General features: G+C 35.5%; 1 protein-coding gene across 1 annotated transcript; it reads right to left on the reverse strand.

Moving 5' to 3' along the window:
* Positions 1 to 6,840: 6,840 nt before the first annotated feature.
* LOC141392126 (uncharacterized) lies at positions 6,841 to 110,753 on the reverse strand. Its single transcript, XM_073965079.1, has 5 exons — positions 109,732 to 110,753; positions 11,128 to 14,220; positions 8,175 to 8,312; positions 7,901 to 8,108; positions 6,841 to 7,831 (listed from the first exon to the last, which is right to left on the reverse strand). Exons 1-5 carry the CDS (start codon positions 109,831 to 109,833, stop codon positions 7,521 to 7,523), a joined length of 3,852 nt encoding a protein of 1,283 aa, XP_073821180.1. The 5' UTR covers positions 109,834 to 110,753; the 3' UTR covers positions 6,841 to 7,520.
* Positions 110,754 to 144,179: the final 33,426 nt, after the last annotated feature.

Below are 144,179 nucleotides of genomic sequence, written 5' to 3' on the forward strand. Positions count from 1 at the left end.
CTTTGCTTTTTTGCAATAATTGTTCTCGGGGCCCCTATTACTACAATACAAGTTTTTGTCAGGGACAAGTCCATACTTCCAGAGAAAATGGACCGAAAAATTTGGGTTTTAGTAATATTTTGTCCAATAGCTCGAAAATGGGTACATCCCGACAAACCTTCAAAATAGTTGTTTAATGCAGTTTCAGGTCGGTATTCCTTGAGTTTAGAGCGGTATTATGTTTTTGGTGGGCAAGTCCACATTTCCTGAAAAAAACTGAAAATAATACTGTGACGCACTGAAATGACTATTGGGCGCAATCTCTTTTAAAAGGAATGACTCCCAAAATAAGATCTACTTCCAAAATGAACTATGTCGGTCCGGTCCATTTCTTCAGGTACCTCCTCCATAACATTTGTGATCAATGATAAAATTATATTTTGTTGGTGAGTAGCCATTTTCGGACGTATGAGAAAATGGCTACACAATTCTGAAATTCTCCTAATACATAGCTTTGGGTTAAAGGATTTTGGTTGTGTAGCCGCTATTCGATCTGTCCATAGATTAAAGTTACAGTTCACACAAGCTCAGGGTATATTCCTGTCCGCAAAGCGGATTGATACTTGTTGAGATCTTGACGAATCTGAATCTGTTTCCGATCAGTTTTTTTTTTCTTTTTTGATTTCGTTTGTCGTTATAAGGTCCTCTGCCAAAGATGGAAAAAGGAACAATTCTAGGAATGTGCATCCATTGAAAGTACTTCCCAAAATACAATTCAAAGAGGAATCGAAAAAACCCTGAAAATTATTTCAATGTAATTTCCAAATATTGGAAATAATATGCAATAAATAAAATATAAACATTGACCCCTATCTCAATAATCTTGATTTTATTAACATTCGAAAGGTCGAACAAAACATAAAAATAAGACAGAAAATCCTTTTTTGTACAATAAAAATTTACTAATTTGTAGGAAGAGACTAGTTTCAAATAATCTCAACGAACGACACTGTGGTGGAATAGAAATTATATCATAAAAAATGGTTGATATATTTATACCCTCAGCATTTATGCTAACGAGGGTATATACACTTTCATACGGGCAAAATGTGCCTCATCGAAATAATGGTTTTACCCCCAGTTTTTGTAACTATTTTTTGTTCGTTCGTCTATATTCGTAATAATTTAGGCATCCATAGCTCTGCCGCCAGATGACATACAGACCTAATTTTTCGTAGACGCGTTCCATATTTAGTAAAGAATTCCTCGTATAAAAATCAGCGCTCTACATTTGCGCTTAGGCGAGTACATCGATCTACAAAATTTGACAATTCGTGTGAGAAGAAAAAAGTTTTTTACAAAATCAGGGGGTTAGACCCCAAGTATGTTTGGACGAAATGTGTTTCAGACAATTTGGAGTCGATTGAGCAATGTCCGTCTGTCTGTCTGTCCGTCTGTCTGGCTGGCTGGTGCGCACGATAACTCTCGAACGGATCAACCGATTCGGTCCAAAATTAGGCTTTCGCAATATTTTGTCCAAACTTAGTTAAGTTCGAAGATGGGTTATATCGGTCCACTCCTTCCGGTACCTCCCCCACAAAAGCTCGGAAATGTTCGGAAAATTTGTGCGCACGATAACTCTTAAAGGAAGTAACCGATTTGGTTCATACTTTGCAAATCGTGAAACTTCTACTAAACTTAGATGAGGTTCCAAAATGGACTCAATCGGTCCACTCCATCTGGTACCTCCCACACAAAAGTTCAAAAATGTTCGAAAAAATTGTGCGCACGATAACTTTTGGTGGGAGTGACCGATTTGGTCCATACTTTACACATCTTATAACATATCTACCAGATATTGATCAGGGCCCTATTCCTCGAAACAACTTATCGCTTTTCATTTTGCATTTATCAAAAAGTAGTTATTTTGAAAAGTGATAACCTTTTTTTGTTCCACAAAATTACTTTTCAATTTCCCTTGCACTTAGCAAATTTGTCTGTCACAGCACAGTTGCACAGTTAGCACAGTTGTTGTGCTCTCTTGCTCAATTTTTCCGCCATATTGGTAAGTCTCTCAGTTCTCTTGCAAAGTGTGAATGATATTTGTTCCACAGAACGTTTTATCATCTTTGCATTATTTTTTACTTGGCAATAATAAATAAGACATGTAAAATTGGGACGAGCGAAAAAATGAAATGAAACTGATATTATTAAAAGTAAATAAAATAAAATAAAATAAAATAAAATAAAATAAAATAAAATAAAATAAAATAAAATAAAATAAAATAAAATTAAATAAATTAAATTAAACTGAAATATAATGAAACAAAATAATATAAAATAAAATAAAATAAAATAAAATAAAATAAAATAAATTAAATTAAACTGAAATATAATGAAACAAAATAATATAAAATAAAATAAAATAAAATAAAATAAAATAAAATAAAATAAAATGAAATAAAATAAAATAAAATAAAATAAAATAAAATAATATAAAATAATATAAAATAAAATAAAATTACGTGAAATAAAGTAAAATAAAATGAAATAAAGTAAAATAAAATAAAATAAAATAAAATAAAATAAAATAAAATAAAATAAAATAAAATAAAATAAAATAAAATAAAATAAAATAAAATTAAATAAATTAAATTAAACTGAAATATAATGAAACAAAATAATATAAAATAAAATAAAATAAAATAAAATAAAATAAAATAAAATAAAATAAAATTAAATAAATTAAATTAAACTGAAATATAATGAAACAAAATAATATAAAATAAAATAAAATAAAATAAAATAAAATAAAATAAAATAAAATAAAATAAAATGAAATAAAATAAAATAAAATAATATAAAATAATATAAAATAAAATAAAATTACGTGAAATAAAGTAAAATAAAATGAAATAAAGTAAAATAAAATAAAATAAAATAAAATAAAATAAAATAAAATAAAATAAAATAAAATAAAATAAAATAAAATAAAATAAAATAATTTTAATAAAGATTAAATAATAATTAAACGAAATAAATTAAAATAAGATCATAATAAATCAAATGAAGTAAAATAAAATAAAAAATAAAATGAAATAAAATAAAAAAATAAAACAATAAAAAATGAAGTGAAATAAAATAAAATTAAGTGAAATAAAGTAAAGTAAATTGAAATAAAATAAAGTAAAATAAAATAAAATTAAGTGAAATAAAATAATCTAAAATAAAATTAAGGGAAATACAAATAAAATACAATAAAATTAAGCGAAATCAAACAAGTAAAAAGCGTTATGTTCGGCATAGAGTAATTTGTTTTCTTTCTCCACAAAGTGGAGAAGTTACTTGTCAAATTATAACTAATTCGTTGTAGAAATGTATCTAAAAACCTTAAAATAGCTGAAATCGAACCGTACTGCTATATGGAGGCTATAAAAAAACGTAGACCTATATCCATAATTTTTTGTGGAGATGTTTCTTGGTGATTGACTGAATTATACCTAATTCGGCCTGGAAATGTAGCTAATAACCACAAATCAGCTGAAATAGGGCGGAATATGGGGGCTATAATAAAAGATGGGCCTAAGTCGGTAAGTTTTGGAAACATATTAAAACTAATTCGTTCTGAAAACGTAGCTAAAAGCCTTAAAATAGCTGAAATCGACGGCACTGCTATATGGGGGCTATAACAAAGCTCAACTTCCAACATGATTTAAGACACGTGTGAACAGCATTTCATCCCCCTATCTCAACTCGTTCGGAAGATAGCGTGATTACAACAGACGGACGGATGTGGTTAAATCAACTTAGAATTTTACGCTGATCAAAAATATATGTATATACCTTATAGGGTCGCAAATGATTATTATTTAGTCTAAATGTAAAATCGAGAAACATCGATTTGTGAGGTTGTTCGCGGGGTGGAAGTTCGGAATGGGGTTGTTCGTAGGGTGGAATTTCGGATAGTGAGAGTTCGAAGTAGGATGGTTGATTCAGAGGGTAGAAGTTCGGAAAAATCTTTACAATTTCTTGTCATAACCGTGTTTTCAGTATTTCCGAACAAAATCTGGCTTTAACAATGTACATTGGCAAAGAGAACGTTTACCTCGCAAATTTAAGGCAAACTTATCAAAATTTGATCTGCAAAATCAAAATGCAGAGTTTTTTGTGGAACGAAAGAGCAAATTTTTTTGCAAAATCTTAGCAAAATACGCTTTGCCGTTACAACTTTTCACTTAGCAGAAATAACGTTTGTGGAACAGAAATCAAAAAAAGAGCTACATTATTTTGAAAAGTAAGCAAACTCACTTTATAATTAGTAACTTATCACTTATCAAAAAATAATGGTTCTGTGGAACACTTAACTTTGAGCATTGTCAAAAATATTGATAAGTGCAAAATGAAAAGTTGATAAGTTGTTTCTTGGAATAGGGCCCAGGTTTGAATATGGACTATATTTGCCTTCTCCTTCTGGTACCTCCCAGACAAAATTTTGGATAAATTCACTTTAAGACATGCTCTCGAATCACTTTGATTTTTCAATAATAGTGGTTTCCACTGGGCTGATTAGGTCAATTGTTGTTGATTTTTGTTTAAATAACTTGCATTTTCTGCCTGAATTACGACAGTAAAAGCTTTTTCAGGGGCAAGTCCATACTTCTTGAGAAAACAGCCCGAAAGTTGAAAAAACCCCTATGGCACGATATGTAGGGCTGGAGAGCTCGAACCGAATACTGCGTTCGTCCACACTTTGGAAATTATAATACTTCTTCGAATATTAGATGAAATTCGAAGGTGGTCCTAATAAGTCCACTCCTTCCGGTACCTTCCCCACAATAGTTCGAAAATATTCGCTAAAAGTGTACGCGCGATTTCTCATAGACGTAGCAACCGATTTGGTCCAAACTGTGGATCTCTAAATATTGTCGAAACTTAGTTTATGTTCAAATTTGGGCCCTATCTGTCCAATCCTTGTGGTACCACCCACACAAATATTCAACATTTTTGTGTGGTTAAGGGTCTGTTCGAGGATCCTTTGGACATTTTAGCGAAGGGTTTCCTAGTGGCCCTTTTTACAGTGATATTATGTTCTTCGTGGGCTAGTGTGATAAATAGCCCTATAGACGTTATTCCCGCAAATTTTTGAGCTTTAATCCTATCCATACTTTTGTCGGTTCATACGCCCAAAATTTTGAAAACCCCCTAAAAATATAATTTTTTTTGGGAAAAAAGTATTTCAATCCTCACAGGCTGAGGGTATATCTCTGTCGGCAAAGCCGACTGATACTTTTTTTCTTGTTTTTTTTTTTTTTTTTGCAAATTTCAAAAACATAATAAAGAACACTGTGGCACAAAATGGAGTTGAAAATCTGGGGCAGAGATAATTCTTTTTGGTGAGTATATTAAGAATCCCGAAGGACAGATCCGCCGCGAATCGAACTTCCGAGTTATGGCGTGATGAAGTTTCTGCTGAAGACCCTGTAAGGCATCTGAAATTAGCGTTATATCTTTGTTAACTATTGTTTTAGCTTACTTTTGAGATGGCTATCTTCAAGTCAAATCGAATGAGGATTATTTTCGTAGAGCATTTCGACCATCCAACTCGCTTCCTTCGTGTTAGAGACTATACTTATTGCTCTTATCAAAAATTTCAAAAACGAAAGATCGCAAGAATCTTTTTTCTAGATGTTGTTTATAAGCCAATGTATTGGAGGTAATATGCTACAAACGTTCAATAAATACAAATTAACGTCTTGTTCTGAACTCAGTAACTTACAGTCAGCCTAAAATGACCATTAAACGCCTAAACAACACCTTAAAACTTTACAACAACTATGTACAAAATTGCTCAAACAGCCTAAAGTGTTCATTATTTTTATACATTCAAATATGTTGGACAATAATTATACCAATGTAGTTAAATAATTCTATGTAATACTTCCTCCAAATACTTTACATATTTCTTGAAAAATTCAAAACAGTTTAAAATTTTACTCAAAAATTAAAAAAAAGGTGTAACGTAAGCTAATATCATATGGGATCGAAAATCATTTCGCCCCCTGGCTACGTCGGTGCCTCCCACACAAAATTTTGGAAAAGTTCAGTTTAGGAACATCTCTCGAATCGCTTTGATTTTTGCTTTAGCAACTTGTATTCACTGCCCTCCATACGACGGTATAAGTTTCATCAGGGGCAAGTCCATACTTCCTGAGAAAATAGCCTGAAAGTTGCAAAAAACCCCTATGACACCGTGTGAGGAGGTTGGAGGGCAAAATAACTCTCGAACAGGTCTGCCGATTCGGTCCAAAGTTTGGCCTTAGTAATATTTTGTCCAAACATAGTTTAAGTTCGAAGATAAGCCATATCGGTCCACTACTTCAGGTACCTCCCCCACAAAAGTTCAAAAATGTTCGGAAAAATTGTGCGTACGATAACTCTTGTAGAGAGTGGCCGAATTGGTCAATACTTTACACATCCTAACATATCTACCAGATATAGATCAGGTTCAAATATGGACTATATTTGTCCACTCCATCCGGTACCTCCCACTCAAAATTTCGGATACATGTTCACTTTAAGACCTGCTTTCGAATCACTTTGATTTTGGTTGAAGCAACTTGCATTGCTGCCTCAATTGCGATGGTAAAAGTTGTTTCAGGGGCAAGTTCATACTTCTTGAGCAAACATCCCTGAAGTTCTAAAAACCCCTATGGTACCATATGTAGTGGCTGGAGATCCATTCTTTTTAGTATCTCCTCCGCAAAACTTTTGATATTAAATCCTAATCAACATTTTTGTCAGTTCAAACGCCCAAAATTTTTAAAACTCCCTAAATACATGCGTTTTTTGGAAAAAAAATTGTTTCAATATACACAGGCTGAGGGTATATCTCTGTCGGCAAAGCCGACTGATACTTTTTTACTTGTTATTTATATAATTACTTTTTATTCGTTTTATCATATAAAAAATGTACAATTTGTGTATTAATAGAAAAATCTTATATTAATAAAAACTTAATATAATTTTTCATGTTTTTTCTTTTTCAGTATAAAAATATAAAAAAAAATTCATAGAATCAAAAACAAAAGAAAAAAAATTATACAAAAAAACATAATTTTGGGTCAAAATAATAAATATTAAAAAACTAAACAAAGAAATAATTACAATTAACTTTTTTCTTCTTTCAATTTGTGCAGATTTTCTACTCAAGATAAGCTTTTTGTGTGTGGAGTACTTTTTTACAATGACTTTCAAAGCTTTCTCTATGCATTTCTAGTTCCAAAGTTGTGTTTGTGTGGAAGCACCTAAGGATTTTGTTGTGTTTCTTCTTCGCTATGATTAAAAGAAATTATGCTTAAAAGCTATTTGTGTGAAAAAGCTTTTCAAAGCACCTTGGGCCAATAAACATAACAACTGGCAAGATAGACGTGTTGATGTGTTAGTGGTAATTTTTCTATTCCTTTTTTTCGTTGAAAGGCTTAAGTTAAGAGAGCTTAAACGACTAAGTTTTCTTTAAATTAATTGTAGCAAAGGGATTCTGCTCACGCCAGCGCTCCATCCAAGGCATGAATGACACCATTTGTGGCTGGTATATTCGAGGTGATCATTTGGGCATCGTTGACCTTAATTTTACCGGCTGAGGTCTTTTGCAATATAACCGTTTTACCGGTAAGCAATGAATCCTTGACTTGATAGAAACGCATGCCAGCCGAGAACAATGTACCGGGTACAATGTGTTTCATGGCAAATTCTTCTGCGGCCTCCTTGTCATTCATCAATTTCTCCAAAGTATCCGATTCGAAATCATTAAAGCTCTTGTCGACTGGGGCAAAGACTGTGTAGGTTTTAATGCCTGCAAAGGGGGAAATAAAAATAAATTTTTAGCTACAGAAGCCTAGGGTTTTTTATATTTGGAGGTTACCTTTACTTTGCAATTTCTCCGACAATCCCGAGGTATACAAAATCTTCAAGAATGTGGAGAAACGATTTTCTCTATCCGATTGTAGAGTTTGCAATAAATCGCCCACTGGCAAGGGGAACATAACACGATCTATGGCATGGGCAATACCTTGAGGTATTTTAATGTCCTTTTTGTTGAGTACAACCATGGCTCCGTTAATGGTGGTAAGCTACAAAGAGAGAGAATTGTTTTGATTTATGTTTTCCAAAATTGTTTTAGAGATTCTTTAATTTACTGTAACATCATTCCATTCTTGATCATGCATGTTGTATTGGTTAACTCTCAATTGTGTACCAGCCAGTGAAACTCCAGTCATCTCATCTTGCAATGTGGCAATATCAAAAGCTCCAGGGATAACGTGATGCAATAAAAGCTAAAGGGGAAAGGAAATAAATGAAGATTTAGTTTTGATTAATATACAAAGGACGTATAAGGTTCTCTATTCTATCGCAGATGGATGGATATTGTGGAAAAAATACGTTTGGAGGCCACATATCGTAGAAAATTTAGCTCCGAAAGCCAATTATCGTGAGGTATATGGTCTCAAAAGCCATTTCTTGAAGAATAGATGGTCTCAGAAGCCACCTAGCGTAGAATAGATGGTTTCAAAGTCCATCTGCCATCTATCGTTAAAAAGAGAAACTCTGAGGACATCTATCGTTCAGTAGATGAACTAGGAAGTCCACTATCGTTCAACACATGGGCTCTGAGGTCATCTATCGCTCAATAGATGTACTCTGAGGTCATCTTAAATTCAATAAATGTACTTTGGGATCATCAATGAGCTCGGAGCTCTTCGATCGTTCAACAGATGAACACTGAGATCATATAACTTCCAATAAATGAACTGTGAGGTCACCAACAGTTCAAAAGAAGCACTCGAATATCATCTATCGTTCATTAGATGAACTCAGAAGTCATCTATCGTTCAACAGAGACCTAAGAGCTCATCTATCGTCCAACAGATGAACTCTGAGATCATCCAACGTTCAATAGATGATCCCTGCAGTCATGTATCGTTCAAAAGAAGAAGTCTGATGACATCTGTCGTTCAATTGATGCATTTGAGGGCCCTTTCTGCAATATTTGAACTTAATGATCATCAATCTTTTGAAAATGAACTCGGAAGTCATCTATCGTCCAACAGATATCTCAGAGATCATCTATCGTTCAACAGGTGAACTTTAAGCCGATAAACTCTGAGGTAATTTATCGTTCAACATAACAACTCTGAGAGCATCTGTCGTTCAATAGATGCACCTGAAGTCATCTATCGTTCAACAGATGAACTCTGTGTTTAATGGAAGAACTCGGAAGTCATCTATCATCCAACGTTTAATAGGTGATCTCTGAAGACATTTATCGTTCAGTTGAAGAAACCTGAGGACATCTGTGATAATCTATCGTTTAGTAGAAGAACTCGGAAGTCAGTTGTCGTCCAATGGAAAACTCAAAGCGCATCTATCGCTCAATAGCTTAAAAATCTTTGGCCATCGAACTTCTCCAAAAAAACATCTACCGTTTAATCGATACATCTGAGGTGATCTATCGTACAACCGAGAATTCAGAGCTCATCTATCGTTCATCAGGTGAACTTTGAGGTCATTCACCGTTCAAAAGGTGATCCCTGAAGTCATTTATCGTTTAATAGAATAAGTCTGAGGGCATTTTTCGTTCAATAGATGAACTATGTGATCATTTATCGTTTAATCGTTCAGGAAATGAACTCTAAGGCCATCCAACGTTCAATAGGTTATACATGAAGTAATTTATCGTTCAAAAGAAGAAGTCTGAGGACATCTATCGTTAAATAGATGCATCTAAAGTCATATATAGTTCTGCAGACGTATCCGATGTAATCTACGTTCAATAGATAAAGTCTGTGGTCATCTGTCGGTTAATAGATGAACTCGGAAGTCATCTATAGTTCAACAGAGAACTCATGGGTCATCTATCGCTCAACAGATGAACTTTAAGGCCATCTATCCTTAAGTAGATGACTTCAGAGTCATTTATCGTTCAAAAGAAGAACTCTGAGGGCATCTATCGTTCAATAGACGCAGCTGACGTTATCTATCGTTCAATATATGAACTCTGTGATCATCTATCGTTTTATAGAAGAACTCAGAAGCCATCTATCGTCCAACAGAGAACTCAGAGCTCTTCTATCGTTCAAGAGAAGAACTCTTAGAACATCTGTCGTTCAATAGATGCATCTGAGGTCATATATCGTTCAATAGATACATCTGAGGGCACCTATATTTCAATAAATGAACTCTTATCATCTATCGTTTAATAGAAGACCTCATAACTCATATATCGTTCAACAGAGAACTCAGAACTCATCTATCGTTCAACAGATGAACTGTGAGGTCATCCAACGTTCAATAGGTGATCCCTGAAGTCATTTATCGTTCAAAAGAAGAATTCTGAGAGCATCTATAGTTCAATAGATGCATCTGAGGTCATCTGTAGTTGAAAAGATGCATTTGAGGCCATACATCGTACAATATATGAACTCTGTGATCACCTATATTTAATAGATGAACTCGGTAGTCGTATATCGTCCAACAGAGAACTCAGAGCTAATCAATCGTTCAACATGTGAACATTAATGTAATCTACCGTTTAGTAGATGTACACCGAAGTTATTTATGGTTCAACGGATGAACTCTAAGGTCAATAGGTAATCTCTACTGTCATTTATCGTTCAAAAGATGAACTCTGTGGACATCTATCGTTCAATATGCATCTCAGGCCATCTATCGTTCCACAGATGAACTCTGCGGCCATCTGTCGTTTAATAGGTGCACTCGAAAGACATCTGTCGTCCAACAGAGAACTCCGAGACCATCTATCGTTCAACAGATGAACTCTAAGGGCAAAAGAAGAACACTGAGGACATCTATTGTTCAATAGATGTATCTGAGGTCATCTATCGTTCAATAGATGAACTCTGTTGTCATTTAATGAATGAACTCGGAAGTCATCTGTCGTCCAACATAGAACTCAAATATCATCTATCGGTCAACAGAAGAACTCGGACTCAGAACTCGTTCAATATATGAACTCTGAGGTCTTCCATCTTTTACTAGATGAAATCTGAGGTCATGCAAAGTTCAATAGGTGATCTCTGAAGTTATTTCTCGTTCAAAACATGGAGTTAATCATGTTCAAGCTATACTTACTCCACTCAGCAATCTCGGGTTGGCCTTGAATTTCTCCTCAGCTCTTTCGGGGCCACCAAGTTGTACCAACAAATTCTTAAACGCCTTGTCGGTGGGCACGAAGATCGTATAGGGTCCTGTTTCATTCAAAATGCTATCCAATCCCGATTGTCTCAAATATTTGGCCATGGCAAAGAGTCCGTTCGACTTGAGGATTTGTATTAAATCTTCACTAGCAGTGACTTGTGAGCTTGTCGACACCGACGAAGAAGAACTGCTACTTGCGGTGGAGACTGTGGCTGAGGCTGGACTACTTAGAGCCATAGAAACCGAAATAGATTGTTGATCGACATTTGAAGATTTTTCTTTATTTTCCGTTTCTTCTACCAAAGTGTCAGCGTATTGGACAGCTGGCTGATAATCCACGGTGGTCTCACTGTAATGTTCTGTTATGGGTTCATAGGTGGAGGAGACAACTGCTGGGGTGGAGGTTGCAACTGTGGTGTAGCGTGGAGCAGCTGTTGGCCTATATACAGCATGGTGATCATAATGACGAGTACTGGCCCGATGAGTGTAGGGTGCATGAGTGGTGGTTGAAGGATGATAGGCATTGGTGGTCTTGAAATTGTAATGATGTCTATAGGTTGTTGCCCTGGTGGCAGAGGCAGGTTGTGGTCTAGGTGTGGTGGTGGTAGTTGTTGTTGTGGTGGTCGTTGTACTGGTGGTACTTGGTGTTGTTGTTGTTGTTGGTGGTTTCTTGGTGGTCTTAACAATGTTGCCAGATTCAATTTCTACCACTTCATCATTGGGCAATGTCAAGCGGGTGACTGAGGGAGGCAGCTTGATGTCTCCACTGCGTATACGTTCCAAAATACTTTCCACCTCAGCTCCTGTCTGTTTTGTTTCCTTCTCACCATTGGCCTTTACACCTTGGATCTTGAAGCTACCATCAGCCTGTTCTTCCAAGTAGACATAGGTGGCCTTCTTTTTGGGTGGTAAAGTTGGAGCTGGCTTAGGTTGAGGCTTGGGCTTAGAGGGTGAACTTAAACCTTCAATTTCGTAGCCATCGGGAATCAAACCTCGCTTAGCCAATTCCTCAAGGGATGGTGGTTCATCAGAGTCGGATTGTATGACAGCTGTGCTGGCAATGCTGTTTGCACCACTGGAAACACCTTCTACACTGCCACCATACAAAGAGGCCAAACTGGAGAGATCTACACCTCCTGGTAAGTTTTGGGTATCGATGGTTTCTTCTGGGTCAGGTGATCTCAGGATTTGTACCTTACCACCTCCTGGTAGGACCAAATCTTTTTTGGTTTCAGGGGCAATATCACTTAGGCTTAATTTTCCAACTCCGGCTCCAGCTCCTCCTACAACAGCTTCAATGTTTTGCTCACCAAACAAGCTTTGCAATTGATCGTGGGTATAGGACTGTTGACCCTTGACCAAATTGGGATCTGTGGTACGAATAACCTGGACACGTTCTCCATTGGGCAACACCAAATCCATTTCTTCGTAGGTCTTATTACCCAATTCCTTTTGAGGTGTCTCAGCTAGGGCAGCTTTCAATTGTTTCAAAAGTTCATCACGCCCAAATGTTTTCACCGGTTTCTTGGCTGTGGTTTTTTGGCCATATTTACCCAGTTCTGCTTTCAATTGACCATAGACTGCCTTTGAATTAACCTTGGGGGCTGGAGGAGCAGACGGTGTGGTAGTTGTGGTTGTCGTGGTCGATGTGGTGGTGGTGGTAGTGGGATGTTCTTTGTAGTATTGCTGGACTGCTGAGGCAAAGGAAGGCAGTTCCGATGGTCCTACTGGGCGGCTACGAGGTGGATTATAGTTCACTGTCTGTTGCTGGTTGCTATAGACCTGTTGTTGATTTCCGCCAATGATGGTGGGCAAAACTTGTTGCTTGATGGTCTGTTGCTTGGCCACAAATTCGGCATGTTGCTGCTTGACCTTGTTCTGGGATTTTTCATATTGTTTCTGGACAAATTGTTCGTGTTTTTGGATCAACTTTTGTTTGTATTCCTGATCGGGTGAGGGAGTTTGGTTCAAGTCAGGGAATATTTGAGGACCAAATTGTTGTTGTTGCTGCTGGTGTTGTTGATGATGATGTTGTTGCTGCTGATGATGGTGTGGTTGTTGTTGGTGGTGTGGTTGTTGTTGGTGGTGTGGTTGTTGATGATGGTGTGGCTGCTGTTGATGGTGGGGTTGTTGTTGTTGATGGTGTGGTTGTTGCTGGTTCTGTAGTTGTTGCTGTTGAGTGTAGGTATTGGAGGTGGCTCTCAAGTTGGGGAAAATATTTGGTACTGGAATTCCTAAGTTTGGAGTCAAGGCAAATTGTTTATTTTGTTCAACCTGTGGCAACTTTTGTTGGGTCTGAGGCAAAAATGTTTGTTGGGTGGTTTGTAGGGTCGACTGTTGTTGGAAGAATTGTGGAACTGTAGAGAATGGAACCTGTGGAGCAGCATGAGTCTGGAAAGTTGGCACTGGAGCTTGGATGGGCAATTTTTGTTGTGTTTGAGGCTGAATTTGTGGTCCTATGGGGAAATTATTATTGCTTTGTTGTGGTTGTTGTTGATAGGCTTCATTTGGCAAGGTAGAGTATTGTGGCTGTTGCAAAACTGGTTGAGCTTGGAATGGTTTGTTGTTATATGAACGTTGTGGTGGACTTTGTTGTGGTCCCACAGATTGGCCGGATTGGTAGTTACGCAAAGCTAAGAAGTTTTGTTGGTGTAAATCTAACTGACCGCCAGCTGCTGGAGCATGTTGTTGTTGATTGTTATGTTGTTGCTGCGCATGTTGTTGAGGATGTTGGAATTGTTGTGGTTGTTGGGGTTGATAGTGATGCTGTTGTTGTTGCAGCGGTACATGCACCTGATTGTGGGTAGATCTCTGGAACTGTTGATTACCGCCATTGAAAGGTCCTGTTGGTGGAAACCGTTGATGAGTTCTTTGCTGTTGAGTTTGCGGCAATGGTACCTCAACACTAGGCGATTGTTGCAAGAAAAGACCTTGATTTTGTCTTGGCTGGGTATGATGTTGATGGACATCACTTAAAATATGCTGCTGGACATTCAACTGGCGACGGAAATGATTGTGGAAAGGGGGCTGTAAAGAGAGAAAAGGGGGAAAATATACATTAAATAACGATGTTTATAAAAAGAGTTAAAAGATTGTTCCCACACACATCAGTCAATTACGGAAGGCTACCGAATACCTTGCCTTTGTTGAAGCACTTGAAAATGTAATCCAACCAAGGTGACACAAACGCCTAATGGTTAATTGTTAAAATGTCTGCAGGGATGGGAAATATTAATGTTTCTATGAATGAGTATATGGTCTTAGAGGCCATCTATGGGTTCAGAGGTAATCCATTGTAAAATAGGTTTTCTAAGAAGTCAGTTACACTAAGATATATGCTTTCAGAGGCCATCTATCGTAAAGTAGATTGTCTTAGAGGGCATCAACTATGTGTAATACATTGTTACGGGGCCATCTACCGTAAAATAGCAAGCCTCACAGGCCTTTCACCGTAGAATAGGCTATAATAGGCCATCTATCGTAGAATATATGGTCTTAGAAGCCAATTTTAGAATTAGCTATCTATAGTAGAGTATATGGTCTCTAACTGCGTCTTTCATTGAACAGATCTCAGAAGACATCTATAGTGGTATAGTTGGTCTCAGATGCCATCTATCGTAGAATAGGTGCTCTCAGAGGCCATCTATGGTATAATATATGCTCTCAGATGCCATCTATCGCAGAATAGATGGTCTCAGAAGCCTTCTCAGAGACCATCTGTCGTAGAATAAATGATCTCAAATGCGTCTTTCATAGAACAAATTGTCTCAGACGCCATCTATCATAGAATAGGTGCTCTCAGAGGCCATCTATGGTAGAATATATGTCTCAGATGCCATCTATCGTAGAATAGATGGTCTCAAGAAGCCATTTGTTTTAGAATTAGCTATCTATTGTAGAGTATAAGTCTCAGAGCCCAGCTATCGTAGAATAAATTATCTCGAATGCGTCAGAGTCGATCTATCGTAGAATAAATTATCTCAAATGCGCCTTTCATAGAAAAGATGGCTCAGAAGGCCAATACAGTATAGTTGGTCTTAGATGCCATCTATCGTAGAATATGTGCTCTCAAAGTCCATATATGGTAGAATATATGCTCTCAGACACCATCTATCGTAGAATATACGGTCTGGTTTTAGAATTAGCTATCTATTGTAGAGTATATGGTCTCCGAGCCCATCTATCGTAGAATAACTGGTCTAAAATGAGTCTTTCATAGAACAGATGGTCTCAGAAGACATCTATAGTAGTATAGTTGGTCTCAGATGCCATCTATCGGAGAATAGGTGCTCTCAGAGGCCATCTATGGTATAAAATATGGTCTCAGATGCCATCTATTGCAGAATAGATGGTCTCAGAAGCCTTCTGATTGAGAATAAGCTATCTATTGTAGAGTATATGGTCTCAGAGACCATCTATCGTAGAATAAATGATCTCAAATGCGTCTTTCATAGAACAAATGGTCTCAGACTCCATCTATCGTAGAATAGGTGCTCTCAGAGGCTATCTATGGTAGAATAGGAGCTCTCAGAGGCCATCTATGGTAGAATATATAGTCTCAGATGCCATCTATCGTAGAATAGATGGCCTCAGAAGGCATTTGTTTTAGAATTAGCTATCTATTGTAGAGTATATGGTCTCAGAGCCCATCTATTGTAGAATAAATTATCTCAAATGCGTCTTTCATAGAAAAGATGGCTCAGAAGGCGTATACAGTAGTATAGTTGGTCTCGGACGACATCTATCGTAGAATAGATGTTCTCAAAGACCATCTATGGTAGAATAGATGGTCTTACATGCCATCTATCGTAGAATAGATGTATCAGAGCCAATCAATCGTAGAATTAATAATCTCAAATGAGTCTTTCGTAGAACAGATGGCGTCTGAAGACTTCAGTAGTAGTATAGTTGGTCTCAGATGCCATCTATCGTAGAATAGATGTTCTCAAAGACCATCTATGGTAGAATATATGGTCTCAGATGCCATCTATCGTAGAATATATGATATCAGAGGCCATTTGTTTTAGATTTGACCATAAATCGAAGAATAAATGAGTTCAGGTGCTTTCATTGAATAGTCTCCGAGACCTCTATGGTAGGACATATGGTCTCAGAGACCTCTATTGTGAAATATATGGTCTCAGAGGCCATCTATCGAAGAATATATGGTTTTTGAGGTAATCTTTCGTAGATTTAATGGTATCAGATGCCATCTTTCGAAGAATAAATGGCATCAGAGGTCTGTCCTAAAACAAGTGGTTTCCACAGATCATCTATCGTAGAGTTTGAAGTCTTATTGTCCATCTATGGCGGAGTTTTAAATTCTTCAATTTAGAATAGTAGTTAATATTAACATTATTCTAGTTTCCATCCCTGTTAAACAACCCCATGATAATCACATCAACCTCGATTGCGATTGCATCATTTAGCCAAGGGGGATTGGCGACCGACCATCAACATATTTGCTAATCATTGGCCAGATGTCTAATCGAGCCAACTACAAAAACCCATTCCAACGACATCAACTTCATGTGATCAAAGACATAACTTGACGATGGCGATCAAGACGACGACAAAATTCAAAGCGATTGACAAGCAATTTTTAAACCTGCTAAAACCTGGTTATATATGGCTGGTTACTCCATTGAAGTCAAGTACTAGACAGTGGAAAGAAAAACAAACCACACTTATCAACATCCAAAGTAAACACTTAGAAATGGACACAAAACTGGGTCATATAATGCGTCAATGATTCCGTCGTGGCTTGGTAAGTTGTGTTCATCGTTGGTTGTTGCTCGCATTTGAGTTTGAATGAAAGTAAAAACTCCATTGGACATTTTCTCGTTTTTTTTTTTGAACGAGTTTTATTTTGTCTTGAACTAAACGTTATAGTAAACATTCAACTCAGCCTCTTTGATGGAAATGATGAACAAAGTCCATAACCATTCCATTCCATTTTTCCTTATATGATGTTTACAATTTTTTTGAGAGAGGAAGAAACATGGACATGTTTAGTTTTGGTTTTTTCGCCACTGCTATTGAAATGAAGACCCCCTATTTTGATTGTCAAAGTTAAGTTTAGCTGCTGCGTACATTGGCCCACTTTTTTTCAGCTGATGCTTATAGTTAGATATGGAAACTGGATCGCGAAATTGCTGTTTGTTTAAACATTGAAATTGCTTTTGGGTTTTGCTGCTGCTGCTGTCATTGCCTGTTTGTTTTTCTTCTTTTGTAGGTTAATAAATTCAGGTTGTCTTTGTGCCACCACTGAATGTTGTGATGCTCACTGACACCTGAGCAGGAGAAGTGTTAAGAAAAAATCTCCATTGAATGTTGTGTGAACATATTTTGCACACAATCCAGTGATGTGTGGGGTATTGTATTCATTGTTTGTTGACATGACATGAAAGTAGAATATTTTAAAATAAAAATTTAATTTGATATTCTTTTCGTTAAGAGAAAACATTGGGACATGATATGTGCTGAGAAAAATTAAAACCATAAAAAGACACATTAGATTTTTCGAAATGGCTGAATTTCAAGCTATAGGAATATTTGGTTCTTTGTATAAATTATGGTTATTAAAGATGAACATTTGGTTCCTTCAACTGCATAGGATTAAAAAATGGAACTGTAGAGCCCTAAAAGGCAGCGCAAAAAAGCGTTTGTCGTGAAGAAAATACATTTCAGCGGCCAAATATCCGCGTAAATGTATAAAATTTGCATTTGAAAAACGGAAAGTTCTAGGACTGAGATGCCACTACATAGTCGATACGTCCGAAGATCTGCTTTACCACCAGTGAAAGCAGGTAACGTAATTTGGTGACTATGTGGGTTCGAGTCCTTGGCTTTCCTTTTTCACTTGCAAATAATTTCCGATCATCAAGCTTAACTCTAAACGAGAAAATTAATAAAAAATCATTAAAAATGATCTTCGCCCTAAGAGGTAAAATCTCAAAAAAAAAAAAGAACATATGATGTATTGAAAGATGTGTTTATCCTTTGACCTAACTATAGTCTATTACAATGACGATTTGGTCCTTCGATCTACTTGAAGGGACATTTGGTCTTAAAAGAAAAAGCGTATTTGGTCCTTCGACTTAATCAAGATTTATTAAATACGCATAATTTTTCAACCTAGCGGTGATTTAAATAAATTATATAAAGGTATATTTTGGTCCGGATAGATCGCTCTTTATTAAAAAGAAGCCGCGGCTTATTAAAAATTGTTGGTCCACTAACATAACCTCGGTTTAATCAGTACACAAACGTGGATAATTACAGAGACGTATTTGGTCCTTCGAGACATACAAATGTGCTTTATTAAAAACGCATGTTATGGTCATCGGTCAAATGTTCCTTCGGTCTATTCGTGGGTTATTAAATTAATAATTGGTCATTCGACGTAGCCGTGGATTGTTAAAACTTAATATTTGGTGCCGTGAATTATAAAAAACGTGTTTCGACGTAGTTGTGGATTGTTAAAAATTAATATTTGGTCCTTCGACGTAGCCGTGGGCTATTAAAATGCAATATTTCGTCCTTCAACATGGCCGTGAATTAAAAAAAAAATATTTCTTTTTAGCAATATAGGATTGCTAATAAGGAATATTTGGTCCTTCGACATAGCCATGAATTATTAGAAGGGAGTATTTGGTCCTTTGACATAGGCGCGGATTGTTAAAAAGAAATATATTGGATTATTAAAAAGACATATGAAGGTCCTTCGACAAGCCGAGGATTATTAAAAAGAAATATATGTTCCTTCGGTCTAACCGTTATAAAAACATGCATGTATGGTCCTTCGACATAGCCGGGGATAATTAAAAGTGAGTATAAGATCCTCCGACACAGCCGGGGAGTATTTAAAGAGAGTACATATTTGGTCCTTCGACATAGCCGTGAATTATTAAAATGGAGTATTTGGTCTTTTGACATAGCCGTGGATAACTAAAATGGGATAATTGGTCCTTCTACGTAGCCGTGGGTTATTAAAAAGAAATATTTGGTCCTTCGACATAGTCGAGGACTACTAAAATGGAATATTTGGTCCTTCGACATTACCGTGTTCTGCTAAAAAAGAATATTTGGTCCTTCGAACATAGCCGTGGATTATAAAAATGGAATATTTGGTCATTCGACATAGCGTGTATTATTAAAATGGAATGTTTGGTCCTTCGATATAGCCATGGATTATTAAAAAAGAATTTAGTCGTTCGACATAGCCGTGGATTATTAAACAAGTAAAAAAGTATCAGTCGGCTTTGCCGACAGAGATATACCCTCAGCCTGTGTATACTGAAACAATGTGTTCCCCTAAAAACGTATGTATTTAGGGGTTTTTAAAAATGTTGGGCGTTTGAACCGACAATAATGTTGATTAGGATTAAAGATCAACAGTTTTGAGGAGGAGATACTAAAAGGAATGGATCGATATTGACCATTATGGATGTGGATCTCCAGCCACTACATATGGTGCCTATGGGGTTTTTACACTCTTCGGGCTGTTTAATCAAGAAGTATGGACTTGCCCCTGAAAAAACTTTTACCGTCGCAATTTAGGCAGTGAATGCAGGTTGCTTCTACAAAAATTAAAGTGATTCGAGAGCAGGTCTTAAAGTGAACTTATCCGAAATTTTGTCTGGGAGGTACCGGATGGAGTAGCCAAATATAGTCCATATTTGAACCTGAACTATATCAGGAAGATATATTAAGATGTGTAAAGTATGGACCAATTCGGCCACTCCCTTCAAGAGTTATCGTACGAACAATATTTCCGAAAATTTTTGAACTTTTGTGGGGGAGGTACCTGAAGGAGTGAACCGATATGGCTTATCTTCGAACTTAAACCACGTTTGGACAAAATATTACTAAGGCTAAATGTTGGACCGAATCGGCAGACCTGTTCGAGAGTTATCTTGCGCTCCAACCACCTCACACGGTTACATAGGTTTTTTTTGCAACTTTCATGCTATTTTCTCAGGAAGTATGTACTTGCCCCTAATGAAACTTGTACCGTCGTATTGGGGGCAGTGAATACAAGTTGCTAAAACAAAAATCAAAGCGATTCGAGAGATGGCCCTAAACTGAACTTTTCCGAAATTATGTGTGGGAGGTACCCGAAGGAGTTGACCGATTGAGTCCATATTCAAACCTTATCTAAGTCTGGAACAAATTTCAGGATGTGCAAAGTGTGGACCAAATTGGTTACTCCCTTCAAGAGTTATCGTGCGCACAAATTTTCCGAACATTTTCGAACTTTTGTGTGGCAGGTAACGGAAGGAGTGGACCGATATAGCCCATCTTCGAACTTAAACTAAGTTTGGGCAAAATAGTACGAAAGCCAAAACTTGAACCGAATCGGTTCATCCGTTCGAGAGTTATCGTGCGCTCCAGCCAGCCAGACAGACAGACGGACAGACAGACGGACAGACAGACGGACGGACATTGCTCAATCGACTCCAAATTGTCTGAAACACATTTCGTCCAAACATACTTGGGGTCTAAAACCATTATTTCGATGAGGCACATTTTGCCCGTATGAAAGTGTATATACCCTCGTTAGCATAAATGCTGAGGGTATAAATAGAACTTAGTCGTTCCACATAGCCGTGGATTATTAAAAAGAATTTATTAAAAATTTGGTCCTTCGACATAGCCGTGAATTATTAAAAAAGAATTTGTTCCTTCGACATAGCCGTGGATTATTAAAAAAGTAATTAGTCGCTCGACATAGCCGTGGATTATTAAAAAAGTAATTAGTCGCTCGACATAGCCGTGGATTATTAAAAAAGTAATTAGTCGCTCGACATAGCCGTGGATTATTAAAAAAGTAATTAGTCGCTCGACATAGCCGTGGATTATTAAAAAAGTAATTAGTCGCTCGACATAGCCGTGGATTATTAAAAAAGTAATTAGTCGCTCGACATAGCCGTGGATTATTAAAAAAGTAATTAGTCGCTCGACATAGACGTGGATTATTAAAAAAATTGGTCCTTCTAATTATTAAAAAAGAATTTGTTCCTTCAACATAGCCGTGGATTATCAAAAGAGAATTTGATCTTTCCACATGGGACCAAAGCCTGGCTGTAATGACCCGTACATGGTAAATAGGGCGGTTACAGTCAGGGGTTGAACTAGATGTCTAACGTATTCATCCTGCCGATAAATAGCTGTACTCTAGGTTATATGTCCAACATTTCTCGGCTTTTGGAAGGTCGTAACCGTCTGGTCTTGAGTTATGGCATTCGGTCCTCGGAAACGACTAGAGGGGTATGGTGATTTCCGAGGAGATTGACGCACGGTCAATGAGAATGTCCATTCCAGAATTAGCGGAGAGGGTCAAGTTCACCAGACACCTTGTCCAAAAAATGATGTCAACTGGCAACCCTTCATTTATCTTGGATCTGACCATTTCTCCACAATTGTCTCCATCAGCAGACCACACAATTTCATCACCTCTAAAAACTTATTTGCCGAGTTTCAGAGAGATCACTAATAATTGCTTCAGAGATCAGCGCTTCTGATGTTCGGGTAGCAGAAAGGACATTCCGAGACACCATCACTACGGCAGCGGCCATATACCTGCTGGTCGAATACCTGAAGTGGGACTAAACTTCCCATCAGAGGCGTCGGGATTAGGAAACGAGCGTGATGAGCTTCGTCGTGCTACCCCAGTGAGCCCAGGGTCAGGGAGCTGAAACTGGAAGTAAAAAAAGTGAGCACAAGCTTCGACATAGCCGACATATTAAAAAAGAATTTGGTACTTCGATTTAGCTGTGAATTATTAAAAATGAATTTGGTCCTTCGACATAGCCGTGGATTATTAAAAACTATTTGGTCCTTCGACATAGCCGTGAATTATAAAAAGGAATTTGGTCCTTCGACATAGCTGTGGAATATGAAAGAAGAATTTGGTCCTTCGACATAGCCGTGAATTATAAAACGGAATTTGGTCCTTCGACATAGCTATGAAATATTAAAGAAGAATTTGGTCCTTCGACATAGCCGTGAATTATAAAAAAGAATTTGGTCCTTCGACATAGCTGTGGATTATTAAAAACAATTTGGTCCTTCGACATAGCCGTGAATTATAAAAAAGAATTTGGCCCTTAGACATAGCTGTGGAATATTAGAGAAGAATTTGGTCCTTCGACATAGCCGTGAATTATAAAAAAGAATTTGGTCCTTCGACATAGCTGTGGATTATTAAAAAAGAATTTAGTCGTTCGACATAGACGTTGATTGTTAAAAAAATTGGTCCTTCGACATAGCTGATTATTATTAAAGAATTTGGCCATTCGATCTATCCGCAGATTATTAAAAAATTATTTTGGTCCTTCCACATGGGACCAAATATTTCTTTCAGAGTGGAATATTTGTTTTATTTTCACATATCATTAAAAAAGAATTTGGTCCTTCGACATAGCCGTGAATTATTAAAAATTAATTTGGTCCTTCGACATTATGAAAAAATCCTGTTTTGTGCTTTGACCTAGTCTTGTTAACGTGTTTATTTATTGTTATTATATCTTAGCCAAATGTTGTCCCAGTTTTTCTGTGTCTCAAAAACGAGACAGTGACCCACAAAAAACTACAATCCACCAAACATAACATTTATTGTTACTTTCAACGATAAAATATGATGGCACAGAATCGCAAGACAAGGCAGCAGACTCCCAACAATTAGCATCATAAAACCATAGAAATATAACCGTTAGATAACTTCCATAAAAACAAAAAAAACAAACTGAACAAAAACGTTTTGTGACTGGTTTCCTCTGGATTGAAAGAAGATGTTTTTTAGTTCAGCCTAGCAGACACAGAGAGAATAGAAATGGCGAAGTTGTTGTGAAGATTATAAAAGATTTTAATAATGATTATATACCTATTGGCGTTTATAGTCTTCTTTCTTTTGGAGATCTGAGTCATTCTTATACACATTTATGTTCTCAGAAATTACTGAGGGTTCCTGTGTTAACTATTCTGTTTCAATAGACAGATAGACAGCCTAATAACAAATCACCTCAGCTATAATTCATCTACGCCATTGTTTATGGCACACTTCTTGCCAGACATTTTATCTTACCTGACATCTTTTATTTACTACGACAGTATGGGAAGTATATGAAAGAAACAAAACTTGACGACCATTGTCTCGGGTTTGAAATAATTCCATAATTTCTGGTATAAACTATCTCATCACACAATTTATGACGGTATGTCGTCTGTCTTTACCATAAATATCAGTTTAAAGCAACTATTTTAATATGGTAATTTTTTTGCACATTTTCCACTTTGTAATCAGAAAATTATCTTAACTTCATGAGACTTCAGACGAAAACAAAAAATTGCAACTACGTGATGATGTGCCTTTTTTTTGGTTAGCATGTCGGTATTGACTTAAAGTTAAACATAAAACATGTTTCGTATATGTTAGCAATGGGAACAACGCCATAAAATGCCCATAAACGGTTTTTTGTAAAACTATGTACTTAGTTTTTTGGCCAATTGGCCGAAAAAGTGAAAGGAATTCTGTGCGAAAAATGTTTATGTCATAGTGACTTTAGCAATTATTCAATTCTTCAATTATTACAATCAACCGGACGAATATCTTAAGATGTAATTTTCATCCATATGTTTGAATTCTATTGACTGCTGACCTGACCAAATACCATTAATTTGGGTTAAGTTGCGAAATTGCAAAAATCATCAAAATCAAACTTCTAGATCTTTTTTTGTAAAAGCAAAAAAAAAACATGCTGATCACCTAAGAAGGTGGTGTGAAAAGTAGGGAAATTTTATAAGTCATATGTCATATGACTGTAGTGCCAATCTGTTACTCACTTTACCGTTGCCTACAAAAATCGGTAATATTAAAATACCTATAATTTAGGAATATTTGGCCCTTCAACATAGTCGTGTATAACTAAAAAGGAATATTTGGTCCTTCGACATAGCCGTGGATTATTATAATGAAATATTTAGTGCTTCTATCTAGTCGTGGATTGTTAAAAAATGAATATATGTTCCTTCGGTCTAGCTGTGTACAACTAAAAAAGAAAATATGGTCCTTCGGCATAAGCGTGGATTATTAAAAAGGAAACGAGTTGTATTTAGTGTCATATTTGGTCCTTCGGGCTAGGTGGGATTTATTAAAAAGAAAATATGGTCCTTTGGCCTAGGTGTGGTTTTTTAAAAAGAAAATATGGTTCTTCGGTTTCGACATTAATCATTGGAAACGAATATACGGCCCTTCAAGTTGTATTTAGTGTCATATTTGGTCCTTCGAGTTTTATTTTGTGTTATAATTGGTCCTTCGAGTTGTATTTAGTGTCATATTTGGTCCTTCCAGTTGGATTTAGGGTCATATTTGGTCCTTCGAGTTTTATTTTGTGTCATATTTGGTCATTCGAGTTGTGTTTAGTGTCATATTTGGTCCTCTGAGTTGTATTTAGTGTCATATCTAGTCCTTCGAGTTGTATATTGTGTCATATTTTGTCCTTCGAGTTGAATATAGTGTAATATTTGGTCCTTCGAGTTGTATTTAGTGGTTGTATTTAGTGCCATATTCGGTCCTTCGAGTTGAATATAGTGTAATATTTGGTCCTTCGAGTTGTATTTAGTGTCATATTTGCCCCTTCGAGTTGTATTTAATGCATATTTGGTCTTTCGAGTTGCATATAGTGTAATATTTGGTCATTCGAGTTGTATTTAGTGTCATATTTGGTCCTTCGAGTTGCATTTAGTGTAATATTTGCTTCATCGAGTTGTATTTAGTGTCATATCTGGTCCTTCGAGTTGTATTTAGTGTCATATTTGGTCCTTCGAGTTATATTTGGTCGTTCGTGTTGTATTTAGTGTCATATTTCTTCCTGCGACTTATATTTAGTCCTTCGAGTTGCATATAGTGTCATATTTGGTTCTTCGTGTTGCATTTAGTGTCATATTTGGTTCTTCGAGCTGTATTTAGTGTCATATCTGGTCCTTCGAGTTATATTTAGTTTCGTATTTGGTCCTTCGAGTTGTATTTAGTGTCAGATTTGGTCCTTCGAGTTGTGTTTAGTGTCAGATTTGGTCCTTCGAGTTGTATTTAGTGTCAGATTTGGTCCTGCGACTTGTATTTAGTGTCATATTTGGTCCTTCGAGTTGTATTTAGTGTTATATTTGGTCCTTAGAGCTGTATTTAGTGTCATATCTGGTCCTTCGAGTTATATTTAGTTTCGAATTTGGTCCTTCGAGTTGTATTTAGTGTCAGGTTTGGTCCTTCGAGTTGTATTTAGTGTCAGATTTGGTCCTGCGACTTGTATTTAGTGTCATATCTGGTCCTTCGAGTTATATTTAGTTTCGTATTTGGTCCTTCGAGCTGTATTTAGTGTCATATCTGGTCCGTCGCGTTGTATTTAGTGTCATATTTGGTCCTACGAGTTGCATATAGTGTCATATTTGGTCTTTCGAGTTGCACATAATGTGATATTTGGTCCTTCGAGTTGTATTTAGTGTCATATTTGGTCCTTCTAGTTGTATGTCGTGTCATATTTGGTCCTTCTAGTTGCATTTAGTGTCATATTTGGTTCTTGAGTTGTGTTTGGTGTCATATTTGGCCCTTCGAGATGTGTTTAGTGTCATATTTGGTCCTTCGAGTGGTATTTAGTGCCATATTTAGTCCTTCGAGTTGTGTTTGGTGTCATATTTAGTCCTTCGAGATGTCTTTAGTGTCATATTTGGTCCTTGGAGTGGTATTTAGTGCCATATTTAGTCCTTCGAGTTGTATTTAGTGTCATATTTGGTCCTTCGTGTTGCATTTAGTGCCATATTTGGTCCTTCGAGTTGTATTAAGTGTCATATTGGTCCTTCGAGTTGTATTTAGTGTCATATTTGGTCCTTCGAGTTGTATTTAGTGTCATATTTGGTCCTTCAAATTGTATTTAGTATCATATTTGGTCCTTCGAGTTGTATTTAGTGTCATATTTGGTCCTTCGAGTTGTATTTAGTGTTACATTTGGTCTATCGAGGTGTATTTAGTGCCACATTTGGTCCTTCGAGTTGTATTTCGTATCATATTTGGTCCTTCGAGTTGTATTTAGCGTCATATTTGGTCCGTAGAGTTGTATTTAGTGTCATATTTGGTGATTGTATTTGGTGTCATACTTGGTCCTTCGAGTTGTATTTCGTGTCATATTTGGTCCGTAGAGTTGTATTTACTGTCATATTGGGTCCTTCGAGTTGTGTTGAGTGTCATATCTAGTGCTTCGAGTTGTATTTAGTGCCATATTTGGTCCTTCGAATTGTATTTAGTGTCATATCTGGTCTTTCGAGTTGTATGTAGTGTCATATCTGGTCCTTCGAGTTGTATTTAGTGTCATGTTTGGTCCTTCGAGTTGTGTTGAGTGTCATATCTAGTCCTTCGAGTTGTATTTAGTGCCATATTTGGTCCTTCGAATTGTATTTAGTGTCATATCTGGTCCTTCGAGTTGTATGTAGTGTCATATCTGGTCCTTCGAATTGTATTTAGTGTCATATTTCTTCCTGCGACTTGTATTTAGTGTCATATTTGGTCCTTCGAGTTGTGTTTAGTGTCATATTTGGTCCTTCGAGTTGCGTTGAGTGTCATATCTAGTCCTTTGAGTTGTATTTATTGTCATATTTGGTTCTTCGAGTTGTATTTAGTGTCATATCTGGTCCTTCGAGTTGTATTTAGTGTCATATTTGGTCCTTCGAATTGTATTTTGTGTCATATCTGGTCCTTCGAGTTGTATTTAGTGTCATATTTGGTCATTCGTGTTGTATTTAGTGTCATATTTTTTTCCTGCGACTTGTATTTAGTGTCACATTTGGTCCTTCGAGTTGTATTTCGTGTCATATTTGGTCCTTCGAGTTACATTTAGTGTCATAATTTGTCCTTCGAGTTGTATTTAGAGTTATATCAGGTCCTGCGAGTTGTATTTAGTGTCATATTTGGACCTTCGAGTTGTATTTAGTGTCATATTTGGTCCTTCGAGTTATATTTAGTGTAATATTTGGCTCTTCGAGTTGTATTTGGTCCCTCGGACTATATTATAAAATCAATGTCTATAATTTAGGAATATTTGGTCCATCGACATAGCCGTGTATAACCTAAAATAAATATTTGGTCCTTCGCCATAGCCGTGGATTCTTATAAAGAAATATATGGTATTTCGACCTAAACGTAGATTATTAAAACGGAATATATGGTCTTTCGGCATAGGCATGGTTTGTTAAAAAATATGTTATTTCGGCCTAGAGGTTAATTATTAAAAATTTATATATGTTGTATTGAGTTGTATTTATTTGGTCCTTCGTTCAATACAAAGCATATTTGGTTATTCGAATGTGTTTTTTTTCAATGATTTATTAAGAACATATATTTGGTCCTTCGAGCTGTAGGTTTGGAGCTTGAAAGTCATCCAACTTATATTTAATATTATCATTGTATTAACTTCTAGAAGTGTCGATTTTTCATATATATCGAATGAGTAAAAACAATACTCAAATAATCCGCAAATCATTTTTTATTGTTTTCACACGAAAATATTTCAAAGGGAATTCATTCATACATGACTTCTTACTTAAAATGCAACCCTCGTCATGGATCACATATATCTGCTAGCGGCTAGACTGAAAACCTCAACCTCTGTTGCACAAACGATAATAAATTTCAAAATAGTGACATATCCTCTAGATCAGCAGGTGAAGCAAAAACGACAACAGCAAACAAAAAAGAATGCGAATAACCTTACAACCTGCCTCTTGCAATTTCTTAAGAGTTCATTCACAACTATTGAATGTTTCTTCATTCGCATAAAAAGTGACCCAAAGCATAGCCATGCCATGTATGGCTACTTCAAAAAGATATCAAAAAGAACTCAAATGGATTCTAAAATGTAACACAAAAAACCTTGACTTGGCTATAATAATAGTGGTCCAAAAAATAATGAACAAATTTTTTGAATTGAAGAAAAACAAAAAAAAAATCGTAAAACAAAACAAACCGATGACACCAATAGGTCGTAGCCTCAAAACAAAAACAAATACCTGAAAAAATCTAAAGCAATAACAAAACACGAATAACGTATTGAATGCATGTTTCAAAAACTAATCAATAGATCTTGGGGAAGTTGTTGGTCATTCATCCATACTCATACTCATCATCATTATCACCATCAGCAGAAGCAGCAGCGGCAGCAACAAACGGCTGTTTGAAATTTACGCCATGCAAAGTAATGATGGCTTGCTTCTTCTTGCCTAAGTCTGGTGCCAGGCAGTCAGCCACTAGCATTTACTTTAAACAGGAAATATAGACTCAAATCAATGAACAAAAAATGGAAAACTTTAGAAAAAATGTGGTTGACTGGTGGCTGGAAGTCGGCTAGCTCGCAACAACACCACAAAAACCTATAGCGGCCATTATTGCTTCCATGATGCTTCATCTGCTGCTGTTGTTGTTCGACCAAATCTCCACAACTAGTAGACACAGTTGCATAATAGTCCAAGTCATACACGGCCACAGACACCACATCTGTATGCTGATTGCGACTGATTTGAACATTGAAGCTCATCTAACGTCATTAAGAGCCACCGAAAAAACACAACACACACAAACCGCTCCATTAGAGTCCACCTAAGAAACCATCTGCCATCGGGAAAAATGAAGAAAAACAAATTTTCGGCTAAGCCACATAGCCTCTGGTGTAATAGTTCTGCTTATGGCGGAGGAGACACCAGCATACTTTTGAAACGGATTTATGCTGCTGCTTTTTTGTTTAATCAAATCCATAGCAAGTGCCTTACTGTGGTCACTAAATAGCATCATTCACGACAGGCGAATGAGATTTCTGTTCATTTGCGCCTTAAGCTCTACAACTTCGCCGTGTGCCCATTTGTTGTTGCTTTTTAAAAGAGGGTCAGGTTAAAACACCAACTTAAAATTGCGTAAACTTTATGAGCCTGAAAGCCAAAGCAAAAAAATTCGGATCAACTATTTAATCAAAATTAATTAAATGATTTACCACAATCACGATATTGTGGCTACTGTTGTTACTTTTTTTCGGTCTTCTAATTTATTTGCCTGACTTGGGCAATGATGAATGGCTGCAGATTAGAAAGTTAGCGCTAGCGTGATCTTTAATTTTATTTGGGTTTGTAAGGCAGGCGTTAAATCTACACTTTGTAGTTTGTTATTGTTGTTATTGATTTTTAGTTGGGTCTGTTGTAGTGAGGTATAATCAAAGTACTGCCAAATTAATGAAATATTGAAACGCCCAAAACCAGAATTATGCAATCCCTAATAACTTAAAATATGCATCAGATGAAACCAAAGGCATTCTATTCGTACTCAATTAAGTAAAACAAAAAATGTTTTGAAAGTGGGAAGTATTTTAACAGTGTTTTTTAAATTATTGAAAATTTAAAAAGAGTTATTCAATATTTCGGATTCACCTGTTGTGGAAGGGTCTTTAGAGTAGGTCGCATGAGCTATATTAACCCTTTCGGTGATTCTATGCCATATGGCATAACCAGTTTTTGAAGCCCGTTTTAAGGCAAAATACTTATGGGCACTCTTTTTTTAATAATTTTGTATTTTTCCCTGAAGTGTTATCTAAAAATAATTCGACAAAAAATTTTGATTGGTGGACCCTATACATTGTTATGTCTTAAAGAGCAAGCGCTCCTCGTTCGATTTAAAATTTGCATGAAAATACCATCATATAAATTTATATATTTTATTAACAAAAATATATTTTTTGTTAACTGTTTGTATTTAATTTAGTAGATAATCATTGCCTTAATAATTAAAACGAAAAAAAGATCCGAAATATAGTTCAATGGAGCTGCCAGATTTTTTATATTTCATACTATGCCATATGGCATAGATTTTTCCCAACGGAAATGTTTCACTTTGTTTGACTCCCAGATCTTCTATTGTAAAACCCCTAGATCTTCTATAAGAAGACCTCCAGATCTTGTATAAATAGACCTCCAGGTCTTCTATAAGAAGACCTCCTGATCTTGTATATGTAGACCTCCAGGTCTTCTATACGAAGACTTCCAGGTCTTCTATAAGGAAACCTCCAGATCCACCATAGGAAAACCTCCAGATGATGTATAACAATTCTTGCAGATTTTCTAAAATAACTCCTCCAGATATTATATAAGATGGCCCCCACGTCTTCTACAAGATGACCTCCAGCCCTTCTCTAGGATGACATTCAGGTGTTCTATAAGAAGTCCTTCAGATCTGCTATATGAAGAATTCAGGTCTTCTATAAGAAGTCCTCCAGTTTTTCTATAAGAAGGCCTCAAATCTTCCATAAGAAGACCCTAGGTTTTCTGTAAGAAGACCCTAGGTTTTCTATAAGAAGACCCTAGGTCTTCTATAAGAGGCTTTAAATGTTCTAAAAGAAGACCTCCAGATATTCTATAAAAAGACCTTCTATGTGAAGACCCACAAATCTTCTAACGGTAGACCTCCAGATATTCTATGAAAAACCTTCATGTCTTCTGTAAGTAGACCTCCTGGTCTTCAATGAGAAGATCTTATGCTTTTCTATAAGAAGGGCCCCTGCTCTTCTATGAGCAGACCTCCTGCTCTTGTATAAGAAGACCTCCTTCTATTCTATAAGAATACCTCCCGCCTTCTATATGCAAACGTCCTGCTTTTCTATGAGCAGACCTCCTTCTCTTGTATAAGAAGTCCTCCTTCTCTTCTATAAGAAGACCTCCTGCCCTTCTATATGCAAACGTCCTGCTCTTATATGAAAAGACGTCCTGCTCTTCTATCAGAAGACATCCTGCCCTTCTATATGCAAACGTCCTGCTCTTCTATGAAAAAACGTCCTGCTCTTCAAGAAGAGGACCTCCTGCTCTTCAAGGAGAGGACGTCCTGCTCTTCTATAAGAAGACCTCTTGCTCTACTATAAGAAGACCTCCTGCTCTTCTATAAGAATACCTCCTGCCCTTCTATATGCAAACGTCCTTCTCTTCTATGTGAAAACATCCTGTCCTTCTATGAGACGACCTTTTGCTTTTCCAGGAGAAGACATCCTGCCCTTCTATGAGAGGACCTTCTGCTCTTTTATGAGAAGACGTCCTGCTCTTCTATAAGAAGACATCTTCCTCTTCTATAAGGCCTCCTAGTGTTCTGAAAGATGAAATTTAATTAAAAACTTGAATATTTTAGTTTTGTTTTTTTTTTTCCTTTAAATACATTCTATGCCATATGGCATAGTGTCCAAAAACCACTTTTCCTAACAAAATGTTAAAAAATTAGTTTTGATTATTCATATAGTGGGCTTAAGTATATATAAAGTTGGAAAAATATATTTTTCAGATCAAAAACAAAAAAGAAGCACCGAAAGGGTTAATTGGTATATAAAATGCGTTTAAGTATCCATATCAATTATACGCTCCTAAATAAGATTTTGGGCTTATTAGAATGTGTGGTTTATTTATCGGGCATATTTGGTCCTTCCACGTGGACGTGTCGTGTCTAATTTAAAAACCATAAAATGCCTATTTGGTCCTTCTGAGAGGGCGTGGTTTTTTAAAAGACATATTTGCTACTTCCAAGAGGGCGTGGTTTATTTAAAAAACATATTTGCTACTTCCAAGAAGGCGTGGTTTATTTAAAAGACATATTTGCTACTTCCAAGTGGGCGCGGTTTATTTAGAAGCCATATTTCCTACTTCCAAGTGGGCGTGGTTTATTTAGAATGCATATTTTCTACTTCCAAGTGGGCGTGGTTTATTTAGAAGGTATATTTGCTACTTCCAAGTGGGCGTGGTTTATTTAAAAGGTATATTTGCTACTTCCAAGTGGGCGTGGTTTCTTTTGTAGGCATATTTGCTACTTCCAAGTGGGCGTGGTTTATTTAGAAGGCATATTTTCTACTTCCAAGTGGGCGTGGTTTATTTAAAAGACATATTTGCTACTTCCAACAGGGCGTGGTTTATTTAAAAGACATATTTGCTACTTCCAACAGGGCGTGGTTTATTTAAAAGGCATATTTGCTACTTCCAACAGGGCGTGGTTTATTTAAAAGGCATATTTGCTACTTCCAAGTAGGCGTGGTTTATTGAAAAGGCCATATTTGCTACTTCCAGGTGGGCGTGGTTTATTTAAAAGGCATATTTGCTACTTCCAAGTAGGCGTGGTTTATTGAAAAGGCCATATTTGCTACTTCCAGGTGGGCGTGGTTTATTTAAAAGGCATATTTGCTACTTCCAGGTGGGCGTGGTTTATTTAAAAGGCATATTTGCTACTTCCAGGTGGGCGTGGTTTATTTAAGAGGCATATTTGCTACTTCCAAGTGGGCGTGGTTTACCTAAAAGCCATATTTGCTACTTGGAAGCGGGCGTGGTTTCTTTAAAAGACATATTTGCTACTTCCAAGAGGGCGTGGTTTATTTAAAAGACATATTTGCTACTTCCAAGAGGGCGTGGTTTATTTAAAAGACATATTTGCTACTTCCAAGAGGGCGTGGTTTATTTAAAAGACATATTTGCTACTTCCAAGAGGGCGTGGTTTATTTAGAAGGCATATTTGCTACTTCAAAATGGGCGTGGTTTATTTAAAACACCTATTTTTTCCTTCCAAGTAGGCGTGGTTTATTAAAAACACCTATTTTCTCCTTCCAAGTGGGCGTGGTTTATTTAAAACACCTATTTTCTCCTTCCAAGTGGGCGTGGTTTATTTAAAACACCTATTTTCTACTTCCAAGTGGGCGTGGTTTATTTAAAACACATATTTGCTCCTTCCAAGTGGGCGTGGTTTATTTAAAACACATATTTGCTCCATCCAAGTGGGCGTGGTTTATTTAAAACACATATTTGCTCCTTCCAAGTGGGCGTGGTTTATTTAAAACACATATTTGCTCCTTCCAAGTGGGCGTGGTTTATTTAAAACACATATTTGCTCCTTCCAAGTGGGCGTGGTTTATTTAAAACACATATTTGCTCCTTCCAAGTGGGCGTGGTTTATTTAAAACACATATTTGCTCCTTCCAAGTGGGCGTGGTTTATTTAAAACACATATTTGCTCCTTCCAAGTGGGCGTGGTTTATTTAAAACACATATTTGCTCCTTCCAAGTGGGCGTGGTTTATTTAAAACACATATTTGCTCCGTCCAAGTGGGCGTGGTTTATTTAAAACACATATTTGCTCCTTCCAAGTGGGCGTGGTTTATTTAAAACACATATTTGCTCCTTCCAAGTGGGCGTGGTTTATTTAAAACACATATTTGCTCCTTCCAAGTGGGCGTGGTTTATTTAAAACACATATTTGCTCCTTCCAAGTGGGCGTGGTTTATTTAAAACACATATTTGCTCCTTCCAAGTGGGCGTGGTTTATTTAAAACACATATTTGCTCCTTCCAAGTGGGCGTGGTTTATTTAAAAGACATATTTGCTCCTTCCAAGTGGGCGTGGTTTATTTAAAAGACATATTTGCTCCTTCCAAGTGGGCGTGGTTTACTTAAAAGACATATTTGCTCCTTCCAAGTGGGCGTGGTTTATTTAAAAGACATATTTGCTCCTTCCAAGTGGGCGTGGTTTATTTAAAAGACATATTTGCTCCTTCCAAGTGGGCGTGGTTTATTTAAAAGACATATTTGCTCCTTCCAAGTGGGCGTGGTTTATTTAAAAGACATATTTGCTCCTTCCAAGTGGGCGTGGTTTATTTAAAAGACATATTTGCTCCTTCCAAGTGGGCGTGGTTTATTTAAAAGACATATTTGCTCCTTCCAAGTGGGCGTGGTTTATTTAAAAGACATATTTGCTACTTCCCTGAAAATTGCGAAAATCCCAATCCCATAACAACAAATACGACATGACATGCTTATCTAACACGCATTTATTTTCACATTGCAAATCATGATGGCCTCGGAATGGGTTGTTTTGTTTGTGTTGTCTCTCTCTATCTATGCTGATGATGATAATCTGTAGTGGAAACAACCTGTTACAACATTTCCCAACATTTTATTGACATTTTGCATCACACCCGACTAAACCAGACATTCCATAATACAAAGAAGCTATATGTATATTGGTTGTGGTTGCTGGTGGGGAGACCAACTCATTGCAAATTTTAAATACTTTTGTCTTTTCACATCCACAAGACAAAGTGGAAATCTTAGATACGTGTGCATCATTGGCTGTAGGAGCAACATCGAAAATAAGCATGTAATACTTTATGAAAACAACATTGCAGCAACTCCAACATCATCTTTTTTTTGCAGTATCAGCAGCAACAACATCATGCGGCGCAGCAAAAGTAGCAACAACAATAACAACAACAGTTATCAGTTTCATCATTGTTGCAGTTAAATGGTGTTGCTCCATCTTCTCCCTCTTCACTAACTTGGGACTGGCTGGCCATAAAAATATGAGTTAGATGGTTTATATTACCCGAGCTATCCCATTGCGACAGCAACAGCAATAACGATGTTGAAGATGATAATGGCGAAGGTGATTATTATGGTGCCTTTTTTCGGTACAAACTTTGTTAACATACATATGCAAGAAGAATTTTTGTTTTCAAATGAAAGCAAAAGTGTTGAAATGACTTGCCATTTTTTGTTTGGCGAGGGATTCCCTGTCCACTTTTGAATTGTGTAAAGAAACTTCCTTTTGTTGTTTTTTTTTTTGTATGACTCGTGCATAGCAGAAAATAATATTTAAGTGCAGCTAAATGCTTTTGTTATGCGTATCATCTATGCGTTGTGCAATTGTGCTTTGGAACATGGAAATTCACATGGTGAAGTAAGGCTTTCAAAAGTGATACATCATTGAGCGCCATCATCATAAATTAGAAAAGTGTTTTTGTAAATTATCAAAGAGATATTGTTGAACCATGGCAATATTACATCGGCCAGGAGTCCAGATATCAACGAAAAACTGAAACATAAATAGTTACCCTACTAACTATAGCTATGTTTAGTACGCAAGAGAAGTATAGGAAAAGGAATTGAGGAAATATACGTCTTTTTGGGAGGAAAAAGTAGTTGGAACCTATCCACTTATATACCACATATATTTCGTTCATTTTTCATTTAAAAGTCATATTTGCTCCTTCCACGAGGGCGTGGTTTATTTAAAAGGCATATTTGCTCCTTCCACGAGGGCGTGGTTTATTTAAAAGTCATATTTGCTCCTTCCACGAGGGCGTGGTTTATTTAAAAGTCATATTTGCTACTTCCAAGTGGGCGTGGTTTATTTAAAAATCATATTTGCTACTTCCAAGTGGGCGTGGTTTATTTAAAAGTCATATTTGCTACTTCCAAGTGGGCGTGGTTTATTTAAAAGTCATATTTGCTACTTCCAAGTGGGCGTGGTTTATTTAAAAGTCATATTTGCTACTTCCAAGTGGGCGTGGTTTATTTAAAAGTCATATTTGCTACTTCCAAGTGGGCGTGGTTTATTTAAAAGTCATATTTGCTACTTCCAAGTGGGCGTGGTTTATTTAAAAGTCATATTTGCTACTTCCAAGTGGGCGTGGTTTATTTAAAAGTCATATTTGCTACTTCCAAGTGGGCGTGGTTTATTTAAAAGTCATATTTGCTACTTCCAAGTGGGCGTGGTTTATTTAAAAGTCATATTTGCTACTTCCAAGTGGGCGTGGTTTATTTAAAAGTCATATTTGCTACTTCCAAGTGGGCGTGGTTTATTTAAAAGTCATATTTGCTACTTCCAAGTGGGCGTGGTTTATTTAAAAGTCATATTTGCTACTTCCAAGTGGGCGTGGTTTATTTAAAAGTCATATTTGCTACTTCCAAGTGGGCGTGGTTTATTTAAAAGTCATATTTGCTACTTCCAAGTGGGCGTGGTTTATTTAAAAGTCATATTTGCTACTTCCAAGTGGGCGTGGTTTATTTAAAAGTCATATTTGCTACTTCCAAGTGGGCGTGGTTTATTTAAAAGTCATATTTGCTACTTCCAAGTGGGCGTGGTTTATTTAAAAGTCATATTTGCTACTTCCAAGTGGGCGTGGTTTATTTAAAAGTCATATTTGCTACTTCCAAGTGGGCGTGGTTTATTTAAAAGTCATATTTGCTACTTCCAAGTGGGCGTGGTTTATTTAAAAGTCATATTTGCTACTTCCAAGTGGGCGTGGTTTATTCAAAAGTCATATTTGCTACTTCCAAGTGGGCGTGGTTTATTTAAAAGTCATATTTGCTACTTCCAAGTGGGCGTGGTTTATTTAAAAGTCATATTTGCTACTTCCAAGTGGGCGTGGTTTATTTAAAAGTCATATTTGCTACTTCCAAGTGGGCGTGGTTTATTTAAAAGTCATATTTGCTACTTCCAAGTGGGCGTGGTTTATTTAAAAGTCATATTTGGTCCTTCTACGAGGGCGTGGTTTATTTAAAAGTCATATTTGGTCCTTCTACGAGGGCGTGGTTTATTTAAAAGTCATATTTGCTCCTTCCACGAGGGCGTGGTTTATTTAAATGTCTTATTGGTCCCTTCTACGAGGGCGTGGTCTGTTGAAATGTCGTATTTGTCCTTTCTACGAGGGTGTGGTCTGTTTAAATGTCATATTTGTCCCTTCTACGAGGGTGTGGTCTGTTTAAATGTCATATTTTTCCTTTCTACGAGGGTGTGGTCTGTTTAAATGTCATATTTGCCCTTTCTACGAGGGTGTGGTCTGTTTAAATGTCATATTTGCCCTTTCTACGAGGGTGTGGTCTGTTTAAATGTCATATTTTTCCTTTCTACGAGGGTGTGGTCTGTTTAAATGTCATATTTTTCCTTTCTACGAGGGTGTGGTCTGTTTAAATGTCATATTTTTCCTTTCTACGAGGGTGTGGTCTGTTTAAATGTCATATTTGTCCTTTCTACGAGGGTGTGGTCTGTTTAAAAGTTATATCTTGTCCTTCTACGAGGGCGTGGTCTATTTAAATGTCATATTTGTCCCTTCTACGAGGGCGTAGAAGGTCGAATCAAAAGTATGGTCGCTCTCATACGCATTACAGGTCTGGAATTTATGTCTTGTTATTGCTTTTGCAATAAAATGACAACATTCACTGCCAATGATTGATGTTACTACTCAAGATTGACAACTAGTCAGCTGGTCATATATCAAATGCGATTATCTAACAATGCTTGATGTACAACAACAACATCATCATCAACATTATCAGTATTACATACATCATTGCCATAACAGTTATTGTCTTCACGACATGTCATCTTCTTCTAGCTTAGCTGGTAATATTGAATAGAGTGGTGGCGCACGCGCTTTGCCCTTTTTTACTTTTGTGATGAAAAAAACATACACTAATCTTTTAGTAGGTTTTTTATTGTCTCTATTTATCTCGGAAAGGTAAAAGAAGCGTAATTTGTGTCTAGTTAAGCTTTGCGCTATTTTGAAATACTCTGGGATGCTGTGCTTGCTGTTGATACGGCTTGTCATGCATGCAGCATGCAGGGCTTTAATCTTATGGCTTAATATAATTACTTGGGCAATAAATCTTCTTTTTTTTGAAACTTGTAATTGCCAAATATAAAATTTCATGGAAAGAGGTCATAATGTAGCGTTTTCTTTGTAGGGAGGTGTATTTGGTCAACCAACAGCTTATTGTATTTATGACCCGGTGACCCATAATATAACATGACTAACATTGTAATAAACAACATAATAATTATCATGTTTTCATTTAGACTTAATGAAGACATCAAATAAACGATTAGTGGTTAAGGTTAAGAGACGTGATGATAGGTATTTTAATTGGGTAATTGGGGGGAATTTTTTCAAATTTTAATTTTTTTTAGCCTGAGTCGAACTGAAAAGAATCTTAAATGAAATCAGCGATTTTGTATCCTCCTAAACATTTTAGAATATCCGTGCCCTTTGGTTTAAAAATGTTTCAAAATACACTAATGCATATCGTTAGAAAATCTCCACATGTTTTCCTTACATCCTTCTAAAATCTTAAAAGTTACCAATTTTTTTCTCCATGGATAGTCCGAAAATCTTCTTAGGAACTCCAGTAAGTTTGATACCCCTAACATCCAAGTAGATTCTTCCTGACGTTAAAATCTTTAAACTTCTCTTGAATCCTTTGACCCTGAACTTGTTTTCAAAAAAACATACCTGATGACATTCACCCTACTATTGCATGGCTTCGTGGAATGCCATTTAACTACTTTATTACAAGTGATATAAAACTGTTAACAACTTGCGAGACATTAGTAAGATTTTAATCAAAAAACCCATAACTATGCCATAAGTGCAATGCAACAGGTTTTTATTTTATTTCTGCTGACAACCAGAAATTTATGGATTTGTGTGAAGTTCGTCGCATGACGATGATGATGACGAACAAACATTTTAAATTTACATAAAACACACTCCCTGATTCTGGCATGTTTCAGAGGCAGAGAATTTCTCATTTCCCCCATTCGTAATGAATTCCGCAGCTACCTACATCGGAGGCAACAGCTCAAACAAATTGCATGAATCAAAACGCATGTCAGTCATTAACACGTTTTTGCCAACTTTTTGCAAAATCATTGGTGGCTATATAAAGAAAGCGAAGCAATGAAAATATAGAAAAAAAAATACCAAACCCAACACCGGGCTACATTAAAAAATATAAAAACAAAAAACCATGTCATAACATTTTTCACTTTCGTTTGCGGCGTAAAGCATGACAAATCGATTAAAAATCTTTGTTTTTTTAGATGTCATTAATGACAACGGAGCAGGGGAAGAAGGAGTAAGGTATTAATCAGTGCTTATATTTCATAGGCTTAACATGCATAATCTGTTATGCAAACAGGTTGATGGTGCTAATTGTAAATGTTAATCTTTTCACAGGAAATTATGTAAATTTTTTTGAATTTCAGATTCATAGTTTGAGAGAGATTTCTCTTGATGCCATCTTTGACGTGTGCATATTCATTAAAAATAAAGAATTAAACTAACTTAATGATTGAGTATCCATGAGAAATTATATTGGTTCCTGAAGTGAAGTTGTATATTCTAGATCATTCATTCGGCATTTCCCATAGTTCAGTTCATTTGAATAAACTAGTTCATAGTTCAGTATATAATTCAGTCGAAATTTACATTACGGAAACATTAGTTTTGTTCTCAATCTTTGTTTAATTGCAATTTATTGCCACCGATAAGGGATGTCAATTAATGAAAACGTGTGAAACAGCATCACTTAACCCGACAATGGCGTCACTGTTCTGATTTTGCATAAGCACTATTTGCGGTGCATGAAACACTAATAATGGTGAATGAAGAAGAAATTTGCAAACTCGGGGTGGTTCTTCTTTAAATGTATTAATATAATGAACTATTTATATTGACTGACCTAATTAATCGAACAAGACATTTCGAAGTAAACAACTCTATGCTGATGAGATATCTGCGGAGTTATAGCAAATCCATAGAAGTAACAAGCGGTGATGGTACCCTCATATATCCATCGGATTCCCCCAAAATTGAAAAGCAATCGTCATATCTTTTTTTAAATTTCTTTGTTCATATAAATGGCGCCCAACGTAAAAATATGTCATCTAATTTTTCCTTGGCTGGTTATTTTGCTTATATTTGCACTTAATGAAATGTGGAAAGAATACCATTTGCAATCTAAATGCCTGAGTTGCAGTTCTAGGTCCGATTTCGTTGACATATAATCGAATCAGCCCACGCTCATTGATAAGTAAAGCTATTCGTTGAAATCGTTTTATCTTATAGCTAATTTAGACTAGCCATACGAGTAAATTCTGACCTGGATTTAGTAAATCTAGTACAAATCTCATTGCATTTAGATATACCTTTGGAGGATTTAAATTTATGTTCATAGCACAATTACCAAGGTAGATGCATTAGCCCATCTGATTGAATTTGAAACGTCAAAAGAAGTTGTTGTAAATTGAATTCGTCCCAAAAAACATACGGCAAATTAAAAATTTATTGTTTAATATTGAAAATGATAGCACATTATGCTACTAATGCTCACTAATGAGTAGACAGCGGAATCCTATGCAAATGCATATATGGTAAGGATGGTCGTTGAGAAAATCTGATTAGACAGAAACTCGTTTTATCAGAAAATAAAACGAACTAGGCCCAGAAATTTTTGCATATTTTGCATAAAATGAGCATATGCAAAAACATATGCAATTATTTGTGGCTTAAGTATCCCACCGAAATGTCTGAAATTTGGTATTAAGTCTTCGTTGGAGGTATTAAACTTTCTACCTGAAATTTGTGGGTACAGGTCCACATCTTCATATAGCCTCCATAGAACGGTACCTCCCGATTTTCGGTAGTTTGAAGGTTGTGGCCTTAATCACCCCGAAATGAATTTAGTATTTAGTCTTCCTTCAGGGTATAAAATTATCGACCTTAAATTTGTCGGTATAGATCTCCGTCTTCATATAGCTCCCATAGAACAGTACTCCCGATTTCCGATATTTTGATGGTTGTGACCTCAATATCCCTCCGAAATGGCAGAAATTTGGTACTAGGAAGATATAAAACCTTCCATTTGAAATTTTTCGGTATAGGTCCACGTCTTCATATAGCCCCCATAGAACGGTACCCCCGATTTTCGGTATTTTGAAAGTTGTGCTCTCAATATCACTCTGAAATGGCTGAAATTTGGTATTAAGTCTTCCTATAGGGTATAAAAAATCCACCTGAAATTTGTCAGTATAGGTCCACGTCTTCATATAGCCCCCACAGAACGGTACCCCCCGATTTTCGTTATTTTGAAAGTTGTGGCCTCAATACCACTCCGAAATGGCTGAAATTTTGTATTAAGTCTTCCTTGAGGGTATAAAACAATCCACCTAAAATTTGTCTGTAGAGGTCCACGTCTTCATATTGCCCCCATAGAACGGTACCTCCCGATTTCCGGTATTTTGAAGATTGTGGCTGTGGTTATACATTTCTCTATTTTATTGACTTGTCTGAAGAGAATTTTAAACAGAAAAATTCTACACACAAATATTTTTGTACCTATTATCGAAATATTTGTTGCATTAGAAAATATCTAAAATGCATAAATTTTGCATATGCAAGTATTATTTTTTGCATATGCAAAATTGCAATTTTATCAGAAGCCAAAAATATGCCCAGTCCCAAATTTGACATGAGTCGGACCAAAAATAGGGGTTGCATAAAATTCCGTTGTCTACTAATGAGCAAATATTGAATTATTTTATCGTTTCGACATCGTAAATATTAGTCTTGGTTCATTAAAGTCAACTTTGTATATCAAAGCAAATTTCATTTTTTTCGCCTTTTTTACAAATTTTGACATTTTAAATTATTTTTGTTGTAGCAATTCACCGATGTCCCGGCCGCGGGGTATAAATATTGTAATATAAATATATGTATCCTATGTGGAAGCAGAGCTGAATGCTACCGGCCGCGTCCACAGGTTGCGGATAGTGGAACTCTCCGTACATGTACGGGGTATTTGCAGTAATGCAGACGCGGACAGTCAGCGTTTTCGAGAGGAGGGTCTCAGGGGGTCTCCGAGTAGTATTGGATTCCTATTAAATCCTGAGTGCCAATGATAATCGAAGTGACAAGGCGAATATTTGGGGCCTTTAAATAACCAAACTACTAACACAAAGCGGTCCTCCGACTTCACTGGGGGTTGCTCGCTGGCCTGATAAGCCGGAGTATAAAACTAGCACATCAACGAAACTACAATAGCTAGATGCTCCACTTGGGAGCGATGTTTTTTTTACATGTTTCCTTTAGTACATACTTTGTAATTAATAAAAAACCTCAACTAATACAAAAAATCACCGATGCATCTACCTTGTTTCTTGTGCCAACTTGCAACTTTTTGTATTTTCTAGAAACATGTTGCAAAAAACAGGATATATGCCGCATTTATAACAAATCCACTCAATACGAGGATTTATTTTAGTATATGAAACATGGTAGATTATCTCCGGATTTAGCAAATAAATTCTAATAATGAGCTAAATCCGGCTAACGAGGTCATATCTAAATGGCCTATTAATCCAACAATGAACCAAGCAATTCATTACTATAAAAAATGTTATATTTTTGAATTAGTTTTGGTTGTTGCCAACTGAATTACTTCTGTTAGTAGGAAAAAAGAGCCATTGACGCTGTTCGAAAAAAATCTTAGCTTTTCTGACTAAATACAGATTCGAATATTATAAATGGTGGCATACCATGTTGGTAATTTCACTATTTATCGACGGGATATCCGATTTGCTTACTAAATTTCTTTGGTTCAACTATGAAAATCATTGCAATCAGAGAAACCAACGTAGATAGATGAAGAATTGTTCGAAGAATTTCTGATAAAGATTTTGTTGAGCAATAGATGTTACGTGAATCTAGCCTCTGACGTATCCATAGAAGGTTGTGATATAAAATCCTTAATTAACGAATACAGATCACTTACTTAAGAACAATTAAATTGATCAAATTTTTAATGTTGGGAAATCTAGTCTACGAAGCAGATCGATCTTTCTCATGAGAACTCAATGAACGAGGTGACAAAAAGAACAAAAGGAACTGGATATAGTTTCACGGAGAAGTCCTTCTAAACTAGTTTGTTCCACAACCGCACAACTCAAAAAGAGTTCACATATAGATGGCGTAAGAGATAGGAATCATTTGAATCAAGAATCATTTGTTTCTTGACTATAGTTTTATTAAGTCTTGCTAGAGGATATAACGCAAGATCATATGAAATAAGAGCGAAACAGTGCCTTCAAATAGTTGTTGCCCCAACCAGATATGAAATAACATCATCATTTGGGAATGTAGGTTGTTGTCTTGGCTAATTTAAGTGATACTGTAGGTGTCGCTTATATATATTAGAGTGTTCCACAAACACCCCAGACGGGACAAGTCAGTCTTCTCTTATATCAATGAGTGCACCCCGTTTCATATTAAGCTGAATGATATGGGACCTACTGCTTATCGCCGCGTCTGAACGGCGTATCTTAAGACACCACTTGTAGAGAAGTTTGTCGTTTATATAGATCCATATTATTCTCTTTCAATCATAACGAAATCTGAAACCGGTTTAATATGGTAGAAGATAGGATTCATTTGATCTGTTAACTTATAATCTTTAAATTGGTTGTCAAAATATGTATATGAATCCATTGTTAGCTTTTCTGTCGTAACTTTGAAACCCTCGCTACATCTTTTCTTTGTTGAATGTCTTTGCTAATGGGAGTATTGCCAATTTAACAACTTTTGGTCTTGAATACCATATCAGGTTACGGATTTAGCCTTCTGATACACATTCTTTCGTATTCAGTTTTTCATTGGTTGTTCCTTGCATCCCGATACTTAAGGGCTTATTTATGATTCAGGGTTGTATGGACCAATATGATAGCGCCAGCCTATGACACAGCGTTTTCAAATTATTGTTTCACAAACCTTTCAGGTTTGGTTTGTGAAACAATTATTTGAACGTCTTCACCACAAATGTTATTGTCTCAGCTAATATAAATATATGTGTAGGTGGCGTTAGTATCAACATACATAAAGATATTATGTAAGAATATTATATATTATACAGTTGGAACCAGTTAAATATGGGATGAGGAAATTGGATTAATTTGGCTTGTTAGCTTAAAATGTATTAATAGGTTATTTGGAATATACATATGTATATACAGCATCAATTAATGTGGGATACCATCTATTGTAGCTTTGAAACCCTTGCTATAACTGTTCGTTCGTTGGTAATTTGAATGTTACCAATTTCACGACTATTGGTCATTGAATTTTGTTGATTAAGTCTACACTGATATTCTAATTGAGTGTGTCATTGGTTGTTCCTTGAATAACAATTCACTAAGACTTATAAGAGGATATGCGCCAAGGTGAGAGATGTGACCCATAACGATAAGTCGCCATCTTGTAGGAAATTGCTGTAGTGTGGAACTGGATATAAGAACTTAGTGTGAACCGTGACGTATATACATTACGGTTATAACTTTTTTATTACCTCATATCCCTGTATCATGTTTTGATGAGTTTTTACCTTTTTGTAAAATTAGATATATATAATTTAAAATAAGCTTTCGGCCACACGATACAACCAAAATGGCATTACCTTTTGTTTCTCACTAAATTTATCATCATATCTGTACGCATATATCATATTAACAAACAAAACATTGTTCCACAACATCCCATACGGGACAAGGGAGACTTCTCTCATATCAATGAGTGCACCCCGATTCATATTAAAGCTCAATGATATGGGACCTACTGTTTATCGCCGAGTCCGAACGGCGTGTCTTAAGACACCACTTGTCGAGAAGTTTTTCAAGGCTGAAATACTCAGGAAATGTCGCCAACATTACTGAGGGGTATTTTGCCACCGTTGAAAAATGTTTTGATGTTGCCTGGCCGGGGAATCGAACCCCCGACCTTCTGTGTGCAAGGCGGGCGTGCATACCATTGCACCACGGTGGCACCCATATTAAAGAAGACACAATTTTCGTAGATTGTTTGGTTGATTCACTCTGTATTGCCGATGATGCACTATTACCGGTATCATGTACTTTAAGAAAGCATTGAAGTTGGTATGTAGTGTTCAAGTTGTTCTACAGAAATGAACTATCGCCTTATTATTGTATTTTTTTGATTCACTCTCTGTATTGCGGATGATTCACTATTACCGGTATCATGTACTTTTTACTAAAGCATTGAAGTTGCTCTACTGGAGTGGACGAATTTATTGAATTTCGTTCTGCTTAACTTCTACTTTTGAGAAGCGAGATTTTCACCTAGTATGACTTGGTAAATTTAGTAGCACATACATAGTTGATTAAAAATGTTTACAGTGATGCAGTTTTAGCGGTTAAAGTTTAAATTTAAAGATCAATCACAATACGAAATATGAAAAATTATACAATCACAAAATGTACCAAAAGTTAAAAGTGCTACTATTGAAATATAGAGGACGTTGAAACTGTAATTATTAAAATTAAAATTGGTTTGTGCGGAAACTTTTTCAATATTTAAATGGAATAAGAGTTATTATAGTCAATGATAGGCAAAAGGCAATTCATTCGTGCAACAAAAAACTATTTTTTTTAGATTTTATTTTATTTCAAACCTTTTTTCCAATTTTTTTCCAAAGTGGTTTGTGCTTGACGTTAGTCAATACTTCAATAAAATAAACGTTATTTTAGTCATTAATGGGCAAAATATCATTCTTCCTACAGGTAATCATTTTTGAGAAAAAATGTCAAGCAGTTATAACCCTAATATACATACAGTGGCGGTCTTAGCTAATTCAGTTATTTCCATTTTCACATGTAGGCGGTGCCTATGATAGCCCTTATGACGATTTTGCCTAACTTAATTATTTCCTTCATGTACAAATATGCATTTCTCAGACAAAGTAAAATGAACCGTAACACGGATTTGTCAAAAGAACTACAAAATTCATAAAATTAAAAAAAACTAATTTAGAAATAAATTGAATAGTTTTTCTGTTCTTTTTTCTGTATTTTTCGAAAATATCCCTGCAAAATATACTCATTACAAGACCCTGTATTAAACTATTATTTTAACAAGGGCATGTCGCACGTAATTACTTTCTAGTAAAAAGTAACAATTTTCTAGTTATACACAGAGCTAAAATTAATACTTATAAGTAACATTCACAGCGGAACGACATACATAAAGCTCAAAGGACAAAATGAATTATGAAATATAATTTATTATAAATCCAATTCAATTTTTGGCGGACATTCTGACCGAAGTCTAAGTCTAAGGACGGCCGAATGCAGACTATTTATAAAAAAATGTAATTTATAAGTGGTTATAGGGTTATTAAGTAGTATACGCTTCCACATAGTATATGCCCATGGGTGAAAGTCTTAAATCCAGGCTACACAAGAAAACTTACTTTTATAACACAAAAAATTGGTAGTTATGGTAGCTGTACAATTGTCAGGCGGGCTATAACGCCAGATTAAATTGGTACTAATGACGGTCTTAAAGTCCAAATTGAATTTTGAGCCTTATGACCAGGGTTTAAAAGCCAGCATCTAAAAACATTAGCATTAGCTGTACACTTCAGCTGCTACACAATATTGACACACACGCCTAAATATGCAACCGAACGCATATTTATTTTTGAACATTTTCGTTTTTTACGCTTAATCTTTTTTTCGTTAGGCATAATCGCAACCACGCTACATCGGCTGACCATTTGTCGCAGAGAATTAGCAACTGAGGGTGGTTTTGTGATTAGAGTTGCCAACGCAGTAATAAAAAAGGTGTCATTTAATGACTCCATCATATTGTAGAACCTAAAGAATACTAATTATAATTGTTCAAAAATAAAAAAATATATATTGAACGGCTTCACCAAAAATTCACATGTCCTTTGAACGAAAAATTGGAATTAATTATATCGTGATTTTAAATGCATTACACTGGTAACCCTGATCTCAAAAACAATTGTTTGCTGAAAACTTGGCTAAGCCGTTGAAACTTTGTTGCTTATTCTCTTTTCTGATATGTGTTGATCATGTGTGCTGCAAAATATGAGTATGCGTGTGCGATGATATTTTATTATAGCGACAATATCAAATAGCATCAGCATCGCTAGCAATATTTTTGCGAAATTTGTTGCTACATGTTGCCGTTGTTCATTGTTGCTGAAAATATTTCGAAGAAATTTTAACAGGCAAAGCTGCAAATATTCGGTGCTTTTGCTAATATCGCGTTAGCATTTTAAACCCTGCTTATGACCGTAGGGCATTATGTCTGATCGCCCTGAAGATGTAAGATACATTTTAAGAAGATTTGACTACACTAAAAATTGACACATTTCTTGTGTTTTTATGGTTTAATATGAGCTTTCCTCAGCTTTAGTAACTCACAGTTAATATTGCGACACATCATCTAAGAATATGCAAGGTATGAACTAATATTTATCAACCTATAATTTCACACTTTCTTCGTTACAACCGAAAATGTCCCTTACATCACCATACAACTGTAGCAGTATTATTATTTAAATACAATTTGTTTATGCTTTCTTTTTAACACTTCCTCATAACAAAAAACAAACTAAATTTCATTTGGCACATTTCATGCAAAATTACTGTAAACACAGCAATCAACGCTTGTGTAGTCACTTTTTAGTGCATTTTTACTTAATGCATTCATAATTGTAGCAAACAACAACAACAACAAAACACAAACGACAACAATAGTTTTAGACTTTCAATTTAAATCCCCTCAGAATAAAAGAAAAAACTTTGCGAAAATTCCACCATTCATATTAAAAGTTTTCAAATTCCAACGCTACTACTAACACACATTCCATTCCAGCCATCATCCCATAACTGAGTTGTTCCATTTTTCCTAACAGCGAGCGTTCGTTCCCTCGACGACCCGTCATCACACACAACATTGGAGCCAAAACAAAACTTTTTGTTTCACTACAAAAAATAAACAACGGCGAAAAAGTGAATGAAAATAAGACCATTCCATCAAAGAGAATGGAGTTTTTGTTGTTGTTGGGGGGACTGAGAATGACTTGGATGATGATGAAAACACGGCAATGCTAAAATAAATGTTATAGCAAAAGTAAAAGATTTCGCTTAAAAAGTGCTAGAGTTTTCTTGCATTGCAGGGTGGGGGTGCATACATGACCACCACCTAGTTGATGGTTGTTGGTTAGCTGACTAGGTGGCTGGTATGCCTTGCTTGCATTTATTGTGCATTGTGCTCCAGTGATTGCTCGTTTGCCTGGCATGCTTTAATAGTTTATTTAGTTTTTCTTGTTGTTATTTTCGTTTGGTCTACATGCATGCAAGTCTCTTACGAGTTTGTCCGTCCGTCCAGCAGTTTACGTTTATTCCCTGGTAAGTAAAGTGTAAAATGCGTTACAGTAGAATGATTTTAATGTATTATCAAGTTGGCTGACGTTGGCCCACTCCATGCTTGAAGATAAGGCAAACCGAACACCTTCAGTTACTAACGGCCCAGCCAGTCATTCAGCCACCCAGTCGGCCAAAATACCCAGCTTTTTAACTGTTTTCATTTAATTTTTTTTCGCTTAATACTTTCAATTGAATTTTAAACTTGCAAAATCATGGAAAAGCAAAACTACTGCTGCTGCTTTATATTAGAGGCAAGCATAGTTGAATTTTTCAACACTTTTATTCTTTCAATTTGTGTGCTTTTGGTTTTATTTTCCATTGCTTTTCCTTTTTTGGTTTAGCATTTAAAATGAGTGAGTGGATGGATATTGGTTTTCCAACTTCCATGATTTTTTTAATGTTTTAATTTTGTTTGTTCTGCTTTCCATTTTAATGTTTGATTCAAGAGCGGTTTCTATTTCCATGGGCGTAAATGGGTATTCTTAGACCGGGACACTTTATAACATAAATTTATTTCCGAGTCAACCTGTAAAAGGATGGTATCCTGATATAGAAGAGGTTATAAGCCTTCTGGTAAACGAAGTGGTAAAGCATCTTGATCATGGCTTCACTTCAATGGACGAAGTTTTTACGCATTTGAACACTGGAGCGCATGCTTATCGAGTGGAACCTAAACTGCGGAATATTTGTATCAGTTATTAAAATTGTGTGTCACCATGGTGCAATGGTAAGCACAGCCGCCTTACCAATGTTTGCCCGGATTCGATTCCCAAGCCACACACCTTTATATTTTAAACGGTGGCAAAATCACCCCTCAGCGTAAGGTAGGCGTCTTATGCTGACAATACTGTCATGTAAAACTTCTTAGATGTGTTGTCGTAAGACACGACGTTCGAACTCAGCTATGAAAAGTAGGTCTGAATCGGGGTACACTCATTGATATGAGAGAGATCTCCCCCGCCCCTTGGGGACTAAGGTGCGGCGAGCTCTTCGATACCGGATTGACCCGGAACCAAATAACATTCGTGGTCCGGCTAGCGGCTGCCACCGCAGTGTAAACATGTTCGTATTTGTATTGTTTTTCTGTGTTGGGAGCGGCTCTCGATTCTTTTGGTCTGTGTCGGGAGGGAGGAAACCCAGCACCACTCGGAAATAAATTTATGTGCTCAATTTGTCACATTTGCATCCACCACACTCAAACTTTGGTGAGATGCAATAGATGACGGGAGTGGATGCATCTCAGGGGTTGTTCTGGACTCGTCCATGCGAGGGACTACGAAAGGGACTATGTTGCTGCATGCTGCGTGAACACATCTCCGAATTAGTCGTCGTCATCAGAATAAGCAACACCCCCGCAGTTCCCACAATAGCTGCCGCACACGCAGCATTTAACACCAGCCGTTGTTCCAATCCCTGAAAATGCATCCTCTTTGCAATTTAATTGCAATGGACTCCGAGGTAAGATTGAGGAAATGTGGGTTTCATACGGATATCACGGTCGCAGCGGTGCTGGAAGTGTAGGTGGGCTATTAGCTTTCCTTTACACGAGTCTATTCAAGACAGACCTATCTCGCTTAAGCCTGGTTCTAATGACATGTACATCGAATGTATATGGGGGTAGCAGTCAGGTGTGTAACTGCCGAGATAGAGTTGCTGAACGTATTCATCCCGCCGATAAATAGATGTGCTCCAGTTTATAGTCCCAACATTAGCCCACTTTTGGAGGATCATAACAGTCTGGTCTTGGGTGGCTTTAATACTCATCGTGTGTTGTGACATTCGGCCCTCGGAAATGACCAGAGGAGTATAGTGGTGGCTGAGCAGATTGGTAGCTCTACACTGTGTTCAGTCAATGAGGACGCCGCTACCAGAATTAGCGGAGAGTGTTACCTTTCGCCAGACATAACCATCGGACTCTTGTATAGAATAGAAGTCCCTTCTGTAGACGCATTCTAAACGAAAGGGAGCTTTTATAGATCATCTCTGAACGTAGGGGTGATTCTATAGACCCTCTCTGAAAGAAAGGGTGCTTCTATAGACCCTCTCCGAAAGAAAGGGCGCTTTTATAGACTCTTTATGAAACAAAGGGTGCTTCTATAGACCCTATATGAAAGAAAGAGTGCTTTTATAGACCTTCTCTGAAAGAAAGGGTGCTTCTATAGAGCTTCTTTGAAAGAAATGGTGCTTCTATAGACCCTCTCTGAAAGAAAGTGTGCTTCTATAGACCCTCTCTGAAAGAAAGGTTTCATCTATAGACTCTCTCTTTGAACGAAACTATGCTTTACCGACCCTCTCAAAAAGAAAGAGTGCTTCTATAGACTCTCTCTTTGAAAGAAACGATGCTTCTACCGACCCTCTCTGAAAGAAAGGGTGTTTCTATAGACCCTCTCTGAAAGAACGGGTGATTCTATATACCCTTTCTGAAATAAAGTGTGCTTCTATAGACTCTCTCTTTGAAGCAAAAGGCGCCTTTATATATGTTTTCTAAAAGAATCTAAATAGATAATAAATAGAATCTTTCTAAAATAAATTGTGCTTCTATAAACAGCATGTTCATAGCTATCTGCGACAAGCTGAGATGTAGGAACAGGGCCCTTACGTCCTTAGCCGGCAGCTTTTGGGGTGCAGGTAACTGCAACAGGATGTTTCCTCATGTCTTCAGTGGACTATCCACATGAGGATGCAAAGATTCTTCCAGAACCAGACCCAGATTATGCAGAAAAAATGAATCTAAAAACATAAAATAAAAACACTGTTACAACAACAACAAGAAAACTGACGATTTATCAAGGAATCACTTGAGTCGGATTTTGATCGACTTTATATTTATTTTAGATATCGTAATTTGCCACAATCCCGAAGAGAAGTAAATCTGGAACTGTTGGGGATCTGGGTCATGTTACCTAATAGATTTGCAAAAAATTATGAATTTTCTTTCCCTTTAAGCTTCTCATATGTAAAACCATTTACGTACATGTTTCATAATTTTAGAAAAGAAATTCCAAAAACTTCCCAAAACCAGTTCTTTGATGCATAATTCACATGTCCGAATTATTATGAAAACGAAAGTGATATTTTTTTTAAGTCTATGCCAGCGGCAAAACATCAAAAAATGATCATCTTCACAATTTACAAAACAAGTTTCTTTTTTCTGGTGTACCACATTTCCCCTGCTTACTCCTCTCCCCCTACACATGTTTCTATTCAAATGATTTCAAAATAATGATGATAATAATTTATTAAATTCTAATTAACATAAATGTAACTTATGATCGTCACTCAAAAAGACGAGTTAGCACCTCAGCCACCAAACATCATCGCTCATTCATTTTGTGCTATTCATTTGTTGTTTTCACAGAAATACGCTTTCACTTTCAATAGGTATGTTTTTTGGTTGAAGCTTCTTCTTCTTCAGTTATCCAAAAAGAAACAATTTTGGTTTTTTACTTCTTTATGGTTTTTCATGTTAACCATCAAGGAGGGGGGATTGAGGGGTCTCCAACTATTTGTCTATTGCCACTGTGCTGGTGGCAACAACTGTCAATGAACTCCCATCAGGCAGGCATTGGAGTAAAAACAATTAGCGCCCATTAGGTGATGATGAGATTTTTTGTTGAATTTTTTGTTGTTGTTATTTAATTGTAAAATGATGTTTTTCCACATTTCATTTCTATGATGTGACTGACTGACTTTATGACGTTGTCGCGTCTCTTCTATGTCAAAGAAAGAAGCTAAACGCAACAACAACAATATTAACACCAACTCTATAGTATTTTTTGACTGAAAGACATCTGACAAAATGAATGAATGAACGAATATTTGAATGGTTATGACGATGACGACTCCATGACTGACGACTGAGTGGTTAATAAATTGTGGGAATGAAATTGCTTAAATAACTGACCAAAGTCACTTTTTCCTAGTAGTTCGTAGGCCATAAAAAGTCATGCTTGCCAGCTTTTTTTTGATTTTCTTAATGATGTGTGTAATTCATTATTAAGGGATCATAAATTTTACATTTAGAAGACAGACTTAGACAGTTTAGGAAGCGTGAGTACAACCACCGCAGTTTTTGAGGTGTAAATTATTGTTTGTGTTTTGAATTTGTTAATTTTAAAGTAATTGCTTGGAAAATTCGGATTTTCCGCATTTTTGTTATAAAATAAATAAATATTTTAGTTATGCAAAGCATGCATGAAACGACCAAAACTGGCAGCTAGTCATCATAATGTATCTTTAAGCAGCCACATTTATTTAGTAATAAATCACTACTCATATTTATGCAATCATTGGTCCAGAAAATATTACTTTACTAAACTAATTTTTCAGTCCTAAACACGTTGGGCATTTTGTCATGTCGCTTTGCGCTTTGAAAAGAATATTGGTGATGTTGTCTGGTCTGGAAACCGAATTCGGACACTAAGCATGCAAGCCGAGTATGCTGATCTAGAATGTCATCACACTGCTACCACTATACATTTGTCCAACACAACGCTAGTAATATATGCGCGCCATAAGTCGTATGTGAAACATACCGTACTACAGTTTTTCCGAGCTTTTCTTTCAAATGATAAAAGTGATGTATACAGTTGAATCACTCTGCCTTAATTTTACCCAAAATCTTGGCTTAAGTACGTTTGCATAGCGACCTCAGAGGGACCGCTTATATTGTTTCACTATCAAGCTCCACTGTTTCACCTTCCTGAAACTTCAGTAAGGTCTTGCCACGCTTTACCCTCAACACCAAATCGATTACTCCCCTCGCATATCATATGTCTGCCTTACTTTCGTCTTTGATATTTTTAAAATATTTATTACAAATCCAAAAATATTTTTTGATTGTTTTTAAGTCTGGAGTATTACCCCAATGGCTTAAACTTCATCATTACTTTCTGTTACAGGGAGTAATGTTTTTCAAAACGAACTGACAATGTTGCAAAACTTTACTGATCGCTACCAATATCATGATTTCATCCCGGCGAAGGGAATTATCAATTGGCTTTTCAGCTTTTTGAAATGATGCCTATTTTAGCGAAAAACCGAACTCTTTAAGTGTCTAATATTCTCAAATAAATGAGAGTCGCACTCCCTTTTCGACTTTCCCAAAAACATCAGAACAAAAATATTTGCAAACAACTATCAGCACGTATCAACTAAGAACTCATCGAGTTCTGTAAGTTGAAGATAACATCACCACAGTTGCCTGTGAGTGAGTGTTGTTGGAATTTATTTCAAATTCCCCTGCGCATGCCATCCGCTGTTTTTTGTTAAAAAACAGTTTACAATGGATTTATCTAAATCTTTTGGTGCTGAGCTCACAGATCTATTACAATATTTCAACCGGAAACTTCGCTCTCCCATGTACCGAAGAGAAGAATTATCGCTTTAAAAGCATTAGCATCGAAGGCAAGAGCTCCTAAATTTCCGTACAACCTTTATCAACATTGTAGAAGATTGATTCCAAATGTTTCCAATGGGATTTGAAAAAAAAAATATTGTCTTGAGTACGTTTTGCTTGTGACATCAATGGGACCGCTTATATTGGTTCACTACCATACTCCGCTATTTCTTCTCTCTGAAACTTCAGTAAGGTCTTGCCAAATTTATCATCAAGAACAAATCTTTTACTCCCGGCACATATCATAGTTCGAACGAATTTGTATTCGAATCGACTTAGTGAAACAGGCAATAAGTTTGTTTGCCCTCAGGGCCGATGAACATTTTCCAATCGCTTAAAAGACCACATAATAGGAGTCCATACTGTGTCTTAAAGTTTTGGTCCTTCACGTTTAGCGCGTCAAAGTTCAGGAGGCAAATTCTTTCATTTTCTTCTTTATTGACGAAAAATTCCCCCACTTTAGTTGTTGTGGAATCCTCAAATCCCATTGGACACATTGGGTATCAATCTTCTACAATGTTGATAAAAGGTTGTACGGAAATTTAGGAGCTCTTGTCCTTGAAACAGACAATACCGGATTATAAGGAGATGATATCAAGAATTTACACTGCAGCGGAAATCATAAACGTAATGGTGGAATTCAACGTCTGGGATGCGGCCTCACAGCACATATTGATGTTGCCAAAGTTAAAGAAGGGAGATCTACTTTGTGAACCTACCTCATGATGCAGAAATCTTTGGGGCTTCAATGCAATACATATGATTGCCACTTTAGTGAAGTCATTCACAAAGTCAAAATTATGGTACAGCAGAATTAAGCTTGATTTTGACTACGTGAAAGAGTTCAGCAGATGAGATTATGCATACGAAGAATTCAAAATAAGGAAAATTACAAGAAAAGAAGATCTGGAAATTACAATCAAGTTTGATCTATGAGGGCTAAATTCCCGCTGCTTATTTCAAAAGAAGTCCCTTTGGAGGAGAACAATTTACATTATGTGATTTTAAACAAAATTAAACAGCGGAGTTGTGGCACGACTGATACATCTGGAGGTAACGACAAACCCAAAAGAAGATCTGGAGGGTCAAATTCCTGCTGCCGATTTCGGAAGAATTCCCTCTGGAGGAGAACAATTTACATTATGTGATTTTAAACAAAATTTGAGAACAATAAATTATCGTAATAAACTACTTTTTATTTCTATCGTGAAAGAAGAAAGGATGTCAAAAGTGCTTTTGGAATCCACAAATATTCCTGGGAAGTTTTTGGTCTTTGGCCGATTGAGAATATTTTATAAACAAATCCATCAGCCAATGCTACGTCTAATAAACTGATTCCCACAAAATCCGATTCTTCTTTAACTATGTGCGTGAATATAAAAACGATTTAACTAGCGAAGACACATGCTCGTTGAGCGAAGACACAATTTAGCGGAGCCACTTTCTTTAACTCAATGATAGTGGAACTTCTTTTTATTATCGTTTTCGAATGTGGTAATGAAGACAGTATGATGTTATATGTGGATCAGTTTTATAAGCTGAACCACTCAGGAAATATAAGCCAATTGAAAAAAATATGTTACTGCCTTACTTGAGCCTGAAATCGGACACACAACGCTCATTCACCACATAAGCAATTTACAGAGTTTCCTGTCTCGAACTAATTCTACGTACAAAACTTCTATGTTCCTTCCACCAAAAAGGCACAGAATTGATACGCATGGAATCGACAGGCAACTACTTTTCGAGGATTTGGTTATAGTCTACATCATTGACATTACCTTTCAGAATGCTCGGTACAATTCCGCATTATTCCCATCACAAGATGCCTGCTCCAGAACCTGCAAGAAGCTACTATTTTTTACTACGATAGCAATTTTTCCTTTATGATATCGAAAAAAAGTATATTCTTGCAGTACTGGAACAGACCAAAGGTTTCAGAATTTTCCTTACTTATATCAAATGTTACACCTTCTATCAAAGAATGCGTAATTTCCCTACTGATTAAATTTAAAGATCGGCAATTCGAGTAGGTATATAATGGGTATCAGTGCAAAACCTCATAAAACAGTTTTGTAATTGCCGCTAGAAATGCTAGTATTTCTGCACAGGGTGATTCAGTCATTAGCATAGTCGCAAACCTTTTGTTGTAATTGATATATTCCTATATTTCCCTAGATGGCATCAGGGTTCAATACCGTTAAGTTATATTATATAGTCAGTGACCCAAGCTGTTAATTCCCAGGATTCCTCAAAGATGACATGTCGGTTAGATCAATCATGGCAATTTACTGATCATCAGTATTACTAGACAACTCGTGATGACAGGTGTATAAACAGGAAGAAATATATCACTATCCTCAAGATGATATATAGCAATACTTCTTCCAGATCACTGTAAGCGCTTCCTAAGATGCTTCATGTTTCGTTACATACTCTTGCAAGTTCGATGATAGCGGGCATTGTTGCAAAACCTCATAAAAATAGTTTCGTAATTGCCACTAGATAGGGTAGTATGTTGCTACAGAGCGATTCATTCATTAGCATAGCCACAAACCTTTTATGGTAATCGATATTTATCACACGAAAGACACAAACCACTTGTCGGTGATAATTACGCTATCAAAGTGGTCATAGATGACGTCAGTGTTCGCATGTCGATATAGTTCTAATGAATAAGATAAACTTGTGGCAATCGCATTTATGACCTCTCCATAAGTTAGGGGGCAATTCCTCTAAGACGATTCGAAACATAATTTGTCCGAATTACTACCAGACTTCTGTTTTTTTTTTTCAAATATTTGATTTCTATCAGATACAACAGGAGCTTGGTAGTTAATCGAATAAAACAGCGCATTAGGTCTTAAAATTATTTTTACTTAAAGTAAAAACCGTACATTACAAGCACTCGAAAAATAAAGACGAGTTGCATTTTTTAGAAGATATAGATCCCAGTTTACGTTGGTCCTTCGAGACGGATCTGTGGTGGCCGAAACCAAGAACGCTGGAAAGCTGAGAATTTGCCTCAAGTGGGAGAATATTAGGTCAGTAATAAGAAGCAGTGGTGGAGTCCTACAAACTATCACCCAAGTAAGGTGATTGTACTCATGCTGCGTCAGAATGAGAGTGCAGCAAGAATTGAAGATGAAATAGAGAGAGACTTCTTGATCTTATCAACTGTGCAATTCTTATCAACTGTCCAAGAGACTAATGAAAACAAGTCTGAATAGTACCATGATGAAATTGACTGAGAGACTCAGTCAAATCAGGTAGCTGAAAGTAAAATGTTAAACAAAAAAATGTTTAATTTTTTTCTAAGGAAACTGAGTTGTGGGAACCATTAATGCGTATGAGAATGAAAAAAAAATTAAATTTCCCTATAAAGCAGCCAAGATCATCCACATACGTTAACGTGACTACATGATACGTGTACTCACAATGAGAATAACAATCAGTCGTCGTTGAACAGCCGACAAGTAAACATGTACATGGATGTAGCGCATAATTTTTGTAGGGACACTGAACAAAACCGCACACACCCGCCACATGTTTACTGGTCGCAGTTCTAACAACCACTGAATTCTGATACAAACTTTCTTGTGATTCTCTCACTACTTTACTCTCTTTTTTATTTTGAGCATCAATGCTGTAAAGCAGCCATGCACGCGTCTTTACGAAAAAGTTAACTACAACTCTCTTTCCCATACAAAAACCCAAAATGGCATTCTCTTATTGTGCACCATTGCTGTAAAGGCACGTCATGGGAAGAACGTGAGAACGACCTTGAAAGAGAAATCCGCAACAGGAACGAGAAAGATCGGAGCAAACATCGGTGAAATTGAGGTCCATGAATAAGACTCATCTAATTGATCTTAGGAAAGGTGAAGAGGATAAAGCGGGACTTAAAGCAATTGTATGCACTCAACATGAGATGAAGGGATAGGTAATGGAAAGCAATAACCGATTTTTCGACTTTTCGATTTTGGTCTTAAAATAAAAATGCGATTTTTCGGTCTGCCGATTATTTTAGTTGTCCTAAAAATCGACTTTTTCATAGCCGTAGCAAATCGATTATTCGTAGATTTTCGAGTTTTCTTTTGAAACTGTGAAGTCAAGTCAACAACTAATGGGCAAACTCGAAAATCGATCACAAGATAATCGATTACGCGATTTTCTCTCCAGACAACAGTCGACTACGATTTTTAGACTTTTGACTGCATAAAGTCGACTAATCGATTAACCGAAAGTCGACATACCTATCCCTAATGAGATGCTACTAGTCCTTCTTAACGAAGTCCGTGGCCTGAAGAAGACTCTGCAAATTGACCTTAAGAAAGTTAAAGATGATAAAGCCGGAAATAAAGCAAGGGTGTGCACTCAATTTAAGATGATACTAAGCCTTCAGAAAGAAGCGGTAGAGGCCAAAAAAAAGGTCTGAAGAAACTAGGGGATGGACTCGGGTCCGAGATGGACAGTGAGCGAATGCAACGTCAATTGAAGGCGACATGATATCGTAGAAAAACGAGACGAAATATGTCATCAAGCTTGCCAAAACTCTACAGAAAAGCCGACGAAGAATTACTACCGGTTAACAAAGAGGCAGATCGCCAAGGCAATGCTATGAAGAGAAAATTAATAGAATTAAATAAAGATTTGACTACCACAGAGAGAGACCTAGCTCATCGTTCAGCAGAAATATAACGGATGAATTGATTCTAAAGGTAGTGTTTAATAATTATTTATGTACCGATGATGGTTAAGATCTCAAACTACAGATAAACTACTACTGGTTGAACAACAGAAAAATTTACTGACGAATAAGGTGTTTGAAATGGGAAAGGCTTGAAGGATAAAATCGAAGAACACTGAAGGCTAGGTGAGAGAAATTACTTTCTTCGGTCCAGGGCCCGAAAAATACATCCACCACGTAAGGATTGCGTAATTACTCCTAGAGTGGAGAAGTCTATTGCGAGAAGGCTCATATCATATTGCCGAACGACTGGTAATTTTTATTTCAAGAGAAGTGAAATTTTTGCAACTTTTTGGCGTATGGGGGCGTATTTTTGGGAAAAATTTGCAAAAGTGTTTAAAATAGTAAAAACTTGTTAGTTCTGGAAGACAACTGTTAAAATAGCTTTACTTTTTATACAATATTCGTAATTATCGACAAGAATTGACGTTTTAATTATATGTAACAAATCTGAGCAAAATCTATGTGCAAGTGCTTAGCTCGGATAAGTCCTTTATTTGTATTCAGAAGTTACAGCGAACGACAAGAATAGATGTTTTAATTATATTCGCATGTGGCGGTAGAAATTCTCTAGAAAATTCCCTAAAGAAAATCGCAATAAATGAATATGTATGTTCCTACGAAAATCGAATTGTGTAACCGCGTAAATATAATCCTAATTATGATAACCAAATTATGGATATAATTACAATAATTATACTGTTGAAATTGGTCTGTTTCGGAGACTTAAATTTATTTTTCAATCCACACTAATCTTCACTTTGGTGAAATTGAAAGGAGATAATGAACTAGACATATAGCTTTGTAGAGTACTACAAAGAAATCAAATACACAATTTTAATTGCAATAAAATAATAGTAGAGTAGGTTAAGCACGCAAACAATAATTTAAAGAAAAAACATAAAACAAATATTCATCCGAAATGGGCGAATGAATGATAGATAAATCATTCATTCACCTGATATGCTGCGTTAATGAGTTGGAAAGTAATGGCGTTTTCTGTTTGTGTTGCAAGGTAAATAAAAACAAAATGGAATGCAAAAAATAAGACCATCAAAAATAATTGAATTGAATAACTATAAAAATAAATCATACAATTATCTGTGTTACCACAATGCCTACCAGATTCTAGAGATTTTGAGACTGAAAGTTGTTTGTCTTAAAAGAAAAACAAAGAATATTCCATAATTCAAAAGAAAACCTTGAAACATAGAAAAAAAGCAACAAAGGAAGCCAAAACCCCCCGAAAAAAACATTGTAACTATGCAATTGGGTGTTTTTTACGTGTGTTGCTACTGTTACAAATTTCAAATTGAAAATCCATTGTATTTTAATGAATGTATATTGCACGTTCGACAATGAAGCCTTTGGGTACTCGTCGTTCGTAGTCACTCACAAAAGCGAAAAAACTCGGCAAGCAATTGCCAATCTTGCTATTGAGTTTTATGATGTGTGTGTTTTTCGTTTGGTGTTTTTTTTCGATTCAGGCCTCTGTTTTTCCATTCCCAAAAAATGCATTCTCAAATGCTTTGACAATACAATTCTGTGTTTCTACCACAAGCATATCATAAAAACAACAACTTGCATGGATGCATTTTTATTACAGTTCGTTGTAGCTCACATTCAACAACATTCAATTGCAGCAAACCAAAAGTTGTTTTGCGTTTAATTAGCCTGTAAATGTGGAATTCTTAATTTCCAGGTTAGATAGTTGGCGTTTTTTCGACAGCATTTGTGTTTACAGCCATGTCTTGTCTTGCTGTTCGAATTGTTTTACAGTCACTTTTATCGGTGGATTTTTTTGAAATGTTACACATGCGTTTACATTTTTGATGTAAACGCCCAAATGAGCGTTTTAACGTTCGTTCATCTTACCATATGTAAGCAAATTTTTTCATCTTTGGATAATCCAATGCACCCCATGAACTTACCTTGAAAGAAAAAGAAAAGAAAGGTTATTTATTAGATTTGTATGCAAAATAAAAAAATAATAATAAAAAATATAAATGAATAATTCATAAAAAGGCAATTGAACTAGTTCAATCAATGAACATTCCAGTAGTTCCATCGAGCTAAAGAAGGTACTGCTGACCCATTGAGCTTAACAGTAATGACAAACAATCGCAAAAAATATAGAATGAACCCTATCAAAAGCACCGACAACAAAGCAAAATTACGGCTAACTAATTTAGTTGAACTATTCACTAAAATGAGCATACGAACTATTTCAGGTAATGTAGAATTGTTTAGAGAACGAAATACTGGGGATCAATTCTTGTTCTATGAAATCTGAAATTAGAAGTTTATAAAGGAAATAAATGTCAAATTAAAACTTGTACAAAGAAAATATTTTTCATTTCAAATTTTCTAGAACAAGAATCCAGCACAAGATCTGAGCTAAGAAGCTGTAAACATATGAGATGAGACTATGGGACCATGGGACGTAATTACCCCTGGTGTGAAAAATCAAATACATTTTAACGGTTCAGCATGGAAGGACGACAAAAACCGTATACAAATTAACTTTACGGCGAACTAATTTAGCTCAGCTTTTCATTACAATGAGCAAATGAACTAGTTCAGGCAATGCAAATAATTTTAGTTTCATCAACAGTGAGAGAACGAACTACTGATCTGAGCAAAGAAGCGACAAACACATGAAATGAGGCTATGGTACCATACCCAAAAGAACGAACCGGTCAAAAGCACGGCACAACAAAGAACGTGGTAGAGACAATAACTCTTCTACAAAATATGGAAGATATGATGGAAATGATGGGCAGTCTAAAGACATAATTGCAGTACACTGTTGCCATTAAAGCCAAAGATCCAGGAAAGGACTACTTGTCCAAGGTCAGAAATCTGAAGCCGCCACAGAAAGATAAAGCATGAACGAATGACAACCAATCGCAATTAAGGACTGAATGGGGTCTATCCAAAGTACCGAATACAAATTAACTTTACGGCGAACTAATTTTGCTCAGCTATTCACTAAAATGAGCAAACGAACTAGGTCAATCAATGTATATAGTTTTATTTTCATCAAAAGTGAGAGAAATAACTACTGAACTGAGCAAAGAAGTGGCAATCACATGAAATGAGGCTATGGGACCATACCCAAAAGAACGAACCGGTCAAAAGCACGGCACCAACCAAGAACGTGGTAGAGACAAGAACTTTTCTACAAAATATGGAAGATATCATAGAAATGATAGACATTCCAAAGCCATGAGTGGAGCACACTGTTGCCATTAAAGCCAAAGATCCAGGAAAGGATTACTAGTCCAAGGTCAGAAATCTAAAGCCTCCACAGAAAGATAAAGCATGAAAGAATGACAAACAATCGCAATTAAAAAGACGGAATGGAGTCTATCCACCGCACCGACTACAAATTAACTTTGCGGCGAACTAATTTAGCTGAGCTACTCACTAAAATGAGCAAACGAACTAGTTCAGGCAATGCATATAGTTTTAGTTTCATCAAAAGTGAGAGAACGAACTACTGATCTGAGCTAAGAAGCGACAAACACATGAGATGAGGCTATGGGACCATACGCAAGAGGATGAATCAGTCAAAAGAACGGCACCAACACAGAACGTGGTAGAGACAACCCAACAAAATTTTAAGGAAGGGGTTCCATACGATGACGTGATTTCATGGCATATTTTGCATTGGTTCAAACGAAGTCGTGGTGTAAAATTGGTGTTAATGACATGCTTTGGATCCAAAAATGAATAGCATCTTTTGGGGTTCACGCTCATATAAAATACATCGATGAAGATGCTAAAAAGATGACATGCCAGATCACTTTCACCCATGATTGAATGGCATCTTCGGCAACGAACATTTTGCTGGGAAGAACTCTTCTACAAAATATGGAAGATATAGTGGAAATGATGGGCAGTCCAAAGCCATAATTACAGCACAGTGTTGCCATTAAATCCAAAGATCCAGGAAAGGATTACTTGTCCATGGTCAGAAATCTAAAGCCGCCACAGAAAGATAAAGCATGAAAGAATGACAAACAATCGCAATTAAACACTGAATGGAGTCTATCCAAAGCACCGACTACAAATTAACTTTGCGTCGAACTAATTTAGCTGAGCTATTCACTAAAATGAGCAAACGAACTAGTTCAGGCAATGCAGATAGTTTTAGTTTCATCAAAAGTGAAAGAACGAACTACTGATCTGAGCTAAGAAGCGATTAACACATGAGATGAGGCTATGGGACCATTCCCAAGAGGATGAATCAGTCAAAAGAAAGGCACCAACCAAAAACGAGGTAGCGGAAAATATGGGCAGCCTAAAGATATAATTGGAACACACTGTTGCCATTAAAGCCAAAGATCGAAAGTACGATGACTTTCTTCGGTCTGTCACAGAAGGATGACGTGATTACACCTAGTACAGACCACAAAGTAACTTTACGGCGAACTAATTTAGCTTAGCTATTGACTAAAATGAGCAAACTAGTTCAGGAAATGCAGATAGTTTAATGGCCTGCTTATCTAAGAGGATTCGAATTCAATTTCGTTGGAATTGCTTCCAAACTCCTGTTGTTGTGAACAATTTTTGTTTTTTTTGAAAACAGAATCAAATCAAATATTTTTCAAGAAACAGAAGTTTTGTAGTAGTTTGAACGAACTTGAATTCGAATCGTCTTAGTGAAACATGCAATTAGTTTTATCAAAAGTGTGAAAACGAACTACTGATCTGAGCTAAGAAGCTGCAAACACATGAGATGAGGCAATGACACTATACCCAACAGGACGAATCGGTCAAAAGCAAGCCATCAGCCAAGGACAAGGTAGAGACAAGAACGCTTCTACAAAATATGGAAGATATCATGGAAATTGTGAACAGCCTAAAGGCAAAATTAGAGCACACTGTTGACATTAACACCAATCAAGCCAAAGACCGAGAGAAGGATGATTTTTTAAGTAGAAGGAGAAGATGTCTGAGGTCAGAAATATGAAGCCGTCACAGAAGAATGCCCCTAGTGCGAAAAATCAAACAAATTATATTGAAGGAATGACAAACAATCGCAATAAAACCCTGAATAGACTCTATCCATAGCTCCGACTACAAAGCAGAATGACGTCGAACTAAAAAATATGAACTATTCACATAAATAGGTAAAGAAACTAGTTCAGCAAATGTAAAGAGTTTAAGTTGTATGAATGTGAGGGAATGAACTACTGTTTTGAGCTAAGAAGCGGCAAATACGTGAGATGAGGCTATGGAACCATACCTAAGAGGACGAATTGGTCAAAAGCATGGCAACAACCAAGAACGAGGTAGATATAAGAACTCTTTTACAAAATACGGAAATGATGGACAGCCTTAAGATATAGTTGAAGCACACTCATGGTATCATGAGCACACTGTTGCCATTAAAACGAAAGATTCACAGAGCGAAGACTTTCTTCTGTGGAAGGAGAAGGTCAGAAACGTGGAGCAACCACAGAAGCATGACATAATTACCCCTAGTGTAAAAAAATCAAATAAATGAAATGGTTCAGTATGGAAGAATGACAAACAATCGAAATAAAACACTGAACGGACTTTATTCAAAGCACCGACCACAAAGTAACTTTACTGCGAACTAATTAAGCTGAGCTATTCACTAAAATGAGCAAACGAACTAGTGCAGGCTATGCAGATAATTTAAGTTTCATAAAAAGTTATATAAAAAGAGAACACCATCAAGAACAGAAGAATGGATTACCGACGAGATTCGAGAACTATGGAATGAACGAAGCAAGTACAAAAATAAAAATTATGAAAAATACTGGGAGATAAACATAAATCCGCGACCCGATCAGCCAAAAATGCTCTATTGAATGCCAAATGCCAGGAAATTGAATTCTTACAAAGTATACATGATGATTTCAACCTCCACAAGAAACTAAAGGAATCCGTCGGTGTATATAGAAAGAAAACATCTAACCCAGTTTTAATTAACGAAAACAATGAAGCTGTCTTTGACTTGGATGGAAAGAAGCAGATATGGGAGGAATACATTACCAATCTTTTTACTGATAACGAACGATCGCCTTATGGAGATGTTTTGCAAATTTCAAGAAGGGGAACACCTATAACACGGAACGAAGTTGAATGCGCTATAAAATCCTTGAAAGATAAAAAGGCTACAGGACCGGACGAAATCCCATCAGAATTGCTAAAGCTTATTGATTCTAATAACGTAAAACTATTAATCAACCTTTTTAACCACATATATAACACTGGAAACTATCCAGAAGAATGGCTCAAATCCACCTTCATCGCAATTCCCAAGATAAATAATGCAAATAAATGCAGTGACTTCAGACTCATTAGCTTAATGAGTCATGCTTTGAAGATATTTTTAAAAATAATTCATAGCAGAATATATACTACATGTGAAGCACACATGGGAAATACCCAATTTGGGTTTAAAGAAGGAATGGGCACAAGAGAAGCATTATACTGCATTCAAGTTGTAACACAGAAATGTAGAGATGCCCAGAAGGATGTGTTCATGTGTTTTATTGACTATGAAAAGGCATTCGACACCGTCAAACATGACAAATTAATAGAAATCTTGAATACTATTGGAATACCAGAAAACGAACTCCAGTGCATTAAAAGTCTTTATTGGAATCAGTCGGCACGAATTGACGTAAGTGGAGAACCCACAAAAGAAATTGCCATATCAAGGGGTGTTAGACAGGGATGCCTTTTATCTCCCCTGTTATTCAACGTGTATTCAGAGAAAATATTCCAAGAAACACTCGAAGGAGAAAACATCGGAATCAGAATTCATGGGAAACTAATCAACAATATAAGGTATGCGGACGATGCTACGTTACTGGCAGGGAGCATATCCGGTCTACAAAAACTAGTAGAGAAACTGGCACGTGTAAGTGAGAAATATGGTCTTAAAATCAACATGAAGAAGACGAAGTACATGATCATTAGCAGAAAAAATCCCCATGCTGAGGTGAACTTAAAAGTACAAGGTACACAAATAGAAAGAGTGAGAACCTTTAAATATCTTGGGATGTTAATAAACGACAAATGGGATCCCTCGAAAGAAATAAAAAGTCGAATAGAGATGGCGCGAGATTCTTTCTGTAAATATAGTAAAACCCTGAAAAGTCATGACATAAATATAACAACAAAAATACGTTTTATAAAATGTTATGTTTGGTCGGTGCTGTTATATGGAACAGAAGTTTGGACGCTCAAATCCTCTGATGAAAGAAAATTGGAATCCTTCGAAATATGGATTTACCGGCGAGTACTGAAAATACCATGGACTGCGAAAATTTCTAATGACGAAGTACTAAGAAGGATAAATATAAGCCGGCAATTAATAACAACTATAAAAAGGCGCAAAATAGCGTATCTGGGACATGTATTAAGGAACAACAAATACATAATTTTACAAGCAATTCTGAAGGGAAAAATTGAAGGAAGGCCAGCTAGAGGAAGGAAAGAAACATCCTGGCTCAAAAATATCATGGACTGGACAGGTTATACCAACGAAACCGATCTGCTGAATGCTGCAAAACACAGAGAGCTGACTACCACTATGCAATAAGATAATAATTAAAATGCGATAAATATTAAAAAAAGATGAATTGTACGATCACTTATATCCGGATAACGGATGAGTAAATAAAGAAGAAGAAGAAAAAGTTATAGAACGAACTTCTGATATATTGAGCTCTTCTGGAATTGCAAGCAATTTCCCTAATGAGCCTAAGGAACTTTTAGAATTAAAGCAGATTTTACTCCATTCTGAGCACTTAACATGCCTTAGAGAATTATTTAACTACTAAACACTATATATGGCCCATTTAGTCACCCCGAACTCCATCTTCAATGAGCTAGCACTGATTATTTCACCAGTAATATAACAGTGAACTAATGTAATTGAAAAATCAATCCAATGGAACCCCAAGGAACTTTCCGAAAAAAAGATTTTACTCCGTCCTGAGCACTAACCGTGCCTTAGAGAAGTATTTAACTACAAAAATCTATAAATATGACATTTTTAGTCACCTTGAATGAACTAACTCTGATTAGTTTACTAGTAATATAACGGTGAATTAATTTAGTTGAGCTATTCACTAAAATGAACAAACGAATTAGTTCCATCAAGTCGTCATGGATTTCTTCAATAATTTGTCGATGCTTTCTGAAATGTCCTGCAGTCATCTTCCCACTGGGATCATCACAATATATAGTCCCGGTCCACACTAGAGTCAATTTCATTAAAAAATTTCATGAAATTAGGCGTTCTTAGATCGAATTTCCCACTACAGCAATTTCATGAGTTTACTCTACTATGGAACTCTATCTAGAAACGCATAATTTTATGATTTTTTTTTCAATGAAATCACTCTAGTGTGGACCGGGACATATCAACATTTCTAGCTATTACCAAATTTTAAAACTTAGTTTTTTTGCAACAATAACTGTAAATGGTTTTGCAATAGACCGGATACGAAGAATTACATACAATTTCGACTTCGACATTATCTTCTAGGTTTCTAATTTGGAAATTGCATATATTTCCAACTCAAATTTTCTTTTGCAATTTCTTACGTATTTTGCAGAAACATTAAACATAACTTGTTAATAATTTGTCGCACGCTACTACATTTTCGCATAAAACAAAACGTGTAGTGACTACGAAAATTTCCGTCCACATGTCTGGCAAAAATTTTGTGCGTTTTGTAAAATTGTTTTGCATTGCATTTGTCTGTCTGCAGGCAGCAATTATGAGTTATTTTCCAGTTAAAGTGGCAATGCAAAATATACAAAAACATTTTACATGACATGAATTACAACAATACATAATAATAACAACGAGTGCGTGCACTCTCAGGTGGTGGCCATTGTTACTTTGGAATGGGACGACGAAAATAAGAGGTGAATGAACCCGGTGCTACGACAAGTGAGTATAGTGAGGATTTGGGGGTATGGCTAGGCGTATTTTGACTTAATTTCAAAATCGGTTAAAATAATTTTCTAGTTTTTTTTTTGTGTGGACACAAAAAATGGAAAATAAAAAATTATGACCACATTTGTTTGCAGAATTTTTTTTCGGAATATTTTAATTATTTTTAAAATTTCTAGAATTCCAGTGAATAACTGTTTTATCAATATTAGAATTCCGTTCATAAATATTCATTCGAATGAACTGATGACAGTGGCACAACAACGAACAGCTAGTTAATTGTCTACGTTGATTCACTAATTGATTCATTGATTGAAATTCTATTGATTCATGTTTCACCACATCATGTTTTGACACAGTTACCTCATTTGCTGTCCAAAATTATACAGAAGTCGCTACAATAATTCATATCTTTTAAAAGGTTCGAATAGAATGAAATAATAATAATAATAATACTTTTTATTTCAAAACGTTTTCTTCAAAAGTCTAAAATGACTAATCAAAACTTTACTAAATCCAGTGAAGCAATTTAAAAATGTACATTGGTAGAAATCGTAATAAATTATACGAAGACTACTCAATCTCTAAGAACTCAAATTATTTCCAATTACTCCCAGAATTCTCGCTAAACGATTCTCCTCTCATAACCAAAGTTTCGAAGTCGAGCCATTAAGTTTCAATGAGATGACAAGTATTGTAATAGATCACATAGAAAACATGCAGGTCATCTACAGTAGGATCTCAAATCATTATTCTAAGATGCATATACCTTTTTGCCATTACATTGATCGTATAATAAATCGAGGGTATAATAAACTTGCAAAGTTACGATAAAAATAATGCAGTTTAATTTATTTTACGACTTCGACTCCAGTTAGACTCCGACTCCCTAACCCCGCTCATAACCCAAGATAAAAAACGTATATCAATAAATATTATCAGTACTTTTTTGCCTGTGCCAGCATATTTAACCTACAATTAGCTCTTGTTCAAATTGCCTAATATCATAAAATATACATATCCAGTAGACCTTAGTAGCTGGAATATGCCAAAGCTAATGAAAACCCATCAACATTGTTGTTTCTATAGTTCCCGGTTAATGTAGTAATTCAGTTAGAGGGCGCTGCTTTCGTTATTCTAAACACATATTTTATGTTGATATGAAAGCGATTATGTCGGTATATCGAATCCACCAGTAGTTGGTCCTATAAAAATGCATTAAAATATTTTCAAATGACAGTTGAAAGTTTCGTTAGATGTCGCTTCTATCGTTTTCCCAATACACAAACCTTATATAGAAAAAATGTTCAACAATTGTTTAAATTGTTGTCTGTTCTTAGTAGTTGGGATATGCAGTAGCAGATGGAAATTCATTAAATTGTTACTGCGCAATTATAATTCGATTGTCATGGATCTTGACTCATGGACTTCTAAAGCTGAGATTAAAAGCGTGCAGTTAAATTTGTTACGAATCTTACTTTAGCTAGGCTCAGACTCATCATCCCTGCTCACAACCCAAGATACAAATCTTGTGTCGATGAAAATGATCAAGAATTTTTTGTCTGTGCCGGCATATTCAACCTACTACTAAGTCTCATTCAAATTGTCTAATTTCATGACGACACTAATGAAAACCCATCAACATTGGTTTTATATTTTCTGTGAATGTACTTCGGTATGATTTCACATAGAGGGTGCTGCTTTCTGTATTCAAGGCACATAATTTATGGCGATATAAAACCTTGTTACTATTTGAACGTGTTTTCATGTATGTCGGTAGATGATATCCACAAGTAGTTGTTCTAATAAACTCGATATAATTTTTTACAAAAATGATTGGAAATATCGTTTCTGTTGGAATGCCCGTTAGATGTTGTTCCTGTCGTTTTCTAATACGCAAACTTTATGTGAATAAAAATGTTCAGCAATTTTTATGGTCTCAGTAGGTGGGATATGCAGTAGCAGATGCAAACTCAATAAATTTTTACTAATATTTCAATTAATGCCGTTTCGGGATGCAATTCCCTTAGAGAGGGATGTCGTTTCTATTGGAATGTCCGCTAGACGCTGCTTCTGTCGTTTTTTAATACACAACACTAATATCGAAAAAAATTCTGGTCTTAGTAGCTGGAATATGCCGTTGCATATGCAAACTCATTAAATTGTTACTTACACTTCAGGTAATGCCTTTATTTTATGTGGTCTTGCTTCGCGGGATATTTCGAAAACTCACGAGTATAGTTTTTAGCACTATTACAGACAGTTTTAGAAACTTTTTTGCGCGTTTTCTGTAGTAATTTCCCTTATATGAATTTTCAGTCGTTATTCAGGACTTACATCGTACCTACTAGTAGATCTTAGGTCCTATAAATTTACAGCCTGTTCATGTATTTCGGCCGCAAGGTTTTTTGCGCTTCGGAAGAGGAAAAAAATCATTTTCTGTTCATTCAAACTCCTTCGAAACGAAAATCTATGCGACCGACAAGCCATACGAAATATCACGTAAACGTACAATTTTCCATTAAATTTGGGTTTATGTATTTCGAAAGGACTGTCTCTTATAGAAAGAGAATGTCAAAATCACTCACTTGCTTTGTAGGTGCCGAGTAGAACGTAAACTTGCGAATAACACCGAAAATCTTAAAACAATTTTATGCAACACAATCTTGAAATAAAATAAAAATTTTATAGACACGTTTTAATAGCGGTTTCATTCGTTATTTTGAAGAAATCAATTAAATAAAATAATTCAAAATACCGACTCATTTTATTTTTCAAACAAAACAAATCACACATATTCCAATGTTTGTATGTATATGTGGATTTTGTTTTCATTTCTCATTTGGCTCTCATTTATGGAACATAGTTGTACAAATGTACATTAAAATTAGTAGTATTTCGCATAGGATACGTAACGGCAGTCGCACGATAGTTTGCGAAATACATGAACGCATTTTTAGACGGAAGTTTTCCTAGGCCAAACCTTATGTCGATGAAACTGCTCAATATTTTTCATGAATTTTTACCTAGCATTAGTAGGTGGTATATGCAGTAGCAAATGCAAACTCATTAAATATTTTCTATAATTTCAAGTAGTGTCATTTATGTACATATGAATTTCCATTAGAGGAGGCATCCCTTTTTGGGATTGATAGTCATCTGGTTTTAGTAGGTGGGATATGCAGAAACAGATAAAAACTCCTTATAATAGTTCCTAAAAATTCCTGTACTGTCGCTTCTCTAGTATATTTCTTTAGATGCAACTGCTGTCGTTATTCAGGACACAAACCTTATACTTGACAAAAAGCTAAGTAGAATGGCTCTTGAATTACCCATAATGCGTCCCAGTCACAAACCATACATATGTCCATAAAAAGACTCACTACTTCTTAATGGATTTTTTCTAAACCATAGTAGGTGGGATGCGTAGTAGCAGAGGCGAACTTTTTAAATACATACTTGCTACAATTTCGTATAAGGTCCGTTAAGTGTGATTTTCCGTTACAGGGTGCATATGCCATTATCCAATACACAAACCTTGAGTCGATAGAAATTCGCACAATGTTTTAATAGATCTTCATCCGGTCGAAATATGTGAATGTGCAGAAAAATATGAACACTCATTAAAAAAATCCTAAATATGCCTGCGATGTTGAGTAATTGTTCCGTTAGAAGACTCTGCCGACGGTATCCAAGCCACAAACCATAGGTTGTAAAAATTTCGCGATTTTTAATCGATCGCCAAGTAATTGTGACTTTGAGAAACAGAGCAAAATTCCTTTAAATAATGCCTAAAGATTCCTGTAATGTAGTTCTGCAGTAATGCCCGACAGAGGACTCTACTGTCGTTATTCAATACATAAACCGCAGTAGGAGTTTTTATCAGTGGGATTTCACATGCCGATACAAATGGAAAGTTGTTGTAATAGATTTTGAATTACCTATAAATTTAGATTCTATGAAAAAAGTTTGTAATATTTTTCCGTCAGAAGAATCTGCTGTCGTTTTAGGCCATAAACCGTAGGTTGGCTACAATTCTGGCGATTTTTCATGTATCGCTAAGTAATTGTGAGAAAAATTCCTTAAAATAATTCTTAAAGATTCCTGTAACGTAGTTTTGCAGTAAAGTCCGACAGATGACTCTGCTGTCGTTATTAACGACATAAACCACAGTAGGAGTTTTTATCAGTGGGATTTCACCCGCCGATGTAAAGTGAAACTTGTTGTAATAGTTTTTGAATTACCTTTAAATTCAGTTTCTTTGAAAAATTGCTGTAGTATTTTTTGCATCAGAAGCCTCTGCTGCCGTTTTTAAGCCACAAACCGTAGGTTGATTACAATTCTGACGATTTTTCATGTATCGCTAAGTAATTGTGACATGGAGAAAGAGAGAAAAAAAATTCCTTAAAATAATTCCTAAAGATTCCTGTAACGTATACGGTGCTCTTGAAGCAAATTTAAATGGGCGGTGCTTGCACCTGGGAAGTTTTTGCGGATTCTGAAACTACAATGTTCATAGATGAGACAAATCAAAAAACAAAAAAATCGCCGGAGCGCTTATTAAATTACCATTTACCATTTTTGAGATATAGAAGTTCAAATTGGGACAATGCACTGAGTGTATCGCCTCCTTATAAAACAATGTCATGAAGGGTGCGCCTTAACTAACTTTTAATGAAAACCGCTTACACAGGGGAATTTTTTTTTAATTCTGAAACAGCAATGTTCATAGATGAGAAAAATCAAAAAACAAGAAAAAATCGCTGTAGGGATTTTTTGAATAAATCGCGGTCAAAATTCACATTTTTAGGTGTTTTTTTAGGTTTTCACGATTTTGCTTGGAAACCGCAAGTCCAATCGAAATTGAGCTAAAGAAAATGTTGTAGCTGTGAAAATTCTCTAGAGGATTGACGTTTTTGATTTGTTCCCAGGCTGTACCATTTTTGAGATAAAGAAGCTCAGTTTACATTTTTAGGTTTTCTTTGTTAGGGTTTCGCGATTTTGCTTGAATACGGCAAGTCTTATCGATATAGGACCTGAGAAAATCTTAAAGCTCTAAAAAATTTCTACAAGACTGGCTTAAGTAACTTATCCTGGGTTGTACCATTTCTTAGATATATAAGTTTAAGTTGGGAATTTGCAGTCATGACATCGATTTATAAGAGGCGATACAGAATTGAATTTGAATTGTCCCAATTTGAACTTCTATATCTCAAAAACGGTAAAACCGACGAGAATACCACAAGAATCAATCTTGTAAAGAATTTTCATAGCTACAACACTTTCTTTAGTCCCATTTTTATAGGACTGGCGGTTTCTAAGCAAAATCGTGAAAACCTAAAAAAACCTTAAAACTGCTAACTTAAATCGCGATTTATTTAAAATGCGCTCCGGCGATTTTTTTGCTCCTTTTTTTGATTTTTCTCATCTATGAACATTGTAGTTTCAGAATCCGCAAAAATTTCCCAGGTGCAAGCACCTTCCATTTAAATTTGCTTTAAAAGCACCGTGCGTAGTTTAGCAGTAAAGTCCGACAGATGACTCTGCTGTCGTTATTGAAGACATAAACCACAGTAGGGGATTTTATCAATCTGATTTTACATGCTGATATAAATTAAAACTCATTGTAATGGTTTCTGAATTACATATAAATGTTGGCGTTATTCAATACACAAATCTTATGTAGTCGTAGTCTAGTATTTCTGTCATTCGGTTTCTAATTCAATATTTTAGATCTCGTTGGGAATTTTAGCAGGAGTTGTCTATAAAGTTCAATTGGGAACTTTTTTGTTTATCATTGATCATAATATAACCGTTGACATGTCGGAACACTACTTTCCAATATTTATGCAAAATTTGGCCGTTTGTCATCGCTATTACATAAAACCATGGTTTGTTAATTGGCACTCCCATTCCGAACAAATGCGGGACATATATATGTGTTGCCATTTTTAGGAATAATTTCTTTATGTGGATGTCAGTAGGTGTCCACCGACAACAAATTCATCATTCACACAATTTTAACTATGTCATCATTATTTATATTTCAATGTAAATTTGAAATATAAATGAGCCATTATTCATTCAAATGTGCATAAATAGCGGATTGGTCTTTCGATTTTTCAATTTCATTTCAACAATATCGAATTACACTTTTGAATCTATAAAAAAATTTTGGGGGGCAGATGATATTAATTATGATGTAATATCAATGCGGGAGATATGTATGCCATATATGCCTTTTGGCATTTCGTATAACCAATACCGTTCGGAGGTTTTGGAGCCCCACAGCAGGATAAGTAGTTATGAAATATAAGCAAAACAAATTAAATACAAAAATAATTGAAATGTGTCAATCCATCATGTATGGGAAATTGAAATAACCAAAAATATGCAAAGCTTAACAATTACGGAATGCTTCACACAATGTTCGACCATGATAATCGCTTACGAAAATAATACTTGATCATGTTGATTATTTTTGCTTAATCAGTGAAGAAACGGCAACAAAAACACCAGTGTTTCTGTACTGGTGTTTTTGTTGCCGTTGGCATAAATGGCATAAATCATAGGGAAATCTAGGAAGAGGAAAGAAATAATGTGTAAAAAATATTTCTTTATCTTCTTCCACAAAACGCTTAACAATATTTACACACGCAGCTAAGGCCTTTGGCCTGGCTAATAATTTGATTTACTTGAAAGCTTCCTGTTTGGAATGTAAGAAAGGCAAAATAAAATAAACAAGTGAATATTAAAAATAAATATTAATTATTTTAAAAAGAAAAAAAATAACCAAAATATTTTGGAGAGCCTTCAAATGGTCATTGTGGTAACAGGTTTATGGACATGGAACCTCCGCTAATGGGGAAGAGGCTTTTAAGTAGTCAATTTATACAAATTTTTATACAAATATTATTCCTTTCTCCAACAAATCTACAAATATTTGGGAACTTGATTTAATTTTGTAGCCCAGTTATTGAAAACACGGCTATTTCCTAGTGATATACATATATTTTATTTATTTCTTTGTTTTATTTATACCACAATCCATTCAAAGCTCAAGGTGTTGCTATCCTCTACTAATTCAAAAATATATTTTCCAATATTTTCTTTTAGTTTTCATTTTAATGGAAATTTCATCATGGCATTATGGCTGGCCTCAAACAAAGTGACTCTTCCATGGGTTGGGTTCGGTTGGTTGTCCATGATCATGTTTTTCTTTTGCTTGTTTCGGCACTTTATGCCAAATTTTTTTGTGATTTGGCATTTTCATTTAATGCACACAGTGATGACGTATTTCTTTGCAAATAAAAATATATGTACCCAAGACCGACCACGCCGTTAGCATTGCCATGCACTTAAAATACATTGTGGCAAAATCATCCTCTTGCTCTTTGGATTTGGAATGGACTGGTTGCATTTGTCGTTTCACTTTTCTTGTTTTTTTTTTACTTGGAAAATATTATGTAAGTGAAATTGTTGGCTTTTTTCTTAAGAAATGGGTGGAGTCCAGTGATGGATTTTGATGTTTAGATATTATGAAATACTGATGAATGCGGGATATAAAGTGGGAGTTGAATTTAGTTCACGGAGCCGGAGGTCTGCCTTTCTTCTATCGTTTTCAAATTTACAAACCTTATAGAAGTGCTCACTACTTCTTAATGGATTTTGGGCTTAGTAGGTGGGATATAAAGTAACAAATGCAAACCCATTAATTATTTTGTAAAATTACCTGTAGTGTCGCTTCAGTATGAAGCTGCGATAGAAGGAACCTTTGCTCATCATAGTGGATCTTCATATGAACTTAGTAGGTGGGATATTCCGAAACATAAAAAACTGAATAACATATAAATAAACTGTCTGTAACGTCGCTTCGGTAGTAATGTGCGTTAGAGGACTTTGCTGTCGTTATTCAAGACATAAACCTTATACCAATGCCAATGGGACTATATCTGAATAGGTGTATCCTACCTATTTGTTGCTCGAAATAAACAAAGACATACAATGGTAAAGATTGGACCTAGTGCATAATGCTGTTCAATTTTACTATTAAACCATAGAGGGTGTTTGCGTATAACATACAACTAATAGAACACGACGGCAACAAAAACAAGTATAACATAAATTCATGTCACCATATTGTAAATTAACATTATGTTGGACCCCCAGCGCCATCTACCGATGTATAGCAGCAATGGAAATGTCCCATCTTGTTACGTTATATATCTTTGAAATAAATGAGAGCTCATTCAAATACCTCTTGATTTAATATAGATGAAGCTTCTTCAAAAAATCGCCATGTGGACACTTTTCCCGCTATTACAGACACAAACCTTATGCCGATAAGAATGTTCACCATGCTTTAAAGCATTTTTACCTATGTCGCTATGTGGACACTGTCTTGTTATTCAAGGTACAAACCTTATGTCGATAGGAATGCTCTCCACTATTTAATAGGTTTTTGCCCAGCCATAGTAGGTGGGATACGCAGTAGCAGATGTAAATTCAGTTAATTGTCAGCAAAATTTGTCGCTTCTGTATGAATTTCTGGCAAAGGACATCACTATTATATAGCATTTTTAATGTACCTTCATTAGGACGTAGTAGATGGGATATAAAGAATCTAGCAAAAACTGATTATAATAGTAAATAAAACTCTCTATAATGTCGTTTCTGTAGTAATGTCAGTAAGATGGCTCTGCTGTCGTTAGTAAAGACACAAACCTTATACTATTCCAATGGGATTTTAGAGCGTGCATCTGTCGTTATCTTGTTCTGGTCTTAGTGGGGTACAATATCCAGAAACGAAAACCCATTAAAATCGAGTCTCAAATTACGTGGAATCGGTTAGGTGGGATATGCAGAAACAGATAAAATTAAAAATCATCAATGTTACAGCCCATCGATTGAGCGTGATGAGTTTCTTCATTGGAACCCTATAGAACTTTATATTGATGGAAACAATGGCTAGAAGCATGGTAGTGGCAGATCTGTAGTGTTCAATGAATTTAGCATAACCGCTGGCCTGTCTGTTAGATCTTGGGGGTAGTTCAGGGAACTTTCCGGACATTGTAAATGCTACGAATAATCAAATAAGCGGCATCATATGAACCCTAAAGACCCAAGATGTAGGAAACATAGCATAGGCGAAACCAAGGCTATGAGCGTGGCTGTGAAGGTCCGCGTATTACATTGCTCATTAGTTCATAGAGCACATCTAGAGTGGCAGTGCGAAGGGAAGTGTGCTAAGAACCCAAGGCAGATTTCTTGAAAAGTCTTTTGCCCAGAGCGGGGAATCTTATTGGTAGGGCCAAAGCAACTGGTTGAACCCTGAGCTGAGTATCTAGCACATGGCCTCATTCTGCCGGATATGACCCATATTGGTTCTGGTTTTGCTACGGAGCCAGGTGAGAAAGAAGGTGGAATGTTATACAGATAGGTTTCCCTTCTGTTACCAGTAGCCATTCTGTTCTGTAACCAGTTTCCCATGGTGAGGTTACATTTCTCGAAATGTTTAACCTCAACATATCTGAAATATCACAGCCTTCGGTCGCTAGAGGGACCGTAATGTATGCGAATGATTTTTCAATCGTAGCTTTACATCCTATCGTTGATGAAATATAAGTCGAAATGTTTTAGTGAACACCTAACACACCGTCCATCGCACAGTGCTCTTAACACCGGGTGAATACGTCAACCAAGGCCCCCAGAAATATGTGTAAGTTAGGAACGGAAGCGTAGAGCTTGCATTTCTATTGGTCAGACAGCCTGTTGATAATAGCTAGCTTAGCCAAGGCCCCCAGAAATAAGTGTAAGTTAGGAACGGAAGCGTAGAGCTTGCATTTCAATTGGTCAGACAGCCTGTTGATAATAGCTTTGTTCCTTTACTTTTTTAAGTGGTAAAAGAGAAAACTTTCAAAATTGCTCTCTCATGAACATTTTTACCAGAAAAGTAAAGGAACGAAAAAAGTGTAGATCTGGTAGCAATGTCAAAAAGAAACATAAAAATTCAATTTTCTTCTTTTATTTCACAGTTTTTAATTTTGTTTTGTCAGCGTTCGCCTTTTTTTTCTGCTTTTCGTTCATTTTTTTATTCCTTGTGAAATAATCGTCAAACAAATATCAAAAAATCAGTTCTACCATTTTTTAACTGTAGAAATTTGTCTGGTAGCCAGTGGTAGAAGACAAAGGCACTTGTGCACTCTCTCCTCTCTCACTCTCTTTAAAATTGCTGTCAGTTTTACCACTTTTTGGGGTTAAGGAACGCTTTGCAGGTTAAAAATGGTAACAAATGGTTAAAATGGTAACTTCGGGTAAGTAAAGGAACACAGCTAATGCAATTCACATTCAAGTCAAAAGCCATACGCGCACACACAACCACAAGGCTCAAACTCCCACCAGGTGGCAATATAGACCCGGAAGTCTCAATAGCGGTACTAAAATATAGCCTCCAATCAGGCTTCGTAGCAAAAGACGACTATGGATTAGACTTCAAACAGTGCGGAAGTGGTGATACTGAACAAACCTTCAACGAAGCATGATGCAAGCAGTACCACCAACAGTTAACAAGCTGTCATCACGGACAACACCAAGGACCCACTGGGACCGCGACAATAACAACATAAATTATGTATTAACAAAGCTACTCACATAGGTAGTTGATGTAACATCCATAAGAAATAACACAACTCACGGTGCTATTGAAGCAACTTTAAATGGAAGGTGCTTGCACCTGGGAAACTGAAACTTCGGATTCTGAAACTACAATGTTCATTGATGAGAAAAAACTAAAAAAAAAAAACAAAAAAATCGCCGGAGCGCTTTTCAAATAAATCGCGATTCAAGTTTTTTAAGTTTTCACGATTTTGCTTGGAAACCGCAAGTCCTATCGAGATGGGACAAAAGAAAATGTTGTAGCTATGAAAATTCTCTACAAGATTAACGGTATTTTCGTAGGTTTTACCATTTTTGAGATATAGAAGTTCAAATTGTAAAAATAATAAAACAGCGTCATGACTGCAATTTCCCCAACTTAAACTTATATATCTCAAAAATGGTACAACCTAGGAAAAATATACAAAAGCCAATCTTGTAGAGAATTTTCACAGCTCCAACATTTTCTTTAGTCTCATTCCGATAGGACTTGCGGTTTCAAGCAAAATCCTGAAGACCTGAGAAAAAAATGAATGATTGGCCTGAACTTCTATATCTCAAAAACGGTAAATGCGATACAGTCAATGCATTGCCTTTGAACTTCTATATCTCAATAACGGTAAAACCTACGTAGTTATCAAAAAGGTCAATCTTGTAGAGAGTTTTCATAGCTACAACATTTGCTTCAATCCCATTTCGACAGGACATGCGGTTTCCAATCAAAATCGTGAAAACCTAAAAACCCTTAAAAATGCCGACTTGAATCGCGATTTATTTTAAAAGCGCTACGGTGATTTTTTTTTTTGATTTCTTCTTCTCCTAAGAAACACTTCAGGTGTAAAACTACTTAAACAACTAAGGGTACGACTGTCTCCCAGTGCCCTATGGAAATCCCACTCCCCCCATGCCATATACACATGTTTGCTTAAACTCTAATGCCATCATAGTATGGAAAATCCGTTAGTACATGCCTGTAGCCCTCAGTCATAGCACACCCGTATAAATCTGTATACATAAAAAATGCATTGAGAGAGACATACCCATTCGCAGAATCCCAGAAGCAGCGTCACGAATAAATTCGTACGTCACTTTACCTTTGTCACTGTCCGTCTACCTGTTCATCCAAATACCGGCAACAGGCAACAGATCAGAAGGCCGGAGCCAGATGCAATCCACTCTACATCTCGCATGTAGATCAAAGTCATAGCGCCAGCAATACCTGCAGTGGTTCCGCGGACAAAGACAGACACACAACCAAATATTATAATGTATCAGCCATAGTTATACCTAGGTACTCGAGTTGATTAATATACCGTATGCCAAGTTCCACATCTCCAGTCTGTAGACAACTTCTGTAGACCAAACTGCCGTTCAGCAGCAACCTATTGTCACTCGCCAACCACTAAGTCACTCCAGACCTCTGCCATACCCATACGCTGCTCGCCACGACTTTCCAGATCGACACGAGTCTAACCCTCAATCATTATAAATAGGTCACAAGTTTACACACAAATCTTAAAGGTGATGGCTAAGTCCCGCAGCAGAGAATCCATCATGAGGATTCCACTAAAATAACTAGACCAGAAGAAAAACTGCCTTTCACCTGATCTCAAAATACTGCAAAGGACTTCTAATCCAATAAAGAAATAATAAAAATTGATCCGCAAGCATCCCAGAAGGGAAAAGTCCAAAAATATACCAAGGACATATTTGGTACACAGAAAAAAAAATCCGGCGATAAAAAAATTATCATATTGACGAAATTCGATAAAATTATTTGATCACAAGGTAAAAATACAACTGATAAAATATTTCACATATTGACTAAAATATTTATCGATTTGTTATATTGAACTGATAAAATGAAATATGTGGAATATTTTGATAAATATGTTTGTCAATATGTGAAATATTTTATCAGTTGTATTTTTACTTTGTGATCAAATAATTTTATCGAATTTTGTCAATATGACAATTTTTTATCGCCGGAAAAACGATAAATTTTTGATTGAATCTTTAAAGTTTTTTATCAAATGGCTAAAATTTTTTTCTGTGTACTTGGAAACACCGAACTGATGCGAGGTCATATTTGATCAATTAAACGTCTACATAGCAGAACTAAGTATAGTTTTTTTTCAACGAAGGAATAAGGACTATTCTTCAAATTGAGTTCTGAAATGAAGTTCCTCCCTCCTCCATTCTGGCTATTGACTACATCAATATATTTGAGGTTATTTTGAACGAAAATTCACCGTGCGTTTTTTTGACTTTCTCCCTTAGGTTGAAACATCAGAAAGACAAAACTCATGGGGAATATTCGTTCAGAACAACTCCCAATGAAAAATAAACCTCTTACAAAGCAATAGCCTTATGCGGTATTTAAATGTTAACGTTACGCAGTGGAAACTAGGCAATCCTGCGAACTAGGAACTCTAATAGAGTGATTTAAAGTGGCACCAGCTTGTTAACTTCATGAGGAGACCAGGATCATACAGATATAGTTATCAACTGAAATCCTTAATTTAACAGAAAAATACAAAAAATTATCAATAAATTCCCTTTCTCACTTTCTTTTTGTCTCCATTTAAATTCAATATTCCCAACTATTTTGTTGCCCTTAACCTATTTATTTCATACAGTTTGCTTTACAATGTGCCGTTTTTTTCATACTATCATTTCAAGCATTCATTATTTGCCATAATTATTAATAATAAAATAAATTATTTATGGACCACAATGCGGCATGACAACCAATAAGCAACGATGACGATGCTGATGATCTGTTAATTTTCACCCACACGAGATAAACAAACAATTATGGCAAATTAAAATCAATTTGAAGCAAAGCTGCTCGGTTGAGTATATCTTTCCTTTGATATTACAACAAAAAATACAAACTTTGTTTTGTCCACATAATGTAACAATATGTATATCACTGCTTTGCATTATTACATTTTTAACCAACGGCATTGTGGTTGTAGAGATGACCTTTCTTCATTGTCGTTAACATTCATTTTTGTTTTTTTGGTTTTTTTTGTTTGAAACCACAACATTCATGGAATAGACGACAACGATAGTTTGGTTTACATCTGTTGCAAGGTTAAAAAGTCGGACATTTTTGTACAATTTTGTTAAGGTCTCAATGATCTTTCTTCCACGTTTTTTCTTTCTTTTATTAAAAAAGAAACATAATTGCATAAAAATACTTTCAAATAAAAAACAAACCAACATAAGGCAGGCAACGAACATCTTAAACATGGCTTAAACCGCCAGTATCTGTGATGTACAACAAACAAGGCCTTTTTTGTAATTACTTGTTGTTATTATTATTGTTTTTGGGGAAAAACAAAACAACTAGGAAATATTTACCCAAAAAAAGAAAGAAAAAAAAACATTGTAAAAAAATATAAAAATTAAGTTTCAACGCAAAAAACTGGTAGTTCCAAGTGGTAACATGTAAACAAAAGTGTCTGCAGCAGCACCCAAGTGCATCACCAATGTATTAAAAACTATTACAAAAGTTAAGACTTCTTCCTTTTTTGTGCTCGTCGCTGTGTGTTGGATTAAAAGTTTATTTTATATTAAAAAAAACGAATATTAAAGCACAAGAGATGTGTGGAGTTAAGCTCAGAGAGAAATGATAGTCCAAAGGTTTCTATCACATTCAAAGTATGTACGCAAGATTTATTTTGGTAAAGGAACGAACAAAACCTCAAAAACAAAAAACCAAACCAAATCAGATCCAAACTCAGAAGAAACAAACAAATTACGAATTTCAAATGTTCGACTTTCAATGGTTCAGAATACAGTCAGCAATCTAGCCTCCGAATCTGATAACAACAGCAACATAATTAATTTAATTTCGTGGAATTTCCGCATATGAAAGATGTCCACAACTCGCCCGAAAAGCGTCGAGAACCACAAAGAACTCCGCCAAACCGGTCCCAAGCCCGGTTGGGAAAGGAGAAGGGAAATTTTCGCGAACCAATAAGGTGTGCTGAATATATATCTTTGGGACGAGTGGCTTAAATCAGTTATTGATCTCATACCACATTGCTCCACACCGACTACGAACGCTGCGTGTGACTTAATTCAGACGTACATATATCAGGGAGTTGCTGGATCTCCTTAAGGAAAATGCGTATATAGGTCTAAGTCAGGAAAGTTCTCATCTTAGCAACTGGAAAGACATTCCTCGGACGATGAGATGTAACCTGCGGGCATCGCATCTCAATTAAACATCAATCTCAAAGCAGGCTAGTGGACCGAAGACAACCACTTCACACCGGACGTGTGTGAAGAGAGTGAGATTTTCCGAGAATCCAAGTACAGGTGCTAAGAAAAAAGGTTGGAAAGTCCGTCGAGCAGTCACGCGGCCTTGTACGCGAAGGTGGCCGCTCTCCAGATCCTGAAGGCAGAAGAAGTGGGGATCATTGGTTGCTGGTGGAAAGTCGTCCGAGGAAGGTTACAACTTCTGACGAGGTGGACTGTAGGAGGACTGCTTTGGCAGAACCAGTATAAGGAATTGAAAGATTTTCCTATCCAGACAGACAGTAAATGGCTCCGACGCACTTTGGAAGGCCTGCAAGTTGGCCGCGATATTTCTCGCAGAGTTGCAACCACACCATGGATACCACTTCCAGATTCGGATGTGGCAGAGGTGTCGAAGCTAATTCGGTAGTAAAACAGAATTGTGGATTTTTGAAAGAAAAATTTTTGAAGCGCGAATTTTTTTAAAGATAGTTATTCAAACGTGGCTTTTTTATAGAAAATTTGTTCAAACGTGGCTTTTTTAAAGAACATTTTTTCAAACGTGAATTTTAAAAAAAAAAATAATTTTTTCTAACTTTTATTTTTTTAAGAAAATTTTTTCAAACTTGGATTTTTAAAAAAAATTTTAATGGTGGTTTTTTAAAGAATTTTTTCAAACTTGGATTTTTAAAATTTTTTTTTTCAAACGAAGCGCGTATTTTTTTAAAGACAATTTTTCAAACGAGGATTTTTTTCAACCTTGGATTTGTTACAGAATTTTTTTTAAACGTGGCTTTTTAAAAAGAATATCAAACTTGGATTTTTTTAAGAACATTTTTTCAAACGTGGATTAAAAAAAATTCAAACGTGGTTTTTAAAAAATTTTTTTCAAACTTGGATTTTTTAAGAATTTTTTTCAAACATGAATTATTTAAATAAATATTTTTCAAACGTGGATTTCCTAAACAAATTTTTTTCAAACGAGGATTTTTGAAGCGCAAATTTTTTTAAAGATAATTTTTCAAATGTGGATTTTTTTCAAACTTGGATTTTTTAAAGAATTTTGTTTCAAACGTGGCTATATTAAATTTTTTTTTTTCAAACGTGGATTATTAAAAGAATAAAATTTTTTCAAACTTGGATTTAAAAAAAAAATTCAAACGTGTTTTTCAAAGAATTTTTTTCAAACTTGGATTTTTTAAGAATTTTTTTTCAAACGTGAATTTTTTAAATAAATATTTTTCAAATTTGTATTTCTTAAAGAATTTTTTTAAATATTTCTTTTTTCAATTTTTTTAAAGACATTTTTTTCAAACGAGATGTTTTTTCAAGACATTTTTTTCAGCGTGGATTTTTTTAAAGAAATTTTTTTCAAGCGTGGATTTTTTAAATAAATTTTTTTTAAGCGTGGGGTTTTTTTAATAGATTTTTTTAAGCGTGGATTTTTTATAAATAAATTTTTTTTCAAGCATGGATTTTTTTTAAATATTTTTTTAAGCGTGGATATTTTTAAACAACATTTTTTCAAGCGTGGATTTTTTTAAAAATTTTTTTAAGCGTGGATTTTTTTAAATAATTTTTTTTAAGCGTGGATTTTTTTTAAATACATTTTTTCTAGCGTGGATTTTTTAAATATTTTTTTAAAGAGGATTTTTTTAAATAAATTTTTTTAAGCGTGGATTTTTTTAATATTTTTTTTTCAAAAGAGGATTTTTTTAAATAAATTTTTTTTCAAAAGAGGATTTTTTTAATAAACTTTTTCAAAAGAAGATTTTTTAAGATTTTTTTTTGCAAACTTGAATTTTTTACAGAAATTTTTTCAAACTTAAATTTTGCAAAAGAAATTATTTTCAAACGTGGATTTTTTAAAGACAATTTTTTTAAACGTGGGTTTTTTTAAAGACAACTTTCTCAAACGTGGATTTTTTAAAGACAACCTTCTCAAACGTGGATTTTTTAAAGACCGTTTTTTCAAACGTTGATTTTTTAAAGACAATTTTTTCAAACGTCCATTTTTAAAGACAATTTTTTCAAACATCAATGTTTCATGACAGTTTTTTTGAACGTGAATTTTTTTATTTTCAAAAGCGGAATTTTTAAAGAAAATTTTTTTTAATCTCTGATTTTTTATAGAAAATTATTTCAAACGTAGATATTTGAAAGAAAAAAATTTCAAGCGTGGATTTTTTAAAGAAAAAAATTTCGAAAGTGGATTTTTTAAAGAAAAAAGTTTTAAAGTGGATTTTTTAAAGAAAAAAATTTCAAACGTGGATTGTTTAAAGAAAAAAATGTTCAAACGTCGATTTTTTAAATAAAAAATTTTCAAAAGTGGATTTTTTTAAAGAAAAAAAAATTCAAACTTGGAGTTTTTAAAGAAAAAATGTTCAAACGTGGATTTTTTTAAAGAAAAAAATTGTCAAACTTGAATTTTTTAAAGAAAAAAAATGTCAAACGTTGATTTTTTTAAAGAAAAAAATTCAAACTTGGATTTTTTAAAGAAAAAAATTCAAACGTGGATTTTTTAAAGAAAAAAATTCAAACGTGGATTTTTTAAAGAAAAAAATTCAAACGTGGATTTAAAAAAAAAAAATTCAAACGTGAATTTTTTAAAGAAAAAAATTCAAACGTGAATTTTTAAAAAAAAATCAAACGTGGATTTTTTAAAGAAAAAAATTCAAACGTGGACTTTTTAAAGAAAAAAATTTAAACGTAGATTTTTTAAAGAAAAAAATTCAAACGTGGATTTTTTAAAGAAAAAAATTCAAACGTGGATTTTTTAAAGAAAAAAAATTCAAACGTGGATTTTTTAAAGAAAAAAATTCAAACGTGGATTTTTTAAAGAAAAAAATTCAAACGTGGATTTTTTAAAGAAAAAAATTCAAACGTGGATTTTTTAAAGAAAAAAATTCAAACGTGGATTTTTTAAAGAAAAAAATCAAACGTGGATTTTTTAAAGAAAAAAATTCAAACGTGGATTTTTTAAAGAAAAAAATTCAAACGTGGATTTTTTAAAGAAAAAAATTCAAACGTGGATTTTTTAAAGAAAAAAATTCAAACGTGGATTTTTTAAAGAAAAAAATTCAAACGTGGATTTTTTAAAGAAAAAAATTCAAACGTGGATTTTTTAAAGAAAAAAATTCAAACGTGGATTTTTTAAAGAAAAAAATTCAAACGTGGATTTTTTAAAGAAAAAAATTCAAACGTGGATTTTTTAAAGAAAAAAATTCAAACGTGTATTTTTTAAAGAAAAAAATTCAAACGTGGATTTTTTAAAGAAAAAAAATTCAAACGTGGATTTTTTAAAGAAAAAAATTCAAACGTGGATTTTTTAAAGAAAAAAATTCAAACGTGGATTTTTTTAAAGAAAAAAATTCAAACGTGGATTTTTTTAAAGAAAAAAATTCAAACGTGGATTTTTTAAAGAAAAAAATTCAAACGTGGATTTTTTAAAGAAAAAAATTCAAACGTGGATTTTTTAAAGAAAAAAATTCAAACGTGGATTTTTTAAAGAAAAAAATTCAAACGTGGATTTTTTAAAGAAAAAAATTCAAACGTGGATTTTTTAAAGAAAAAAATTCAAACGTGGATTTTTTAAAGAAAAAAATTCAAACGTGGATTTTTTAAAGAAAAAAATTCAAACGTGGATTTTTTAAAGAAAAAAATTCAAACGTGGATTTTTTAAAGAAAAAAATTCAAACGTGGATTTTTTAAAGAAAAAAATTCAAACGTGGATTTTTTAAAGAAAAAAATTCAAACGTGGATTTTTTAAAGAAAAAAATTCAAACGTGGATTTTTTAAAGAAAAAATTCAAACGTGGATTTTTTAAAGAAAAAAATTCAAACGTGGATTTTTTAAAGAAAAAAATTCAAACGTGGATTTTTTAAAGAAAAAAATTCAAACGTGGATTTTTTAAAGAAAAAAATTCAAACGTGGATTTTTTAAAGAAAAAATTCAAACGTGGATTTTTTTAAAGAAAAAATTCAAACGTGGATTTTTTAAAGAAAAAAATTCAAACGTGGATTTTTTAAAGAAAAAAATTCAAACGTGGATTTTTTAAAGAAAAAAATTCAAACGTGGATTTTTTAAAGAAAAAAATTCAAACGTGGATTTTTTAAAGAAAAAAATTCAAACGTGGATTTTTTAAAGAAAAAAATTCAAACGTGGATTTTTTAAAGAAAAAAATTCAAACGTGGATTTTTTAAAGAAAAAAATTCAAACGTGGATTTTTTAAAGAAAAAAATTCAAACGTGGATTTTTTAAAGAAAAAAATTCAAACGTGGATTTTTTAAAGAAAAAAATTCAAACGTGGATTTTTTAAAGAAAAAAATTCAAACGTGGATTTTTTAAAGAAAAAAATTCAAACGTGGATTTTTTAAAGAAAAAAATTCAAACGTGGATTTTTTAAAGAAAAAAATTCAAACGTGGATTTTTTAAAGAAAAAAATTCAAACGTGGAGTTTTTAAAGAAAAAAATTCAAACGTGGATTTTTTAAAGAAAAAAAATCAAACGTGGATTTTTTAAAGAAAAAAAATTCAAACGTGGATTTTTTAAAGAAAAAAATTCAAACGTGGATTTTTTAAAGAAAAAAATTCAAACGTGGATTTTTTAAAGAAAAAAATTCAAACGTGGATTTTTTAAAGAAAAAAATTCAAACGTTGATTTTTAAAGAAAAAAATTCAAAAGTGGATTTTTTAAAGAAAAAAAATTCAAACGTTGATTTTTAAAGAAAAAAATTCAAAAGTGGATTTTTTTTAAAGAAAAAAATTCAAACCTGGATTTTTTAAAGAAAAAAATTCAAACCTGGATTTTTTAAAGAAAAAAATTCAAACCTGGATTTTTTAAAGAAAAAAAAATCAAACCTGGATTTTTTAAAGAAAACATTTAAACCTGGAATTTTTAAAGAAAAAAATTCAAACCTGGATTTTTTAAAAAAAAAATTCAAGCGTGGATTTTTTAAAGAAAAAAATTCAAACCTGGATTTTTTAAAGAAAAAAATTCAAATCTGGATTTTTTAAAGAAAAAAATTCAAACCTGGATTTTTTAAAGAAAAAAATTCAAACGTGGATTTTTTAAAGAAAAAAATTCAAACTTGGATTTTTCAAAGAAAAAAATCAAACCTGGATTTTTTAAAGAAAAAAATTCAAACTTGGATTTTTCAAAGAAAAAAAAATCAAACCTGGATTTTTTAAAGAAAAAAATTCAAACGTGGATTTTTTAATGAAAAAAAATGCAAACGTGGATTTTTTTAAAGAAAAAAATGCAAACGTGGATTTTTTAAACAAAAAATTCAAGCTTGGATTGTTTAAAGAAAAAAATTCAAACTTGGATTCTTCAAAGAAAAAAATCATACCTGGATTTTTCAAAGAAAAAAAATCAAACCTGGATTTTTTAAAGAAAAAAATTTAAACGTGGATTTTTTAAAGAAAAAAATTCAAACGTAGATTTTTTAAAGAAAAAAAATCAAACGTGGATTTTTTAAAGAAAAAAATTCAAACGTGGATTTTTTTAAAGAAAAAAATTCAAACGTGGATTTTTTTAAAGAAAAAACTTCAAACGTGGATTTTTTTAAAGAAAAAAATTCAAACGTGGATTTTTTTAAAGAAAAAAATTCAAACGTGGATTTTTTTAAAGAAAAAAATTAAAGAACATTTTTTCAAACGTGGATTTTTTATAGAACATTATTTCAAACGTCGATTAAAAAAAAATCAAAGGTTGATTTTTTAAAGAACATTTTTTTAAAGTAGATTTTTTATAGAAAATGTTTTCAAATGTCGATTTTTTTAAGATAAATTTTTTCCAACGTGGACTTTTTCCAAACGTGGATTTTTTAAAGAAATGTTTTCAAGCGTTGAGTTGTTCAAAAAATTATTTTCAAGCGTGGAGTTTTTAAAATGTGGATTTTTTTTTAAGAAATTTCGAGCGTGGATTTCTTAAATTCATTTTTTTTTTCAAACGTGAATTTCTTAATCCTGCATTTTTAACGAAAATTTGTTCAAACTTGGATTTCATAAATACATTTATTCAAACGTGGATTTCTTAAATATAATTTTTTTAAACGTGAATTTTTAATGAAAAATTTTCAAACGTGAATTTTTAACGAAAATTTGTTCAAACGTGAATTTTTATTTTTTCAAACGTAAATTTTTAATGAAAATGTTTAAAACGTGAATTTTTAACGAAAATTTGTTCAAACTTGGATTTTTTAAGGATATTTTTTCAATCACAGTATCTGACAATGTGGGTCTGACAATTTGCCATAATATTTAAAAAAAGAAGGTTCATTGAACCTTAAATCGGCAGTTTGAAAAAACAGTTTTTCGCTGAGCGTGGACAATTGTTGGTAAAATTCAAGTTTTTTTCGTACATAAAACACAAAACAAATATTGGCCAGAAAAAAGTGAAGATGTTAAACAGGATTAGTTTGTTTGTTTTTAACAGTCACTTTGTTATTTCATTTGTGTGTGTGTGTTAGTAATGATTGTTTATTTTTCCACAAAGAGATGGCATTGGTAGGGGGATAACATTAACAAAAACTACTATTAAACATAATACACAACCAACAACAATGTTGTAGAAAAATAACAAAATTTTATGAAAAAAAAAAACAAACTAGACAACTAATTTGTAAGCGCCATCTGTTATAAGGACTTATGAATTTCTAGTTTTGAGACAAAACATTAACATTTGTCAACAACACTTTCTCTTGGTAAGACAAATATTTTAAGAAAAATTGCTTAAAATTCTTGAAAATTATTTATGCTGAGATACACACACATATGTTGTCATAAACTTTTGAATTTATGATGTTCAAATTCCCTTATTTCCTTTTAAAACTTTCATTTTTTTCAACATCATTTAAATAATAAATTCTAAAAATAAATGTAGCATAAATTTGTTTAACAAAAAATTATTTTAAAATATTCATGATGTGAAGAAAAAAATTACAATATCGGAAGAAAATATTTGCCTGTTCGGTATAAACACAAGCCCGCCACACACGACCTACTTTCTTAATAAAATGTTAACAAGATTGATTTTGGTGTTGCTGTAGATGTTTGTGGGCAGATGGAGGTGGTGTCGCTTGGTAGAGATGGGGGCGCTCATGTTGGCGTCTCAGTTGATATTGACCATGCCATTTTTTTATTTATTTTTACTATTGGCCTGTCGGTGTGTAATAAAAGACAATTGTCATACCCTGCATGTCTCTCCCCACTTTAAAAAAGTTTGACTTGATTCAATACATCTTTATAAATTATATTATTAAACTTATCTCTACTTAAATATTTATTTATCTCGTTTCGCATTGTTGCCATCAAAAGCAAACAATATAAAAAAAGTAAATAACACAATATACCTGCATACATACACATACATATATTGATGTTAACATTACTGCGCATGCGTAAAGTTATTTATGAATTATTAAAGCAATAAGCAAAGAAATTGTAGTGCAAAAATAAAATAGAAATTGTGTATAATATGCTGTTGTTTGCTTTTTTTGTATCATTCACTTTCATTGCTGATGATTGCCGGCAACATCCATCCCTTCACCTTCACTTCCACTCCCTTACGGCAACAGACAACAAGTGTAAGGTGTGACGAATTTTTGAGTGGGTGTGTTTTTATAATAAAGTTCGAATAAATTACGACAAAGAAGATAAAAAACTTCATTAATCATACAAAGAAATTTGTAAATAAAAAATACAATAAAATTTGAGTTTTTATACGGGAATCCAATTTGCAACAAAGGTCGGATTTGTCTGTCCTCGATCATGAAAAAAATCTTAAAATTAAAAACATGCCTCTGGAGGAAATGGTGCTTAAATATACCCTTTCTGAAGCCAAGGGTGCTTCTGTAGAACCTTTCTGAAGGAAAGGGTGTTTCTATAGACATTTTCTGAAGGAAAGGGTGCTTCTATAGACCCTTTCTGAAAGAAAGGGTGCTTCTATAGACCCTTTCTGAAGGAAAGTGTGCTTCTATAGACCCTCTCTGAACGAAAGGGTGCTTCTATAGACCCTTTCTGAACGATAGTGTGCTTCTATAGACCCTTTCTGAACGAAAGTGTGCTTCTATAGACCCTTTCTGAACGAAAGGGTGCTTCTATAGACCCTTTCTGAACGAAAGGGTGCTTCTATAGACCCTTTCTGAACGAAAGGGTGCTTCTACGGACCCTTTCTGAAGGAAAGGGTGCTTCTATAGACCCTTTCTGAAGGAAGGGGTGCTTCTATAGACCCTTTCTGAAGGAAAGGGTGCTTCTATAGACCCTTTCTGAAGGAAAGAGTGCTTCTATAGACTCTTTCTGAAGGAAAGGGTGCTTCTATAGACCCTTTCTGAAGGAAAGGGTGCTTCTATAGACCCTTTCTGAAGGAAAGGGTGCTTCTATAGACCCTTTCTGAAGGAAAGGGTGCTTCTATAGACCCTTTCTGAAGGAAAGGGTGCTTCTATAGACCCTTTCTGAAGGAAAGGGTGCTTCTATAGACCCTTTCTGAAGGAAAGGGTGCTTCTATAGACCCTTTCTGAAGGAAAGGGTGCTTCTATAGACCCTTTCTGAAGGAAAGGGTGCTTCTATAGACCCTTTCTGAAGGAAAGGGTGCTTCTATAGACCCTTTCTGAAGGAAATTGTGCTTCTATAGACTCTTTCTGAAGGAAAGGGTGCTTCTATAGACCCTTTCTCAAGGAAACGGTGCTTCTATACAGCTTTATGAAATCAAGAGTGCTTCTGTAGACCTTTTCTGAAAGCAAGTGTGCTTTTATAGACCCCTTATGAAAGTAAGGGTATTTCTATAGACCCCTAAAGAACGTAGGGGCGCTTCTATAGACATTTCTTAAAGAAAGGGTGCCTTTATTGACTCTTTATGAAAGCAAGGATACTTCTATAGACCTTTATGAAAGTAAGAGTGCTTTTATAGACCTTTATGAAAGTAAGGGTGCTTATGAAAGCAATGGTGCTTCTATTCCCCATTTCTGAATGCAGGGGTGCTTCTATAGACCCTTTCGGAAAGCGAATGTGCTTCTATAGACCCTTTTTCAAAGAAAGATGTTGTGCTTCTATGGACCCTTTCTGAAAGAAATGGTGCTTCTACAGACCCTTCTGAAAGAAACTTTGCTTCTATACATCCTTTCTGAAAGAATGGGGTATTCTATATATGAGGGATATTCCTTAAAAATCCACGATTACTGTGGCCAACATAGAGCAAAAAAGATTCTCTTAAAATCCGCGTTTATTGAGGTCCACATAGAGCCAAAAATATTCCTTAAAAATCCTCGTTTCTAGAGGTCAACATACAGTCAAAAATATTAAAGCTAAAAATATTCCATAAAAATCCACATTTTTGGGGGCAACATAGAGCTAAAAATATTCCATAAAAATTCACGTCTTTGGAGGCCGACATAGAGCCAATAATTTTCCTCAAGAATATACATTTATAGAGGCCAACATAGAGCTACAAATACATATTCCATAAACATTCAGATTTATACATAAAGCCAAACATATTTCATAAAAACCCACGTTTATAGAGGACAATATAGATCCAAAAATATTACTTAAATAGATAGGGCAACTTAGAGTCAAAAATATTCCTCAAAAAATCCAGGTTTTAGAGGGCAACATTGAGCCAAAAATATTCCTTAAAGATCCACGTTTATAGAGGCCAGCATGGAGCCCAAAATATTCCTTAAAAATCCACATTTACGGAGGCCAACAAAGAGGCAAGAAGATTGCTTAAAAATCCACATTTACAGAGGCCAACAAAGAGCCAAGAATATTGCTTAAAAGTCCAATTTTAAAGAGGCCAACATGGAGCCAAAAAAATTCTTAAAAATCCATGTTTATAGAGCCAAACATATTCCTTAAAATAATTAAATTTTTAGAGTTCAGCATAGAACCAAAAATATTCCTTAAAAATCCACATTTATAGAGGCCAACATAGAGCCAAAAATATTCTTCAGGAATACACATTTATAGAGCCCAACATAGAGCCAAAAATATTCCTCAAAAATCCACTTTTATAAAGGGCAACATAGATTAAATAATATTCCCTAAAAATCCACATTAATTGAGGCCAACATAGAACCAAAAATATTCCTTAAAACTCAACGTTTAAAGAGGCCAACATAGAGCCAAAAAATATCCAAAAAAATACACATTTATAGAGACCAGCATAGACCTAAGAATATTCCTTAAAAATAGAAGCCAGCAGGGAACCAGAAATATTTCTTAAAAATCCACATTTACAGAGGCCAACAAGGAGCCAAGAAGGTTGCTTAAAAGTCTACGTTTAAACAGGCCAACATTGGGGCAAAATACATTTCTTAAACATCCACGTTTCAAACATTTCCAAGTGGGCAATGTCAATACCTATAATGTCAATCGGAGCCTTAAATTCGTTGAAGATTTTAATAAGAAATCCACCAAATTAAAAACATAACCCATTTCCTCAATCTTATTTATGGCCATGCCTAACCCACAACGTTGTAAATTGCATAATGGCAGCCTCCAAATTCATAATCCCCATCTACATACATCCATACACATGCCAATTACTTATTCATATATCATTATTAAAAAATTCAAAATTTTATTGACTAGCTCATAAATCTTCAAAACAACGCCAGCCACTCCAGTCAATAAAATTTGTTATGGAATTTTCGTCTCTATGAATATTTGTTAACAGCAAAAGTTTTTTGACTGACCACTTGTTGCGGCGGACGGATGATGTTGGTCAAAAATTCCTGGTCATTTTAGAAATCTAACAACAACTACTGCTGCAGCACTACAACTTCATTATTTGATATGTGGTAATCATAATGAAGGAACAATCACTGCATATTCCAAACAATTGTCACCGTCATCATTATGAAGTGCTACCTCTCTCACTGCATCCATCACTATGTGCATTTATCATTATTATTTATTTTTTACTACTATTTGTTGTTATTGTTACAACAACCTGTGCATCTTTTTTTTCAAGTGATCATCTTCATTCATTGGTTTGTGGTCACTTTATAACAAGTTTTCTTTATTTTTGTTGTTATTGTGTAAATGAGTATCTTTTGCACCAACAGGTAACTCCTCCAAACATTGATCACCTGTAGTAAAGACAACAATAACATACAATAATCGTACAACTTTAAAACGTCGCATCTTCTTTTCGTATGTTGGTGGCTCTCTTCTGCTTCAGGTTTCTTAACAAAAAGGGAAAGTTCATTTTTGTTTTCAAGAAAGATGCAGAGAAGCCAGCTATCGAAGAAACCAAAAAACGTGTTCGCCAGAAATAAATAATTATTGTAAAAAGTGATTTTTTTGGTTAAAGGTTATCGCTGGCCGGGAGAATGGCTTAGCCAGCTTGTGACGAATATTTTAAGCAATTATGTGTGTTTTTGGCCAATGAAAAACTGTGCAATTTTCATCAAAAGGCTGGGATGGATGGCAACCAATACCATAATAAAATGGTATGCATGGCCCTCTTGTCCACAAAAGGTCCTGGTTTAGATCTTGGAAAGAACATCATACGATTTTCAATGTAGCTACAGACATTTCTGGATATGTATGTCATGTAAAATTCTCCAAATGCTGCAGTTTTTTAGCTTAGGAATGCTTAGGTCATAATAGAACACCAACTATTATGACCTAAGCATTCCTAAGCTAAAAAACTGCAGCATTTGGAGAATTCTTTCCTAAGATATTGGTGGAATAAATAAAAGTATTTTTGAATTTTTATAAATTCGTGGTATGTTCTTGGAAGCCTCCACCCATAATATTTAACATAATTTATTTGACATTAATAGGGACCAATAGAGTAAAATATATTCCTTAAAAATCCAGGTTTATAGATTTTAGCATAGAACCAAGAAAATTCCTTACAAATCCATGTATACAAGGCCAACATAGAGTCAAAACAGTACCTTAAAAATCCACGTTTATAGAGACCAGTTAGAGCTAAACATATTCCTTTAAAATCCACATTTATAGAATCCAATATGGAGCCAAAAAACCCACATAAGTTTGAAGTAATTTATTTGTAAAAGCTCAGGTCCAATGACCTTTAGCCCTAGTCATCCATAATTGATTGATGATATATTTACTATCTGAAACTTATTATAGAAGAGAAGGAGTTCTACTTATAGACGAGTAGATCTGCTTCTCATACAACACTGACAAGATCTTCTAACGGAAGACCTGAAAGCCAAAGCAGCCCAGAACGTATTCTCGTAGAAAAGCAGAAGGTCATTTCCTGGGGGAGACCACAAGGTCTTCTAAACAACCGCAAGAAGGCTTTTCATAGAGGAACACAAGTTCTAGCCCTAAAAAGGCTCCCATTAGTATCATAAAAAATGTAGAGTAGTCCACTAGTCTTCTCAGAGAAGACCACAACCTTTTTTTATAAAAGACCGAAAGTCTTCTCATAGAGGAGCAGAAAGTCTTTTCATAGAAGAGCAAAATTACATCTTGTAGAATATCTGAAGGTTTTTTTATAGAAACCCGTACTGTCTTCCTATAGAAGACCAGAAGGTCTGCTCATAGTAGTTCAAAGTCTATATTTACATTAGGCAATTTTCCTTGCGGCAATTGTCACTTTGATGGAGAGAGGAGTGAGGAATATGGTAACCCTTTGCCTCTCAAACGACAAACTGACAATTGCCGCAAAGAAGAATATCAGTCTTACAGAAGATTAACAGTCTTCTCTTGGAGGTCCGAAAGGTCTACTTATAAAATACCGGAAAGATCTTCTTACATACAACCAGAAATGTCTTCTTATAGATGACCAGAATATCTTTGAGAAGACCATCATGCAAGAAGGTCGCCTTATAGAAGACCAAAGTGTCTTCTTATAGGAAGTTTTCTTTGAAAAGACCAGATTGCCTTTTTATAGAGGACCAAAAGGTATTCTCATAAAAGACAAGAAGGTCTTCTTATAGAGGACCAAAAGGACTTCTTATAGAAGACCAGAAGGTCTTCTTAAAGAAGAACTGAGGGTCTTCTTATAGAAGACCAAAAGATCTTCATATTAAAGATCGGAAAGTCTTCTTATAGAAGCCCAGAAGATATTCTTGTAGAAAAGCCGAAGGTCTTCTTATAGAAGACCGCCAGGTCTTCTTATAGATAGCCAGAAGGTCTTCTTATAATAGACCAGAAGGTCTTCTTATAGAAGACCAGAATGTATTCTTATTGAAGATCGGAAAGTCTTTTTATATAAGGCAAGAAGGTATTCTTGTAGAAAAGCAGAAGGCCTTCTTATAGAAGACCAGAAGGTCTTCTTATAGATGACCAGAGGCTCATATTATAGAGGACCAGAAGGACTTCTTATAGAGGACTAGAAGGACTTCTTATAGAAGACCAGAAGGTCTTCGTATAGATGACCAGAAGTCCATATTTTACAGGACCAAAAGGTCCTGCTATAGAGGGCCAGAAGGACTTCTTATAGAAGGCCTGAAGGTCTTCTTATAAAAGACCAGAAGGTCTTGTTATAGAAGACCAGAATATCTTCTTATTGAAGATAGGAAAGTCTTCTTATAGAGGACCAGAAAGTCTTCTTATAGAGGACCAGAAAGTCTTCTTATAGAAGACCAGAAAGTCTTCTTATCAAAGACCAGAAGACCACAAGGTCTTCTTATAGAAGACTAGAAGATCTTCTTATAGATTACCAGAGGGTATTCGTATATAAGACCTCTTCTCATAAAAGTACATAAGGTCTTCTCATAAAAAGTCATGGGAGTCTTCTTATAGAAGACCAGAGGGTATTCGTATAGAAGACCAGAAGGTCTTCGTATAGAAGACCAGAAGGTCTTCGTATAGAACACCAGATGGTCTTGAAATAGAAGACAAGAGGGTCTTGCAATAGAAGACCAGAAGGTCTTGGTATAGAAGTCCAGAATGTCGGCGTATTGAAGACCAGAAGGTCTTCTGATAGAAGACCTGAAGGTCTTCTGATAGAAGACCAAAAGGTCTTCTTAAAGATGACCAGAACGAGTTCTTATAGAAGACCAGAGGGTCTTCGTATAAAAGACCACAAGGTCTTCTTATAGAGGACCAGAAAGTCTTCTTATAGAAGACCAGAAGGTATTCTTATAAAAGACTAGAAGGTTTTCTGATAGAAGACCAGAAGGTCTTCTTAAAGATGACCAGAAGGAGTTTTTATAGAAGACCAGAGGGTCTTCGTATAGAAGACCAAAAAGTCTTCTTAAAGAAGACCAGAAGGTTTTCTTATAAAAGACCAGAAGGATTTCTTATAGAAGACCAGAAGGTCATATTATTGACGACCGCTAGGTCTTCTTATAGAGGACCAGAAGGTCTTCTTATAGAAGACCAGAAGGTCATATTATAGAAGACCGCTAGGTCTTTTTATAGAAGACCGCTAGGTCTTTTTATAGAGGACCAGAAGGTCTTTTTATAGAAGACTAGAAGGTCATATTATAGAAGACCGCTAGGTTATCTTATAGAGGACCAGAAGGAATTCTTATAGAAGACCAGAAGGTCTTCTTATAAAAGATCAGAAGGTCATATTATAGAAGACCGCTAGATCTTTTTATAGAGGACCAGAAGGTCTTTTTATAGAAGACTAGAAGGTCATATTATAGAAGACCGCTAGGTTATCTTATAGAGGACCAGAAGGTCTTCTAATAGAAGACCAGAAGGTCCTGTTATAGAGGACCAGAAGGACTTCTTATAGAAGACCAGAAGGTCTTCTTATAAAAGATCAGAAGGTCATATTATAGAAGACCGCTAGGTCTTTTTATAGAGGACCAGAAGGTCTTTTTATAGAAGACTAGAAGGTCATATTATAGAAGACCGCTAGGTTATCTTATAGAGGACCAGAAGGAATTCTTATAGAAGACCAGAAGGTCTTCTTATAAAAGATCAGAAGGTCATATTATAGAAGACCGCTAGATCTTTTTATAGAGGACCAGAAGGTCTTTTTATAGAAGACTAGAAGGTCATATTATAGAAGACCGCTAGGTTATCTTATAGAGGACCAGAAGGTCTTCTAGTAGAAGACCAGAAGGTCCTGTTATAGAGGACCAGAAGGACTTCTTATAGAAGACCAGAAGGTCTTCTTATAAAAGATCAGAAGGTCTTGATATAGAAGAGCTGAGGGTATTTTTATAGAAGACCAGAAGATCTTCTTATTGAAGATCGGAAAGTCTTCTTATAGAAGACCAGAAGGTCTTCTTATTGAAGATCGGAAAGTCTTCTTATAGAAGACAAGAAGGTATTCTTGCAGAAAAGCAGAAGGTCTTCTTATAGAAGACCAGAAGGTCATATTATTGAAAACCGCTAGGTCTTCTTATAGAGGACCAGAAGGACTTCTTATAAAAGACCACAAGGTCTTCTTTTAGAAGACCACAAGGTCTTCTTATAGAAGACCACAAGGTCTTCTTATAGAAGACCACAAGGTCTTCTTATAGAAGACCATAAGGTCTTCTTATAGAAGACCACAAGGTCTTCTTATAGAAGACCACAAGGTCTTCTTATAGAAGACTACAAGGTCTTTATAGAAACCAGAAAGTCCTCTTCTAGAAGACCAGAAAGTCTTCTTATAGAAGACCAGAAGGTATTATAGAAGACAACAGGGTCTTCTTATAGAAGACCACAAGGTCTTCTTATTGAAAACCACAAGGCCTTCTTATAGAAAACCACAAGGTCTTCTTAAAGAAGACTACAAGGTCTTCTTATAGAAAACCACAAGGTCTTCATATAGAAAACCACAAGGCCTTCTTACAGAAGACCACAAGGTCTTCTTATAGAAGACCACAAGGTCTTCTTATAGAAGACCACAAGGTCTTCTTATAGAAGACCACAAGGTCTTCTTATAGAAGACCAGAAGGCATTCTTATAGAAGACCACAAGGTCTTCTTATAGAAGACCAGAAGGCATTCTTATAGAAGACCACAAGGTTTTCTTATAGAAGACCACAAGGTCTTCTTATAGAAGACCAGAAGGCTCTTATAGAAGACCACAAGGTCTTCTTATAACAGACAACAAGGTCTTCTTATAACAGAACACAAGGTCTTCTTATAGAAGACCACAAGGTCTTCTTATAGAAAACCACAAGGTCTTCTTATAGAAGACCACAAGGTCTTCTTATAGAAGACCAGAAGGCATTCTTATAGAAGACCACAAGGTCTTCTTCTAGAAGACCACAAGATCTTCTTATAGAAGACCACAAGGTCTTCTTATAGAAGACCACAAGGTCTTCTTATAGAAGACCACAAAGTCTTCTTATAGAAGACCACAAGGTCTTCTTATAGAAGACCACAAGGTCTTCTTATAGAAGACCACAAGGTCTTCTTATAGAAGACCAGAGGTCCTCTTATAGAATACCAGAAAGTCTTCTTATAGAAGACCAGAAGTTCCTCTTATAGAATACCAGAAAGTCTTCTTTTAGAAGACCACAAGGTCTTGTTATAGAAGACCACAAGGTCTTCTTATAAAAGACCACAAGGTCTTCTTATAGAAGACCACAAGGTCTTCTTATAGAAGACAACAAGGTCTTCTTATAGAAGACAACAAGGTCTTATTATAGAAGACCCGAATGTCTTCTTATGGAAGACCAGAAGGTCCTCTTATAGAATACCAGAAAGTCTTCTTTTAGAAGACCACAAGGTCTTCTTATAGAAGACCACAAGGTCTTTTTATAGAAGACCACAAGGTCTTCTTATAGAAGACCACAAGGTCTTCTTATAGAAGACCACAAGGTCTTCTTATAGAAGACCACAAGGTCTTCTTATAAAAACCAGAAGGTGTTCTTATAGAAGAGCTGAGAGTCTTCTTATAGAAAGTCTGAGAGTCTTCTTATTGAAGATCTGAAAGTCATCTTATTGAAGATCGGAAAGTCTTCTTATAGAAAACCACAAGGTCTTCTTTTAGAAGACCACAAGGTCTTTTTTAGAAGACCACAAGGTCTTTTTTAGAAGACCATAAGGTCTTCTTATAGAAGACCAGAAAGCCTTCATATAGAAGACCATAAGGACTTCTTATAGAAGACCAGAAGGTGTTCTTATAAAAGACCAGAAGATCCTCTTATAGAAGACCAGAAGGTCTTCTTATAAAAACCAGAAGGTGTTCTTATAGAAGACCAAAAGGTCCTCTTATAGAAGACCAGAAGGTCCTCTTGTAGAAGACCAGAAAGTCTTCTTATAGAAGACCAGAAGGTCCTCTTATAGAAGACCAGAAGTACTTCTTATAGAAGACCGGGAGGTAGTTTTTAGAAGACTAGATGGTCTTCTTTTAGAAGACTAGGTGGGCTTCTTTTAGAAGACCGGAAGGTCTTCTCATAAAAGTCCAGAAGGCCTTTTTATAGAAGACCAAAAGCACATTTAAATCTCAATGAATATCAGAGGTCTTTTCATAGAAGTCTAGAAGCTCTTCCCTAGAAGTCCCACGGAATATCATTTGGCCTTCTCATAGAAGAATATTAGAAGGCTTTTTCATAATAATTTAGAGGATAGTCTCATAAAAACCTAGAAGATCTTCTTAACGATGCACAGAGGGGAAATTTGTGTTAAAAGTTGATCAAAAGCCCTAGACAGCTCATTTATAGTCCGATTGATATACAATTTTGCACAAAGCATATCTTCTGTACAAGGATTAATCCTATAGAAAATAATGAAAATCGGTCCAGATTTGGATGCAGCTTCCATTATATTCGCATCTGATATGAGATAAAAATGCACCAAAATCACTGAAATTTGACACATGCAACCTGAACTAGCCTAAAAAAACATTGAGCCAATTTTCAAACAAATCGGTACAGATGTATATATAGTCCCATATACATATATTTCATTCCAAATTTTATTTTTTGAAACTTACTTAAATTAAATTTTTCTCACTTCACATGAGAAAAGCCGTGAATGTTTCTGAATAATGCAAACATATTTAATAGGTGTTGGTTCAGTCTGATAAATAAGAGCCCCGGTTATAAGGCGGATCAAAATTTAGTGCCAGTAAACCTTGCAATTCCATATAAAAATATTTCATATTTTTGTTGAGAAAAATTAGATTTTTTCGGAATGGCGCAAATATGCGCAATTTTTTATGATTGAATCTGATAGTTGAGACTCAAACGCATAAAACATTAGAAGAAACTATGGTCGGGAAACGACGGGGAAATAGACTTTTTCACTATTGAAATTGTAGTAATCTTAAAAATTATCATAAAAAAAATTTCATAAAGAGGATATGTATCACCATTATTAAAGAGCAAAGATGTAAAATCAATCTGAAAATTTTAAATGCTAATCTTGTTCGGAGACTGTACAAAAACAACAAATCTTGAAAAATATACATTTTCGCGAAAATAATGTCATTTTAATGTTCACCTAATTTCTTAGTTTTCGAAAATTTACTTTTTGTTTTCAGTATGGCTGAGTTCAATCGACTGCTGCATTGGATTGGTTAATCTTACAAAGTCGAGGATGGTTATAGCAAATGTAGAAAAGAGTCTGGTTGCCGTTTATCAAAATTTTTTCATAAAAAAACGATTGTCATATTTTGAGTTTTGAGCAACTTTAGGCCTATGTTTCCCCTCTGTGCGGTGTCTGGTTGGTCTTCTCATAGAAGGCCTGGTGTTCTTCTAGTAGAAGAGCAGTTGTTCTTCTTTTAGAAAATCGATAGGGATTTCTTAGAAGACCAGTAAATTGTGTTGTGCTTTCCTCATCGAAGATAAGTAGGTCTTCTTTTATAATAAATCTTCTCATTTGAGGAAACGATAAACTGACACTAACTTAATGTTGTCTCCAATTTTTCTGAGTTAAAATGTTCATTTTTATTGCTTAATTTCATGGCCTTCTTTTAATTTTCGTTTAAACTAAAAATGCCACTTTGGTTGTTAATAGCTAAATAAGTTTATAGCCACTAAATTGTACAACAAGTTCGCTCCAAATACACAGACATACAACACAACGAATTTCGTTGACAATCCTAAATTTGTTCAATTGCATTTAAAATACCACCACAGCTTGTTAATTGCTAAGTTTGGACAAAACTTTTATTAGCAGTAATACAATAAATATTTGTACGCAAATAGGGAAGTAAGTTAACAAATTTGTTGCGAATTTTCACACATATCTGTTAAAGCGTGAGGTTGGTAAAAATTAAGACACCAAAGTAAGTTATTTTGCAATCTGACAGATTGTAAATGTTGCAGGAAGCTGTGGTGGATTCTTAATGAAGTTGGGTCATTTCTGTTAAACAGAGGAATGGATATATGTATGTATGTAGATGTAGGTTTTTTGGAGTCATCCGGTATCAGGGTATTGATTTGTTTCTGTTATTTTAAGGGTTATTTGATGTTGATGTTATAAACAAAATATATTTGGAATGACAAATATTACTAAGCTGTGTACACATTGTCAGTTTTGAATGACAGCTTTGCTCAAGTAATCGCTTGATTGCTAGTGTGTCCGTTCATTTTTGTCTTTCATCATGCAGACAGAAAATATTTTGTGGTTGCGTGACGTTTGGACAGTTATCGATAATTGCGAAAAATCGACACTAAAAAATGACAATGGTACTGCACTTTAGGAAAGACTATAGTTTCGGACATCGCCACAGATCCTCATCAGATCCCTTGTTTTTTTCTTTATTCTACGGAAATGAGGATCAGTGACGAGGTCCGAAAATAAAGTCTTTCCAATCCAACGCCAATGTTTTCCTACCAATAAATATATTGTATTAATATAGATTATCTTAGTCATTGACATTTTATTCTAATAGGATTCTAATATACAATATCCGAAGTTTGTTCCATTCGTAATGATTACCACAAATAAAAGTCTGTATTATCTGCATTGATATTAATTTGAAAAGAGGCGCCAATACTAGACATCAATTATGTTCTTCATCATCGTAATCATTGACTATCGTTTCGGCGTTTATAACAATGGAAGGGCACTTAGCGTGACCAAAGTCAAAGTCAAGCAGTTCTTTGGCCGGAAAAGTTAATAAGCAAGCACAAACGAATGGCAAAGGAATGAATAGCCTCGTAGACTTTAATTGTTTACTAAAGATATGAATGTATTTTTTGGCCAAAATGAAACAAAATAACTTCATTAGTGACAATAACAAAGCAATTATATTTATATTATGGCTTAAGTGTTAGAAAATGGGCGAAAATTGTTGCTATTTTTTAAAAGGGCTTCCTTCTACTCGATTGTCATTTCTATTCCCCTTCTTTGCCAGCTGTCCACTTATTTGCTATTTTTCATCTTATATACTATTTATCAGAATTATATAATTTCGAATTTCCTACTAATTTTATTTGAAATGGTTTACCCTGCTCCCGAGTTTTGTTGGTTTTGCCACAAGTCATTGCAAGGTAATAATAAAACTCCATGCCATGATCATTGTCTTGATTTGGCTTAAAGGCTATTGAAGATTGTTGTTGTTTGTTATCCCACCACTTATTATTGCTTTCAATCAGTGTTGTTTTTAAACAATAAATCCATAAACGTTGGAAGTCGTCGTTGTTTTCCATTGACTTATAACAATGGCTTATAACGTTACTACCATTCAATGGATTTATGAGATTTCATTATTTTTTTTAAACTTCCTTTAAAGCAACATCAGAAAACATTGAAGCAAGAAAATGGAAACGAACGAACTTTTTATGGGTCAATAGGTGGCGAACTTAACCACGTGTATAACAACAATGGTAACTAAATTACATATTTTTACTTTAGTTTAATTATTAGGCCTTCATGGAGATGTAATTTTTATGGGAGTTTTTTTTATAACACAAAAATGAAGAGGATAATTTCAATCTCTGGTATGATCATTAAATTATAATCAAACTGTTTAAAATATTGTTGATACCTTGGATTTCACCCTGATCTTTTATTGGCAATGCCCTTAGAATTGGGCAACATCTAACTCAAGCGTATAACCAATAAAAGATCAGGGTGAAGTCCAAGTTATTAACATAACTGGCACACTTTATTATTATCTCACTATTTTCATTATTATTATTTTTTAATTTTTACACTCATCCATCATTATTAATAATATTTTTGCCCCACGATTATCATTTAATCCACATTTGATAAAATTTAATCTCTTAATTTGTTTTGTCTTATCACCCATAATTGGCATAGTTTTTAAGCAGAAGCAGGTTTTAATCTAATCAAAATGAGATTGATGCAGTATTATCATGATTGATATGAATGATTGATGTATAATCAATTATATTTAATGATGATCATTTAATTTTTCATCATTTCAAATTTTAACATAAATATTATTTTTGTATTTATTAGGGCCATTCAATCATTCACAGACCTTGAAAAATACGACTTTATTTTATTGACTATTTCCAGGCTTTTATAAACACATAAAAAAGATGATGTGTAAAAACGATGTTTTCTTTTGTTGAAATTGAATAAATGGATTTAAAGTAAAATTTAAGGTCGTGTCTGCAAAATAAAATAATAATAACAACAGACTTTATATTTGATAATTATGTACATGAGGTGCATATCATGTATATATACGTATGTTTGAAAAATATAGCTTATAATGAAGACGATAGATTAGCCTGTGCCAAATTTATATTATTCATAACTTGGCGATATAAATTACCTCAATGAGCTTACTTAATTAAGTGGAAATTATACAATAATGACAAAGGTTTATAACTTGATATTTTGTACATTTATTTCCATTTAGAACTACGACCTTGCTTAATATAGTGTATAGATTTTATTATACCGCAGTTACATATCTTATCACAGTGAAACTCAAGGATACATTTTTTAAAAATTCGTATTATAACAATCTACAACAAAATCGAACTTTTTTTAAAATTACAAGAAACCCCGCACAGATTATGAAAGAGGAGCGAAAAAAAGAAGACACGTGTGTCGGCGTTTTGAAAGTTTACGTCGGGAAGTAACCTAAATAGGCGTGACAAGTTCCGCCCATTTCTACAGGATTTGAAATATTCGGCATCAGATTCCTTGGAATCCTTGCATTTTAGGTATAAAGTGTATTTGGCAATATTACTGACAACAAACGCGGGGTATTTTTTATGAAAAAAAATTAACCCTCATGCGAGTCACTAAACGGGTCTTTTTGGTCCCTATTTTCAAAAACGTTTAAAAACTCTTTTAAAATGTGATCGTATCTGATCAAAATATTCTACAAAATTATTTGTCATAAAATTTTACTATAGTTCCCCGAATACACCAAAACTCTAAATCGTACCTAAACGCCAGGAATCTGCCAAAAGTAAAATCACGTTTTAGGGTTAATGTCGTACTTTATCTGAGTTTATTAAGTTTTGTCCCACAAAACTTCATTCTAGATAGAAGACGTCAAAGACAAAAATATTCTCCATCAAATGTCAGTATGAGTCGCCGTATAAATGAATATGTATTTACAATATATATCAAGAAAATATATACATCAAGTTTGCCAACAATATTTTTTTTAATAAATTTGTTTTGTTCTTTTTTCGAGTTAATGCATGAAAGTAACATGAAATTAAGTTTTAGACGAAAGGTGTCAAAAGAAGAAATATTCTACACAAAATTTCACTGTAAGTCCCAGAACAAACTAGATATCTAAGTAAAATACTTTGTTAAGAAAATGACGTCACAAAATTAGATATTATAGATAGAAATTATTTGTTAAACTTTGAGACTCATAATTAAAAATTATTCCATACTGAGTCAAAATCTCCTAAAATACTTTACTCTTTGGGGATTGTGCCAAGAAAAAAAAAAAAATGTTCCAAATCAAATTTAATTATAAGTCTCTGAAAAAAAAGAAATTTGTAGCTATAATATTTAACATCTCCAGAAGCTTTCGCTTTTTACATATGATTTAGGACCGTATTTAACCGTTTTTATACCCTACACCACACTGTGGTAAGGGGTATTATGTCTTTGTACATTTGTGTGTAACATACAAAAGGAAACGAAATAGACCCATAGTTCCTTTTGGGGATATACATAGAATCACTTTCTGAGTCTATTTATGCATGTCCGTCCGTCTGTCCACCTATCCATGTATTTTTGTTCGCAACGTGCAGGTCGCATTTTTTGTCCGATTCAGCTGAAAATTGGGGAATATAATTATTTTATCCATAGGAAGAACGCTATGGCTTTTGGTGACAATCGGTTCAGATTTGGATATAGCTTTCATATATATTTTCGGCCGATTTGACGTATTTGCTGCACCAAAGACGCTATATAGGTCCGATTTTGATGAAATTTGATATGTGTGACTGAATTCGATCTAGAAATAAGTATGCCGAATTATATCGAAATCGGTTCAGAGTTGGATATAGCTCCCATATATATTTTCTGCCGATTTCAGGTATTTTCTGTACCAAACACGCTATATATGTCCGATTTCGATGAGTTTTGTAATGTGTGACTGAATTCGGTCCAGAAATAAGTGTGCCAAATTATATTGAAATCGGTTCAGATTTGGATATAGCTCCCATATATATTTTCGGCCGATTTCAGGTATTTTCTGTACCAAACACGCTATATATGTCCGATTTTGATGAAATTTTGAATGTGTGACTGAATTTGGTCTAGAAATGAGTGTGCCAAATTATATCAAAATCGGTTCAGATTTAGATATAGCTCCCATATATATTTTTGGCCCATTTTTGCTACTTGGTGCACGAAACACGTTATATATGTCCGATCCCAATGAAATTTGGAATGTGTGATGGTGTTTGGTCTAGAAATATATGTGTTAAATTATACAGTAATCTGTTCACATTTGGATTTAGCTCTCATATATTTTTTACCTATTACAGTGGTGTAGGGTATCATATAGTCGGCCCCCCCGACTTTGATCCTTTCCTTACTGGTTTCCTGTTGCACGAATTAATGAACTTTTGCCATTAATGACCTACGTTTATTCCATTTAAATTCTGAACATGTAAAAAAGTATCAGTTGGCCTTACCGACGAGATATACCCTCAGCCTATGTGAATTGAAACTTTCATCTACGGACAGATCGAATGTAGTTTGGGTCTTTTCAGAATATTGTGGCCCTTTTGGGACATTTGAACTTGCCGATAAAAATCTGGATTAAGATTAAAGTTCAAAAGTGTTGCGGAGGGGGTACTTGAAGGAATAGGCCGACATAATCCATTATGGAAGTGGATCTTATTTTGGGAGTCATATCTTTTCGATAGATATCGCGGCCACTAGTCATTACAGTGGGTCATTGTATAACTTTTGGACCATAAACTTGTCCACGGAAAACATAACATCGCTGTAAACAGGAGCACAACGAACAACATTTCCAAAGGATCTTCAAGTGCAGTTTAGGCACCTAGACACAAATGTTGAACTTTTGTGGGGGAGGTACGATAAGGAGCGGGCCGATATGAGCCATTTTAGAAGTTAAAATTAATTTTGGACAAAACATTAGGAGATCCTAAATTTGGCCCAAATTGGTGGGCTCGTTCAAGAGATATCGTGAATACCATTTTAGTTACATTTTTTAAATATTTGGGGTAAGTATTGGACCCGTGTTGCCCATCTTCGAACTGAAACTGAGTTTGAGATCAGTTCGAGAGTTATCGTGCTCTCCAGCATATGGTGCCATAGGGCGTTTTTTGTGTTGGAGGTACTCGAAGGAGGGGTCAAATATAATCCATATTCGAACCTGATGTAGGTACAAATAGATATATTAGGAAGTGTAAAGTATGGACCAAATCGGTCACTCCCTTCAAGAGTTATCGTGCGCACAATTTTCCGAACATTTTTGAATTTTTGTGGGGGACCGAATCGGCAGATCCCTTTGAGAGTTGTCTTGCGCTCAAACCACTACATACGGGGTCATTGGGGTTTTTGCACATTTCAGTCTATTTTCTTAAGAAGTATGGACTTGTCCTTGATGAAACTTGTACTGTAGTTTGGGGGCAGTAAATACAAGCTGCTGCAACAAATACAACGATTTAAAAGCAGGTCCTAAACTGATCGAAGGAGTGGACCGATTGAGTCCATATTAGAACCTCATCTAAGTCTGGTAGAAAATTTTCGCAAAACTGGTTTTCCATTGCGATATGTCTACAGTCTGAGGAGTACCATTATGAGACGTATGAGTACTTCGGGCTGTAGCATTGAAGCAGACAGCAGAAATTTACTTAAAATTACATATATTGATATAGCCATGTCATAGAAAGAACGAGAGAATCAGAGTTGGAAAAATCTACCGAACATTGGCGAAACTGATAGCATTGAATATGAAACTCCTAATTGACCTGCTTATCTTGAAATTAATTTTGACCACTAAATTAATGATGTAGAGGCCATATAAGAAGTCCGTGGACTTAAAAACAAGGGTAGGGACTTGCATACAAATACGAGAAGATGGAGCAGCTATTAAAAAAATGGAAGGCGAAAGACGAGACAAAGATGCGACAAAAAAAAAAGAAGGTGACTTCAAGCTTGCCACGAATATAAAAGGGCAAGACAAGAATGCTCTGCGTGTAGATTAGGAAACTAAAATTGCCAAGGAGAATTTACCAGTGGATAAATCCATTATTCCTATACATATTTAGCATGACGTAGAAAGAGGGGGAGAAAGAGTGCGTCCCTCACCAGAAACGGAATGTGATAAATTGGCTGTAAAGCCAGCTAATCTTCAAACAAACTGCAGCGGTAAGGGTTAAGATCTCCACCGTGGAGGAATCTAAGTTTGACAAAGCGGCTATGAAGAACATGGAAGGCGAGATCATGTCAATATGGAAGGCGCCTTAATATCATAGAAAAATAAAAAAGGAGATGACTTCAAGCTTGTTATGAGTTTAAAAGAACACGTCAAGAATGCTCTGCGTGTGGCTGAGGAAACTAAAATAGCCAAGGAGGATTTACCAGTGGATAACAAAGAGGCAGAACGTGAGGTCAAGGATATGAAGGCAAACATATAATTCCATTATTTCTATTACGATTTAGAAAGACATAGAAAGAGAGGTAGAGAGAGTGTGGCATTCAGATGAAACAGAACGTGATAAATTGGCTGCTAAGCTAGTGTTCAATAAAACTGCAGCGATAAGGGTTAAGATCTGAACCATAGAAGAATCTAAGTTTGACCACGAGAAAGATGGACTACAGCTGGTCAAGCAACAGACAAATCTAGTGATGAATAAGGTGTCCGAAATGGGAAAAGCGAGAAGGATAAAATAAGAAAACACTATTGCCATGAAAGCCAAGCAAGAGAAGGATGACTGTTTTAGGCAAAAGGAGAATATGCCCAAGGCAAGAAACGTGAGGCCGCCACAGAAGAAGTGAAAGCTTCGGTACATAGGAAGCTTCGCCGGCTGGCTTAATTGCTCCGCTTCATTTCTGACATAGTAAAAATAAAATAATAAAGAAGGAAATTGCAACCTAGTTCGAAATTGGCTCGAACTTCTTTATTCTGCTATTTTTATTAAGTCAGAAATGAAGCGGAGCAAGAAACCCAGACGGCGAGGATTCTTATGTACCGATACTTTAAAGATTACGTAATTAGTCTTTCTATGCACGGTGCTCTTGAAGCGCTTTTTAAATAAATCGCGATTCAAGTTGACATTTTTAGGTTTTTTTTAGAATTTCACGATTTTGCTTGGAAACCGCCAGTCTTAACCGAATAAGGCTAAGGACAATTTTGTAGCGATGAAAATTCTCTACAAGATTGATCTGTATGGCATTTTCGTAGGTTTTACCATTTTTGAGATATAGAAGTTCAAATTGGTTCAAAACAGTGTCATGACTACAATTTCCCAACATAAATTTATATATATCAAAAATTTTACAACCTAGGAAAAAGATACGAAAGCCAATCTTGTAGAGAATTTTCACAGCTACAACATTTTCTTAAGTCCCATTCCGATAGGACTTGCGGTTTTCAAGAAAAATCCTGAAGACCTGAGAAAAAAATCTGAATGATTGATCTGATCTTCTATATCTAAAAACGATAAAACCTACGAAAATATTATGCAGGTCAATCTTGTACAGAATTTTCACAGCTACAACATTTTCTTTAGTACCATTTCGATAGAACTTGCGGTTTCCAAGCAAAATCGTGAAAACCTAAAAAACCCCTAAAAATGTCAACTTGAATCGCGATTTTTTTAGAAAGCGCTCCGGCGATTTTTTTTGTTTTTTGATTTTTTCATCTATGAGCATTGTAGTTTCAGAATACACAAAAACTTCCCAGGTGTAAACACCTTCCATTTAAAATTGCTTCAAGAGCACCGTATATGTTTTGGTAACGCTACCATTATTTTAGTTTAGGAGCTATTTTGCGGGAATTTGGGAAAATTTGGTTTTATTGTTGGTTTGGTTGGTTTTTGAAACGATATTCTCATGTAATAAAAATCGATTTTATAGAACTAAATTATTATTTTAAAATTTATTTTTTTAATTTTGCTATTTTTGTTTTAAAACTTAAACATCTTTGAGGGCATTTTGCATTATTATTTCACAAATGTGTGCAGTAAATTTCTGGTGCAAAGAATAAATTCGGTTTTTAATTATTTCGCCATTTTTTCTTTAACCGTTCCTAAATATGCCCTAAATATATCTTTGCCTGTTCTAAGAACGCAAATTTTTCACATTTCTCAAAAATCCTTTCCACACATTTATATCCTTTTTCTTATTTTTACACTACTTACCACATCATTGGCTCCACGGGGTTTGGGGTTGTTAAATCCTTGAGCATTGACAGCAGCCCAGCAACAAAGGGTGCTTAAAAGCACCACAGACAAAACTTTCATTTTACGGGAACTTTGCAATAAATATCCACTAAAGCAATAAAACCGAAAATAACAGTCAATGACCGAACGACCGCACAAATGACACACACACACTTGGTTTTTTTTTAATTCATAAAATTCTCAAAGGGAATTTTCACTTTCTTTTCAAAAACAAAAAAAAAAATCACAAAAAAATGTTACAATTTTATACGATTACAATCAGTTATTTAAAATTCTCAAAATGTTTGAAAAAAAATGTTGGCCTTTTCTTTTTTTTATCTTCCACAATTTAAATATGCAAACAACGTTGTCGAATGGATGGTTGATAGTTGGTGTTTGCTTGTGCTTTGGTCAAGTTAATCACTTTTTAGACGAGTAATAATTTTCTTCTTGTTTAGTTTTTGGCCATTCCACAAGATAACTTGGGATTTTGGTTGTTTTTTGTTTTTCGGTTATCGGAACCAGAAATGTCGGGGGAAACGCACACACAACTGGATGGGTAAAAGTTTCAAACGTAACTGAAATTCATTTAAAGTTTGAATTTAATTTTAAGCCTCAGCAGCACCGGCTAAAGAAATCACCACACACATAGCTCAAAAAGAAGCTTACACCGACCGAAACACAGTTGGTATTCACACTCATTCACACACAACACAACAAATTTTAGGCGCTTGCAGACGAATGAACGGTATTATTGTGGCCAGCACAACTGAAGAAGAGATGCCAAAAACCAAAAACTAGCAGTCGGAAGAAACACCAACCAACCAGATGAGCGTTTCTCTTGCAATATGCGATCGATTGTAGAAGCGGCGGATACTTTTGTTCAAAACTACTCGAATAAGCCACAACGATGAGCAGCTGTTAACCGAAAATCGCAACTTGATGTATTTTTGCAGCGGAAAGTTATGTTGTTGACTTTGGCAGATCTTGTTAAAGACTGAAACTGCAAGTGAGGCTCAATGAACGTCAACACTTTTGGCTGGCTTTGATTCGTATGATCGTTGGTTTTTTTGTTTTGGAACGGCTTTAAGCTAACTACCAAGAGCTGCTGTAACCGAGCTAAACATCAGCAAGTGGTAACTGTTTGTTGTGTGGTAAAAAAAATATGTGGAACGTGGTAGGTAAAGACAAGAGTTGATGTTCCTTTGATGTTGGTTTTTGGTAGCCAAGATGATGATGATGAGTAGGCTCTTGATGATGATGCTGTTGCAACAAAAGCTTTGGCTTTTCCTGAAGTATGACTTGTTTACCTTTGCCTTTCAAGTTGGAAGCTAGTTGGATGCTGCAGAAGTTGTAGCCCAATGGCGCTTGTTGCCGCCGCCGCTACTACTACTCATGGTTTGTAATGATTATTGCAATGCGTGGGAAATTATTGCAAAGCGTATTTTTGTGCAAAGGGAAGTAGTTCCCCAAAAAAAGAAGATAAAGCTTTTAGTTTTGCTAAAAAGCTAAGAGAAAGTTTATTGTGGTCAATCAATTTAGAGTTCCTGCAATGACCTAAAAATAAAAGGAGAGTGTTGTATAGGAAGTACAAATTTGGGGAATGTGGCTGCGTTGCGTTTTCAAGTACAACTGGTCACAATGCATTGATGTAATCCTTTGGAGGTTGCGCTTTCACATTCATCGATTGTTTTTGAAGTAGGATTGATCTGATTGAATGGTAGCGGAACATGGAAACTGCTATTAAACATTGAAGGCTGCAATTAAAACATCGAACTCCAATTAACTTAAACCGTTAGCCACTTAACTTAAAGGACACCTCACCCAGGTCAAATAATAACAAAATAACAGTCGGTTTGTAATAAATCATAACATCTGAAGTATAGGAACCCTGAAAATACATTGCAAGAAGAATGAAAGATAACAAAGAATATCATACCAAGTACTAAACAACTAAGAAATCATTATACCCTCAGAAATTATGCTAACGAGGGTATATACACTTTCATTCGGGCAAAATGTGCCTCATCGAAATAATGGTCTAAGTATGTTTGGGCGAAATGTGTTTCAGAAAGTTTGGAGTCTATTTAGCCATGTCCGTCCATATGTCTGTCTCGCTGGCTGGTGCAAACGATAACACTCGAACGAAGCAACAGATCGGGTCCAAAATTTGGCACTCGTAATTTTTGTCCAGCCTTAGTTAAATTCAAAGATAGGTCATATCCGTTCACTCCTTTGGGTACCTCCCCCACAATAGCTCAAAACTTTGCGCTAAAATTGTGCGCACGATAACTCTCGAAGACAGTAACCGATTTGGTCGATACTTTGAACATCGTAATATTTCTACGAGACATAAATCAGGTTATAATATGGAATACATATGTCAACTCCTTTGTATACCCCCCCCCCCCACACCAAATTTCGGAAAAGTGCATTTTAGGACCTCCTCTCGAATCGTTTTGATTTTTCTTGCAACAGGTTGCACTCAAGGCGCCTATTACGATGGCACAAGTTTTTTCAATGGCTATTCCAAATTTCTTGAGAAAATGACCCGAAAACTGTAAAAAAACCCTCCGCTCAGCATGCATAGTGGCTGGTGCGAACCGAATACTGCGTTGGTCCACACTTTGATTATCGTAATATTTCTTATAATATTAGATGAAATACGAAGATGGTGCTTATAGGCCCACTCCTGCCGGTACCTCCCCTACAAACATAAGAAAATATTCTCTAAAATGGTAAGCGCAACATCCAAATATCGTATGTTCAAAAGTAGGGTCTATCAGTCCATTCATTAGGTATCACCCACATAAATGGTCAACATTTTTGTTTAGGTGCTGTCAAGGGTCTGTGCAAGAATCCTATAGAAATGTTTACCGAAGGTACTCCTAGTAGCCCTGTTTACAGCGATATGATGTTTTTATGCCCGTAATTTCTAGCCCTAGGTAACCGGGTAGGTAGCTACCTATTAGTTATCTTTACCTACGCGTTTGGTCATTTCTACGTGCCATTTACCGAGGCGTGTAAATTTTGAAAACATGTGGTAACATTGGCGATTTTCATTCATGATTTCGTAAAAACATTGCCACATATAAGTGTTTTACAATTTTTAACACATTGGCAACGATCAACCAGGCAAAATCCTTGGTGTAAGTAACACGGCCGTTATCGACCCGGGAACGTTACCTATGGATTGAAATTATGAAATTTTGTTTACACAGTGGATATCTATGAACTCATAGATAATTACGCGTAGAAATTATGGACATTAGTGGGCAAGACAATGTTTCCTGATATAATGGTCCTATCGAGGCGAATGACTCCCAAAATAAGACACACTTCCAAAATGGACTATGTCGGTCCACTCTTTAGGTACCTCCACCTTAAAATTTTTGAGATTTTATCCTAATCCATTTTTTGTCGGCAAGTTCATACGCCTAATCTAAAGATCCTCTAAATACATACGTTTTTGGGAAAAAGGTGTTTCAATTCACACAGGCTGAGGACACTAATGTGCCAACTCTAGCTCAAAAACTAATGAACCGAACGTCATATATTTTTGTGAGCATATTTAGAACATAAAGATATGGTCCTTCATCGATCGATTTTTTTTAAATGTTAGGTTTTACGGAATACTGAAACTTTATGGTCATAAAACGAAAAAAAAATAAAATCGGTCTATGAAAGACTAGATTTTAATGGCGTTGATAAGCCCACAAAAATATACAATCGGTTCATTAGTTTTCGAGCAAGAGTTGGCACCGATTTAAAAATGTCATTTCATACAAAACAATAAATAAATAAATGTTTACTTTCCAACGCTCATATGTCAGGCAAGATTGTTCCGATCAACTTGAACAATTTTCCACATCTACTATCCTATTTAGACTTTGAAATAAGCCAATACATTTTTTCCGATTTTCTGAAATTTACAATTGGGTGTCACCCCTAAAGCAAAAAGTGTTGAATTTTTGCAGAGGAGATAACTGAAGTGCCAACACAGTCTATCTTGGTACTGCATTTAATGTTGGGTGTGATTTCTTCCGATAGTTCTAGCGCTAACCAGCCATTTAGATGGTCGCCGTAGTTTTTTTAGAGCTTTTTAGTCATTATGTGAGGAACATGGACTTGTCCACGAAAAAATATTATATCGCTGTAATCGAGTACATTCGGTAAAATTTGCTGCCGCTCCGAGATTTTCGATATAGTTCATATTTGAACCTGATTTATGTTTGAGATAAATATTATTATCCTATCGAAAGTTATCGTGTCCACTAGATTGGTTTTAACTCAAAGGAAAAAATCGATGTCGGATTTTTTATACGGCACACTCCTAAAATGTTTAGTTTTGTTAAAAATTAATATTGCCAAAGTTTGTGCTGAATCGGAATATGCTAACACGTGCCACTGGGGCCTCAAAGTTTCCACGGGCCCTTTATATAGCTAATATTAAAATCTGCGCCGATTTTCGATATTTTTTATAGGATTACATGTTTAGCCACTACAAAGAACTGGTAAACTGTTTTCATCGATTGGACAATCCATAACAACTCTCTTGGAGCATCCGTATTACCCAAATACGTTGTAACCGAAATCTCATTTAAAACACAACATCGGAACAAACACAATTGATTTACAACAACTTATATTTTATATTGTGTCTGTATTTTGTTTTCAAAATACAAATCATGTACATAAATACAAAACACATTATACGTCCTGTCAAAGTTGAAAATATTCAATTTTAAATTTTATACGCTCGTCGTATTTCGGCATTTTTCATAAGAATACATGTTTTCTATAAAAAAACATAAACGAAAATTAAGAAAATTACCAGAAATCATAATTATGAATCATCTCAATCATGGCCTTGATTTGAGAAGACAGTTCAAAAACTATTTGAAAAACAGTGGATTGGAAACTTTATTTCCCCGCTTAGTATAGAGCTGACCTTGTCTGACTGCAGAAATACCTTTTTGGAATAAACGTCATTTAAGAAGAGAGTACCAGAAATTAACCTGTTTCGTTTTTTGCTTCAACATAGGAGAAATAATGGTTTTAGACCCCAAGTATGTTTGGACGAAATGTGTTTCAGACAATTTGGAGTTGATTTAGCCATGTCCGTCCGTCTGTCTGGCTGGCTGGAGCGCACGATAACTCTCGAACGGATCAACCGATTCGGTCCTAAATTTGGCTTTCGTAATATTCTGTTCAAACTTAGTTTAAGTTCGAAGATGGGTTATATCGGTCCACTCCTTCCGGTACCTCCCCCACAAAAGTTCGGAAATGTTCGGAAAATTGGTGCGCACGATAACTCTTGAAGGATGTAACCGATTTGGTCCATACTTTCCACATTTCTACCAGACTTAGATGAGGTTCCCATATGGACTCAATCGGTCCACTCCTTTGGGTACCTCCCACACAAAATTTCGGAAAAGTTCAGTTTAGGACCTGCTCTCGAATCGCTTTGATTTTTGTTGTAGCAACTTGTATCCACTGCCCCCATACCACGGTATACGTTCCAGCAGGGGCAAGTTCATACTTCCTGAGAAAATAGACTGAAAGATACAAAAAACCCTATGACACCGTGTGTAGTGGTTGGAGCGCAAGATAACTCTCGAACGGATCTGTCGATTCGGTCCAAAATGTGGCCTTCGTAAACTTTTGTGCAAACTTAGTTTAAGTTCCAAGATAAGCCATATCGGTCCACTCCTTCAGGTACCTCAAAAGTTCAAAAATGTTCGGAAAAACTGTGTGCACGTCAACCCTTGATGGGAGTGACCGATTTGGTCCATACATTACACATCCTAATATACCTACCAGATATAGATCAGGTTCGAATATGGACCATATTTTTTCACTTCTTCGGGTACCTCCCACAAAAATTTTGAATAAATTCACTTTAAGACCTGCTCTCGAATCAGTTTGATTGTTGTTGAAGCAACTTGCATTCGCTGCCTCAATTACGACAGTAAAAGTTTTTTCAGGGGCAAGTCCATACTTCTTGAGAAAACAGCCCGAAAGTTGTAAAAACCCCCTATGGCACCATATGTATTTCTTCGAGTATTAGATGAAATTCAAAGGTGGCGCTTATAGGTCCACTCCTTCCAGTAACTCCCCCACAAAAGCTCGTAAATATTTGCTAAAATGGTACGCGCGATTTCTCATAGACGATTTGATCCAAATTTTGGATCTCTAAATATTTTCGAAACTTAGTTTATGTTCAAATCTTGCCCTATCTGGCCAATCCTTGTGGTACCACCCACACACAAATGTTCAACATTTTTGTGTGGTTAGGGGTCTGTTCGAGGATCCTTTGGACATTTTTACCGAAGGTTTTCCTTGTGGCCCTGTTTACAGCGATATTATGTTTTTCTAGGCTAGTGTGATAAAAAAGCTCTATCCAAAATGTTGAAAACCCCCCTAAATACACAAGTTTTTTGTGAGAAAAAAGTATTTCAATCCACACAGGCTGAGGGTGTATCTCTGTCGGGAAAGCCGACTGATACTTTTTTACTTGTTTTAATATTAATTTAAATGATTTCTCGTTGGAGTCGATCTTAACCTAAGAATTTTGCAATTGAAAAAGGATAGCCGAAGATTCGAACCCACACAACCACCATTATGTGACCGGTTTAGTTGTTGGTAGCAGCTCATCAGACATATCGGCTGTGGAGTGGCTTCTCTCTCATCGAACTTTTCATTTCTTAACTGCAATTTGTTTTTTTACAGTGTTAAGTTTTTTTCTCTTTCAACCTGTATGACTTTCACGACAAACGCTTTTAGCGCAGCCTTTGGAAGTTAGGGGTTTGTCTCTGAACGCTACACGTCGTTATAACACTTTTTTCATGTGTTTTTAAAGACGTGGGTTCAAACTCCAGCTTGGCTCAAACTAAAAATTAATTTTAACATTGTGCCTATTAAGGCGAAGATCATTTTAGTATTATTTTTAAGATTTATTGCAAGTGAAAAAGGAAAGCCGACGATTTGAATCCATACAACCGCAACAATGTGACTGGTTTCGTTGATGGTAGCAGCTCATCAGACATATCGGCTGTAGAGTGCCTCATCTGTCATCGAACTTTTCATTTCTTAAATGCAATTTTTATATTTTTTTTATCAAATCTGAACATAGAAAAATAATTCATATTTTTAGTTTCTTTGACATTTCCAAAGCTATACATGGAGGCAGTTCAAGAAATGCTAAATGAGCCCAATTTTATTTCGATTTGTGTGGTTTTGTTTTTAATGTGGCAGAGAACGGGACGAACTAGTTCATTCATTCAGTAAAGCATTAATTCTTTGTCAGTTCGTCGTTTAAAAAATTGATGAATTTTTGTTGTTGTTAGGATCGGAGAAATAATAGGTTGTTTCATTTATTACTGAGTAATGATTTACGGTGGAACAGTGTGCAAGACTACAATACAGAGAATTGTGAATTCAACGCTCATCTTCGGCAATGCATTTTTTTGTTAGCAAAGGTACGAAATGAATCACATCTAAGCGTTTAAGCACCCCTAATGTTCGTAACGTGGTAAAGTGTGTGTATACTAGTTCTTTCACGGCATGTTTTGATGCAGTTCTAACGGAGTCGTGAAAAAGTCACTCCATTCCTCATATTTTATGCGCATTCGGATGCAATCCAACGAATGACATCCATTTCGCACATTTTAACTGCATCCGAATGCAGTTCAATCAGATTCGTGAAAAATGAACTCCAATTCCTCAATTTTTTACCGCATTCGGATGCCGTTCAAACGGAGTAGTGAAAAAGGCACTCCGTTCGTTACATTTTATTAGCAATTATTAGAGGTCCCTACAAGTACATAAGTCAGTTTGTACATTCCTACAAGCGCGCCGGAATTAATTCTTCCAAAAACAGAAAAGCGTGTTAACATATCCAAAAATTAGACGGCATTGTGTCAAACATCTGCCCTGCATGCGGCACAGACCCACACGACACCTCTTGATCTGTGTTTACATCCCATCGAAGCGGCCACGTTCCTGGAACTGCAGATTGACCCAGTGCCAGATTAAGCAGAAGAATGAATATACAAACATATAATACAAAATACTGCTACAACAACAGTTGCGAATGAATTTAATGAAGAAATTTCATAATTTGTGTTAATGTAATAAAGTTCGTAATATTTTTGTTTTACGCAAATAATAAATTCTTTTTATTTATTCTGGGATATTTTGCAATGGCTTGCATTTTTATTGCATCTTTGAACTGCATAAAACACATTCTGAAGAGTGCCTTTAAACTCCATCCAAAGCACTGCATCAAAACACGTACTTTGGATGCAAATTGGACTGTATCCTACTCTACCCTAAAGGGTTAGTTTAAGAACCGTCTATACAGAGTTCGTATGTTCTAGAAAGATGTTTATTAAGATCTGAGGTAAATTTTTGTAGTTGGTTGTTTTCTTCAAATTTGATCGGATTAATACCTATAGACCAAAATCCGAGAAAAAAATTTAAAAGAAATTTGACATTGGCGATTTTGACCATGCAGATGAAGTTTGATGGATTTTATGTGTTCACAATTTTTGTTCTTGAAGACAAGAGCTACAACTGTGCCTCTAAGAGTAAATCAAATTTCTTGACGGCTTGGAAGATATGATCCTGACAAAATGATCCCTTTTGACATAAGAGCCTCAAACCTTTGGATGCATATAATCGCGAAAGTGGATGAGATAGGGAAAAACGGCCAGACACGTGTCTTCTCCTTTTCGGTCTTCTATCACACTGCGGTGTCAGAATATGCTTAATAAAACATGATTCAAAAAATTCCACACAGTGTTAGTAATTCGTTAAGAAATTACTCATTTAAGTAAAGTTAATTTAGTGAACGGCTCTGATTGAACTAGTTGAGATATAATCAAACCAAACAAAAGCTGTGTTCCAGAACCTACAAATTAGTACTATTTAGTACTATTTTTACAATTTTTTGATAAAATGCGTTCCCGTACTACAAAAATTGGCAAAATTTTCTATTCTCTTTAAACAAAAATGGCTCGGAATGGCTTTCTCTTCCACTTGCTACTACACAAATTTGGGTGTGTAGAAAGTTGTAAATTCGTCAAACCATATATTTGACATTTGTTGAAAGGAACAAATAATAATTGAAGAAATAATTTGACTACAAAATAATCAAATTCTGTTTTTAACAACGAAATAACACTTCAAGGCAATTAAAGATGCAGTGATAAATACAATCCGCGGTGTTACGTATTAAAATTTGCAGGAATTTGTCATTAATTAACAGTTTTTTTGAAGTTTAACGAATCAATTCAATCATGTTTTTTCAACTTTAAAAAGTTTGTGGCGAATGCTTTCTAATACGAAATCTTCCACAACTGCAGCATCCACAAGCCGGGTCTAAAACTAGCATACATAAATATCATTACGTGAAATACAAAAATACGAAATCATTAACGTAACCCATCGAGGTTTGGATATTTTAGGAAAATGTGTATCTGAAGTGGGTGACGTAGGGATGAAGGATACCAAGCAACGGTCTTGACCGGCTTAAACATGGCAAAGCCCAGGATTTATCTTGGTCCCTCTTTCATCTCAAGTGGACACTGACCTCCCCGTGGTGTCACCTGGGGAACTGCCTTTAACACCCGTTAAAGGTAGTGAGCTAACATGTGCCGCGCGTTCTCCCATAAGAACGTTAAAAACAACATACTATGAAAAAACGAAAGAAAAGAAAAACAACCCCCTCTAAAGTTGACGAACCCCGCAAACGTTTTAAGGACCATGATCTGCGAATCTGCACCTGGAATGTTCGCACTCTTTATAGAGAAGGTGCAGTCTTCGCACAAGGCCGATATTACTGCCATACAGGAAATACGATGGATTGGGAAAGGCGTCACAACAACACCTAAAGGTGACGCATATTCCACTCAACTAGCCCAATTGCTTAACGCACTCCTTGTCCCGATAACATAACAACACAATGGCAACATATTGCCCACTCCATGCAAACAGCCGCAAAATCCATACTTGGATTCCAGAGACCTCCACAAAGGAATTCATGGTATGACCAGGAGTGTCGTGCTGCTACCGAAGAGAAAATGCGGCATATAGAGCTACTTTACAATCAGTAGCAACGCGTAGCGCGCGAGAGAGATATCAGGAGAAAAGGAGAGAAGAGAAACGACTTTTCCGCAAGAAAAAGAGAGAAATGGAAAAGCGGGAGTGTGAAAAAATCGAGATGTACAGGAGCCAGAATGAAGTCCGAAAATTCTACCAAAGAGTGAAACATCAAACAGATGGCTTTGGTACAGGCACATCCTCCTGTAGAGGCCAGCAAGGTAATCTGGTAACAGATACAGATAGCGTGCTCAGGATATGGAAGGAACATTTCTCCAATCTGCTGGTATCCAATAGTAGCGAAGACGATGATACCACAGATCCAATCCCAGAAGATGGTATAGAATGTACACCGCCCGGCCAAGATGAGGTAAAAACAGCAATCAACCGGCTGAAGAATATTAAAGCAGCAGGAGCCGATGGCTTACCAGCCGAGCTGTTTAAAACCGGAGGCGACGCGCTGATAAGGTGTATGCATCAGCTAGTTAGCACCATCTGGCAGGAAGAACGCGTACCCGACGATTGGAACCTGAGCATCCTATGTCCCGTCCACAAGAAAGGAGATAAGACTGTATGCTCAAACTATAGGGGCATAAGTCTTCTCCCTGTTGCCTATAAGGTAGTGTCAGGGATATTGTGCGAACGACTAAAGCCAATGGTCAACGAAATAATTGGACCATACCAATGTGGCTTTAGACCTGGCAAGTCCACCATTGACCAGATATTTACCCTGCGACAAATCCTAGAGAAGACCCAAGAGATGCAGATCGACAAATTTCACCTTTTTGACAAGGAGACAGCCTTTCGTGTGACCTATTCAACATTTTGCTCGAAAAGGTAATACGAGATGCAAATGTCAAAAGAAATGGCACAATTTACACCAATAGCCACATGTTACTTGCCTATGCTGATGACATAGACATCATGAGACATCAGTAAAGGAAGTAACTGATACCTTTAGGAAGGTCGAAGCAGAATCTGCGAAAGTGGGTCTGGCGGTAAACGGCGAAAAGACCAAATTGATGGTGTCGACGCGCAAAGCGTCCATAGAGCTCGGACCAACTGTGGAAGTTGGTACCTATAATTTTGAGGTAGTTAAAGACTTCGTCTACCTCGGCACTGCCATAAACACAACAAACAACATCAGTTGTGAAATAAGAAGAACTGTATTGGCCAACAGATGCTACTATGGTCTAAGTAAGCAATTTAAAAATAAAGCCACATCTCGTCAAACAAAAATAACACTGTACAAAACGCTGATACTACCCGTGCTAATGTATGGCTCCGAAGCATGGGTACTTGCGCAAGCAGATAAGGCAGTGCTCTACGGGCCGATTTGCGTTGACGGTGAACGGTCGTATGAACCACGAGCTATATAAGCTATACAAAGACATGAATATAGTTAAACGTATCGAGATGCAACGATTGCGTTGGCTAGGCCATATCATGAGAATGAGCGATGATGAACCCGCTAAAAAGGCGTATGAATACATGCCACATGGCGGTGCACGCAGAAACGGCAGGCCTAAGCTTCGATGGAGCAAACAAGTGGATGAAGAAATGGAAAGGCGCGGTATTCCAAAAAGTCAAGCGAAAAACAGAGAGGAATGGAGATCTTTTCTTAGTTCGGTCTATGGAACAAATGTTCTGTAATGGGCCAACTAAGTAAGTAAGTGTATCTGAAGTACGACTGTCATTTGCTTTTGCAACAGCAAGATCCGCCATGTTGTCCAGATTTATTCTTAACTTTCAGTAGAAATGTCGCTTCTAATGGCCTAGAGAGATGTCCTGAGTAGACGCTTCCTAGAGGGCAATGTTGTAAGAAGTTTTTAAATCTCGTAAGATCTTTGACGTGTGTAAGATGGTGATGTAAATTCAGGATTTGTAGAAGAACCTATCGTTGTTCCATCACGTACCGACTGGAATGTCTGTTTGCAAGGAAACGCAAAATGGTATTCGCTATAGGCCAAATGTGTCATTATCAAGTTAAATGTATTTTAAATTTTCTGTAAATACTTTATATTTTGTTTCACAATGTAATTGCATTTAATAAATCAGATGAACATCATCATACATTCAGCAAAGAAACGCAGGTTTTCCTAAAAATATTGTTTTTTATTTTAAATAAAAAGGAAAAGCTTGACCGGCAGAATGCCGTTTGCCAACATTGGGTTTTGCTGCAGATTAGTCGTTACTTCGATGTCTTGCCTGGAGAGATTTTAATCTTAAAATTTCGTACTACATACAGCTGTATAAGAGATCAGAGGAATGCGTAAATTTGCAAGTGTCCTTTAATGTTAAACAATTAAAATAAAACAAATTCTTAAAAATGTTTCTTTGTTGTTATGTTTTTGCATGACGTCTGCCATTTTTTATATGACACATTTAAATATTTTTCACAGTTTTTTCGTTCCCATACTTTTTGAAAATATATCTGCTCTGAGAGCAATTTTGACAGTTTGCTCTTTTACTACTTTTGCCATTAGAAAAGTACTGGAACAAACCTAAAGATTATTTAATATTTCAATAAATGTTTGACTGTCGCTAACAAAATTAGATCACAATTATATTTTTTTCTTTGTTAGGCTTGGGATTCTTTTATCGATTTGATATGAACATCACATCTGCGGATGGTACGTGTCGTTCTAAGTTTCTACTAACAAAGATAATAGGTATAAGATTATTTAACCATATTATTTTAAAATTTCACTTCGTGTCGAGCGCATAGAAATGCCGAAATAGATGTATAAAATGATATACACATGTATCTTTAGCGTATCTTTCATACGTTTTTGTTTAACCTTTACGTTTTACCCCCCCAAAAATAACAAAAAAAGTTTTTAAGACGCATCTTACATATGTCACCTTTATGTTTAACCTTTACGTTTTCCCCAAAAAACTACAGATAAAAATCTTTTGAGACGCCACTTACATGTGTAAAGTGTGATTTCCGGAAAATTTAACAACATCATCATTTCAGTGCAAGATAATTTTTTACTACTTTCCGGTAATTAAAAAAATGAGAACAGAAGATTTCGAATCTTTTGACACCTACGTGGTTTCTTGGAGGCAAAACTGATATCGTTATTAAGAAATTACCAAAAAAGATCTGAAAAATTAAAATTTTAAGAAGTGTTTATATTTTTTGTTTTTTCCATTTCGTGCTTTATAGATATAATAACCCATTCTTTTTTTGGAAATATAAACTTGCGCCCCTGTGATATCAGAAGGCCAGGCGGGCTCTAAGTTCAATATCAGGTCAAATAACCAAAATGAACATAATCACCTCATAAAACCAGCGAGCCACTAATGTTGGGAATAAAACGCCATGTAAAATATATTTGGTAATGTAATGCAGTTGCCTTTGAGAGTTGGTAATAAAACGAGCATCCCTGTAGGTTTATAAAAAATGTAACAATGTAACCGCTCTATTAATCAATTGCCATTGTAATCCATTTTCAAGGTTATTGGCGGCTCTCGCCTAGAGTCAATTTCATTTAGTTGCCCATCATTAAAGAGAATTCGACCAAAAAACGCTTTAATTTACAATCCGTTTTGTTTACCAAACAATTGTGTTTGGCTCTTTGATTCCGGATTTATGTGTATGTATGTCAGTTTTCATTACTCTTTTTCCGATTTGCATATCTAACACTTCCCTGCATGATAGAAACCAGAAGAAGAAGCGGCGTTATTGTTAAAAGTTACGTCGTTTCATTTTGTTTTTCTTTCTGTTATTTATTTATTGTTTTCTTTGGTTAAAATTTTCAAGTGACTTAAACGTGATTTCAAACCCAACAACTTGAGATGTGAATTACGAAATATTTGTTGTTTTTATTTTATAAAATTCCATACCAAGCTTAGGTGTGGATCTGTCTTTCAGTCGCCAAGATTATTTCCATCATCTGACTGACTGGCTGGCTTGTTGGTTGGCCCAAAAGCGGCTGCATTTGGTTTAGTTTTGATTAGTAAAGAAAAGATTACTACGAAATGAAAATTCATGACATGTTTGTAATGCGGGTTTATAGGCGTTTTGCTGAAGACTTATTTAATCAGTTTTATAACCAAAATAGAGCACGTTTTTATTGACAAAAAACTTGGAGAAAAGCGCATATGTTTTCTTGTTAAGTGTAACCTTCATTTACAATTTGACTAAATTGATGTTTCATTCACAAAAAAAGTGCTTTGCTTGCAAGCATGTTTACACATAAAGTAGGTGTTAAAACGTATGATTGTCATTATTATTGTAAAAAATATGTATGTAAAAAAGATACCCCCTGTAGGTTATCTGCTTCTATCGATATTTTCTGTGCTTCTGTAGACCCTTTCTTAAAAAAAAAGTTGCTTCTGTAGACCCTTTCTTAAAGAAAGGGTGCTTCTGTAGACCCTTTCATAAAGAAAGGGGGCTTCTGTAGACCCTTTCTTAAAAAAAAGTTGCTTCTGTAGACCCTTTCTTAAAGAAAGGGTGCTTCGATAGACCCTTTCCGAAAGAAAGGGTGCTTCGATAGACCCTTTCCGAAAGAAAGGGTGCTTCGATAGACCCTTTCCGAAAGAAAGGGTGCTTCGATAGACCCTTTCCGAAAGAAAGGGTGCTTCGATAGACCCTTTCCGAATGAAAGGGTGCTTCGATAGACCCTTTCCGAAAGAAAGGGTGCTTCGATAGACCCTTTCCGAATGAAAGGGTGCTTCGATAGACCCTTTCGAAAGAAAGGGTGCTTCGATAGACCCTTTCCGAAGGAAAGGGTGCTTCGATAGACCCTTTCCGAAAGAAAGGGTGCTTCGATAGACCCTTTCCGAAAGAAAGGGTGCTTCGATAGACCCTTTCCGAAAGAAAGGGTGCTTCGATAGACCCTTTCCGAAAGAAAGGGTGCTTCGATAGACCCTTTCCGAAAGAAAGGGTGCTTCGATAGACCCTTTCCGAAAGAAAGGGTGCTTCGATAGACCCTTTCCGAAAGAAAGGGTGCTTCGATAGACCCTTTCCCAAAGAAAGGGTGCTTCGATAGACCCTTTCCGAAAGAAAGGGTGCTTCGAAAGACCCTTTCCGAAAGAAAGGGTGCTTCGATAGACCCTTTCCGAAAGAAAGGGTGCTTCGATAGACCCTTTCCGAAAGAAAGGGTGCTTCGATAGACCCTTTCCGAAAGAAAGGGTGCTTCGATAGACCCTTTCCGAAAGAAAGGGTGCTTTGATAGACCCTTTCCGAAAGAAAGGGTGCTTCGATAGACCCTTTCCGAAAGAAAGGGTGCTTCAATAGACCCTTTCCGAAAGAAAGGGTGCTTCAATAGACCCTTTCCGAAAGAAAGGGTGCTTCGATAGACCCTTTCCGAAAGAAAGGGTGCTTCGATAGACACTTTCCGACAGAAAGGGTGCTTCGATAGACCCTTTCCGAAAGAAAGGATGCTTCGATTGACCCTTTCCGAAAGAAAAGGTGCTTCAAGGGGTGCTTCTATAGACCCTTTCTGAAAAGGGGTGCTTCTATAGACCCTTTCTGAAAAGCGGTGCTTCTATAGACCCTTTCTGAAAAGGGGTGCTTCTATAGACCCTTTCTGAAAAGGGGTGCTTCTATAGACCCTTTCTGAAAAGGGGTGCTTCTATAAACCCTTTCTGAAAAGGGGTGCTTCTATAGACCCTTTCTGAAAAGGGGTGCTTCTATAGACCCTTTCTGAAAAGGGGTGCTTCTATAGACCCTTTCTGAAAAGGGGTGCTTCTATAGACCCTTTCTGAAAAGGGGTGCTCCTATAGACCCTTTCTGAAAAGGGGTGCTTCTATAGACCCTTTCTGAAAAGGGGTGCTTCTATAGACCCTTTCTGAAAAGGGGTGCTTCTATAGACCCTTTCTGAAAAGGGGTGCTTCTATAGACCCTTTCTGAAAAGGGGTGCTTCTATAGACCCTTTCTGAAAAGGGGTGCTTCTATAGACCCTTTCTGAAAAGGGGTGCTTCTATAGACCCTTTCTGAAAAGGGGTGCTTCTATAGACCCTTTCTGAAAAGGGGTGCTTCTATAGACCCTTTCTGAAAAGGGGTGCTTCTATAGACCCTTTCTGAAAAGGGGTGCTTCTATAGACCCTTTCTGAAAAGGGGTGCTTCTATAGACCCTTTCTGAAAAGGGGTGCTTCTATAGACCCTTTCTGAAAAGGGGTGCTTCTATAGACCCTTTCTGAAAAGGGGTGCTTCTATAGACCCTTTCTGAAAAGGGGTGCTTCTATAGACCCTTTCTGAAAAGGGGTGCTTCTATAGACCCTTTCTGAAAAGGGGTGCTTCTATAGACCCTTTCTGAAAAGGGGTGCTTCTATAGACCCTTTCTGAAAAGGGGTGCTTCTATAGACCCTTTCTGAAAAGGGGTGCTTCTATAGACCCTTTCTGAAAAGGGGTGCTTCTATAGACCCTTTCTGAAAAGGGGTGCTTCTATAGACCCTTTCTGAAAAGGGGTGCTTCTATAGACCCTTTCTGAAAAGGGGTGCTTCTATAGACCCTTTCTGAAAAGGGGTGCTTCTATAGACCCTTTCTGAAAAGGGGTGCTTCTATAGACCCTTTCTGAAAAGGGGTGCTTCTATAGGCCCTTTCTGAAAAGGGGTGGTTCTATAGACCCTTTCTGAAAAGGGGTGCTTCTATAGACCCTTTCTGAAAAGGGGTGCTTCTATAGACCCTTTCTGAAAAGGGGTGCTTCTATAGACCCTTTCTGAAAAGGGGTGCTTCTATAGACCCTTTCTGAAAAGGGGTGCTTCTATAGACCCTTTCTGAAAAGGGGTGCTTCTATAGACCCTTTCTGAAAAGGGGTGCTTCTATAGACCCTTTCTGAAAAGGGGTGCTTCTATAGACCCTTTCTGAAAAGGGGTGCTCTATAGACCCTTTCTGAAAAGGGGTGCTTCTATAGACCCTTTCTGAAAAGGGGTGCTTCTATAGACCCTTTCTGAAAAGGGGTGCTTCTATAGACCCTTTCTGAAAAGGGGTGCTTCTATAGACCCTTTCTGAAAAGGGGTGCTTCTATAGACCCTTTCTGAAAAGGGGTGCTCTATAGACCCTTTCTGAAAAGGGGTGCTTCTATAGACCCTTTCTGAAAAGGGGTGCTTCTATAGACCCTTTCTGAAAAGGGGTGCTTCTATAGACCCTTTCTGAAAAGGGGTGCTTCTATAGACCCTTTCTGAAAAGGGGTGCTTCTATAGACCCTTTCTGAAAAGGGGTGCTTCAATAGACCCTTTCTGAAAAGGGGTGCTTCTATAGACCCTTTCGGAAAGAAAGGGTGCCCCTACAGACCCTTTCGGAAAGAAAGGGTGCCCCTACAGACCCTTTCTGAAAGAAAAAGTGCTTCTGGGGACCGTTTCTAAAAAAAAGGTTGCTTCTAGGGACCGTTTCTAAGAGAAAGGTTGCTTCTAGGGACCGTTTCTAAGAGAAAGGTTGCTTCTATAGCCCTTTCTGATAGAAATGGTGCTTTTCTGAAAGAAAGGTTGCTTCTATAGCCCTTTCTGATAGAAATGGTGCATTTCTGAAAGAAAGGCTGCTTCTCTGGAGCCCTTCTGAAAGAAAGGGTGCATCTGTGGAGCCTTTCTGATAGAAAGGGTGCTTCTCTGGAGCCTTTCTGAAAGAAAGGGTGCTTCTCTGGAGCCTTCCTGAAAGAAAGGGTGCTTCTCTGGAGCCTTTCTGAAAGAAAGAGTGTTTCTGTGGAGCCTTTCTGAAAGAAAGGGTGCTTCTTTGGAGCCTTTCTAAAGGAAAGGGTGCTTCTCTGGAGCCTTTCTAAAGGAAAGGGTGCTTCTCTGGAGCCTTTTTGAAAGAAATGGAGTTTCTCTGGAGCCTTTTTGAAAGAAATGGAGTTTCTCTGGAGCCTTTCTGAAAGAGGGATGCTTCTATATAGACCCTTTCTGAAAAAATGGAGCTTCTTTATGGACTCTTTCTGAAAAAAGGGTGCTTCTATATACTCCCTTTCTTAAAGAAAGGGTGCTTCTATACAGACCCTTTCTTTCAGAAAGGGTGCTTCTGTAGACCCTTTCATGAAGAAAGGGTGCTTCTGTAGACCCTTTCATAAAGAAAGGGTGCTTCTGTAGACCCTTTCTTAAAGAAAGGCTGCTTTTGTAGACCCTTTCTTAATGAAAAGGTGCTTCTGTAAACCCTTTCTTAAAGAAAGGGTGCTTCTATAGACCCTTTCTAAAAGAAAGGGTGCTTCTATAGACCCTTTCTAAAAGAAAGGGTGCTTCTATAGGCCCTTTCTAAAGGAAAGGCTGCTTCTATAGACCCTTTCTAAAAGATAGGGTGCTTCTATAGACCCTTTCTAAAAGAAAGGGTGCTTCTATAGACCCTTTCTGAAAGAAAAGGTGCTCCTATAGACCCTTTCTAAAAGAAAGGGTGCTTCTATAGACCCTTTCTAAAAGGAAGGGTGCTTCTATAGGCCCTTTCTAAAAGAAAGGGTGCTTCTATAGACCCTTTCTGAAAGGAAGGGTGCTTCTATAGGCCCTTTCTAAAAGAAAGGGTGCTTCTATAGACCCTTTCTAAAAGATAGGGTGCTTCTATAGACCCTTTCTAAAAGAAAGGGTGCTTCTATAGACCCTTTCTGAAAGAAAGGGTGCTTCGATAGACCCTTTCCGTATGAAAGGGTGCTTCGATAGATCCTTTCCAAAAGAAAGGGTGCTTCGATAGACCCTTTCTGAAAGAAAGGGTGCTCCTATAGACCATTTCTGAAAGAAAGGGTGCTTCTATAGACACTTTCTGAAAGAAAGGGTGTTTCTGAAAGAAAGGGTGCTTCTATAGACGCTTTCTGATAGAAAGGGTGCTTTTATAGGCGCTTTCTGATAGAAAGGGTGCTTCAATAGACCCTTTCCGAAAGAAAAGGTGTTTCGATAAAACATTTCTGAAGGAAAGGGTGCTTCTATAGATCTTTTCTGAAAGAAAGGGTGTTTCTATATGCCCTTTCTGAAAGAAAGGGTGTTTCTATACACTCTTTCTGAAAGAAAGGGTGTTTCTATAGGCCCTTTCTGAAAGAAAATAACTTTTACGACCCTTTCTGAAAGAAAAGGTGCTTGTATAAACCTTTTCTGAAAGAAAGGTGCTTGTATAAACCTTTTCTGAAAGAAAAGGTGCTTGTATAAACCTTTTCTGAAAGAAAAGGTGCTTGTATAAACCTTTTCTGAAAGAAAAGGTGCTTGTATAAACCTTTTCTGAAAGAAAATGTGCTTGTTTAGACCCTTCCTTTCATAAAGGGTGCTTCTATAGACCCTTTCTTTCATAAAGGGTGCTTGTATAAACCTTTTCTGAAAGAAAATGTGCTTGTTTAGACCCTTCCTTTCATAAAGGGTGCTTCTATAGACCCTTTCTTTCATAAAGGGTGCTTCTATAGACCCTTTCTTTCATAAAGGTGCTTCTATAGACCCTTTCTTTCATAAAGGGTGCTTCTATAGACCCTTTCTTTCATAAAGGGTGCTTCTTTAGACCCTTTCGTTAACAAATGTGCTTCTATAGACCCTTTCTTTAATATATGTGCTTCTATAGACCCTTTCTTTCATAAAGGGTGTTTCTATAGACCCTTTCTGAACGAATATAACTTCTACCAAATCTAAAGACCTATTTGGGACTGAATCATTCCAACTTGCCTTGTTCCCTTTAAAATTTCTTTTACAATTATTTTTATTTTTTATTTTACATTTCCGAAACAAAAACCATAAAAACAGGTTAAGCATAATTTCGGTTATTTGGGCTTTTGTTTGTTTTTGCACACAACATTTAAAAAATCTTTTCTTCTTGAGGAATTTATACAAAAAACGAGGAGAAAAAAAAACAAAACTACCTTTAATAGCCATATAAATATGTAAAAATTCATATGAAAACCTGTTGCTGAACGAGCTGATGAAGCGCAGTTGAAACTCAAAGGGAGAGAGAAAGACTTTCACCAAAAAAACCAACAGCAGCCACAACACAGCCACTGAGGATGAATAACATATTGGATCTACAGATTCCGGACATTGGCTTAAATCAAAGCAGGCAACAACGGCATCTCACATTTTTGTTTTTGTTTTGTGGATTGAGCAGCAGTATTACGTTTTGTTTTCTTTTTTGGAATGTTGTCCAAAATACTCATCATCCAGCAATAATCATGGCCATATGGTAATAACGATAATGATGAAGATGCTCATGATCATCCAAATTACATGATCCGCCAACTTTCGGCGGTGTAAGTTTGGGGTGATCAGAAATGTTTTCTTTTGGCTGCCAGTCTTTTTGTCTGCCACACAGGTGGCCTTCAGGTTTTTATACCACACAAAAATCTCAACAATTTTTGGTTTCTTGAGGCCATTAATGTTTCTATTTCATTATACCATCTTCTATCAAAATTGAAAACAACAAAAAACAGGTTAAAGAAAATCAACAATAAAACGTTGTGACAAAATGTTAATAAACAAAAAGAAAACCGTCAATAAACTGCCCAATAGCTTAGCTTCGAAAATTGTGTTTGGATAAGAAAATAAAGAAATGTGCATTGTGGGCAGTACAAGTCAAGTGTTGTCAAATTTTGGTGCGTTGAGTATGGGTATGTCCAGATAATAATGATGATAAGCATCATCATCATTATTATCATTTCTTTTTCTTCGGCCCCAAAAAAGTGTTACGTGAATACTGGAATCAATGAATATCAGTTTGTTTTCTGTTGTTGTTGTTGTTTTTGGCATTTTGTCTTTGTCTTTCTTTCGAAGACAACATATTTTTCTTAGATTAAATTTTGTTGGCTTTATGATGATGAACATCAGCACCTTCATTGGCACCTACCTTGCGCATACTCCACCAGCTTCACATGATCATCAGTAAGATGTGTTTTTAACTTTAACCGCCATGGCAAGTGAGGAAGAAAAGAAGCAACAGAAGTCTGATACAAAGTCAAGTGTTATCTGTTGTTGTTGCTATTTTCGCTTTTTGTCTTGTCTGCTGCTTTCAAGTGGAAAGAAGAGAATTTTATTTTTTGTTTTGTTGGTCATAACTTTTACTTTCGCTTTAATTGTGGGAATTCTTATTAATTGTTGTAAATTGTGGTCGATTACAACATTCAAAACAATTACCGGCCCCCACCACTCCCATGTCACTTAAGTCTTTTGTTACTTCTTCTGAGTGGATAAAGCAGAGAAGATAAAAGGGAAATTACATGTTATCATTTTAATCAATTTGTAATATTTTTTAATAATTTTTTGGGTGAAGATTTAGAGGAAAGGTGATAAGAAGCGGAAACGATTATGAACAGTTTTTTATTTGTTTTTGTTTCTTTATGTTTCGATTGAGAATGAGATGTAAGACAGTGGCTAGATAATTTGGTAAAATAGGGTGAACGGTTAATATGAATGACTTCATACTGTACGCAGAAAAACTTAACAAGGACTATTATAACAAACCATTAAAAGGAACTACAAAAAAGTTGTGGAACAGATAGAAAGTCGGGTTGTTCATGGAAATAAAGGACAAAACAAGTTATTGCGAAAACTTAAAAAATTAAATCAATCTAAATATAAATTTTCAAAAGATACTATACAACTTCTTAGTGCACGCTAGTCGTGAAAGAAAGACTCCTTCTGCTAACAAGGCGGTGGAAGAATAAATTGTAGTTACATTTGTAGGTGTCCGATACCTGATATTCACAAAAAACTCACGAAAATTGCATATTATATTTATTTACTCCCAGGTTTATGGCCAATGAGAGTACAAGGTGTTGAAACTATTTCCGCTCTAATATTTCTCTCAACCTTAGATTAAGTTCGAAAATGTCCTTTATCGACCAACTACCTTAAAAAAGCTGACAAATACTGGCAGAAGTATTGTTTAATGACTCTTTTCGAATAGTTTTAACAAGTTCACCACAGGTATTAGATCCTGGATCCTACAGCCATATATATTTTTCTACTTCATAATATAATGGCCCCTTGGTCACCAACTGGATTGATTGGTGTATAAAACTAGTCGAGAGGAGCAATTGATTTGATCCAAGCTTTGTTCGTCATAACATTTCCTCCAAACTTTGACATAGTTCGAAGGTTTCCTTGGTTTTGATAATTTTACGTCAAGTATTCTATGCAGGGGAAGCAAATACTTCCAGAGATAAAGAACCAATGATCGATCCTACAGCAAAATGTATTTTTTGTAGAAATTCGAGAAATATGAATTTTTTGGGTAACCGTTATTGAATCTGCCAGGTGGGATTGCAAGGGTGAAATATTTTTTTTTTAATTTTCGTGGAAGCGTGGATTAAAAAAAAATATTTTCTTAAATTTCCAAATAGATTTTTCAATGAAAAATCTAAAAAACGTGGATTTTTTTAACAATATATTTTCTTAAATTTTCGACGAGATTTTTCAATGAAAAATCTACAAAATGTGGATTTTTTTAACAATATTTTTTAAAAATTTCGGCAAGATTTTTCAAAGATTTTTCTAAAAAATGGATTTTTTTAACAATATTTTTTTACATTTTCGGCGAGATTTTTCAAAAATAAAACCAGAAAAAGGTGAATATTATATGAATATTTTTTAAAATTTTCGTCAAGATCTTTCTTTCACAGGAACCAAAATACGCTAAGCGAGTTTTTTAAATATTTTTTTTAATTACCGAGAGATTTTTTTATATACACAAAGCGTGTTTTTTGTAAATATTTTTATTCAATCTTCGACGAGATTTTTTAATTTATTATTTTTGATTTGTCGATCTTTTTAATTTTTCGATGAGATTTGTCCACAAAACGTGTACTTATGATATTTTCGTCGAGTTTTTTAAAACAAAAATCAACAAAACTTGAATTTTGTTAAGAATATTTTCTTCATTTTCGACGAGATTTTTTAAAGAAAAATCCATTAAAATTATTTTTCTAAATTGTATGCTGGCTTAGTGAAGAAAAATATTCATAAAGTTCTTCTTTATGTTTGGACGAAATCCTTTTCGGACAATTTGGAGTCGATTTAGCGTCCGCCCATCTGTCAGGCTGGAGCGCACGGTAACCCTCGAACGGATCAAGCGATTTGATCCAAAATTTGATTTTCTTAATAACACTGTGCAACAAAATGGAGCTCAAAGTCTGGGGGTGGAAAATTACTTTTGGGAATGAAAGCCCTCAGTGAGTACATACAAGGACAGATCCGCCGTGAGTCGAACTTCTGAGTTATGGCGTGACGAATATTTTGCTGGATACCCTTTAAGCCGCCTGAAACTAGCGTTATATCTTTGTTCGCAGTTATTTTAGCTTATTTTGAAGATGTCAAATCAAATGACGATTTTTGTTAAAACATTTCGATGTCCTTTCACCCTTTATTTCAAGAACCGCAGTATAAGTACCACAAGATGATATTTTTCAGCTTCGGAATATTCTGCAAAAATGTCGCTCGGAAGATTCTAGGTACGGTTCCTAAAGACACGAAATTGATATGATCTCGTTTTAGCGGTCATTTTTCACTTTTACCCGAATCTTGCTCAGGCAACCCTATGGCTATTTATTTCAAAATATTCCTTTTAACCTATTGATGATCTAGAATTCTCGGAGTCATTACAAATGTTGAGCGCAATTGGATCTCGCTTTGTCGAGCACGTTAATATCATTATTTTTTGGAATACAGATACCAAACACGTATTTTTATTCGGGTTTTTTGAACCGATTAACCGTATATGTATATCATTGGAAATCTATTAAAATTGTCGATCCGATACGATTAACTTGCGTCATACATATTACGCGGTTATGGTGACGGAACAAGAAACCCGTATTGTTGAAACGAATAGGAGGATACTTTTCACTAAGCGAAAAAATTACGAGGGTTCGACTCACGCGGATCTGTCATTCGGGATTCCTTATATACTCACTCATATTCTTTATCGAAGGGAATTTTCCACCCCCCAAAATTTCGGTTCACAGTGTAATTTATCCAAAATTAAGTTCCCTTGGCAACTTCCCCCACATATGTTCATAATTTTTTTGGGGGGCACGATAACCTTCGAATAGAGAACCTGATTTGGTCCTTTGTACAACGTAACCTTTCTTACATAGATGAGGTTCGAATATAGACTTTATCGGTCCACTTCTTCGGGTAACTCCCTCACAAAATTTCAAAATTTTTGGAAAAAAATTTCAGGTACATCCCTCACAAAAATCCAAAAATTGTGCAGTTTAAGGACTGTTTGATGTTCGTGGGTCGATACCGTATTGTGTCGTCAATCGTCAAAATTGTACTATGTAAAGCGATAGAAAATAATCGTCGATACCAAGTTATCGGTGATGTAGCAGAGTGTTTTTTGTATTGATTTGAATAAATCAGGAAAAAAATATCAGATCAGGTTGTACACAAAAGTTATAGTTTTCTAAAATGATAAGCTCAGTGGAACTATATGTGATGATAGTGAAGAAAATATAGTTAACGTAGCATCTATCAGGCGACACTTAAGAGATAAATCGAATCCTTTAGAATTGCCATCAGTATTGTGAGTATGTTTGGTTTCCAACATTCATCAAAATAATTGTTAATTTTTTAGGTTTAAAGCCTATTTTCGGCTTCCAAAAGAGGCTGTTATTTATATAGTAGAGGCATTAAAAACTTACTTTAAAAAACACACAGATCAACCGCAATACAGCCACTCCTTAAAATGTGTGTGTTTTTGCAGAATGAATATTTCAAAAATCCCATGGCATTGACTTTAATCTTGGGATCGCTCAGCCCACATTGTCAAAGGCATTAAGTGAAGTTCTGGAGTTAATATAGGAAAAACTGTGTAAAATTTGGATTGTTTCCAAATTAACAGAAGAGGATAAGCGTCAAAATAAAAAAACTATTTTTATTCAAAAACAAATTTCCCGGGCGTTGTCGGATGCATTGACGGAACACACGTACATATAATGGGACCAAAGGAGGATGTTCGCCATTTATGTATATCTGAATAGGATATTTTAGTTTAAACGTTTTGTTGGTAAGTACGTTGTCAATTTCTACTTCATTTTGAGGTTTTCATTTGTCCAATTTCTCTGTAATTATCATCCCATGTCTCTTAAATTCCGTAGATCGCACCTAAAGGATTTGAAACCATATTAAATTGCAGAAAGTGTGCTACCGCTTGCTCCATCGACGACAAAGATATTTCTTGTGAAGGTCCAACTTCTGTATCTGTAATGTTCTTATTTTGAGACATTTTTTTCTTTAGTTTGGATTTAAAATGAGTCCATATTCTGTGCCATTCATCTTGTGTACGCACACAACTATTTAATTGCTCCGCAACATCCTTCCACACCTCATCAAAAGTGGCTTTAGTTTCGCCAAAACGCCTGACTCCACGAGCTACGTTTGGGTGGGCTTCCATTTTTTCAAGCAGCATTTCAAATTGCTGTTTTGTAGTAATTTTTACCAATATAAGTACTGAAACACCAAAAAACGTATATAATATTAAATAAATTCACTTAAAATAAATGAAAATGTTACTTACTTTTCAATTTTTCGTTTTTATTCGTTTTGTTTAAAAATGCACGGCGACAGCTAATTTGTTGTCGCCGGAAAATGAACTTTATGGCGACAGAATTTGACGTCATCGGATGACTTTTGCCATACGTAATGAAAAAATTGCAACTGGCAACGAGATACGACTCGCGTCGCAATACGGAATCGACCCATAAGCCTTTTCTTGAATATGTACACGTTGCTGATGGATTGTAATTCTGATGGTAGGGTATTCCTGAGACGTATTGTCCCTATTAAAAATTGCCAATCGGATAGCTTGCTTTACCCTTTAAATGTATTAATCTTTTTGCCTCTATCGGAGCTAGAAAATGTAATTGAAAAGGTACGTTGGTTTTTGTTTAAAGATAATATTATGCAAAAATGTTAAGGCTTTTATATGGAGGAGACTGCTAAAGCTTATACCGTAAATAGAACGTGCATACTGAGACACGTGTTGAGTTCTATGTAAACCAAAAACATAACGTGTAATGCTGTTAAAAGCCACGTTTAGCTTTCGTCGACTTAGGGAGTCACAATTAGCATAAAGTTCAGAGCCGTATATTAAGCCGGGTACCAGAAACGTTTTAGCCAGAAGTCGCCGTATATTAGGGGGGTAAACGAATGCGTTAACCATAAAGTGCACAATTTAGAATAAGTTTGTCGAACCACCTGGTTAATGTGGTTGGACCAACTTAGAGTGGAATTAAAAACTAATCCAAGGTTTTAGCATGCTTGGCAAGTTCTATTTTTTGCTGATTTATTAGAATATCAACGTTTTCAATAAGCAGCCTTTTATTTTTGTTTATGATAAGACATTTAGACTTAGTAGGGTTCAAGAGGAGACCGTTTGCTGTGACCCATTTATAAATTCTGTCAAGGTCATCATTTAATTTAAGAATGGATTGCCTTGCATTACTCACATGGGTGCTTAAGAATATTTGCACATCATCGGCATACAAATGCACGCTGCTGTGAACTACTTGATTGGGAAGGTCATTCGCATACATACTGAAAAGAAGGGGCCCAATAATGGATCCTTGTGGCACACCCTTACATACTGCCAACGGTTTGGATTTAGAGCTTCCAGAGTATACCGATTGTGCACGGTTGGGCAAGTAGGATTTGATGAGGTTAGTCGATGTATTGGAAAAATTAAAAAGACGGCGAAGTTTAATATAGAGATTATTATGATCGACGGTATCAAAAGCCTTGGAGTGGTCCAATAAAACGAGAAAACATGCTTTGTTCTCATCAACGTCACATCTGATTGACTCTGAAACTTCTAATAACGCGCTGATGCAACTGTGCTCCGATCGGAAACCTGACTGCACCTCAGACAGTAGTCTATTGCATAGGAGTTATTCTGATATTTGGGCGTGTATAAATTTCTCGAAGACTTTAGATATAACAAGAAATATAGCAATGGGCCGATATTCCATATTCGATTTCGGGACAGGAACAATTTTGGCATGTTTCCAAAGGGTGGGAAAAGTACTTGTGGTCAGTATTGTGTTGAATAGATAAGTAAAATAAGGTAGAAGGAGTGGTAAGAGTATACGGACAAACTTAGGGTCAATACCGTCAGAACCAATAGACTTAACACTCCTAAAACTACGTAAAACATCGTCACTGGTGACACAACGGAACTCAAAAGATACCTCACCAGATATTTCGTCATTAGATGCACTATTGGTGCTATAAAAGGAAAGGTCTGCTGGAATAGCTGGAATATCGATGAATGATTTATTGAGGTCATCCACGTCACATTGAACGGAAGTAGTAGCAGTTGGTTTGCCAGCACCAATTTCATTAGTGAGTTTCCACTTACTCTTAGAGCCCAATGCGGAACTAAATCGGGTCGAGTAATATTCCATTTTGGCAAGGTTTATTTGACTACTTGCTCTCCTCCGAGCTGAGCGAAATTCGTCATGTAGTTCAGGAGTTTTATAGCGTTTACATCTATTATAAGTTATGTCTCTATCTGCAATACAAGCTTTAAAAGTCGAGTTGAACCAGGGTTTACATTTCTTATCGTCACGCTTAGTTTTTATTGGAACAGTCTCACTGTAAAGAAACGTGAATTTTTTCTGCATAAATTCCCTCAGAACACAGAATGCAAAATTACAGCCAAATCTATTGGAAAATTTGGCTAAGTTTATATGGGGGCTACTCCAAAATGTGGACATAAATCCATTAAAATTTTTTCTCTCTTTTTGGCTCGTTATAGAACTAGGTTTAAAATTTCGAGGCGGTAGCTCAATTAGAACTATTTGTGGCACTCCTTTCCATACAAGTGGGACCACTGTTATAATTCAAATTTTTAAATTAACAGAACTCCAACTAAATTAAATTAAATCCACCAGCTATATTCTAACAATACCAATAGAAAACTATTGCTCATAAATTATTTTTAATGACCCAAAAATATAATATTTTTATATATATTTGTGCCTAAGTAGGGATATAATTTTCTTCGTAATATAGCATGAAGTTCCATGAGTATATATGTAACAGTTTACAAATTGTTGCATTCGCTTTTAATCTACTTCGACCCATTAATACCGGATAAGATTTAACCAGGTCAATATTTCTTTATGAGTTTTTTGTCGCATATACTCTCATTGAGATGTAAGCTATGGTTTTCTTATCTATCCTCTCGTAGAAAATATCTTGTGATTCATACCACAGTTTTATAGTAAAAGGCCTACATTTATAAACATGGTAGATAAATGACCTTTATGTCTTACTATTTGTTGTGGGTCATGCTCAAGCTTGGGCCTACAGCTGCTCATCTTCTTTTCATTGATGATGATTACTGAATGAAATATTTTTTGGCAATAATAACACATCTGCAGCACAGGTATTTCCTAAACTTATTTTTTTCTCGTATTTCTTTTCCGTTTGTATTTCCAAATCAGCAACTAATTTCAACACATTTAATCAGTGATTATCAGCCATACCCACCAAGTATGGGTCAAAACTTACCTGTGCGCTTCCCTACCCAGTTTCAACAAATTAACAAAACACAATTTTTTTTATGGAATGTTTGTTTCTGCTGTAATATTTCATAACATAATTTTTTTATTGATGTTTGATTTTTGGATGAGTTTTTTTGTTAATGTTTTTCTCTTCTTTTTTCAGATTTATTAGATTTTATAAGGTAAGGGTTTTACAATGTTTTTTTCTTTCCTATTTATATGTATATTTATGTTGTTGTTGTCGTCTTTATAGATTATTATAATTAACTGTTTTGGGTTTCTTTGTTTTTTTTTTGTGGATGTTTGTTTGTTGTTGTTTTGTAATTAATATTGTTATAGGAATAATTATTAATAAAAAGTTGATGTTTTTATTTTCTTCATTTATTTTTCTTTGTTAGTAAAAACTACCATTAACTACAGGTGTCTTCACTTTTGTGAAGTGGAGGGGGAGGAGTATACATTGTTTTAATAGACAAATAACTAAATTGTTGTTGTGTTTTTTGTTAATTTATATATTTTTGTTTTGAAGTTTTGTTACAATAACCTTAGAAAAAGAGATCACTTAAACTTAAAGTACGAGTATGTGTCAAGTTCACATACCTATAAATATTATCTTGAAAAATCTATGATACATATATGTAAATATTACTTTTTTTCAATAATAATAATGATGGTGGTATACACTGATATATGAATGTTGTCATTTTTAGGTATTATTCGTTAATATTTTTTTTGAGACGAGTACAATTTGTGAAACTTATGATATTGTCTCAAGAATACATAAAACTAGCTAATACATATTTTAACTGCCAATAGTCACGTGAGCTATATTAAAAAAATAATAAAATTAATTTTATTTAAATTTAGAATTGCAACATTTGGGACACGTTTTAGAGGGTGTTCAATGAAACTTATTGCAACCTAAATTGCCCCACGGACACTGCTAATGAAAATACTTCACTCCAATTCACAATAATTTGAATATATTTCCTACGTTAAAATTATTTTTCTTCACCCTACTGAAATAATTTCACATACGGAAATCTGGTAGACAATTCTATAAAATTGATAAAATCTTTGAATGCAACAAAAAACCCACATGACTATGTACATATTTTCGCTCTCATAAGAAATAGATTAAATATTTTCTTTGTCTATGAATAGAAATCCTGTCATGAATTAATTTTCACAAAAACTTACAAAAGCTAAATTTTACAATTACCAAATACAATATAAATATTTGTACTGTTTTGTTTTCTATTACTTATTTAATATTATTGGAGTTTATTTGTTTTCATAAATATTTTAATAATTTTTTATAATTTGTAATAACTTGTTTTATTATTAATTTCATTAAAAAGAAATAAATATATCAATTTTCTTTGAAGAAAAAACATTTCACTACTACTTACAAAAAGACTAACTACACTTTACATATACATAAATTCTATTAATTACATTTATATATTCTGTAATAATCAATTATTATTTATTACTTACTATAACTACATATTATTTTCCTAATCGTTCGGTCTTCTTTATGGTTGTTGTTTTTTTTTCTTCTGTGAAATGTTACTCTTTGGCCCTCTAATATTTCCATAATTATATTTTATTTTATATTTATTTAAAAAACCCTTTAGTTTTGTCATTCTTTTTCTTTCAAAGAAGACTGCAAATTCCATTATTGAATAAATGTGGCAAGACTGGATTAAAAATTATTTAAATACAAGTTGTTACATATATGTAGTTTACATTAAGTTTAAAAACTAATTTATTTAAATTTAATTTTGAATTATGACAAATTATTGTAAACCCCATTTATGATAAATTTTTTACAGTGTTCAATTAATATAAAACCCCTAAATTATGCTATGAAAATGTATCTTTTTTAGTTGTGGTTTATTTAACTGTGTAGACTTTTGAAATACTAAATCTCCGAATATGCAACTGCCTGAAAGTATACAACAATATCTGATGAGATTTATCACGTTATTAAAATGTGGAGATTTTTTATATTGGATATTTTGTAACAATTGTTACGTTGTTTTTTTATAATTGGAAACACACTCGAAATTACTCGAGAAACATGTTCTAATAACATTTTCAAGTAAAAGGTGTGTCTTTTATGTTGGTATTTGACAGTAATACTTTGTTGGGAATACTATTGCCGAGTACATGCTTATCTATATGTTTTAAAATTTTAAGATTTTATACTCAAAAATTGCCTTAATACACACAAGATTTGCTTTCAGATTTAAGAATACACGAAACAAATTATAATAGACTACATGGGTCTGAGCAAAAGTTAGCGAATTTGTTAATGTCTTAATTTGATAATCCATTGTTTTTTGTACTGAAATAAAAACTTAAATTGTTTTATTTATTTGAAAATTTTGCCAAGATCATTTTTAGTATTAATTCTTAATTAATTTCTCGTTGGAAATCGAGCTTTATGATCAATAATGCATCTGAAAAAGGAAAGCCGACGCCTCGAACCCACACAACCACCACTATGTGACATGACATGTTTCGCCTTTGGTAATAAAAGCTCCTCAGACATATTGGATGTGGGACGGCTTCGCTGTCATCTAACTTTTACTTTTCAAATGAATTTTTTTTTTGTATGCTTCTTAAGAACATCAAAATCTTTTCTTCAAACGAGGAATTTTTTAATTGCTGTATCCGATTATGCCAAAGAGTGGCCTTTTTCGATAAACCCGAAATTCTAAATTTGACAACCTACTAATATTTTAAAAATGATTAATTCCCTTGTTTAAATACAATTCTGCAGGGTATTTTTTCAGATCAAAAAAATATATGATTTTCGTATCATTCGTTTTCGAGCTAGAGCGAACTCCGCAAGGCGTGACCGTAAACTGTCAGTTGTATATAATAATTTTCAAAAAAAACAAAAACAAGAAAGGGCTATTGTCACACGGGCCATTGTCACACGGGCCGACCATGTGATACCCTACATCACTTCCTATGGGCACTAGTTTTCCACGGAATTTTTTTATACATATTAATTGATAATTATACCCTCAGCAAGGGCATATATGTACACTTTTATACAACCAAAAATGTGCCTCATCGAAATAATGGATTTAGACCCCAAGTATGTTTGTACGATATCCGTTTCAGACAATTTTGAGTCGATCTAGCAATGTCCGTCCGTCTGTCTGGCTGGCTGGTGCGCACGATAACTCTCTAACGGATCAATCGATTCGGTTAAAATTTTGGGTATCGAAATATTTTGTCTAGATTTGATTTAAGCTCGAAGATTGGCCATATCCGTCCACTCCTTCCGCTACCTCCCCCACAAAAGTTCGAAAATGTTCGGAAAATTTGTGAGCACGATAACTCTTGAAGGGAGTAACCGATTTTGTCCATACTTTGCATATCGTGAAATTTCTATCAGACTTAGATGAGATTCCAATATGGACTCAATCGACCCACTCCTTCGGGTACCTTCCACACAAAATTTCGGAAAAGTTCAGTTTAGGACCTTCTCTCGAATTGCTTTGATTTTTGTTGTAGCAACTTGTATTCACTGCCTCCCATGCGACGGTACAAGTTTCATCAGGGGCAAGTTCATACCTCATGAGAAAATAGCCTGAAAGGTGTAAAAACCCCCTATGACACCGTGTGTAGTGGTTAAAGCGCAAGATAACTCTCGTACGAATCTGCCGATTCGGTCCAAAATGTGGCCTTCGTAATATTTTGTGCAAACTTAGTTTAAGTTCAATGATAAGCCATATTGGTCCACTCCTTCAGTTACCTCTCCCACAAAAGTTCAAAAGTGGCAATCACACGGCAGCGGGTTCTTTCGTACCGGATTGACCCGAAACCATAGTGTTTCGGCCAGCGGCTGCCAACCCAGCATCAAACCTGTGCTTCACGTGGGTTTCTATGATGCTACAACAACAACAACAACGACAAAAGTTCAAAAATGTTCGGAAAAATTGTGAGCATGATAACTCTTGAAGGGAGTGACCGATTTGGTCCATACCTTACACATCCTAATATAGATAGGTTCGATATAGATTAGGTTCGAATATGGTCTATATTTGTCCACTCCTTCGGGTACCTCCCACACAAAATTTCGCTGCCTCAATTACAACACTAAAAGTTTTTTCAGGGGCAGGTCTATACTTCTTGAGAAATCAGGTCGAAGGTTGTAAAAAAACCCCCGTTGTAGCCAGGAATTCTTTTTGGTAGTTCTAGGGGGGCAAATGCTTGTTATACCCTCAGCATTTATGCTAACGAGGGTATATACACTTTCATACGGGCAAAATGTGCCTCATCGAAATAATGGTTTTAGACCCCAAGTATGTTTGGACGAAATGTGTTTCAGACAATTTGGAGTCGATTGAGCAATGTCCGTCCGTCTGTCTGTCTGGCTGGCTGGAGCGCACGATAACTCTCGAACGGATGAACCGATTCGGTTCAAATTTTGGCTTTCGTAATATTTTGCACAAACTTAGTTTAAGTTCGAAGATGAGCTATATCTGTCCACTCCTTCCGGTACCTCCCCCACAAAAGTTCGAAAATGTTCGGAGAATTTGTGCGCATGATAACTCTTGAAGGGAGTAACCGATTTGGTCCATACTTTGCCCATCGTGGAGCGTGTACCAGACTTAGATCAGGTTTTAATATGGACTCAATCGGTCCACTCCGTCGGGTACCTCCCCCACAAAAGTTCGAAAATGTTCGGAACATTTGCCCGCACGATAACTCTTGAAGGGAGTAACCGATTTGGTCCATACTTTGCATATCGTGAAATTTCTATCAGACTTAGATGAGGTTCCAATATGGACTCAATCGACCCACTTCTTCCGGTACCTTCCACACAAAATTTCGGAAAAATTCAGTTTAGGACCTTCTCTCGAATCGCTTTTATTTTTGCTTTAGCAACTTGTATTCACTGCCCTCCATTCGACGATATAAGTTTCATCAGGGGCAAGTCCATACTTCCTGAGAAAATAGCCTGAAAGTTGCAAAAAAAACCCCTATGACACGGTGTGAGGAGGTTGGAGGGCAAAATAACTCTCGAACAGGTCTGCCGATTCGATCCAAAGTTTGGCCTTAGTAATATTTTGTCCAAACATAGTTTAGGTTCGAAGATAAGCCATTTCGGTCCTCTCCTTCAGGTACCTCGCCCACAAAAGTTCAAAAATGTTCGGAAAAATTGTGCGTACGATAACTCTTGAAGAGAGTGGCCGAATTGGTCCATACTTTACACATCCTAATATATCTACCAGATATAGATCAGTTTCAAATATGGACTATATTTGTCCACTCCATTCGGTACCTCCCACACAAAATTTCGGATACATGTTTACTTTAAGACCTGCTTTCGAATCACTTTGATTTTTGTTGAAGCAACTTGCATTCGCTGCCTCAATTGCGATGGTAAAAGTTGTTTCAGGGGCAAGTCCATACTTCTTGAGCAAACATCTTTAATCCTAATCAACATTTTTGTCAGTTCAAACGCCCAAAATTTTTAAAACTCCCTAAATACATGCGTTTTTTGGGAAAAAATTGTTTCAATATACACAGGCTGAGGGTATATCTCTGTCGGCAAAGTTGACTGATACTTTTTTACTTGTTTTTTTTTTTCGTAATATTTATAGTTTTTACATACAAGTGAACTGTTTTGTAGGATCTAGAGGGGCGGCTGCCCCTCCTTAGCTACGCCCATGGCACCATATGTAGTGGCTGACGAGCTCGAACCGAATACTGCGTTCGTCCACACTTTGGATATCGTAATATTTTTTTCGAATATTAGATGAAATTCATAGTTGGTGCTTATAGGTCCACTACTTCCGGTACCTCCCCCGCAAAAATTTGAAAATCGATTTTGTCCAAACTTTGGATTTCTAAATATTGTCGAAACGTAGTTTATGTTCAAATTTGGGCCCT

This window comes from Musca autumnalis, unplaced genomic scaffold (assembly GCF_047663935.1).
Source record: "Musca autumnalis isolate F117 unplaced genomic scaffold, ASM4766393v1 scaffold_2, whole genome shotgun sequence".
NCBI classification, from domain to species: domain Eukaryota; kingdom Metazoa; phylum Arthropoda; class Insecta; order Diptera; family Muscidae; genus Musca; species Musca autumnalis.

Coding starts and splice junctions, on each gene's coding strand:
- LOC141392126 (XM_073965079.1), bottom strand. CDS start 109,833: ATGAAAGTTTTGTCTGTGGTGCTTTTAAGCACCCTTTGTTGCTGGGCT. Junction 8,109..8,174: donor AAGAATGGAATGATGTTACA/GTAAATTAAAGA, acceptor CTCTCTTTGTAG/CTTACCACCATTAACGGAGC. Junction 7,832..7,900: donor GGAGAAATTGCAAAGTAAAG/GTAACCTCCAAA, acceptor CCCCCTTTGCAG/GCATTAAAACCTACACAGTC.